This window comes from Trichosurus vulpecula, chromosome 3 (assembly GCF_011100635.1).
Source record: "Trichosurus vulpecula isolate mTriVul1 chromosome 3, mTriVul1.pri, whole genome shotgun sequence".
Lineage (NCBI taxonomy): Eukaryota > Metazoa > Chordata > Mammalia > Diprotodontia > Phalangeridae > Trichosurus > Trichosurus vulpecula.
Window position 1 is genome coordinate 145,612,989 of NC_050575.1, and position 144,179 is coordinate 145,757,167.

Sequence of the window (144,179 nt, forward strand, 5' to 3'; positions counted from 1 at the left end):
TCTTATGGCACAGTAGTATTCCATTACCTTCATGTACCACAGCTTGTTCAGCCATTCCCCAGTTGATGGGCATCCCTTTGATTTCCAATTCTTAGCTACCACAAAAAGAGCCGCTATAAATATTTTTGTACATATGAGTCCTTTTCCCGCTTGTGTGATTTCTTTGGGATACAACCCTAGAAGTGGTATTGCTGGGTCAAAGGGTATGAACATTTTTATTGCCCTTTGGGCGTAGTTCCAAATTATTCTCCAAAATGGCTGGATCATCTCACAACTCCACCAATAGCTAGCACTTCTAATGCAATATTAAATAATAGTGGTGATAATGGACATGATTGCCTCACCCCTGATCTGACTGGGAAGGTTTTAAATAGATACTACTTATCATTTTAAGAAAGGCTCCATTTATTCCTATGCTTTCCAGTGGTTTTAATAGGAATGAGCGTTGCATTTTGTCAAAAGGTTTTTCTGCATCTATCATTCTAATTGTATGATTTCTGCTTTTTAAAAATATGTTGATGATGCTTATGATTTTCCCGATATTGAATCAGCCCTGCTTTCCTGGTATAAATCCCACCTGATCATAGTATATGATCTTTGTGATATATTGGTATAATCTCCTTGCTAGTATTTTATTTAAAAATTTTGCACCAATATTCTTTAGGGAAATTGTCCTATAGTTTTCTTTCTCTGTTTTTTCTCTCTCTCTGGTTTAAGTATCAAAAGCATATTTGTATCATAAAAGAATTTTGGTAGGACCACTGCTTTTCCTATTTTTTTCCCAAATATTATATATTGTGTTGTGATTAATTGTTCCTTAAATGTTTGGTAGAATTCACATGTAAATACTTTTGGTCTTGGGGATTTTTCCTTAGAGACCTCATTTATGGCTTATTCAATTTCTTTTTCTAAGATAGGGTTAAGTATTCTATTTCTTTTTCTGTTAATCTGGGCAATTTATATTTTTGTAAACATCCATTTCAATTAGATCATCAGTTTTACTGGCACATAACTGGGCAAAATGACTCCTAATAATTACTTGAATTTCATCTTCATTGGTGGTGCTTTCATTTGTGACACTGGTAATTTTTTCAAAATAAAATTAACAAATGATTTATCTATTTTACTATTTTTTTCCTCTAAAACCAGCTTCTGGTTTTATTTATTATTAGTTCAGTGATTTTCTTTCAATTTTATTAGTCTCTCCTTTGATTTTTCAGGATTTTCATTTTGGTATTTAATTGGGGATTTAAAATTTGTTCTTTTTCTTATTTTTTTTTAGTTGCATGCCCAATTCATTAATCTGCTCTTTCTTTCTTTTATAGATGTACATAAATAGAGACATATGTTTCCCTAAAGTACTTCTTTGTCTGGATCCCACAAATTTTGGTACATTTTCTCACTGTTGTCATTCTCTTTAATGAAATGATTGATTGCTTCTTTGGTTTGTTCTTTGACCTACTTATTCTTTAGGCTTAGATTATTTAGCTTCCAATTAATTTTTAACCTATGCTTTGATGGTTTTTTATTGAATGTATTTTTTTTTGCATTAAGGTCTGCATTTAATACTTCTGCTTTTCTGCATTGTTGGTGTGGTTTTTATGCTTTGATACATGGTCAATTTTTGTGAAGATGCCATGTACAGCTGAGAAAAAGGTATACTCCTTACTATTTCAATTGAATATTCTCCAGGGGTTTAGCATATCTAACTTTTCTAAAATTTTATTCATCTTTTTAACTTCTTTCTTATTTATTTTATGGTTAGATTTATCTAGTTTTGAGAGAGGACATTGAGATACCCCACTAGTATAGTTTCATTTTCTATTTTTTCTTTTGACTAATTTAACTTTTCCTTTAAGAATTTGGATGCTATACCATTTGGAGCACATATGTTTAGTATTGATACTACTTCATTGTCCAGAATACCTGCTAGCAAAATACAGTTTCCTTGCTTATCTCTTTTGATTAAATTTATTTTTGTTTTTGCTTTGTCTGAGATCATGATTTCTACTCTTGCCTTTTAAACTTTAGCTGCAACATAATACTGTAGATTCTGCGGTAGCCCCTTATTTTAATTCTGTGTATGCTCTCTGTTTTGAGTGTGCTTCTTGTAAACAACATGTTGTTGGATTCTAGATTCTAATCCACTCTGCTATCAGGACAGCTAGGTGGCATAGGTAGTTAGGTGGTACAGTGAAGAGTGTTGGGCCTGGAGTCAGAAAGACTCATTTTCCTGAGTTTGAATCTGGTTTCAATAATTTATTAGCTGTGTGACTCTGGCCAAATCACTTAACCCTGTTTGCTTCAGTTTCTTCATCTGTAAAATGAGCTGGAGAAGGAAATGACAAATCACTCTAGTATCTTTGCCAAGAAAACCCCAAATGGGGTCACAAAGAGTTGGACATGACTGAAATGACTAAACAACAAAAATATTTATATAGCGTTTACCTCTCCATATACTCTTTGATCTAGTGACACTGGCCTCCTGGCTGTTCTACAAAAGAAGAACCTTCTTTTTTTCACTTAGGGCATTTTATCTGGTTGTCCTCCATGTCTAGAATGCTCTCCCTTCTTCATCTCTGCCTACTAGCTTTCCTGACTTCCTTTAAGTTCCATCTAAAATTCCATCTCCTACTGGAAACCTTTCCTAATACCTCTTAATTCTAATACCTTCCTTCTGTTACTTATTTCCTATACATCCTGTACATAGCTAGTTTTGAATATATGTATTCACTTGTTGTCTTCCCCCATTAGATTGTAAACTCCATGAGCATATGGACTGTATTTTGCCTCTTTTTGCATCTCTAGTGTTTGGCATAGTGTCTGGCACATAGAATGCACTTATTAATGTTTTTTTAACTGACTGACTGATCAGAGTTGGTAGACAGGAGTTTCCTATGCTAACAAGTTCATGGATCCTCCAGGTTATGCTTTCCACATAGGCTATTTCTAGTTTGTTCATAATTAGAAAGGTGAGATTTGAGTAGAAACCGTGTGGTCCCAATCTGAATTGAAAACTTGCATCTTCCTTTTACCCTGGGTTTCTGAATCTAGATGGTCTCCTATCCCAGCTGCCTTCAGGCTCAGTGGGTCCCTGGCCCTTTAACAGAGGATCTTATCTCTCAGCTTCCTGTTGAGAACATCAACTGCCCACAGAAGGACCTGCCAGGGACTGGAACCACTAGATCTGGCTTTTCACACATGGGGCCAATTAAAAGCACAGAGCACAGCATAGCAGGTAGGGAAAGAATGTTCCTGGAGAGAAAGAGAAAACAGAGGGTGGGAGGAAGGGAGCTCAACCCAAAGATTCCAGAATGCTGACCCAAGGGTCATTTGCTAATTGTTTTTTTTTTTTTTCTGAAAAACAGTCAACTCCCTTCCCCCTTCTCTTCTCTAGCATTCATGTGGACCACTTACTGGGTGGGTAATTATAAAAATTTAGGTTGATATGATTTTTTGAGGCAAGACAGTTGCCCTTTTTGTTTTTGGTTAGAAACTTTTCCATGAGAGATTTCCTGTTGATGTGTTCTGCGAAGGTAGGGCTGGAGTTTTCCTTGGCAGGGATGTGTGTTGTTAATGTCCTGGAATGCTGAGGCATGTACAAGGTCCCTGGGGGGTGAGGGCTAGGATCTCTCTCTGTCCCAGTTATGTGTCTTAGCAGTACAGAAAATAAGTAGGATGGTACTGATGAGGGTAATAATTTCTTCTTAGTCCTTTTGAGAACAAAACCCTCCACACCAAATTTCTGAGTGGCATGGCAGAATCATGAGAAATTCTTCCTTCCTTCCTTCCTTCCTTCCTTCCTTCCTTCCTTCCTTCCTTCCTTCCTTCCTTCCTTCCCCTCCTTTCCCTCCTTCCTCTCCTTTCTTCCTCTCTTTCATCTTCTTCCTTCCTTCCTTCTTTCCTTCCTTCCTTCCTTCTTTCCTTCCTCCCTCCCTCCCTCCCTTTCTTCCTCTCTGTTTCCTTCCTTCTTCTCTCTCTGCTCCCTTCCCTTCCTTTCTTCATTCCCTCCATCCACAAAATTAAATTCTGGCATGAAGAGGCTCTTCTACCAATGCATATTCTTGCATTCTATTCTGTATTAATAGAACTTTCTAAAACAGCTGGTAGCCATTATCATGCAAAGCAACTATTTTAAAGATAGGAAAAGATGTAAGCACAGAGAAGTTCCATGTTTCCATAGAGGTCACACAGCATGCTTGACCTGGGACTAGAACCTAGAAGTCTTATACTGCCCTCTTGTGACACTGGACTTTTCCCCTCAAATAAGAATGAAAATAATTTTCCTGGCACCAATTATCAATGCTATGGAATTCCAGAATGAATGTTGCCTAATATCATATAGATCTCAGGACACAACTAATCCCAGGTGCCAGGCCTTTATGGAAGGATAATAATGAATTACCTATCTGGAGGATCTCCAGGAAGTGTGAACAGGATTGATAGAGAATTATGGAATAATAGAGCTGGGCAGTACTTTGGGAACTATTGACTCCAGCTACCTAATTTTATGTGTAATACCCCTCACTTTGTAGCTGTTTGTCTTTCACCAATTTTGGTAAGGGGGTAGGGAGGAAGGTGGGGCTTTTGATTAGGGACAAGAAAAGAGATGATGACAGGAAGTCATGTGATGAAGTTATAGCAAAGAAAGTGACACACTTCATATCAAGGAGAGGGATACTAGGACATCACAGAAGCTGCTTGTTGAGGCTGGCTGCAGAGACCACTCCTTCCCACTCTTCAAGGCTCTGGCCAAGGCAATATGTCACTGACAGCCACTGGCCAGTAGAGACCCTTGACAAGTTCCAATTCATGCAAAATCCTGAGTTCCATGCCCCAGGCTGAGCTGATAGCCCAGGTTCAGAGTTTCTCTGGCCTCACTTGACGATAGATGTGTGAATAGAGATTAAGTGGGCACTACTATACCCACTTTGCAGAGGCCACAACCATGGAGATTAAACAAACTCAGACTCTTTAGTTCTTAGAGTTCCTGGGTTTGAAGAAGCCTTTGCATTGTCTAGGAGACTTCCAGCTTGATGGGCCTACAGCTGCTTGGGAGATATTTGTTATTCGTTGTTTTCTTGTTATGTTACCTTCCTAACATCTCTCTTATATGCTTTCTTCTCTCTTCTGACACTGTCACCACCCTGGTGCAGACCCTTATCACCTTATACTTAAAGTATTGCTATAGCCTGCTGGTTGGTCTCCCTGCCTTAAGTCTCTCCACACCCTTCTCTATCCTCCACTTAGCTGTCAAATTGACTTTCCTAAAGTATAAGTTTTATAATATCACTTCTCTATGCAATAAATTCCAATAGCTTCCTATTATCTCCAGGGTCAAATATAAAATCCTCTATTTCGCTTTTAAAATTCTTCATAGCCTTGCCCCTTTCTACCTTTCACATTTTTCTTGCACCTTACTCCCTTCTATGTACTCTGCCATCCAGTGACATTGACCTGTTTCTTGAGCATGACATGATGTCTCCCAACTCTGAACATTTTTCTGGACTGCTCCCCTTACCTGGGATGCTCTGCCTCTTCACCTCCACCTCCTGGCTTCTCTATCTTCCTTCAAGTCTCAGCTAGAGTCCTCCCTTTTGCAAGAAGCCATTCCCAGCCCTCCTTCATCTTAGTGCCTTCCCTTTGAGATTGCCCCTCATTTATCCTATATTTATCATGCTCGTAGAGTTGTTTGTATACATTAGATTGTGAGCTCCTCGAGAGTAAGAACTTTTTTTGCCTTTCTGTCTATCCTCAGGGTTTACCAAAATGCCTGGCACAAAGTAGATGCTATATAAATATTAGTTGACTGACTATATTTGTGCTGAAAGTTATGCTGAAAGTAAAAACAACTGTATGCAGTATCCAAACACTTATACCTGTTTCTGTGAAGAGTTGATGTATCACTCCATTAAGTTAAGGTCACATGACTAGTGCTTAATGAAGTAAAGGAAGGGAGGGAGACAAGTATTGCCGGTGTGTTAAAGTATTATTTTGTAGGTAACTTGTGTTGTCTATCTCTTACCCCTCACTCTCAATATGGCTGCCTACATTCTTTTTCAATCAAGTGCTTTTTATGATATTGTTAATACTACTTCTTGCAGGAAAATCATCATCAGCTGTAGCCTGCTTCTAATTATACCAGGTATGTCTCTCTATTGGTGTTTGGTGTTTATTTCTTGGGAGATATGAGGATCTGTAGCCATATGGCATCACTGGGAGAATATGGGTATTAAAGACAAGGCTGCTTCCCTCCATCATTGATTTCTGATGCCTCTTGGCAATAAGTTGACATTGTCATGCAGGGCAGGGCTGGGTTGAGTAACAGAAGGTTGATTGTTTTCTGAGAACCATAGAGGGCATGACACTTACTCAATATTTCCAACCAGTGGCACATATGTGAACCAACAGACAAAATTCAATGAGCATTTATTAAGTGCTCACTATGTGTCAGGCACTATGCTGTGTTAGGAATACAAATACAAGCAGAAAGAAAGACAACTCCTGCCCTCAAAGAGCTTATATTCTAACAGGGGAAGACAACATATAAAAGGTGGTGAGGGTAGAAGGAAGGGCTTGGCAGGGAAAGTCCAGAGAACTAGGAGTAGAGCCCAGAGAGGAATAAAGACATGGCTGGCTTGGGTGCTTTTTAAAAAATAGTGGTTCTAGGAGGAGCCATCCATTCAAAGGAAGAGGCTGCAGGGGTGGGGAGACTGCTGTGGAATCACAGAGAGAGTCTAGCAAGTCAGGCATGAAGCCTGGAGAAGAATGAGTTTGGAACTCATCAGAATCTAGATGTTTAATGCTGAATGGGATCAGGTGAGCAGTTATCAATGCCACTTGGTGATTAAATACAGATGAGGGAAGTGACTTATAGTTACATAGCTGGTTAGTGGAAATAGCCTTGTTTTTCTCTTATGCAAAAAGAGAATGTTGGGTTAGATCAAGGATTGACATAAAAAATTAAAGCAGTTGGCAAACTTTAAAGGGCTATATAAATGCTAGCTATTAGTATTAAACTTCAATTCATTACAGAAATTTGAAGATCTTATTTGATGGATTCATGATCTCACTAAGATGGGTGTTTACTTTACTAGTATAGATTGAAACCCTTCCATGCTTTCTTTTTTAAATTATTATACCTTTATTTCATTAAATATTTCCTAATTACATTAAATTTTTCTAAACATTCATCTTTTAAAAATTTGAGCTCTGAATTCTCTCTTGCCCCTCCCCAACCAATTAAGGCAACAAGCAATAAGATATAAATTATACATATGAAATCATGCAAAGCATATTTCCATATTAGCTATGTTGTTAAAACAAACACAAACACAAAAGTATAAGAAAAATAAAGTGAAAAGAGTAAACTTTAATGTGCACTAGGAGTTCATCAATTCTCTCTGGAGGTGGGTAGAATTTTTTGTTTTTGATCCTTTGGAATTATTTTGGATCATTGTATTGATCAGAGTAGTTAAGTCTTTAACTGTTGATCATTGTTACAATATTGCTGTTACTATGTACAAAGTTCTTCTGGTTCTGCTCACTTCACTTTGTATCAGTTGATATATAGGTCTTCCCAGGTTCTTCCGAAACCATCCTTTTCATCATTTCTTATAGCACAACAGTATTCTGTCACAATTATATACAACTTGTTCAGCCATTCCCCAATTAATCAGCATACCCCAATTTCTAGTTCTTTGCCACCACAGAAAGAGCTATTATAAATATTTTTGTACAAATAGGTCCTTCTCCCCCCACCCCTTATTTTGATCTCTTTGGGATACAGACCTTGAATGGTATTTCTGGGTCAAAGGGTATGTACAATTTTACAGCACTTTGGGCATAGTTCCAAATTGTTCTCCACAATGTTTAGACCAGTGCACAGCTCCATCAATAGTGAATTAGTGTACCTAGTTTTTCATATCACCTCTAGCATTTATCATTTTTCCTTTCTGTTATGCTAGCCAATCTGACAGGTGTGAGGTGGTACCTCAGTTTTTTAATTAGCATTTATTTAATCAATAATAATTTAGAGCATTTTTTCATGCGACTATCGATAGTTTTGATTTCTTTTTCTGAAAACTGCCTGTTTATATCCTTTGACCATTTATCAATTGGGGAGTGGCTCTTATTTTGATAAATTTGGCTTAGTTCCCTATATATTTGAGAAATGAGGCCTTTATCAGAGAAACTTAGGGTAAAACCCCTCCCCACCAGTTTCTTGCTTAACTTCTAATTTTGCCCACATTGATTTTGTTTATGGAAAAGTTTTAAAATTCATGTAATTAAAACTATCCACTTCACCTACAAGCCTCTCTATTTCTTGTTTGGTCATAAACTCTTTCCTTATCTATAGATCTGACAGGCATATTTTACATATAATTTACTTATAATCATGCATCCATTTTGACCTTATTTCTGTGTATGATGTGAGATGTTGGTCCTAATATTGCAAGACCAACAGAATTCATATCATTCTCTCAATAGATGCAGAAAAAGCTTTTGACAAAACATAGCACCTATTCCTATTAAAAACACTAGGGAGTATAGGAATAAATGGAGATTTCCTCAAAATGATAAGTAGTATCTCTCTAAAACCATCAGCAATTATTATCTGTAATGGGGATAAACTAGAAACCTTTCCAATAAGATCAGGGGTAAAACAAGGATGCCCATTACCACTACTATTATTCAATATTGTATTAGAAATGTTAGCTTTAGCAATAAGAGAAGAAAAAGAAATTATGCTAATAGTTTTCCTAATATTGAACCTGCCCTGCATTCCTGGTATAAATCCTTCCTGGTCATAGTATAGTATTCTGGTGATAAATTGCTGTAATTTCTTTGCTAATATTTTATTTAAAATTTTTGTTTTAATATTCATTAGGGAAATTGGTCTATAATTTTCTTTTTCTGTTTTGGATTTAGGAGGTATTAGCACCATATTTGTATTATAAAAGGAATTTGGCAGGAGGTGGAGCCAAGATGGCATAGTAAAGGCAGGGACTTGCTTGAGCTTTCACCCAAACCTATCCAAATACCTTTAAATAAAGACTAAACAAATTCTACAGTGGCAGAATCAACAAAAAGCCAGAGTGAAAAAATTTTTTAGCCCAAGACAACTTAGAAGGTTGGCAGGAAAGGTCTGTTGCACCAGGGTGAGAGAGGAGCACAGTCCAGGGCAGGCCACACCAGTGCAGACTCGGCCCCAGAAGCAAGCCTCAGGGTGACTGAATCAGGGTCAGCAGTGGCAGTTTCCAGACCTCTCAGTCCACAGATGGTAAGGGGATTAGATGATAAGTCAGAAGGAGATTTACAGGGGTCCCTTTGTTGGCACCAGGGGCAGGACTCTGTTGCATTGCCTATACTTGGATCTAGGTCACAGTTCTAGGTCTTAGTCCCAGTGCAAGGAGGAGCATAAGGACAGCAGAATTTGTGGCTGCAGGGAAGCAAGCACCCTGGCCACAGTCCATGGTAGAAAAGAGTACTTGTGGTCACTCATAAACCAGTGCATAATATAGGAGAGTAGTAAACACACCTCTCCCTAGATCACACTACCTTGGAAAAGCCAAAAATTTCAGGTCCCCAGAAGTACCTCTGAAAACAACTACACAAAAACCTTGAAGCTTGGGACAGTGATCCCTCCACTTGGGAAGCAGAGACCCACTTTAGCATAGAGTTAAAAGTCAAGATATAGTCTAGAAAATGAGCAAACTACAGAAAAAAAATTTTGATCATAGAAAGTTACTACGGTGACAAGGAAGATCAAAATATACACTCAGAAGAAGACAATAAAGTCAAAATTCCTGAATCCAAAGCTTCAAAGAAAAATATGAATTTTGGTCTCAGGCCATGAAGAGTTCATAAAGGATTTTTAAAATCCAGTAAGAGAGGAAGAGGAAAAATTGGGAAGAGAAATGAGAGTGATGCAAGAAAATAATGAAAAAAGAGTCAACATCTTGGTAAAGGAGGCACAAAAAATATTGAAGAAAATAACATCTTAAAAAACAGATAGGCCAAATGGTAAGAGAGGCACAAAAATCCAATGAAGAGAATGCCTTGAAAAGCAGAATTGGCCTAATGGAAAAAGAGATACCAAAGCTCATTGAAGAAAATAATTCCTTAAAAGTTAGAATTGGACAAGTGGAAGCTAATGACTTTATAAGACATCAAGAAACAAATAAAATCAAAAGAATGAAAAAATAGAAGAAAATGTGAAATGTTTCATTGGAAAAAACAACTGACCTAGAAAATAGATCAAGGAGAGATAATTTAAGAATTATTACACTACCTGAAATCCGTTATCAAAAAAAGAGCCTACACATCACTTTTAAAGAAATTATCAAGGAAAAGTGTCCTGATATTGTAGAACCAGAGGGTAAAATAGAAATTGAAAGAATCCACCAGTCACCTCCTGAAAGATCCCAAAATGAACACTGTCAGAAATATTATAGCCAAATACCAGACCTCCCAGATCAAGAAGAAAATACTGCAAGCAGTCAAAAAGAAACAATTCAAATTTCATGGAGCCCCAGTCAGGATAACACAAGATTAAGCAACTTCTACATTAAAGAATCAGAGGGGTTGGAATATGATATTCTAGAAGGCAAAAGAGCTAGGATTACAGCTAAGAATCACCTATCAGCAAAACTGAGTATAATTCCTCAGGGGAAAAAATGGACATTCAATGAAATAGAAGACTTACAAGAATTCCTGATGAAAAGACCAGAGTTGAATAGAAAATTTGACTTTCAAATACGAGATGCAAAAGGAGCATAAAAAGGTAAACAGGAAAGAGAAATCATAGGGGATTCAATAAGGTTAAACTGTTTATATTCCTACATGGGAAAGTGATATTTATAATTCCTAAAAGCTTTCTCATTAGTAGAACAATTAGAAGGAGTATACACAGACAGAAAGCAGAGGTGTGAGTTAAATGTGATGGTAGGATTATCTAAAAAATAAAATTAAGGGATGAAAAAGAAGAATGTGCTGGGGAAGAGGAAAGGGAGAAGTAGAATGGGATAAATTATCTGACATAAAAGAGGCCTGAAAGAGATTTTACAATGGAGGGGAAAGTGGAGAAAGCAGGGAGGGGCGCACATGAATCTTACTTTCATCAGAACTGGCTCAAAGAGGTAATAATGTACACACTCACTTGGGTGTAGAAATCTATCCTACAATACAGGAAAGTAGGAAGGGAAGGGGATAAGAGAAAAGGTGGGAGCTGATAGAAGGGAGGGCAGTTTTGGGGAGGTAAAATTCAGAAGCAAAACACTTGTGAATGGACAGAGTAAAGGGGGAGAGAGAGTAGGATAAGTAGGGGGAAAATAGGATGAAGAGAAATACATAGTTGGTAATCATTACTGCAAAAAATTGTTTACAGTGAATTTCTCTGATAAAGACTTAATTCTCAAACATATAGAAAACTGAGTCAAATTTAAAGAAATAAGAGCCATTCTTCAACTGATAAGTGGTCAAAGGATATGAACAGGCAGTTTTCAAACAAAGTAATCAAAGCTAGCTATAATTATATGAGAAAGATGTTCTAAATCACTATTGATGAGAGAAATCCAAATTGAAATAACTCTGAGCTACTACCTCACACCTGTCAGATTGGCTAATACGAAAGAAAAGGAAAATGACAAATGTTGGAGGGAATGTGGGAAAAATAAAACACTAATGTATTATTGGTGAAGTTGTATACTGATTCAACCATTCTGGAGAGTAATTTGGAACTATGTCCAAAGAGGTATAAAACCATGCATGCCCTTTGATCAAGCAATACCACTACCAGGTCTGCATCCCAAAGAGACAAAAAATAAAAAAGAAAAAGATCTATGTATACAAAAATATTTATAGCAACTCTTATAGGCAAAGAATAAGAAATTGGGGAAAAGCCCATCAATTGGGGAATGGCCGAACATGTTACATATCATTGTGATGGAATACTATTGTGTTTTAAGAAATGATGAGCAGGATGCTCTCAGAAAAACATGGAAAGACTTGCATGAACTAATGTAAAGTGAAATGAGCAGAACCAGGAGAAGACTGTATACAGTGTTAGCAACATTGTATGATTGATCTACTATGAATAACTTAGCTCTTCTCAGCAACACAATGATCCAAGACAACTCTGAAGGACTTATGATGAAAGGTGCTGTCCATTTCCAGAGAGAGAGAACTGGTAGAGACTGAATGTAGATCACAGATACTTTTTCTGTTTTATTTTTCAAGGGTTTTTTTTTTTTTGGTCTGTGTGTTTTCTTTCACAGCATGACTTACATGCAAATGTGTTCTACACATGCATAACCTATGTAAAATTGCTTGCCTTCTCCACAAGGTGGGTAGCGCAGAGGGAGGGAGAGAATTTGGAACTCAAAATTTGAAGAAAAAAAAAAAGAATGTTAAAATTGTTTTTACATGTAATTGGGAACAAATAAACTATTAAATAAGATTTTTTTTAAAAAAGTAAATTTAATGCATTTGCCTAGCAAAAAAAAAAAAAAAGAATTTGGTAGGATGCCTTCTTCTTCATCTATTTTTTCAAATGGTTTATATTGTATTGGAATTAATTGTTCTTTAAATGTTTGGTAGAATTTACTTGTAAATCCATCTGCCCCTGGAGATTTTTTCTTAGGGAGTTCAGTGATGACTTACTTGTCCAATTTCTTTTTCTTAAATGGGGTTATTTAAGCATTTTGTTTCCTCTTCTATTAATCTGAGCAATTTATATTTTTATTAATATTCATACATTTCATTTGGATTGTCAGATTTATTGGCATAAAGTTGGGCAAAATGGCTTCTAATTATTGCTCAATTTCCTCTTCTTTGGTGGTAAATTCACCTTTTTAATTTTTGATACTAGTAATTTGGTTTTCTTCTTTCTTTTTTTAAAATCAAATTAAGCAAAGGTTATTTATTTTTTTTCATAAAACCAGCTCTTAGTTTATTAGTTCAATAGTATTTTTACTTTCAATTTTATTAATCTCTCCTTTGATTTGCAGTATTTTCAATTTGGTGTTTAATTGGAAATTTTTAATTTGTTCTTTTTCTAGAATTTTTAGTTGTATGCCCAATTCATTGATCTTCTCTTTCTGTATTTTATTCATGTAAGCATTTAAGTTTTCATGTAAGCAGTCCCCTAAGATCTGCTTTGGCTGCATCCCACAAATTTTGGTATGTTGTCTCATTATTGTCATTCTCTTTGATGAAATCATTAATGTTTCTATGATTTGTTGTTTGACCTACTCTTCTAGGATTATTTCCTAGAGAATTATTATTTACAATTACTTTTCAATCTATCTTTTCATGGCCCTTTATTATATGTAATTTTTATTACATATGATCTGGAAAGTATGCATTTAATGTTTCTGTCTTTATGCATTTGAATATCAGGTTTTTATGCCCTAATACATGGTTAGTTTTTGTGTCAGTGCCATGTACTGCTGAGAAAAAGGTATATTCTACCCCCATTCAATTTTCTCCAGAGGTCTAACATATCTAACTTTTCTAAAATTCTATTCACCTCCTTAACTTCTTTCTTGTTTATTTTGTGGTTAGATTTATCTAGTTCTGAGAGGTTAAGGTTGAGATCCCCCACTACTACAGTTTTGCTGTCTCTTTCTTCCTGTAACTCACTCAACTTCTCCTGTAAGAATCTGGATGCTATACCACTTGGTACACATACATTTAGTCGTGATATTACTTTGCTAAGGTACCTTTTAGCAGGATGCAACTTCCTTCCTTATCTCTTTTAATTAGATCTATTTTTGCTTTTACTTTGAGATGAGGATCGCTACCCTTGCTTTTTTTTTTGGCTTCAGCTGAAGCATAAGATTCTGTTCAGCCTTTTACTCTTTGTGTCTCTCTGCTTCAAATGTTTCTTGTAAACAACATATTATAGGATTCTTGTTTTTAATACACTTTGCTATTTGCTTTAGTTTTATGGGAGAGTTCATCCCATTCACATTCACAGTTATGATTACTAACTGTGTACTTCTCTCCATTCAATTTTTCCAATTTATACTTTTCTCTCTTTTTACCTTGTCCCTCCTCACCCAATTAAACTTTTAATAATTTTCTTGCATTGCTCCCATTTCTTTCCCCCAATTTTCTTCTACCAGTATTATTTGATTTTGAAAATCATTTTTACCTCTTCCAGGATTTCTTGTTGGGCTTATGTCTAATTCATTTTTTTTCCTATGAGTTTTTGCTTGTAGCTATTTTGACATTGTCTTCTTTTGAGTTTGTCTTGATCTTCCCAAAGAAGCATTTTTATCATCAGGTTCTTTTTCCACCCCCAGCCTATTTCTTTTTTTGTTGTTGTTGTTTGTTTGTTTTTGTTTTTGGCAGGGCAATTGGGGTTGTGACTTGCCCAAGGTCACACAGCTAGTACAAGTGTCAAGTGTCTGAGGCTGGACTTGAACTCAGGTCCTTCTGACTCCAGGGCTGGTGTTCTACTCACTGTGCCACCTAGCTACCCCCAGTCTATTTCTTTACTTTGAACTTTACATTAAAGATGGGCTCTGTTCCTGGCATGGGAGTTGTGGGAGGTGGGGAGTGGGAGCACTGTCCCAAGCTTAAGTCTTTTCAGTATTGCTATTTTTAGAGCTAGTTTGGGGGGTTGGAAGTTTTGAGTACTTCCAAAGTGTGATTTGGAGAGAGGTGTGGTCACTGGGTCCCTAATCCCTTGCTGGCATAAACAACATTGCTCCTCAAGGCCTCCTGCTCCCTTGGGACCAAAAGTGATACTACTCCTCAGGGGCCCTTTTCCCTTAAGACCAAAAGCAATTCTTTTCCTCAGGTTCCCTGATCCCTTTTGACCAAAAGCACTCTTCTCTTCCCTTGAACCATGACCCAGAAGTGAGTATAGGCAACGGAGTTGCCAAACACTATATGGTCCTGTCCAGTGCTAGCATACAGGTCCCCTGTAGTCTCTTTCTGACCAGTTACCCAATCCCTTTACCATCTCTGATTTGGGAGCTTCCAAAACTGCTGCTTCTTTCACCACCAAATCTCACTATGTGGTCTCTAGGTCAGCCTCCACTCATGGGTCACAGATCTCTCCTTCTGCCCACCTAAGTGATCTTGGGCTACAAGAATGTCTCCTCCCTGAACTTTTATTGGCTCTGCTGTTCCAGAATTTTATTTAAGTATTATTTTAAAGCTGTTTGGAGGACAATGTTGGGAGAGCTTAGATATAGCACATCCTCTACTCTGCCATTTTGCTTTGCTCCTGGAAGTCCCCCTTCCATGCTTTCTCATCCATAAATTTTGTCCATACAGAATCAACATAATTCATTATTATGAAACTACATGAAAAATATAAGAAGGAATTATTTTTCTTCCTTTCTTAAGTGGACAGTCTGCCCAGTGGTTAGCTAGTACCATCCTACCTCACAGAACCAACTTTCTTGCCCTTTGGAGAGAGCAGCTAGTGCTGACAATATGTCATTGTCAATACCTTCATCTTCAGAAATAACAATTTTTATCTGAGTTCATAAGAGTCCCCATTGCCTTTAATTCCTTATGCCAATGAAAGCACCTATGAGACTTGAGTCTGCTGCGAACTGAAGTGGGCCTGTGTCCTTGTAACCAGAATGGCCTTTGTTTTCCTTGAATGACTCAGCTTACCTCATTGAGCCTCTGGATGCTGTGGGTTGCTCTTCCGGGGCAGGAAGCCCAGAGAGCATGTCAGGAAGCAGAAAACCTCCTGGGTGATGAGTCATGGGGCTGGCTGAGGGGAGGTGTTAACGTCTACGCTAGGGGGAGGGGCCAAGTCAAGAACCAATCGGCCCTGGTCATTCAGGCCACGCTTGATGAAGTCAAAAACTCTATAAGAGGGGAGAGGACAGCTTGAAGAGCTCTCTTTCCTTTTCCGATTGGTATGGGAGCAGCGGCCGGGAAGCGTGACTCTGGGCCAGCCCTTGCTCTTGGGCCGAGCCCAGATGTTGGTAACTATGAATTGTATTGGGTCTGTCTGTTATTTGTAATTTGTTTGTATTTTGGTTTTGAGGTACTGGTTTTTCCTCGAACTAAATGAATGTTTTGAACCTCAGGGTGCTGGTTTTTTCCCCTGAAGTAAGTCAGTGAATCTGTATTTGGTCTGTTGATGCTTGTCCGTATGCTCCCCTGAACTAACTGAATGCTAACTGAATGCTGGCGTTTTCCCCTGAACTAAATGAATGTTGTTTGTATGCTAACTGAATGCTGGATTAAAGTAAGCTGGTCAACCCCTTCACCATGCTTTCCTGGTTTAAGCAGATAAAAAGAACCTATGCTTTCCCGGCAGCCCCCTGGGTCCCGGCAACGGGGGAGGGATCTTACGCCCCCCATGGAAGCTGCTAGCTGGGTTGTTGAAACAGTCCTGTGTTCTTCAGAATCACAGAATTTTGGTGGTGGAATGGATGTCCATGGCCATCTAGTCTGATTCATTATGGAAAAGTAATAACCACAAAAGCACATCCTACAAGCAGACGTTCATTGCCCAGAGGCGAACTCCTGGGCTGGAAGTCCCTACGCCTGAGTGTGCTGGATTCAATATGAAACAAATGCAATAGAACCTATCTGTTCAAGACAAAGAAACAGAGAATGTGAAACTGGGTGAACAGAGACAAGACTATTGCAATGGCACTGCTAGTCTATTTGATTCACGTATTTACAGAAAGGGAGCATGATTTACTGGGTAGGGAGTTAACTTTGGAATTGGCAGAAAAGGGTTTAGGGCCTGCCTCTGATACATTCTGACTATCTGACCCCGGACAGGTTCCTGAACCTCTCAATTCCAGGCAACTCTCTAAGACCATAACTTGAAGAAAAGTCACTAATTTGTATTGGTAGAGGGAATTTCACCCTGGGGAGTTCCCTACACCAATAAAATTACAAGTCTCATCTTTTAAAAAACCATTTATTGTGTTTACTGTGCTAAGCACCATGGACACAGGCATAAAGAAAAGTCCCTGTCCTCAGAGAGTTTACATTCTAATGGACACAAGATGAACAACATACATGCAGATAAACAAATATGAAATACATATGAAATAACTGGGAGAAAGACACCAACTGGAGGGATTGGGGAAGGCCTCATTTAGCAGGTGGTACTAGAAGTAAATCAAATATTCTGAGAGGTGAGAAGAGTATTCCAGGAATGGAAGAGACAGCCTGTATAAATGTGATGAGGAGGAAAATGGAATGTCATTTATGGAGCACAGCAAGGAGGCTCACCTGGGTCACTGAAAGAGCCCATGAAGCTCCACCAACTCCAAGCCAGCCTGCACCTGTGGCAAGATTAGTTTTCCTAATGCACTGAGTGTTCTTATCTGGTCATTCCAGATGAGAACACAGTGCCTGGCACATAATTTGTTGCTGTTGAGTCATTTTTTGGTCATACCTGACTCTTCGTGACCCCATTTCGGCTTTTCTTGGTAAAGATACTAGGGTGGTTTGCCATTTCCTTCTCCAGCTTATTTTATAGATGAGGAAACTGAGGCAAACAGGGTTAAGTGACTTGCCCAGGGTCACACAGTTAGTGTCTAAGGCTGGATTTGAATGCACTAAGATGAGTCTTCCTGACTCAAGGCCCAGTGTTCCATCCACTGTGCCACCTAGCTGGCCCCTGGCACACAATAAATGCTTTAAAAATCTTTAGTGATTTGTTGACTCCAGGGTCAAAACCCTGCATTGAGTCCCCCACTGGCTAGAGGATCAAGTCCACATTCCTTAGCCTGGCACCCAAGGCTGCTTAAACAACCCAGTGTCTTCTATTTCCCAAACACACCTTGTGCTTTTTTGTCTAGGGGGCCTTCGTCAGTGTCCCCCACTGTGTCTTCCCCATGTCCTTCCTCTCTATCAAAATGCTGCCCACCCTTCAACAATGACTCATGCTTGTTAACAATAACAATTCACACTTATCCCCATGCTTTGAGGTTTATAAAGCACTCTCCCAACAATGACTTTGGGAGGTAGTTAGTACAAGTATCACAAACCCCACTATATAGATGTGGAAACTGAGGCTCATGGCCTTGCTCCAAGTGACTTTGGGAGGTAGTTAGTACAAGTATCACAAAGCCCACTATATAGATGTGGAAACTGAGGCTCATGGCCTTGCTCCAAGTGACTTGCTCAGGGATCACATGAGCAAATGTGTCAGACCCAGGACGCAAAGCCAGGAGTTTGGCCTCTACTTCTCTAGGCTGTCTCTCTCACATTCCTACCTGTTCACACAAGCATGTTTTTCATACCTCCACAAGGAGAGTATCACTATCCCCCTTTTTCAGGGGAGAGGACTAAGGCCTAATGAAGCAAAGGAACATAAAGTCCCACACTAGAAAGTGGCAAAACTGGAAACTGAGCCCAAGTTTTCCGGCCCAGAATCTAGTGTTCTTCCTACTCCCCCAAGTGGTTCCAAGGTCTTCCATTATGGTTGCATTGTATGTTTCATTATATGCATGTTGATACGATGGTTAAGTGTGGTGGATCAGAAGTCAAGACTTGTGGGTGCCAGCCCCAGATCTGCCCTTGGTTTGCTGGGTGGCTCCGGGGAAGCCCTTTCCTCTCCCTGGGCCAGTTCACTTCTCTGCAAAATGAAGGCATTGAATGCGATGATCTCTAAGTTCCCCAGCAGCTGACATTCCATGTTCACTTATCCGCCTCTAACCTCCAAACTAGATACAGTCCCTAGAAGGGACTGTTTGTTATTCATCATTTTTATCCCCCACAGTGCATAGCAAGTGCCACTCTGTAAAGATTGTCGCTTGGTTGATTATGATCTTTGGAGCAAGGATATCAAAGAAAAAAAAAAACCAGGAAACCACAGCACAGAGGCCACGTGGCTGCTTCATTAGCTGGGGGGTGAGAAGGGAAGACTCATTTATCCTTAGAGCTGTACAGGACCTCAGAGGTCATCTACCCCAGTTTTATCAGTGATAGAGACAGAGGCCAGAGAGAAGAGAGACTGACATCTGGAGGGAGGCTCACTCCTCTTTGGGGCTAGGCTTGTAAGCAAACTGCTCCCAGGATGCATTTGAGACAAACTGCAAGAGGCCCTCTCCCTCCTTGCCTGCCTTTTTTGGTTACTGAAACCTTAAACTGATCCCAGAGCCAGACAGGCAAGGAGACAAGCCTGCATTCTTCTCCAGAGAAGGCCTCCCTTACTCACACAGGAGCCAACCCTGGGGTGGGGAGAGCCTAGGCTCAGCTCAGTTCTGTGGGAAGCAGCCAACATACCCGATCTTGGCTGAATGCCTTCTCCCAGCCCAGGCCTGACCCAGAGACTGAACTCCAAGCAGTGATCAACCTTACCTGAAGGCCAAGCTGGGCTCACTAGATAATTCATTTTCATAGCAGCTGAAGAGGCCACAGATTGAAGGTAGAGAGGAGTAAGTACCACTACCTCCCCTTCACTCTGGGAGCAGAGTCAGTGAAACAGACCTGGGATAGGAACTAGGAGATTTGACTCCTGGCCCGAGTTCCACTCTGAACTCTCATGGTCATTCCTTGCATCAGTCCCTTTCCCACTTTGGGCCTCAGTTCCCTCATCATATCCACCTGCCTATCATATCCATTATCATGTTCAAATGACGAATGTTCTTGGTGAGTCTTATTGGCTCTCCATGCAAGGATAGCATGAGAACAACGTATGCTGATTTTTATCTTTAGGTTAATTCAATTTTCAGGGTTCAAAGTATTGAAAAAAAACAAAACCGAGTATTCTTCCAATCTCCACCATTTTGGGCAAGGTTAAGAAGAGAAACCACAACACACCAGAGATTCTGAGCTAACTTCCACAGTCAACTGCGGCAAGTGAATTCACCTACATTGTTAGTCTCTCTTCCCAACCCCCTTCTTTATTTTCCTTTAAATAAGTTTTCTTTTGAGTTTATCCTAAAAGCAGAGAGCTTGTCATTTTTGCCACTGGTCATCTGGTCATTATTTCTGTGCTTTATTATGGAGCTGTCCATTCTGTGCCTCATGTTCTGCTCAAAAGATAACAGTTGCCATAATCTCCCTCAGGCAAACATTCCCCCATTCCATTTGAGAAGCATGAATTTTTATTTTATTTTAATTTTTAGTTCCAAATTCTCTCCCTCCCTCCCTCCACTGCCTCTTCCATCCATTGAGATGGCAAGAAATATGACACCCTTTATACATATGGAGACATAAGAAATCAGTCTTCTTGCTAAGTTCAATCCTACTCATTGAAATCTAATCCAAGACCCTTTCCTTTACCTCAAACAAAAGGCTGCTGCACATGTGTGGCTCTGGTTCCCAGGGAATTGAACTAAGCTGTGGACCAAAAACCGTAACAAATGGCATTATTTTGCAGAACCTCAAACTAAACAAACAGATTTTTATGGAACCACAAGTCATCACCCTCAACAAACATCACCCTTCCAAAAGTACCACCCCAGTATATTAATTTGAGCCAGCAGCCCAAACTTTTGTTTTATAAAACTACTGAACTGGAACAAAGCCCTATCAAAATATTTTCCCAATAAATTACAAGCAGCATAGATTTGGAGTCAGAAGACTTGAGGTCATGTCCTGGTTCTGCCTGTGTGACCCTGGGCAAGTAATTGAATTTCTCTGGAGTCTGTTTCCCCATCTACAAAATGGGGGAAACGCATACATAGGAGTCATGTGACATCAACTGAGGCAGTTCATGGAAGGGAAAGAACATCAGTTCAGGAACAGCAGGGTTCAAATTCTGAGTCTGCCCCTAACTTTTAGCTCTAGGCAAGCTCCTTTACATCTCTGGGCCTGTTTCCCCATCTATAAAAAGAAGAGTTTAGATGATTTTAAATATTTGTCCCTCCTGAGTTTAGACAGGCAAACAAACAAAAAAGCATTCCTTGGGGGTAGCTACCGAGGGTCCCAGCTGCAGGCCAGACTGTCTCACTTTTTTTTTTTAAGTTACTGGCTGTAAAACACTGGCCAGAACAAATGTAATTTCCCTAATCTTTATGTGGCCCCTGGAGAAATCATGAGATGATGCATTTAGAGCTAGAAGTGCCCTAAAGGGTCCTCTACTCCAGCCTCCATTATATAGTTAAGGAAACTGAGACCCAAGAGAGTTGGCCAGCACCAGAGCCCCCTTAAGTGAAGACCAACTGAGTGACTCTGGGGCAAATCAGGTGCTGAGATCTGTGTGTGTGTAATCCCTGAGTCAACTGGGGAAGATTCTCAGAGCCTGCAGAGATTTCAAGGGACTCATACCCTTCACTGAGAGTTGCATTTTCTAGCTGGGGAGTAGGAGACCTAGAGAATAGTAATAATAGCTAGCATTTAAAGTTTGTGAAGTAATTTACAAATACTATTCTGTTTTTGCCCTCACAACATTGGGGAGGAAACTGAGGCAGAGGTTAACTACTTGTCTAGGGTTACACAGTAACTATCCTGAGGTAACTCAGATCTTCCTGATTCCAGGTCAAGCGCTCAATCTACTGTGTCACCTAACTGAAGTTAGCTTAGGAAAAATAGATGGAAGCATTTTAAAAAACCACTTATAAAGTAATTCCCAATTACCCACTTGTGGCTCAACTACAGGAGCCACACAGCATGGCACATTGGAAAGAATGCAGGATTTGGAATAAGGATCCAAATTTGAACCCTAGTTCAGTCCCTCACTGCATGACTGGACAATTATTCCACCTCTCTGGCCTGTTTTCTCATCCATGAGGCAGCTGAATCAGATCAGGGGTCATGGACCTCTTGGCAAGTCTGGTGAAGCCTATGGACCCCTCCTAAGCACGTTTTTAAATGCATAAAATGTATAGATTGCAAGCTTGTCAAGTAGCCTTTTGCCTTTTTTTTTTTTTTTTTTTGCTAACGAGGTACAGAGGAGGCACTTAACGTTTACTGAATTGAACAAAAGAAACTAATTGTATTGAATTAAAGACATTTTCCCCTAGTTCATGCACCTCATGAAATCTATGCATCCCCACCCTTGGGTTACCACCCCTGAATTAGATAGATGCTAAGGTCCCTTCTACCTCTAAATGCTATGAGTTTATGAATTTTTAATCATTGACTTGTTCCCACTAGCTTACATAATTCTAGCCAAGAAAAGCTCTTTTTTAAATAAGGGACACAAGAGTCTGCTGTCCCAAGTGCCACAGCATTTCCAAAACCAAATTTAGTAGTGAGAATTTGAAGATTATCTAGGGTTTTGGGATTAGCTATATCCTCCTCCCCAACCTCCCTAGTTTCCAAAGGCTCAGACTACTGCTCTTCTCTTTAACACCCCCCACCCCCAAGGGGCAAGCAGCACAGCTTTCCCATGGCCAGCTCTTAGGAACAGACCCAAGTGCCTCCGGGGGAGTCCCTCCTGATAGTATCTTACAAGCATATTTGTGAATACACACAGCCACATGATTAGAGATTCCTTAGGCCTGGTAATCATTTCTAAGAACAGACCTCCTGGGGAAGGAATTTTGTTGGCTAACTAGGACAGGTCCTTAATGAAGGTCACAACCCGCATGGAGTACTAGAAAGAACTGGGCAGTTTGAATCAGAAGACTTGGATTTGAATTACACATCTTTTTAACTTGCTATCTGTGTGACCTTGGGTGAGTCCCAAACTCTCTCTGGGTGTTTTTTCCTCTGTAAAGTGAGGGGTTTGGATTCTAAGCCCCCTTCCAGCTCCAAATTCTACCCTGTGATCTCAGAATTGGCACCATTATGAAGCATGGTGGATTGTTAATCTCTTATAATGGAGAAGAGCTTTCTCCATTAGGCTTATTCTACCAGGTTTGAGAGGTGTGTGGAAGGCTTACTATTATGCCCTTGGTCTTAAGGATGGGGATCACGGATTTGGAGCTAGAAGAGATCTCAGAGATCATTTAGTCCAACCCTCTCAATTAAAGATGGGGAAACTCCAGTCACACATGTACACTCAATGGAACAGCAGAGATTTGAATTCAGGTCCTCTCACTACAACACCAGCATTCATTCCACTGCACCAACGTACCTCTTGAAATCCTCCTCTGCCTTCTGGGCTTAATGGAGAAGGAATGTTTTTTGCATCTTGACTGATGACAGAGTTCCCTTCTAGCATTTATGGTTAGAGTTGCTGTGGTTTTTAAAAGGAAAAAAGAAGGCTCTGATTTTTCATCTTATGGTGACTCTCAGGGTGAGCTATTGATAAAGATTCTCTGCTAATTTTGGAGTCAGATTCTAACCACATTCTATCCCTACTGGCTGCCCTCTCCTCTCAGTCCAGGATTACCAAAGCTGGGGACATTTGTTGAGTCATCCAACCTAGAAGCCATTTCCCATCTCCACTGAACCTGCTGAGTTAGAGGTCTAGGCACCAGTTTGTTTCTATTTTCAGACCCTTTTAAAAAACAAGCATAATCATCTCTGAGCCTACCAACCAGCACAGTATCAACCTAAGGTTTGGGATGAGAAAATTCTTCTACCTCCCTCAAAATTCGCAGTGGGATTTGGGAGAATACAGCTGTTTCTGAGCAGAAGGTGCTGTCTCTGTGACCTGGTGCATCGAAGGCTGCTCTGTAATGGGCTCCGCAAAATGAGGTGACCCATAAAGGTGTTCTTGTTGGCTAGGCTCAGCTTCACAAAAGTCATCTGCTGTACAAGACAGTGAGACTGTAGTGGGGAATCACATGTATAAGATGGGGCAGAGAGAGTGTCAGCTTTACTGGGATGAGCTGTTAGAGAACGGCTAGTGAGCTGAGAAGGAGCAATGCTGTTCCCAGAAATTGCCAATCACAAAGGGCACTGCCCCTTGTTCTAACCAGATGGAGCCACTGGCCTGTCTTCCCTAATGCATGTATGTAATGGGTTGTTTCCAGGAGTGGTGATAGACCACACTGAACCAGGTCTGAGTCAGAAAACCTAGATTTTATTTCCAGCTTTGTTACTTATTAGCTTTATGATGGGCCAGTAATTTCCCTACTCTGAGCCTCAAATTTTCTCATCTGTGAAGGGAAAGGAAGAAGACAGTGTTGGATTAGAAACAGATAATCTCCCTCTAGTCCCTAATCCTATCAACCTGTGCTTTCTTGCTTTTCAGTTCTCCTGGTGATCAAAAGGTAGCTGGCTGGGGTAAGGAATGTAATCTGCACCTGTGAAATTCTATGGGGAAATCCCAATTTGTGACCTTGACCTAGTTTGCCCTCTATCCTATCCACTGACCTAACTAGCCCATATACCTATCTCCAGTGTCTAAGTGGATAGGATTTCTCTTCTTGTGGCATAAAACCCAGGTAGCACAAATGTCAAACTGGTCTATTCTTCTAGGGAGGCGGATCTTTACTGCTCAGTTCTGGGCTTCTTGGATTAAAAGTCATCATAAGAGGTAATGATCAAATGCTCCTTATTCTATAGAGAAGCTGTACTTTCATTTCTGTACAAGTATCTTGTGTAGGGAAAAAAAAAAGATTGTTGGACTAGAAGCCAGGGACCCCCAATTCTAGTCCAAGCTGCCCACTAGCTAGGTGACCTCAGACAAAACTGACCTTGGTTTCCTCATTTATCAAGTGATGATAATAGTCTCTGCCTGCCTGCCTGCCTGCCTGATGGGGGAATTATATGTGTGTGTATGGGGGTTGGGGGTGTCTGTGATAAATGAGGTGATCTCCATGTAAAACTTGCTCCGAAACAGTATTAGACACTAGGCAAACACCAAATAGCAATAATTTCTGCAACACACCAGGGTCAGCTATATATATGCCCTGAGAAACACTGGCACTCTAAAGTCTGACCATTTTTTAATCAAAAGTAAATACATGCTCTATCAACAGGTATTGATTCAATTCAGCAAGGATTTATTGAGCACTAGCATATTGAGAAAAGAGATACACAGAGGAGGAGGCTGGGAATAGGCAGTTTCTTCCTCTTCCATCTTTGGCTAACTGGAGCCTTAGTGAATGAATTTTAAGGTAGTCAGAAAGGACTGTGATCCTTCCTTGACAATCTCTTATTCTTTAATCATATGCATTCTGGTTTTAAAACAGTAAAACAGTACTTTGTTTCTATTTAAAACCTCTTTTGGAAGACATTGCTATATATTCTTAATTTTTCTACTAAAGAAACAAGAAAATGATAGGTACTTATCTCTTACAGACAGGGAGCAGAAATAGAACTTGTCAGAAGTTCGACAGCAAGTCGCTAATGGAGCCAAGAAAAGATTTCACCCCATTCTCTAGCTCTTTGGCTATGCTGGCCTCCCCATAACTGGGTTTCATAGTCCTGAAGCACTGAGCACAGTGCTTGGCACATCGGAATTATAGAAATGCTTATTCCTTTTCTTTATTCCATGATTAGTGAAAAATCCAGTTCTCTCCCTGCCAGGATCATTTAGCTATCAGGACTTTTCTTGGGCACTCTTGTACATTTATCATAAGAGATGGGGAAATACTGAATTGACCATAAGAACTTGTGTTTGTGTCCATAAAATACTGGTTGCCTAAGTGCTGCTACAAAGCCCCAGCTCTAGGATGGAGGATGACTGTTAATAACCACATATTTACAAGGATGGCTGGAGAGGCTATTAAGATCACAGAGGGCAGCAGGCAGATCTGGTCTCGGTCTAAAGACCCAGGTTGGAGCTAGACAAAGCTATCTTACTGGTTTAGCCTCAGTTTCTCTTTAGTCCCCTCTTTTACAGATGACACAACACCCAAACAAAACTCTGAGAACTAAGAGCTAATTCTGTGTGATGATTCATGTTGAAATCCTCAAATATAAGACATGATTGAAGTAAAAGTCCTCTGTTGGGGCAGGTTTGGATTTATAACCACCTGTAAATTGCAGATGCTAGGATCAAACAGACCCACCAAGAAAGAAGGCTAAAGGAAGAGTGCCCCAGAGAGATCCACCAAGATTGACTATAGTAAGATTGGATGAGTTTTCCTACTTCCAAGTACCTTAACTATCCCATAGGGAAATGGATTCTAATATGAGACTTGCTTCTGGGTGTGGGCCACTACAAATAGGCCATAAAAGATAAACCCCTGAGTTTCTCAGACAAATAACCCTGTGTACAACACAAAGCACATCGAATGCCCAGAAGTACCTTAGCAAAGGCTTTCAGTGAAAATGCGACAAAAAGTAATGGGGGGGAGGGGAAGGTTTAGAGAGAGAAAGAGAGAGACTGAGGTGTGGGCATGGCTGTTATGAGAATAGATCAGACCATTATAAGCAGATAAACATAGAACAAATAAATACAGGAGTACAGACATTCCCATGTGAAGCTATTAATGCTATTTTATTGGCTTGGGTCACTTGTGATAATAAAAAAAAAAAACAAATCAACCATTTTCTGGCAAAGTCTGCATATAAGACATAATCAAAAGCCCCATGTGTGGACAATGAACAGATCTGTTCACCACGATCGATGGGGCTCTCCTTCATATTTCACTGCTGTCTTTAAATGCTAAGAACTTATTTCAGTCACATGGGTTCATTGGGGAGGTAGCATTGCATAGTGGAAAGAGCCCTGGCCTGGAGTCAGGAGTTCTAGCTCTGCCACTAACTAGCTGTGAGACCTTAGAAAAGTCCTTTCCCCTCACTGGGGCTCACTTTCCTCCTCTACAAAATGAGGAGGTTGGACTAAGGGAACTCGAAGGTCCTTTCCAACTCCAGCATCTTAAGAAGCCTGCATTCCCCTTGGTCATCAAAAACCAAAAGGTAGAAGGTGCCATCTAGTGGCATTACTTGTCCAATACTACAAAAGCCCCCAAGCCCCAGAACAAACAAAATCCCCAACAGGCAAAAGCATTTCTTGCTTAACTACCCCTTACTTTTATTTCAAGGGGCATACTTCATGTCAGTGGACATAACATGTTCACCTCAAGAAAATATACTTTAAGAGATCATGCTTTCCTTAAGAAAGCTCCTCTTTATTTTACAAAGGCTAATTATATCACATTTTGCCAACATTTTCATCTTTAAGGAAAATAGTTTAAAAAAACACATAAAAACGTTAATACACTAGAATAAGCTGCTATGAAACAGTTCTGAACAGGCAGAAAATGTAGACTTTCCTTTTACAGAAAATGTTAATATTAAGTCTGTAATAGCAGCATCATTTATATATATGTGTGTATATATATGCATATATATACACACATACATATTCATATATATATACACATACATACATATATATATATATATAAAGCCAGTTTTTGAAAACATCTTTTATACACAAAACATTTGATTCTGTTTTGTTCAAATAGGGTTTATATTGGCAAATTGATTTCTTCACATTATTCCAATTTCCAATAAGCATCCAGCAGATGCTACTCAAGATTTAATCAATCAGCTGTGATTGCAAACTTCCCCAATATACCCTTAATCCAATATCATGGCTGACAATGCATTCAGGTCTCTCATATATGGATGTGCTGTCAGGATCTGATCAATTTTCATTCTTTGCTCTGACTCTGGGAATATCTTCAGGAGGGCTTCCCTCAGCTGTTTGGTTTCTGCTGGGGATCTCTGTGGTGGAACTGTCAGGCTTGGTTGGATATTGGCTAGATTTTGTAGGATCGGGAGGTTAGGTTGCTGGGGGATCCAGTTGCTTGGAAGAACTCCCTGAATCGGGGGTGTGGGTTGTCGGCTGGTGGTGCTGGGGACCCTGAAGGCAGTTTCATGCAGTCCTCCACTTGGCAGAGCTCCGGGCGGAGGTGGAAAATCCCTACAAATGGAAGAGTGCCCAAGTAAGCAAGCTTATTGAACAAAAGGGAAATTCCCCTAAAATGTCACTGTGTATGCTTGTGGTTCAAAACTCTGTTCCTTGGACTCCTGGGGCAAAATGATAACAGGGCAGGAGTCAGAGATGGAAGCATGTGGTACACAGTGCCAATGGGCCAGAAGCTAATGTGCTGTGAAATGGTAGGGCTAAGACTATGAAAGGGGAATGGCCATGGCCCTGTGGAGAGAACATCACATCCCAACTAAAGGCTCTGAGCCTTAAAATATCAGTGGCAAAACCAAGGAATGAAAAAGAGAAAGGGAACTGTGGCCAGGCTGGTTCTTTTTTGGGGGCAAGACATCTGTCTCTACAATACATTTTGATGGTCTTGAGTCCAGGTTCTTCCACCAAAGGCTATTGTTCCAGCTTCAACAGTCCCCTTCTCAAATGTAAATACCCTTTAAAGGGTAATACCTTAAACTACCTATCAGGAAGACTATAATTATCAGCTAATACTTTAGCAGGAATCATCTAACAGCTAGGTGAAGACCAGAATAGGATCCAGGAGAGATCTACTAAGGAAGAAGGTAGAGAAGACAAACTTGCTGACGTGTGTGTGTGTGTGTGTGTGTGTGTGTGTGTGTGTTTTCTTCAAGCTGCTCAAAATCATCTCCTTTTGCTGCCCTTGGTGTGTAAATGCCATTAGCACTGATTACCCTACAAGTTTCAAGAAGGACCTTAGAAAAACAAGCATCACTTATGCAGACACTATACAGTTAAAATGGGCCATACAGTTTCATGAGCAAAAAAGTTGCAGCCTTTGGGTGCTGACTCTCAATATAATATTCAAAGGTAAGAGACAAAAAAAGGTTTGTACATCATTCACATGGTCTGAAACCAGCAATTGCTTTGATCTCATTTTCAGCAGATGACTAACCCCAAATGGTGTCAGTATAAATTTGAAAGGCTGGCTTGAAAAGTCTTACTACCTTAAAGGCAGAACGAGAACTCTCAAATTCAGGGCAGCTATGCTCCTAATTTAGAAGTTTAGTACTAATATTTCCTGAGAAATAACATTTTGAGCAAGACAATTCCAACATGGTGAGAGTGGCCTTTGACAATCTAATCACAAGGCTTATTAATGTGATGTATAATTAACTTCAAATGACAATTACTTTGTACCTCTGAAAATCAATTTTTAAACACCCGCCCCCCGCCCCCAAAAAAGATGTAATAAACTCCAGGTAAATTCGAAAGAGCAGCAGACATGATTTCTTAATGAAGTAATTGCTAGACCATTATAAATGTGCAATATTAAAAACTTGATTACACGTGCACATGCACATGCGAGCACGGGCACATACACACATACAACCCCTTCCCCCCACCCTGCCCCACCCCTGGCCCCCCACCAACTTAAGCAAAACAACTGCCTGTGAAAATGAAAATAAAGTGACATTCACATGGAGGAAGCCCATGTTTGCTTACCTTTGTTAATATGAGACCATCCATCTTGGAATTTATCTTTATTTTGTCTTTCTGGCACAGAAAATAATGTTTTGTTGCTTTGGTTTTATCAATCTATGATGTATATGGTGCCAACATATCATAAGACAAACATGAGTTAAGCAAAAGTGAACATAACTCTAAGCTTGGTCTTTCTGGGTATCCTTGAGATAAGCTTTGATATTTTCATTAGCATTTACTTTAAAGTATTCATAAAAATACACTATATTATAAATTTTTTTAAAATATAGGGCACTAATTTCTCCCCCACAAAAGTTTAAAAATCCCAAAATTATACCAGAAAAAGGCAATAACCAGAAAAAGGAAATACCCAAGGAAGACTTCTTTACGAAGAAATTCCTCTAATCTAGGTCCACTTCTTCCCAGAGGATCATCAGGAACCATAAATATGTCCCCAACAAATGTGTACTGGAGCAACCTACAATATGGAGAAGAGAGTAAGAGCAACCCTTAGTTTCTGAACTTTGGAGCAAACCTGCCATTTTTAACACTATGTGAGGTATCCGTCTAAATCCAAAAGAGAAGTCACTTGACAAACTCGGAGCTTGCTTACCTAAAGAAAAAACTCTCTCAAATTAGCTTCATTCTCTTCTTCTGAATAAAACTCAGAAAAGCTAGAATTCCATCAGCGGGACTTCCCATTACTTATCAGGATTTCACCTGAAAGTCTTTCAGATACTTCACTGGGTTTTGAGAAATGTTTGCTATTTAACTCTCTCAGGTGAAAAGAGAGGCTTAAAACCCTGTCCACGTTCCTGTCAGGGAAGCCTGGGGGAAGCTATGGAGCTCCTCAGGCAATCCATTCTGAAAACAGTTGTTTAAAAGAAAGTGACAAGTTCCTCTGAAAGTTATGATGTTATTTTAGTGGCATGGCTAACAGATTTGTAAAGATCCTAAATAATCTGAGGCTCTGTCCATATTGTCACGAGTCTGCTTTGCGTCTCCATGTTAATATGTGGGTCTTGTGTCCTCCAAGAGCATGTGTATCCAAGTGCTTGTATATTAGAGGACCAATAAACACATGCTGGTGAAGGGGAATTTACCTAGAGCATAGGGCAAAGATTAAGCAAACACATGTCAAGAAAGTATTACTAATGACTTGTGAACTATGTGCAGAAGGGCAAAGTTCAATTTTGTTGCTTTAGCAATGAATGCTGATTGACTAATTCTCTGGATACTGATAGGAAAATGGGTTATTTTTCATTCTAGTGAAAAACCAAAATATCTGACAAGTGGTAAGTGGGTGAACAGAACAGAGCAAAATGCATCGCATGACTCTACCTTGGCACCGAAACAGATACATGTGATGCGAATTCGAACAGCACCCTTATTTTCCTCTTTCATGAAATTAGTGGCAGAATTAGCACAGTATTCTAGATTGTCCAATTTCTGTATTTGAATCACAGGGTATCAAAAGGGACCTCAAGATTATCTAGTTAAAAAAATTATCTAGCTCAATCTCCCTGTTTTATAGAGGAGAAGAGTAGAGTAGCTGGAAGTAGCTGGGTACGAGCTTATACAGCTGGTTAGCGGAAGGGCTAGTACTCAAAACTCTTTGTGTGTGTGTGTGTGTGTGTGTGTGTGTTGTGTGTGTGTTGTGTGTGTGTTGTATGTGGGGCGGAGGGAGAGAGGGAGGGAGAGAGGGAGGAGGAGGGAGAGAGAGGGAGAGGGAGAGACAGAGACAGAGAGAGACAGACACTGTCTGGTTCCCTGTTTAAGGTGGGTATGGCTTTTTTTCCCAACTAGAAAACAATACCTGTGGGTAAGGACAACGCTCGATACTTACTTTTGTACTACCTTAGTACCTAGTAAGAAGCACATAGTAGATACTCAAATATTTTTTGATGGAAAAGAAGTAAATATTACCTTTTTTTAATAATTTCTCTCCAAGATACTGATTCAGTCACAAATTCTCTGAAGTTATCATTGGTTACAATTATGCCACCAGTTTTGTCAGCTAGGTGCAACAGAAACCTATGATAACATGAGAGGTGTTAAAATGTACAGCTGTGCCCTACTTAAAAAAAAAAAACACCAAAACTCATGAAACAAACATTTGTAGTAATTACTCATTTTTCAAAAAGGATTCACCAAGCAAAGGAAAACATCCAAATGCATTTAAGAGTCACGTAACAAATTATTAAATACCTGAGCAGCCAGAAATGAAGCTAAAGCACTTAGAAATGCACAGGGAGACTATAAAGCAACAAGACTGATCTGTCAATGTCATCCCCAAAGATCACTCTCCTCATATTATAGCCATAGGTCAAAAAGGAAATTGATGGAAAAATCACCTGTACACTTTTTCAGACACATGATTATTATTTAAAACAAGGTACAACTGTAACATGAGCAGATGAAGTAGTTAATAGGGACTGCATTAGAAAGGAAAGCTGATGTGTTTGTAGAAGTGGGCGGTGAGGTGAATTTAATAAAAGTACTGTGTGACTATTATTGCCAATTATTAGGTGGTGAATTCTAAGTAGCTTAGCTTTACTTTAACGCTAGCTATTTGTTGCTATTGTGATAGCAAAGTCATTTATGCCTGAGGAATTTTTAAGAAGTCTGAATAGTTTAAAACTGCTTCTACTAATTCACATGCCAGCTCTCAATACTCTGATGCCTAGGACATTAGTCCTACTATTCTGGTTAGCTACACATTCTATCAAATGCAAAAACTCCAAGAGGATAAGAGATGATTTGAAAGGGTCGGGAGTAAATATTAACGCTGTCATCTACTTCATTACTGGGAATTAGACACTTAAACCGTAAATGACAGTTACGCCAAGGTTAATGGGAAAAGAAATATGGTTTTAGTTCCTTCTATGATCAGTTGTGGATTGTAAAACGATTTTCAGATAGCAACAAGGTTGGTTCTTTCTACTTAAGTAGAACGTCTGCATTGATTTAAGGCCTCTGAACTTATAATATAATGATGAAATAAATTAAGGAATTAAGAGAATCATTGGCATCAGAAGTCTAAACAATATCTGTTTTAATTATTGGGCACAAATAATCATAAGGATAAAGAAAATACCGTTATTCTCACTGATGTCAGTAAACCTGGGAAAATAAATAAATGATTTAACTCTTTGGTGTTATAAGTAACGGTCCTATTTTGGAAGTTATTTTTTGCTGATGAGAGTTGTGGCTGGTGAGGATATCTGCCAGGGTTATTAATAATAGGGGTAGGGTTCTGAGTATATGCACCATATCACAAAGTATACTTTTCTTGAAGCCTAGTATAGGGAGAGTCCTATGTAAGTGTTTTAGAAATGACTCAAAAGTTGCCTTCAGAGAAGGACTCCACAACAACATAAGAGCTGAAGGCTCTCTTCAATGGTAGCATCCCATGTGCAGCCTCAATGGCATTCCTGCCCTTCTTCCCAGATCCTAGATGCCTGCTTCTCTCTCTAAGCAGCAGTTACAGGCCTAGTGTGAGCACTTCCTCCTTGAACCATCTCTTCTACCTACTCTATCCCCAGTCTCTTGGCCAGAACCAGTCACCACATTTCCACATAACTTCCTCAAAATGCTACTTCCTCCAGGAAGATTTTCATGATTTTAATAGGCTGGGTTTTTTCTCTCTTTTCCACTTTGTTAATGATGAGGATAACAAGAATAAAAAAAATAACAGCAGCTTATTTATAAAGTACTTTAAGGTTTGCCTACTGTTTTCCTCAATAACTCTGTAAGGCAGATAGTGCAAATATGTCATTTTAGAGGTGGGGAAACTGAGGCTCAGAGAAGTTAAGTAATTTGCCTATGGTCACATTTCTAGAAAGGGTCAGAATCCAATGGTGTTCCTTTTACTACACCATACTGCATCTCTTATAATACTTACTATATTCTACCTTGTTAATATTATGATTTTTATGTATCTTGTGCCCCACTAATAGACTGTAAGCTTCCTGTATAAGAACATGTCTTATACATGGGATCATAGATTCAGACCTTGAGGAGACCTTGGAGGTGAGTCCAACCCTCTCATTTTACAAATGAGGAAAGAGATTAAATGACTTCCCCAGGGTCTCACAGTGAATCAAATGACTGAGGTGAGACATGAACCTGGATCCTACTGACTTATGAGCTAGTGTCCTCTCCACACTCATGCCTCCATAACAAGAGAACTAGTGTTTTGAATATAAGGTATGAAGTAAACGTTTGTCTAATGGATAGATGGAAACCCTAGAGAGAATGTCTCAGACATCCACATCACATGCAGTCCTACATGGTTGCAATGCGAGAATTTGGGCAAATCTAGTTATTATGGTGGTTGGGCCCAGAAAGAGCCTGGAATAAAAACAATGTAGGGTACCATATCCAATCATTCAGATAAAAGAGAATGGGGGCAATAGAAGGACAAAGTGACCGGGCAAAACACTATGCCAGAGAGCAGCACTATGTGTATAATCAAACAAGTTGCTAAAGCAAGATCAACTGTTTTGTAATGGATTTTAAATATAAAAGTCTCACTTAATATGAGACTGTACTTTTACAGCTTTGAACTCTCATCCCTGTTGTACAAGTTGGTTTTTTTTTAATACCTTAATTAGATGGAAAAGAGATTAGCTTTCTCTTTGATTTTGTCGTTTATCCCAAAGACATGCAAACATAACAACTTCATGACTCTAAGTATTATTTTAGAGACCTGTTGTTGCCTTGAGTCCCCAGCCCTTTGAAGGGTGAGCTGGGAAAAAAATAAAAAATAAAATGTTCTCCCACCAAGTGTGAAACTGTGCTAGCTGCTTCTCAGGTGGGTTCCTCACTACCCACTTCCAACAAGATAAAAGGAAACTGTTTTTCATACCTGTCATCATGAGAAGCAATTCTTGCTCCAAAGACCATCCGAGCTGGGGTTAATGATAATATTCCGAGATCCTGGAGCTGGGTCAAGAAGTGCTGCTCTGTTCACAGAATAAATTAAAGAGTCATTCAGCAAAAAGACTATCTTACTTATAACTTTATCCTATTTTAATTTTTTTAGAGCAATATAAAACAGTCAATACAAGTGACTTAAAAATTAACGGAGAACATAAAACTTCATTTTAAAAAAGTATAATGGGGGGGCGGAGCCAAGATGGCAGCTGGAAAGCAGGGACTTGCCTAGGGCTCTCCCCTAGGACCCTCCAAAAACCTCTGAAATACCTCTGAACAAATTCTAGAACTGCAGAACCCACAAAATAGCAGAGGGAAGCAGGGCTCCAGCCCAGGACAGCCTGGATAGTTGTGGGGTAAGGTCTATTGTGCATGGAGCTGGGAGCAGAAAGGAGCAGAGCCCAGCTGGGGCTGCGCCCTGACCAACCAGACTGGGAGCCAGGCTGAACAGGCCCTAGCACCCTGAATCAGTGAGCTGTGGCAGTTACCTGACTTCGCAACCCACAAACACCAAAGACAACAGAGAAGGTTAGTGGGAAAAGCTGTGGGGACAGATTGAAAGGAGTTTGTGGTTCAGCCACTGCCCCGGGGGCAGCGGGAATGGTGCAGCTACAGAACTGCAGCTGCAGTTGCTTCTGGCCCCAGGCCCACCTGGTGGGAGGAATTAAGTGGCAGATCAGAGCAGGAGTGCAGAGCATGCTTAAGATCTGAGTCCTATCGCAGTTGGTGGTTCTTGGGGGAGGAGGAGCGCTGCTGCAGCAGAGCTTGCTGTATAGAAATAGCTCTGAAAACAACAGTGCAGCCCCTCAAGCTTGGGACAAAGTACTCTCTACTCTACAAGCAGTCATACCAGATGAAAAACTCAAGGGTCAAATAGTTGGCTGGGAACATGGCCAGGCAGTGAAAATGGACTCAGATTCAGACTCAGACTTTGGAATCTTTCTTTGGTGACAAAAAAGACCAAAACATACAGCCAGAAGAAGTCAACAAAGTCAAAGAGCCTACATCAAAAGCCTCCAAGAAAAACCTAAACTGGTCTCAGGCCATGGAAGAGCTCAAAAAGGATTTGGAGAAGGAGAGGAAAAATTGGGAAGAGAAATGAGAATGGTGCAAGAAAACCATGAAAAATAAGTCAATGACTTGCTAAAGGAGACCCAAAAAAATACTGAAGAAAACAACACCTTAAAAAATAGACTAACTCAAATGGCAAAAGAGCTCCAAAAAGCCAATGAGGAGAAGAATGCCTTGAAAGGCAGAATTAGCCAAATGGAAAAGGAGGTCCAAAAGACCACTGAAGAAAATACTACCTTAAAAATTAGACTGGAGCAAGGGGAAGCTAGTGACTTTATGAGAAATCAAGATATTATAAAACAGAACCAAAGGAATGAAAAAATAGAAGACAATGTGAAATATCTCATTGGAAAAACCACTGACCTGGAAAATAGATCCAGGAGAGGTAATTTAAAAATTATTGGACTACCTGAAAGCCATGATCAAAAAAAGAGTCTAGATATCATCTTTCAAGAAATTATCAAGGAGAATTGCCCTGATATTCTAGAGCTACAGGGCAAAATAGAAATTGAAAGAATCCACTGATTGCCTCCTGAAAAAGATCCCAAAAAGAAAACTCCTAGGAACATTGTTGCCAAATTCCAGAGCTCCCAGATCAAGGAGAAAATACTGCAAGCAGCCAGAAAAAAAATTTGAGTATTGTGGAAACACAATCAGGAGAACACAAGATCTAGCAGCTTCTACATTAAGGGATCTAAGGGCTTGGAATATGATATTCTGGAAGTCAATGGAGCTAGGATTAAAACCAAGAATCACCTATCCAGCAAAACTGAGTATCATGCTCCAAGGCAAAATATGGACTTTCAATAAAATAGAGGACTTTCAAACTTTCTCAGTGAAAAGACCAGAGCTGGAATAGAAAATCTGACTTTCAAACACAAGAATCAAGAGAAGCATGAAAAGGTAATCAAGAAAAAGAAATTGCAAGGGACTTACTAAAGTTGAACTGTTTTGTTTACCTCCCTACATGGAAAGATGATGTGTATAATTCATGAGACCTCAGTATTAAGGTAGCTGAAGGGAAAATATCTATATCTATATCTCTCTCTATATATATATGTATAGACAGAGGGCACAGGGTGGGTTGAATATGAAGGGATGATATCTAAAAATATAAAATCAAATTAAGGGATGAGAGAGGAATATATTGAGAGAGGGAGAAAGGGAGAGATAGAATGGGATAAGTTATCTCCCATAAAAGTGTCAAGAAATAGCAGTTCTGTTGGGAGGGAAGAGGGGGCAGGTGAGGGGGAATGAGTGAATCTTGCTCTCACCGAATTTGACATGAGGAGGGAATAACATACACACTCAATTGGGTATCTTACCCCACAGGAAGGAAGGAGGAAGGAGATCAAAAAGGGGGAATGATAGAAGGGAGGGCAGATAGGGGGAGAAGGTAATCAAAAGCAAACACTTTTGAAAAGGGACAGGGTCAAGGGAGAAAACTGGATAAACGGGGATAGGACGGGAAGGAGCAAAAAATAGTTAAGTCTTTCACAACATGAGTATTGTGGAAGGGTTCTGCATAAGGATACATGTGTGGCCTATGTTGAATTGCTTGCCTTCTTAGGGAGGGTGGGTGGGGAGGGAAAAGAGGAGAGAATTTGGAACTCAAATTTTAAAAGAAGATGTTCAAAAAAAAGTTTTTGCATGCAACTAGCAAATAAGATATACAGGCAATGGGGCATAAACATGCTGCCCTACAAGAAAGTAAGGGAAAAGGCGATGGGGGGAGTGGTGATAGGGGGGAGTGGGGTGACAGAAGGGAGGGCTGACTGGGGAATGGGGCAATCAGAATATATGCCATCTTGAAGTGGGGGGGGGGTAGAAATGGGGAGAAAATTTGTAATCCGAACTCTTGTGAAAATTAATGCCAAAAACTAAAAATATTAAATAAATAAATAATGATTTGAACTAAAAAAAAAAAGTATAATAAGAAAATACTTCAGTTCCACATTATAGTCAGTTAATATACAGAGGAAAAAAGAAAAAAAACATGTAGCAGGTAAGGGAATTGAAAAATAGGAAAAATCACAGAAAGAGGCTGAGAGTGAGTTAGGCACATAACTGAAAGGGATTGTTTTCTAGGCCCCCAAGTATTTTTGATTCTATACAATTGTACTTGTTGACCTTAATGGTTATTGGGATAGGAGACAAGCCTGAGAGATGCGAGCCAGCATGATAGCAAAGAACAACGGGATAGGAGCCAGGAGAAAAGGCTTCTAATCAGAGCTCTGCTCCTAATGAAATGTTGGGAAAGTTACTTCTTCTCTTTGAGCCTCAGCTACCCGATCTGTAAAATGAAGAGTTTGACTATATTGTTTTTAAAGCTCCATCTAGTTCTAACAATCTATGAATCTACACTTGAAATTTTAAAAACTTGCCTTTCAATCAACTGATAAATATTTATTAAGTGACTACTATGTGCCAAGCACTGTGCGTACAAAAAGAGTTGAACTTACAATCTAATGGGGAGACAACATGCAAACAAATATATACAAAGCAAGCCATATGTAGGATAAATAGGAAATAACCAAAAGAGGGAAAGCACTAGTATTAAAAGGGGTTGGGGAAGGCTTCCTTTCTGTTGAAAGGAGGGTTTTAGTTGAGACCTTTAAAGGAAGCCAGGGAGGTCCGTATTCAGAGCAGAGAAGACAAGAGTGTTTCAGGTATGGGGGCTGGTCAGAGAAAATGCCATTGTTGAGAGCTGGTATGACTTGCTCATGGAACAGCTATGAAGCCAGCGTTGCTGGATTATGAAGTATGAGTTGGAAAGAAGATGTAAGAAGACTGGAAAGTTAGGAGGGGGCTAGATTATGAAGGGCTTTGAATGCCAAATAGGACATCTTGCAATTATTCCGGGAAGCGATAGGGAGCCACTGGAGTTTACTGAGTAGAGGGATGATGGTCAGATATGCATTTTAGGAAAACCACTTTGGTGGCTAACTGGAGGATGGACTGGAATAGGGAAAGACTTGAGACACGCAGAGCCAACAGCAGACTGTTGCAATAGTCTAAGCACGAGGTGATAAGGGCTTGTACCAGTGGTGGTAGTGTCAGAGGACAGAAGAGGGTTTATTCAAGAGACATTGCAAAGGTGAAATTGACAGGCCTTGGTAACAGACTGGATCTTGAGGGGTAAGAGAGAGCAAGGAGTCAAAGATGATACTTAGGTTGTGAGCCCAAGGGACCCGGAGGACGGTATTGCCCTCTATAGTAACAGGGAAAGTGTGCTGGGGGCGGGGGGGGGGGGAGGAGAGAAGAAGAGTGGGGGAATAATGTTAGGGAGAAAAAATAATGAGTTCTGTTTTGGACATGTTGAGTTTAAGATGTCTACTGGACATCCAGGTTGAGTTGTCTGAAAGGTAGTTGGAGATTCAAGAATAGAGGTCAGCAGAGCTACTGAGGCAGATTTCAGAATCATCAGCATAAAATGGTAATTAAATCCATAGGAGATGATGAGGTCACCAAGTAGTATAGAGGAGAAGAGAGCCCAGGATAAAACCCTTGCGGGACACCTTCAGTTAGAAGGCATGATCTGGATAGGGAACCAGCAGAGTGGTCAGATAGGATGAGAACCAGGAGAGACTGGTGATACAAAAACCTTTTAGAGAGATGAGAGTATCAAGAAGGAATGATTAACAGCATCAAAGGCTGAAGACAGCTCAAGGAAAACGAGGCTTGAGAAAAGCCCCCTGGATCTGACAACTAAGAACTAAGAGATCATTGGTAATTTTGGAAAGAATAGTTTGGGCATAATGATGAGGTAGGAAACCATACTGCAAGGGGTTAAGAAGAGTGAGAGGAGAAAAACTGGCAGCACCTATTATAGGTGGCTTTTTCAAGGTTTAGCCACAAAGGGCAGATATTAGGGATGACAGTGGGGATGGAAGGATCAAATGAGGGTTTTTTCAGGATGGGGGAAGTCATGGGAATGTTTGCAGGAAGTAGGGAATGAGCAAGTAGACAGGAAGAAATTGAAAATAAATGAGAGGGGGGATGATAGAGCGAACAAATTATTGGAGGAGACAGGCCTGAATGAGTTTGCTCAAGTAGGTAGAGGGGTTTGGTCTTGGTAAGAATAAGGCCATCTCATCATATGACACAGACAGGAAGGAGGATATAGCCGCAGAAGACCTAAGAGTGACATGAGATGAAGAGGAGAAAAGAGGGAGCTCACTGAGAATGGTCTCAATTTTTTCAGTGAAATACGAGGCAAGGTTCTCAGCACAGAGGGTAGGGCAAGGGGGAAGTCACGGAAGATTTGAGGAGGGATAAAGTTTTGGAAGAGCTGCTGAAGAGACTGAGATAGTGAGTTGATAAGGGAGGTGTAGAGTGTAGATGACCAGTAGCAGTGAGGGCCCAGCTGAGATCGTGTAACATAAATCTGTAGTGGATTCCGTCTGAACAGTTGGGTGATTTTCTCCACCTCCATTCATTAGCACACATGTAGGAGCAAAGGCAGTGAATGGTGGGAGTGAGCCAAGGCTGAAGCTGGCAGAGTATAACTGGAGAAAACATAATGGGGCGAGGGATTCAAGACAGCAGGATAGCACAGAAGTGTACTGGTTCACCAAGAAGTCAAGATGGGAAAACGAGAAGGGTGTGATCAGTGCAGGGGAGATAGTCTGGGAGAGAACTGAAGAACTGGGACCTTCAAAAGGAATGGAGATCACAGTGTAGAGGAAGAGTGTGGTTTAGCAGAGAGAGGCGAAAAGCCAGTAATTATGGTTAGATAAGGGGATTTCAGAATTCTTGAACTTGGAGGGGGGTATATTTGTGGGCAATGGCAAGTTCCAGCTGTGTGTGGCTAGAGGTGGGGTGGAGAGGAATGGGTCATGGGGAGTAGGTTTTAGGAACTGAGTGGGTAGGGTGTTTGAGGGAGAGTTAATGTGTATGTTGAAGTCCCAAAGTATGAGAGCAGGAACTGAGGAGAAAAATATTGTAACCCATGTACTGAACTCATTGAGGAAGGAAGGGGAGTCACCTGGGGGTCTGTAGCAAATAGGTACCAACATTTTCACTGGATGGTAGATAAGAACAGCATGAACCTCACAGGGAGAAGTTACTGAGTGATGGAGGAAGGGGGAGAAACCTGGATGTGGCACTGGGGAACAAGGAATATTCCAACGTTCCCACCCTGACCAGTGAGCCAATGAGAATGAATGAAGGTATAGCTACTGGACAGGGTGGTTAGGGAAGTTTCATGCCTTTGGCAGGAAGAAAGGAACCTCAGAGCCAGAGGTTCCCCACTCTTGTACTAGAAGCTGCTCAAAGTGGAAGAGCCCAGTGAAGTATTTTATGATTCTGAAAGTACAATATATAAAGATTGCTACATCCCCTAAGGGACCTATAGACAATAAAACTGAAAGATCATGTTTAAGGAAAACAACTCCTCAAAAAATTCCTAAATTTGCAGGGCTTTAGGAAGTGTGTGTTCTTAATTTCATTTCTTTCTTTACATCTCAACTGGTAATTTCACCAAATGCTGACTCATCCTTTCTGGAAACCAGTTTGTACTAATGACCAAGTTTCATTTCCTGCTAAATTTCACTTCTTGTTCAATTCTTGATTTCCTCTACTATGTTTGCATATGGTCAAGGACGTTTGAGTTACATCTCAGGAATTATTTATGGAGCCTCCCCACCCATTTCTTATGTGTCCTCCTTAAAGAGATAGCCTTAAATTTACTCAGGCAATAATTACTCAAATTCAAACATTCTGTTTTTGTGGCTTTTAGCTGTAATGTGCTAACAAGTGAACAAAACATTTTATAGTAAGCCCATAAAGCAGATGATCACTTTAAAAGTCAAACACTCAGAGGGCATATCTCATTCAAACAATGTCACACCATTATTAAAAACTTTCCCCAGTCATGAAGAAAAATCAACTCAATAGACAGCTTTTCCTATATAACATAATCTCTTCACCTGAATTCTTGCAAAGTCCCAGATTTATAGGTTTAAACTTTTCAGCGACATAATTTCAGAAGTTGGAGGTATACAGGAGCTTCAAAAAGTATCAAGAGCAACATAAGTACTGAGGGAGAGAGGGAGAGAGGGAGTGAGGAAGTAAGGAAGGAAGGCTGTTGAAGAAATACCTGTTGGCATAGGACTTTAGCCCAAGCAATAAATGCTAAATATAGGAACCAACACTTTCTAGTTAGAAGCCTAGAAAAAATCCACTGGTTGCCTCACCTGTGATGTTAGGATCACGCCTTGTTCTCCACTGAGGGACGAATACTGTAATGTTTCTGTTGCCAAGTTTCCAAAAGTATTCAACAGCTATTGCAATCCCTCGACAGGAAAAGAACTTGTTCAGACCATGACTATAAAGAAACAAGTGAAATTTGTCTCAGTAAAGTACTTTTAAAATGGCTTAAAGTTATGACATAAAACACTTGATGTTGTAAAATAGGGCAGATCTGAACACAACAAAAATAGTAATACAAAATTCATTATAATAACGATTATGTCTAAGTCTTAGTCAATGGTCCAGTATGTCAGTGTTTTGCCAAAATAATTAGAAAGAAAATTGCTCCCATGAGGCAAAAAATTAAGAGCAATGAATGTATTTTTCAAGTCCTCATTGCTATACATCTCCTACCCTTTGAAGGAGAGTAACAACATCAGTCAAGGCTGGATGCAACACAAAGTCATTCATGGAATTCCAAAAGCCTGGGGCTCTTCTACTTTTCTAGTTCTTATATTATATGTGAAGATATTAAAGTGACATCTCTCCCTTCTCTACCTTGCCCCCCATACTACCAAAGGAGGAAGGAAAGGACTCTGCTAATCTTCTGCTAAACTTACACATGTCATTCTCTTCTGGTACTTGAGTTCAACTTTTACATAGTCAACCTGGATATGAAGCATGAACTCAAACCTTCCTGCTTCCTGCCCCAACACACAACCTAATTCTAATTACTTTAAATCAGTGGTTTAAAGTCTGTATGAAGTACCAATCTATAAGTATAAAAACTCCTTTTAACATAAAAAAGTTGCAGACCCTTCCATGATGGTAGTTTGTATTCACAATACATGTTTTATTGAAAGACAAGAGAAGAGGAAAACAGAAAAAGGTTCAGAATGAGTTAGACACATATACACCCCTGTCATAACTGTAGCTACCTCTGGACTCCATGGTCTCCTGGATGGGAACCAATGCTTGGTTTAACCCTTTTCTTCTAGAGAAAAATGTATTATTGATTACTCAGAAATCACTTCATGCTTGCTTGTGAAAGCAAAATATAGTTGTATCTTTATTATGACATGAGTACACAGTTTGTCATTTAATGTATTTTCATCTGAAGGATTACTTACATCTCATTCCTGTCCTGTTATAGATGCTAGTGCTCCTGACAGTCCAAGGCATCGTCTTAATAATTTACTTTTAAATACCCATTCATACTTTCTAAATATAATATACTTGCTAAAATGAAAACAAAACAAAAATCCACCTATGCCTTGATATATTCAAGGGAGAACATTTCTCTCCTTTGATAATCTCACTCATATAATTTCAGTTTTCATTCCTAAATCTATTTCCAATATTGATTTCTGTCTTAGGCTACAGACTAATATTTCTAGGTATTTCCACCTTAGTGTTCAACTATGACCTCAACTTCAATGATTAAATTTATCATCTTCACCCTAAAAGTGTTCCCTTGAACTTCTCTATTTCTGTTAATATTAGCACTATCCTCCTAACCACTGAGGCTCAAAATCTTGTTCTATTTTGACTACTCCTCCTCCTTTACCTTCTATTAAACTTGGTCAGATCCTTCCATGGTGATAGTTGCATTCACAATACATATTTTATTAAAAACAAAACAAAAACCCTATTTAAAAAACAAACACAATATGAGATAAGGAAAACTGAAAGAAAAGAGAGGAGAAAAGTAGAGAAAAATGTTGAGAATGAGTTAGAACCACATATGTCACTGTCATAGCTCTTTGGCTACCCCTAGAGTCCACAGCCCACTGGCTGGAAACCTGCCAATCCCACTTCCAGAATCTCTTTTGTATGTGTCTTCTCCTTTCCATTCCCACTTCCAATATTCTAGTTCAGTCTCATTATTTCTCACTTGTGTAAAAGCTTCCCAACCTCATCTTCCTGCCTCTACTTTGTCCACTTGTCAATTCATCCTGCACAAACTAATTAATCTTCCTAAAGTTCATCATGTTGCACCCCTTACCAAAAACTTTCAATAGTTCGCCACTGCTTAATGAAGTCTAAACTAGGGGTGGGGAACCTGTGGCTTTGAGGCCACATGTGGCTCTCTAGGTCCTCAAGTGCAGCCCTTTTGACTGAATCCAAACTTCACAGAACAAATCCCCTTAATAAGTGGATTTGTTCTGTAAAACTTGGACTCAGTCAAAAGGCCGAACCTGAGGACCTAGAAGGTCACATGCAGCCTCAAGGATGCAGGTTCCCCACCCCTGGACTCTAAACTCATATGTTGGCACTGCAGGCCCAGAATTCTAACCTTTTCTCATGTTATTTGCCTTCAAATCCTCAATGTTCCAACTATAACTTATTCTTCATGGTCAAACCCTGTCTCTCTTCTCCCCTATCTCATACTTCTTTGTTTCTGTGCCTTTGCTAATACAATTCCTGAAATCTGGACCTTCTTTATCTGTCCATTTCTACATAATGAAATATACTAATTCCACAAATATTTTAAAAACTCCTACTATGTGCAAAGCACTGTGAAGGAAATTCAGCATGGCAATGCAAGCTGCATTCAAGTCCTATTTCTCACATATCCTGGCTGTGTGACCCTGGACAAATCACTTAACCTCTTAGTGACACAGGCAATTTCTAAGACTAGAAGCTGCTGAGAAAGTGTAGGTCTGCCTTTGTAGGGAAGGGAGTATCCTCACCTAGCAGTTCTCTGTACCAATGAAATCAGGTCTTGTCCTCAGCTCTAACCTGACATGCAAATCCCTGTGTGGAGATACAGAGATGAGTTAGACAGTGCCTGCCCTTAAGTCCACTAAGACCCAGCATGTCTTCCACAGGAGTCAGAAGAAAGAATGAATACAAAAATCCTGGCTTTGCCACTTTATGAGTTACCTCAGAAAAATCAATTAGATTTTTCTTTAGACCACTGTTTTCTCATATGTAAAATAACGAGCCTGAATTAGATTGAATTGTAAGATTCCTTCCAGCTATTCCTTCCATCTATGATGTCAAGTCTTCCATGAACACACTAGTGAGAAGTGATCTCTTTGATCCTCTGAACATTCATACACATTGTTCATATTGTTTCGGTACTAAGAGCCTGTTTTGTACTATGCCTGTGTACTGTTTTATTTCTTTTACTGGATTTCAAACTCCTTGAAAGCAGGGGACCATGTTATATTTCTCTATTCTCATAGCACTGAACAACAGAGCTGAGGACTGAGAACATACTGCATACTTTGCCTGAATAGTCTAAGAAATATCAGAATTCTGCTGGTTAGGCCAATCAGTGCCCTCATCATTACAACTAATTATTTATAAGAAACAAAGAGGCACTAATTACACACTATATCTATCTATCTATCTATCTATATATGTTCAGTGGTAATTTATGTACTGAATATCAACTACAGCAAAAGGAAGAATTTAACTCTCTTCAATTACAAGGTAAATCCTGAATATAGCAGTTTGTTACTAGTTTCTTTTAAAAGGAGGGAGAAAGTTATGTTCTATCCTCTAATGAGACAATGTTTCAAGGACCATGATAAAACTGGAAGGCTACTAAATTGCTTCTTGGCTTACTTGACACAGCAGGGTCCTGTCTAGCATTCAGGAAAAGTATAGTTGGGAATACTGCCACAGAAAATGGCATCACCTTAAATCTGCTATAGAGGGGTAGAGGAAGAAGTCAGTTTGAGGCATGAAGAACTACTAATCAGCTACTGAAATACTATTAGCAGTGTTATCTAGGAACACTTTTGAAATTCTGAAAAACAACCACAGAAACCACTGTCTTTAAGATAAAACTTGGAGTTTAAAATGATTCTGAGAACACAAAAGCTTTAGTAGGAAGAACTTTAAGAGCTCGAAGGGGCCCTCAGAGATTATCTTGCTGAACATGGACCTCCTCACCCCCAATCCCCTTGTCCAATTTTGACCAATGAGGAAACTGAAGTAATAAGTTAACCGACTTGTCCAAAGTCACTCAGGCAGTAAATAGCAGTGATGGAAATAATATACAGGCCTTCTGACTCCAAATCTTGTGCTCTCTTTCTATTACATCATACTGCCAGCCATAAAACTATAGAATACAAATGAAACCAAATCTTTGCCTCTGAGTTAACAATTTGGTATGGTAGAGGAGCATGGGATTTGGAATTAGCACGCCTAGCCTAAAAGCCAGCTTCTTCTATGTACTACTTTTGAGTGAACTTAGGCCTCATTTTAACCTTTCTGGGCCTCAGCTTGCTCATTTTTAAAATGGAGTTAGTACGGATCAGGGAATCTTAATTTTTTCTGTGTCATGGCTGCCCTTTCTCCCTCCCTTCCCTATCCACCCTCCCCTGCATTCTGGCAAACCATATGGATCCTTTTTTAAGAATGAGGGTTCAAAACACTTTATCTTTTACACTTACATTTTGTGTTCAAGAGTATACGCAAATGTCTTCACCTTTGCTTGATTTTAAGCTCCTAGAAGGCAGAGTACAACTTATTTAGGTTTGTCTTCCTTAGCACCAAAATACAGGGCCTTACCTTACCAAATTTCCGATGAATGAATGAATGAATACAGAGAAAGTGCCTTAATACTCTTGTTCATAGTGGAATATGGACCCCAATTATCCAGGCTCTCAGTAATGACTCTGCTCTTGCAGTAAAAGCTAGGTCCTTAGGTTGTGCTGAACTTTAACATTTCAAGATCTAAGACTTCATCAGTATCTGTTCACTCTTTGCCTTAGTAGACAAGGACATATCTTTTTTAAATTTAGCTAGACCAATGAGAGTGCTCAATTTGGATGCAGATTGGAGTTGGGTTTGAATTCTCATTCTGCTACTAACTGTGGGATTTGAGGCAATTTATATCCCTCTCTGGGTCCCAATTTCTTCATCTGCAAAATGAGGGTACTGGACAAAATTACTTGTAAATCTATTAGTGTCAGACAACAAACTTCTGTCTGCCACAGGGTCCATACCTTTAGTCTTTCTATGGTATATCTTGTTCTCTTGGCACAGCCTTCAAAAACCCTGGACAGCTTCCTCTCAGGGCTGGTGGAGGATAAGTCTTATTACATCTTATTTAACATACGACAACAAACTCTTATCCGTTTTGCAGGCTACACAAGAACAGAAGTGATAAACTACAAAATGCAGGGGAGTGTGTTGGTAACCAAAAATGGGCTCCTTAGCACTTAGTTCAACAAGTGCCCTTGAATAGTTTGGCTTTTGTTCTCTTTGAGTAATTCATTGAGCCTTACTAGGTGCTAAGCCCCAGGCCCAAACCCCTATTAGGTGTGGAATCTTAGTGGGTGTGGACTGGCAACTAAAGTGGAGCCCAAGGTGGGGCTAACTCCAGGGAGGGCGTAGTTTACAAGTCTGGGAGAGCACAGGCTTTTTGACCACGTGGGTTTAAGTCCACCTCTCTGTGACGATTCTAGGTCACGTGGGTGAGTCGCATGTGTGACTCACCCCTGATGCTGAAAAAGATATAAAAACCAGGGGTTAGCTGTTTGTTCTTTGGAGCTCCTCCTTACAGCAGTGGTGGCACATGACTCTGGGCCAGCCCTTGTTCTGAGCTCCCGGGCTGAACCTAGATGTTGGTAACTATGAATCTGTATTGGGTCTGTCTGTTGATGTTTGTAATTTTTTTGCATTTTATTCTGAAGTTCAGGGTGCTGGATTTTTCCCCTGAACTAAGTGAATGCTGTCTGTATGCTGGATTAAAGTAAACTTGTCAACCCCTTTAACCTTGTTTTCCTTATTAAAGCAGATCAAAAGAACCTGTGCTTTCCCAGCATGCCGGTAGCTTTCTGGGTGCTGACTGTGGGTGGATCTTACACCCCCACAGAAGCTGCTAGCCGGATTGTTGAAACAGGGAGCAGTTGTTAGAGATAAGTATGATGACAGCAATGGGAAGAGACAGCTAATGGCCTAAGAATGAGGGGGGAGACAGAAAACTAAGAAAGAAATGCAGCGCACAAGACTGTACAATCATAGGCCTGAGTAATCAAAAAGAGGCTACGTTACATTTAGTAGCCTCTGTTTAAAAAGGCAGGAAAGGGCCACAAACTATAAAAATATTTTCAAATCATTAAGAAAAATGTAACTATTTTTGGCACCTTAAGAAATCAACTTCAATGAACTGGAAAAGCCACTTACTTAGAATGTCTCATTCAGCAAGGATAGCAGATCAGTAGCATACCGAGGTATTGTGGCATTCTGACTGGACAGCTATCAACATATATTTGTCAGCCCCTTGGGTGACATAAAAAAGTCATACACACCAAAGAGTTTCTGTTTATATTCATGGTAAGAAAAGTGAAAAATGTGTGAAGGTCAATTAATAGTTCTGGAATGGGATTGGAATTTCTCACAAATATTTTGAATAAGCAACTAAGGAATGTGTGCTTCATAGGTAAACACAAGACTTGCTCAAGTTTACGGGAGGAGATGGGGTGCTTTTTGGTATTTAGTAAACTTATAGGAGTGCTTATATCCCAAATTCCCATGACTACAGTTTGATTAAATAAGGTTTTCAAAGTACTATTTAATAAGAAAAATATTCTTATATAGCCAACCAATTGCCAAGTCCTGAACATTTTACCTCCCTTGTGTACCTCTGAATATATTTCCTATCATCCTTACTTGAGATCTTTATGATTTCATGCCTGCACCATTGCAAGTCTCATGAGGAGAATGAAATGGGTGACCTACTACTTTAAACGACTTTATAATCCTTTTTCATCTCTCCCCTTCAATCAACTCTATACTTTGCTGCTAGATTAATCATTGGAATGAATAGCTCTGGTCATTTCACCACTATTGGTAAACTTTCAATAGCTCCTCACTGTCTAAATAAAGTCCCAAATCCTTAGCTTGATGTTCAAGGTACTGGGAAGTTCAGAGATAGACTCAGAGGCCATCTTGTCCAAATGCTGCACAAAAAAAAATCACCTTTATAGCATACTCAATGAGTGGTCATCTAGCCTTTGCTTGAAGACCTCTAGTGAGGGGGAACAGACTCTTTCCCAACATGGCTTATTTCACTTTTGGATAACACTCCCAGCAACATATTTTTCCTTATACCACACATAAATTTGGCTCTGAAACTTCCATTCATTGCTCCTTGTTCTACTCTCTGGGATTAGGAAGAACAAAGATATAATCCTTCTTCTTGAATACGACTATCATGTTCTCCCTCAATCTTCTCTTCCTGGAGAAACATCCCTAGTCCTTTCTACAAATATTTATAGAAAATGAACTGAAAAAAAATGAACTTAAGATCCTTTATCACCACCCTAGTTGCCCTTCTCCACTCTCTAGCCTATCAATGTTCTTCCTAAAATATAGCGCCTTGACCTAAACCCAGCACTCCAGATGGGAACTAACCAGGACAAAGAACGGCAGGACTGTACCTCCTCTGTCCCAGACACCGTGCAGACTCAGATTGTAATAGCTTTTTGGGCTGCCATCATATTACTGATTAATCATAAGCTTCAGTTGACTAAAACCCCAACATCTTTTTTCAGGTTGTCCAGCCATCCCTCCCCCATACACGATAAAGTTGAATTTTTTTTCAACCACAGTACAAGACTTTATATTTTTCTCTATTAAATTTGATCTCATTAGATGCAACCCAACATTCTTATCTGTCAAGACCTTTTTGAACTTTGTTTTGTTTGCAATATCCACTGGGTAAACGATCTCTCCTAGCTATGTGCCATCTGAAATAACAATCATGCTAGGTTGGCATTTATATAGTGCTTTATGGCTTGCAAAGCAATTTAAATACATTATCTAGTTGGATAATCTCAAAAACTATGGAAAGGTACTATAGATATTCTTTCCATTGTACAGATGAGGAAACAGATACTCAAATAAAGGTGAAGTGACTTATTGTACATGTTAAGAGGCAGGATTCAAATCCAGGTCTTCCATATTCAAAGTCCAGAGCTTGTTTTTTTCACATTGTTCCAAAAAGCCTATTTCCTAGTATGAATCCTATGCTCTAATCAAATCATATTGCTTGTTATATGGACATAGCCTGTGTTTTCCCACCTTAGTGCCTCTGTTCAAGTTAGTTCTTCCTCTTCTTACTGGAATGCACCCCCATTCCTCCTCCTTTTTTACAGCTATCTGTCAAATGAAAGCTCCTTAAAGGTAAGGCCAATGACTTATAATGATACGGTGAATAGAGTTCTAGGCATGGAGTCAGAAGGACTCATCTTCCTAAGTTCAAATCTGGCTTCAGATACTTACTAGCTGTGTGACCCTGGGCAAGTCTCTTAACCTTGTTTACCTCAGCTTCTTTATCTGTAAAATGAGCTGGAGAAGGAAATGGCAAACTATTCCAGTATCTGCCAAGAAAAACCCAAATGGAGTCAGGAAGAGTTGGACACAACTGAAAAAAAAAATAACTGAATAAAAATACCCACTATCACTATCTGGCAGAGTACCATGTACACAGCAGGCTCAAAAATATGTGAATAGTAAATAAATTCAAATAAATAATCACATTTATAATCTCTGTTACATAATCACTAAACAACCACTAGCAAAATTTTTATCTGGATTGTTATTTGTATTAACTATAAATAATGTTGAAAAGGCATAATAAATAAAAAGTGATGTTTTCTCAGTTATAGTTGTTTAAAAGTCTAGAATTAAGAAGAAATTTAATTTTAATTATCTGTTTACAGGCTTAGATGACCTCTGAAGTCCCTTCTAAGATTCTAGATGTTTAACTTTTCAAAGAGACACAATCTTATTTTTTTGCTGAAGACACCTATGTAGAATTCATAGAAAGCAGTTTCAGAAAAAAAAAAAAGATCTTTCCCTTTAATTTTACCTTGTCAAAAAGGCTATTTAAAAAAGGTTCCTCCTTTAGAAGAAAGAATGGTGGAATTTTTATTACTTCCATTTTGTTCTGATTTGTTTCTTTTCACTTGAATATAACTTTGAGAACTCAATACAAAGAAATGATGATCAATTAGTATCTGAATCCTGCCTCGCACTTTATATCACCATTTTGTCAAATCATAATAATGAGCTATTAGTGCTGGCTTCAAGACTGCAACCACATTTTGTATTTTGAGTTGGATAATGCTATGCAGCTGTGGGTCACTTTCTGCCCTCACCTTCCCCCAACTGCCAAAAAGAGCGCAAAATGATAAGAAACAGTACTATCTGAAAAAGACAAGCATGATTTTGCTTCCTGTCTTTTGACTTAGAATTAAAGTACGTGACATCCAAAAGGGCAAAAAGGGAGATAGTTTTAAAGTAAACACTTGTAGGCTTCACAACAAAGCTTAGGTTTCCTTTAAACTAGGTTCTCCTGAAACACTGATGTGCTAATTTGAGAGATTTGTTTTTGCTTGCTAAACAGAGCCTTTAAAACTTCTAAGAAAGAGGAGACACATGTACAGTACTCTAGGAAAGGCTGTTTATGATTATACAACTGCCTGCATTTTGACTAACACTTGAGGGGAAGAGTGTTAATGTTTGTTTAGATAGAATTTCTGAAGGCATGCTTTCTGAGGCAGTCTGTATGCTGTCTCACCCTGCAGATTTCCTGGAAAAGATGAGGTTACTGATTCTATGAGCAAGAGGGAGAAAAACCAGCACTCTACCTGCCTGTTGCCAGCTAAGTGGTCGGAAAGAGGTGTCGTCTAGGCCCCGCCAAGAGTGCTATCAGTTAGAGAATTAAAAGAAAAAGATAACATGAGGAGACAGGAACTTGACCTAAAAGGAAAAGTAAAAAGGAAAAAAGTAGTTCAACTTCTAAGACCTTATCCATGCTTTTCATTGTTTCATTGACTAAACAGGACACTTCAATTGGATTATCAGACTAAAACAAGAGTTAAGGTTTCAGTGGCATTTCAGTCTTCCGGTCAATCAAGAAAAAAGGCTTTGAGTACTATCAATTCAAGTTTCTACTTTTCAACTGAAGTAATCAGATAGATTTGTTGATATTTAATGAGTTTCATGGGTGGGGGAATCGGAATTGAACCATTCAGAGATCTAATTTTATTATCAAGTCAAACTTAATGGAGTTCCACGTGCTTAGTACCTGAATCAGTTCTGAGACAGACCATATAGACACCAAGTCATTTACTTTGTCTCAAGATTTCCCATCAATCCAGTTTACACTTACTTACACAAGAAGCTAAGGGATAAAATGGCCTCAGTTTCTTTAGTGGCATGGAGGCAGCATGTCAATAATCAGCCTGGCTAGGGATTGGTATTATCCCTCCTTTTTGATGTTGCCCATGTCCAATCTAACAAAAGTAGCCCATTCCAGAGGGCATGCAAGTGGTAGGCAGTACAAAGAAAAAAGTGGAAGGAAAGAGAGTGAGAGAAACCTGGGTCCCCGTATGCATTTCTTAAGCTATCTTTACTGTTTCTATCTCATCTTCCTGCTGCTTCTGGAACAACTGCTCTGATCCAGAGTCCAAGTGAGTAAATCTTTCCAACTGAATATAGACTATTATGAGATCCACCAAATTTACTTGCAAGATGCTATCTGTTCATGGGATGCCATTTGCCAGTGACTGCTTCTTCCCTTACATGAAATATCTTTCTGACCTAATGAAAAACGATTCTATGTTTAAGATAAAAATATAAATGCCAAAAAAATGTGGCCTGTAGTTACTAAAAGCCAGAGACAATTAAACTCGGTGAAGTTCCACTTCTTTCAACAAGGATTTCATGAGAAGTCATTCATGGAAATTGAGTTTTAACACTCACTTCCTCCCCCTAAAAAATAAAAAAAAAATAAACCCAACAACAAAACATTAAACCATGAGGCACTTGACATCTCACCAGAGTTTCCTGAACTTCAAGTTCAGCAGTGTATTACATCTGTACTCTACATGTGGACAATGAAGTGTCCCATTCAAGAGAAGATGCTAAAAGATTTAGCAAAACTAGAAAAGGAGACCTTTAGAAATTAGGACAAGAATTGTCAAAGGGGTATTTATTAGATTATGTTAATTCAAGGTGAATAAAGCTATTTCCAATTATGACAAAATATTAGACAACAGAAAACCTGTATGTTAATTAGCTCATAGATTTAAAATCTGTTGAAAGTACTTCTTGGCACAATGTAGCCATGAACTATTAAAAAAAAAAAGTGAATCGAGTCAATGATGCCTAAAACACCAAAACTTAAAACAAAAGATTCAGCCATTATAAAACACCTAAGTTCCTATAAAAGGTAAAAGTTTAAATATCACATTATGCGAAACTGAGAAACTGAATTTAAGAGATGTGACATACTTTAGATTAACACCAGTACCCTTCCAGTGGTTTAACTGACAACAAGAACTTAAAAATAAGATTATATAAGTATTACAAAATGCACAGGAAACTTTAATTTAACAAGGAAGGAAGCAAGTAGAAGGATTAAGCAATCTAAAACTGATTTACAAAAGAGAATGACAAACCTGAAAATAACAGAGCCAGTTTTAAAAATCAGATAGGATGCCCTTGCTCAAGTCATTCTCATCCTAAATTTATCTATCAAAAAGAATCAAAGGCATAAAATGACTAATATAATTCACATTATTCATCTTAATTTTAAAAACTGAATAAAGACCCATAATATCAACAATGCACTACATATTAAACTACCCAGTTAGCCCAAGTTTGGCTTTTAGACAAAATAGCAAAGTAGCTTCTGGTTCTCTCTTAAAACAGCTTACTTTTCTGATAATGATTGTGAAGAGCTCCTGTTTCCAAGTTACTGTATTTCTAAATTGTGGTAGTCTACTACCATCCAATACAGAAGGGAGCAGTTATAGGAGTTTTGGACAAAAGAACAGTAAAATAGATGGACCTGAATTTTACATTCAGATGAGAGCTGGGAAGACTTTTGCTAAGAAAAGTCCTTGCTGCTTATTTCTTTATACAACTCTCATTAGCCTACTGCTCAAAAACAAAAAAGAATTTTCTTAGAAAGTTGAAGGTAGTGTGGTGTAGTCGTGGGAATGAGAGGGGATAGGAATGAAGAGAACTGGGTTCTCAGGCTGCTCTGACATGACCTGAGACCAGGTAGCTCCTGGGCATTTAGTTTCCTTCTTTGTAAAATGAGGAGGTTGGACTAGATTACCAAACGAGAGAATATCTGAGCTAGAAGGAACCTAAAATGTCATCTAGTCCAACCTCCTCATTTGTTAAGAGGAGAAAACTAAGGCCCTGAGAGAAGTGAAAACAACTATTGTCACAATTTAGTAAGTACCTGGTCTATGGAAAGTACCTCTTGGGCAGAGAGTGAAATAAACACCTAGTCCTTTACCTCGAATCTCTGAGAGCCCTAGCAAACATACCACCACCACCACCACCACCACCACCACCACCACCACCACCACCACCTTAAATATGAAAAGTGTATAAAGAACTAGGGAAGAGAAGGGTAGAAGCAGAGATCACTTAGCACTGGAAAATAGGAGCTGATTCAAGAATTTCCACATTTGCAGACAGAAGCCATGCTAATCTTCTCTGTGTCATTTATTATATACATAAAAGGGAACTGCCCAAGGTCATTCATTGGGCTAAAGTTTTTGTAGGTCTAAAACTTTACATGAAGTGTATTTTCTTATCATGTAATCACTCATGAAAATAAATTACTGGAAATATTTCTTTAAAAGTCAGTGGCCCCCCCCCAAAAATACTGTCAACGATGACAAAGGAAAACCTTTATCTTTTCAGTCATGGAAAACTCATATTTAAAGGCTGTCTTGGGGCAGCTAGGTGGCGCTGTGAGTAGAGTACTGGCCCTGGAGTCAGGAGGACCTGAGTTTAAATCCAGCTTCAGACACTTGACACACTTTCTAGCTGTGTGACCTTGGGCAAGTCACTTAATCCCAATTGCCCTGCCTTCCCCGCCAAAAAGAAAAAAAAAAGTTGTCTTATTTAAATAAGTTTTTAATTTTTTAACTGTATAGTTAGTCACTAAAACCTATCATTTGGTCACTTTTTAATAAGATATAGTTTAAAAACATGTGACCTACGAAATACGTTTGACAAACACAGAGGCCCTCTCTATCAGAAATTATTTGAATGCGATTTAAAAAAAAACTGTAGACATCTTCTGGCTTTCTAGATGGGAAAGACCAGAAACAAAGCTTGAACTAATAAAGTAAAATTGTATGTTAAGCAATAACTATCACTAAAGCACATCAGGCCAGTACACTTTTGATATTCCAAGATATTACATAGAAATCTATGTAATTATTCAAATATGGTAAAGCAATCAATCCATTAGGTATTATTTAGATCAATTCAAACACTTAAAAATTTGTGGTACAGTTAATAAAGATTAACTATACTTACGCAATTGCAACATTGCTCCCATCTATAACAATATGCCTTAAATCTGATCTCCCTGGTTCATTTTTTAATTCCAGCCTGTATGGTGTTTTTAGAGTATCCCGGAATCTTTGAACCCCAGTAACTGAGGAATCAATACAACGATTAGATGGTCCTGCCAGCTTAACACTAGTAACTGAAGGGAGAAGCTGGGGTGGAAAAAAAGGCATCGGAGGGAGGGGTTGGCAATTTGGCTTGACTTGGGAAGGGCTGCAACATCCTAGCTGGCTTTCACATATAAGATTAACATTATTCTTTGGAACTGTGATCCCAGCTTTTGGAAACAAAATATTTTCAGGAATAACTGGTACTCTTGGCTGGTGACTCGGAGTTCCTCTGGCAACAAAATCCAAGTCTGTAAGTATTCCCTTGTCATTTAAGAGCTTCTTTAAAGGGGAAACAGAAGGTGAAGAGCCATCCATTTCTACATCTATGTGGGGAACATGGCTCTGGGTAGAATTCCAATTTTCTGCTCTCTGTTCTGTTGGAACTGAACTGGTAGTTTTCATTTTGCAGTTTGAGGTACCTGGTTTTTCTTCTATTCTGAGAGGTGACTGAGATTGTTCTATTATGTTTTGCTGCATGAGATCCTTTGTTTTCTTTGGAGAAAAATTCATTTTAAATTCATTTTGACTATTGCAAATACCCTTGCTTTTGGCTTCAGTGACCTCCAGGCACAAAATTGAAGTGTGCCTAGGGAAGACTTTTTCTTCCTGGAACTTTTTGTTTTCTTTTTCAATTTCTTCTAAGAGTACTAAGGGTTCTGTAGATGGTCCCTGCTCCTTAATAACCTTTTCCACAGTTTCCTGGGAGTATCCCATGGTTTTAAAAAAGTTTACCAGAATGTTATATTCCATTTCCTCAGTAGTGTCTTTTACATCAATGCCTAAATCTTCAGAGATTGTACAGGAATCAGAGAGCAGGTTAATCACTGTGCCAGCAGTCAATTTCTCAGTAGCAGATGGAGGCTCAACCCCCTGAACATTTTCCAATGAAAACTGCTTCTTCGTATGTCTTTCTTCAGTATCAGAAGACCTTCTTTTGTGACATACCCTCTCTTTGGAAACAGATTCTTCAGGTGGAGCTACACCATTTACAGGAACAAAAAGAACCTCTGTGGAACCAGAAAAAACTGTGTCCATTTGTTTTGTTAGCTCAGAAACAGGGGTTCCTGCTTGCTTTCTTTCATCCTCCTGAAAAACTTGTCCATCTTTGGACATGCTCAGCTCTTGGATGCCATTGTGTGTAAATTCTGTTTTACGATCTGTAAGATCAATAATATCATTATCATCATAATCTAATTCATAGGGATCTTCACCATGGGTAAGATTTAGGAGTTCTTTCTTCAATGAACTGGGTAAAATCAACAAGTCCATTGTATATTTATCTGCATGCGATTCAACAAATTGTTTAAACTGCTTTTTCACCTCCGATTCATTCTGAGTACTTGGTAGACTCTCATTGTTTTCGAAGAGCTTCACAAATTGCTGTATGTGACTTCTGGCCATGACGACAGCTTCAGCACCACCTCTGATACTAAGAACACCAATGTCCAGAATGGACATATCAGCACATGTGTCCTGGATCAAACTTTTAAGAAACAGGTTCTGTGCCCCAACAAAAATACAGTGCATGTCCTTTGGATAACATTCTCTCTCTTCTAACTCGGGTTCACAGATTCCCTTGATGAATTCCTGTAAAGATTAAAAATATTGCAGTTTAAAATCCCCTTATGCAATCCCCCTTATGCAAAATCCCCAGAATGCAATAAATGACATGTAATTAAAAATAAGCCATTTTGGAAAGAATTAAAAAACATATTTTCATCTAAGAATGGGGTAAATTTTTATTTTTAAATTAAAATTTTAAAATACTTTTTGTTTTCATCTAAGACAGCTTTTTGAATGGAAGCAGACCAACCAGTTCCCAAACACCTACTCCAAAAAAATTTGAAATTGACACCAGGCTGAATAATGATCAAGAAATCTAATGAGAAACTATAGTAAATAACTTCTACCCCCGAGCTGCCAAAGAAGTCAGCTAGAAGTCCACAGACAATAGGAAAGGAGCCACAAGAAAAACCGGAACAGGCAAACAAATCCACAGTTCCCTAGCACTAACAGATAGGCCAAAGATGTGTAGCGTGAAGGGCTCTACGTAAGGAGGCAGCAGGATGAAGGGCTCCCATGAAAAAGTCCCAGGAGGGCTGGATAAAGGACATGGGGAATAGTAGTACATGTTTAGCAGAGCTCAGTTTCAGACAGCACAGGTATTGAGGGGCTGTCCAATTCCCCAGAACTGTTCTGACATGCCTTCGAGGACCCTAAATATTCAGCCCTTTGAACTTCAAAGATCAGAATAACTAACCCTGGGAAATGGAGGTCAGCAAAAGGAACCGGGTGACCCAAATAGAGACCAAGCAGGGCTGACAACCACCAAAACGTACAGCAGGAGCAGAGTCTGGCTTTGGTATAAAGCCTCAATTCAGGAAATGAAGGTAGAAAGAAGAATGAACCAAAGAAGTTATCAACCAGTATGAAAAAATTGTTGCAGATCTGGAGATCCCTGAAAAGCAGCCTAGAAGAGTAATTCCGTAAAATTTCTAAGCAGTGACTCAGAGAAAACATGGATTTTCCATAAGGACTCCATGAGTCTTTAGAAGATATAATTCAAGAAAGAGATACAATTAAAGCTCTGGAGAAAAGAAGCAGAAGGAAAATAGTTTAGAAGGGAATGTGAGAAAACTTATCCAAACAATGGATTCCCTGAAAATAAGACTAGACCAAGCAGAAAGCAATGATTCTGTTAGACGGCAAGAAATATTACAACAAAATTAAAAAACAGGAGAAAATTTAATGTAGCTGATATGAAAAACTGACCCAGAAAACAAGTAAAGGAGAGATAATTTAAGAATCATCTGATTTTCTGAAACGTGTGTGTGTGTGTGTGTGTGTGTGTGTGTGTGTGTGTATGTATAAAAATAAAGACTAGACACTATATTTCGAGAACTGGTAAATGAACACTCCCCAGCTCTATTAGAACTAGAAGACAAAAGTAAAGATAGGAAAAACAAACAAACAAAAAACAAACACAGATCCTCCTCAGAAAGGCCAAAGGAAAATTCCAAGGAATTTCGTAGCTAAAATTGAGAGATCAAACAGCAAAGAAAAAATACTGCAAGCATCCAGAAAGAAGCAATTCAAATACCAATGAACTACAGTCAGAATAACTTAAGATCTGGCAGTTTCTTGGACAGCTAGGTGATGAAGTGGATAAAGTGCTAGGCCTAGAATCGAGAAGACTCATCTTACTGCACTAAAATTTGGCCTTAGCTGGGTGAGCCTGGGCAAGTTTCTTAACCCTGTTTGCCTCAGTTTCCTCATCTGTAAAATGAACTGGAGAAGGATATGGCAAACCACTCCAGTGTCTTTGCCAAGAAAACCCCAAATGGGGTTGTGAAGAGTTGGACAGGACTGAAAACAGCTGAAGGAGAACAACAGTGGCAGTTTCTACTTGGCTAATATAGGCTTAAAATCAAGAATAATTTATCTTACAAGTAAAAAAAAAGACCTTTGGTGTGACAGAGGATTTTTCAAGCATATGAAATGTAAGCACAAGTGTCAAAAGAAATCTAGAAAGGTAAATTTATTTGAAGACTTGATACTAACATTTTAATGGAGAAGAAACAATAATGACTTCAAAGGGTAATGAGGACGTTAGCAGAGGATTGTGGAGTAGATTGGTTTTGTTTCAACAACTGAAAGAGGAGGAAGAGAAGGAAGGGTAAAAGGAGGAATATAGTAGCTTAGAAAGGAGGAAGAAGGGGGTAGAATTTGCTATTTCTCCTAACTGGGATATGGGAGAAAAGAATTATGCAAACATGAAAGAAGTGAGGGGTGAGGGGAGTAGGTATTAGAGAAACTGACAAAGAAGAGATGAAGACACACACACACACACACACACACACACAAACATACACACACACACACAAATAATGTAGAAATACATCAAACTCAAAGAAACAAGTGGAAATGGGTGGGCTTCAGAAGTAGGATAATACCTTGAAAGAACAGCCTCAAGCAAAACAAGTTTCTTGAACCTGAAGGGGGAACAAAAAGGAAAAAGGGAGGGTATCTGTCAATTAGTAAATGGCTGAACACATTAAGGTATAAATGTAATGGAATATTACTGTACTATAAGAAATTATGAGAAACAGAGGATCCTTAGTATGAACTGATGGAGAATAAAGTAAGCAGAACTAGAACAATTTATACAAGGACAACGGCACTGTAAAGAAAAAAATACTGAAAGAAATAAGAACTCTGATCAAAGTTTAGAGTTAGCCAACTGCATCTAGAGGACCTATGATGAAATGTTACCTACTTCCCAACAGAGAGGTGATGGGACATACATTTCTGGACATGGGCCTCTGTGCGGATTTGTTTTACTTGACTCATCCCCTTGGTTTTTAGTTGGAGAGGAGGTTTGGAGGTGATGGAGATCAATGGTGTGTGGGGGGGGGGAAGGGAGAGAGAGAAACAGGGAGGGAGAGAAAAAAAATTTTAAACGAACAAAACAGAATGAATTTCAGAAGGAAGCACAGATAAGTAGGAAGTTTTGAAAGTAGCATGTAGCAATCACAGGCATTTTGCTTCTGTGATGGCTAACTTTGATAGACTTGGCTCTTCTCAGCATACAAGGTTCACAGACAGCTCCAAAGGACTCATGATAGAAAGCGCTATCTACATCCAGAGAAAGAACTACAGAGTCTGAATGCAGATTGAGGAAAACTATTTGCTCTCTCTTTTTTTCTCTTCCTTTTTGGTTTTGTTTCTTCTTTCTCATGATTCATTCCATTGGTCATAATTCTTTACAACTTGACTATTGTGTAAATAAGTTTAATGTGAAAGTATATGTAGAACATATATTGGATTCCATGCTGTCTTGTGGGGGAGGGAAGAGGGGAGAGAGAAGGGAAGAATATTTGGAACTCAAAAACATGTGGAACTGAGTGTTGTAAACCAAAAATAAAAAAATCTAAAAAAAAAGCAGCATGTAGAATATACTATACTTAAAAAACCCAACCAGTATAAAACGTAAACTGTCTCATACACAATTACCTTTTTGTGTTTTGCTATGAATATGGAAATGCTCTTTTTTTGTGTTTAAGATCAGAACAAATTTTTTTTAAAAGACTTCTATGTGAGAAATGACTTGCTATGATTCAGAACTGAATCACTCCAAAAGAAATTAATTGGTACCCTAAAATAAGCTGTAATTATGAATTTTTTGACATTGTATCTTGCTTCGCATCTCTTAGTGTTTCCCAACCTTAGTAGCATAGGTTTAATAAAAGATAAGGTAGCCAAATAAAAGTATTAATGCTCTACTGCTGATCATATGCAGTAATGATAGCCTAAATACAGGGAAAAACGAGTTAAGATATAAAATCAAATTATATGCTATAGTATAAAACTTTGTTTGCCACTATCATGCCTAGCCTTCAAATTTTAAAAAATAGCTGACTAAAAATACTTAAAATATGGCTCAGTCTTAATCTGAAGAAAAATAACCACCAAATTGGAAGAATATGTTTGCAAAAAAAATATAATTCAAGCACCTGTATGCTGAAGATGACATGATTTTTAAAATACAGACTTAAGTATTAGGAAAAGATAACTGGATAACAAATCTCTTTTAAACCACTTAGCTGAAGCATGTTTTTTTGGAAAACATGAAATTGGAGAAGTTCTGAATCAAAGTAGGAAATTAGACGAAATGAAGATAAGAAACAGAAAGGAACTTGGTGACACTGAGCATGGAGCTACTCAAGCTACATGTTAAATGTAAAATTAGAATGGAACTACTAAAGATAGTGTTACTGAAAAATCCCATCTATTTTCATCTGACAGAGATGACAAAAAAAATCCATAAGCTTTTTGGCATGTGAAGTCTTTCTCAGGAGAGGGGTATTTTTGAGGTATCTACAGAGGCTGTCAAAATATTCGTCTTATTTTTTTAAAAAGTAAATTCAAGAAGAATGGTACAAAATATTTATTTAAAGCAGGGGTTCTTACCCCCGGGTCCATGTGAGGGTCTATAAACATTTCCTCATTCTTCTTGATACTCTCTTCTCTAAATATTTTTGTGACACTACTTTCATCTTGGGCTATACTATGTGTTATGCTGAGTGTTGAGCATTAGTGTGTCTGACACTTCTGCTCTTTACTATTTCACTTGGTGATCTCATCAGCTTCCGGGGATTCTATTATCATCTCTATGCTGATGATTCTCAAATCTATTTACCCAGCCCTAGCCTCTCTCCTGACTTTCCAGTCTTACATCTCCAATTGTCTAATGGATATCTCGAACTGGATGCCCCAAAGACATTTTAAATTCAACATGTTCAAAACAGAACTCATCATTCCTCCCAAATTTTGTCCTCTTCCTAACTTTCTATTATTGTCAAGGGTATCACCATCCTCTCTGGCACCAAGGCTTGCAACTCAGATGCCATACTTGACTCTTCACTCTCTCACACCCTCCCCATCCAATCAGTTGCCAAGTTCTGTCATTTGTGCCTTGGTATCGTCTCTCATATATGCTCTCTTCTTTCCTGACACAGCTACCACCCTGGTGCAGGCCCTTAACATCTCATGCCTGGACTATTATAATAGTCTGCTGATTGATCTCCTTGCCTCAAACCCGTACATCTCCATTCAGTGGTTAAATTGATCTTCACAGATCTGACCAAGTCACTCCTCTATTCAATAAACTCTAATGGTTCCTTATCACCTCTAAAATCAAATATAAAATCCTCTAGTGCTCTGAGTCCTTATAACTTTACACTCCCCGCCACCCCATACTCTGCCAGTGACACCTGCCTCCTTCCTTTTCTTTCAGTAAGACACCTCCCATCTCTGCATCTCCCAACTCTGAACATTTTCGCTAGTTACTGCTAATGCTTGGAATTATCTCCTTCCTTGTCTCCTCCTCCTGGCTTCTTAGGCTTCTTTCAGGTCCTAGCTAAAATCCTGTCTTCTACAAGGAGCCTTTCCCAATAGTGCTAGTGCCTCCCTTCTGTTGATTATCTCCAACTTACCATACACACACACACACACACACACATCTTGTTTGGACACAGTTGTTTATATGTTGTCTACCCATTAGACTGTGAGCTCACTGTGAGCAAGAATGGTCTTCTGCCTTTCTTTGTATTCCTACAACTTATCACAGAATATGGCACATAGCAGGTGCTTGATAAAGGCTTGCTGACTGACTACTAGCTTAGATGGAGAAAAAAAATGACATCTTTATTTCATTATAATTAGTTTCCTTTGTAAGTTCATGTATTTAAAAACATTATTCTGAGGAGTCTAGAGATTTTGTTAGACTGCCAAAGGAGTCTATGATACCAAAAAGGTTAAAAACTTGGGTTTAAAGAGATCGTTAGTGAAAATGCCAAGCTTTCTGAGCTGTGCTCATCATCTAAGCCACTTTCGTAGTTTATAAGCACTTAGGAAAGCAGATAGTAATCACTTAGAACCAATGTGTATTCTTCAAGAACAAATTATGCTTAGCTCATATATTTTTTTAAAGGGTATTTTAGCTTTGATTGTATCTCAAAAGTTCTGTTGTATAATATAATAGTTATACTTTGATGAAATTTTATATTGATTCTATGATTTGATCTCTGACCTACCACTTCTTTAGCATTAAATTACTCTGTCTCCAATTTTTAATTTTTCTTCAAAGGCTCTTTAATGAATATAATTTTAAGATGTTGTGGCCTGTAAAAGATGCTTTATATGCTTTCCTGCATTTGTTTTTGAGTGTTTTTTGGCCCTTCTACTTGTCAATTTTCATAACAGTGCCATGCACAGCTGAGAAATCTCTCACACACACACACACACACACACCCACTCCTCCTAACTTTCCGTTCCCTTTCTATAATTGCCAATGAGCTATCATAGCTAATTTTTCTAAAATTATATTCATATCTCTAACTTGGTTGCTTATTTTTTGGTTAGATTTGTCTACGTCCAAGAATTTCATTGAGATCGCCAACTATTTTATTTTTACTGTCTATTTCTTCCTAGATATTGATGAATTTTTCCTTTAAGCATTTGAATACTATGCCATCCATTGCGTATATATTAAGTATTATTATTAATTCAATATTTGTGGTATCTTTAAATATAACATTTCCCCAATTTATTTTAATCAAGTCTATTTTTATTGTTGCTTTGTCTGAAAATCTTCATGACTCTATCAGCTTTGAGTTCACCTAAACCATAATAGATTTTGCCCTAACCTCTTAATTATGTATAAATGTGTTTCAAGTATGTTTCTTGTAAACATATTGTTAAATTCTTCCCAATCCATTCTATTACCATCCTTTGTTTATAGGTGAGTTTACCCCATTCACATTTAGCTGCGGTGGTTAATTATTTCCCTCTTCACCACCCTTTTACACTTTTTCATCTCTTTGTTTTTGGCCCCCTTCTTTTTAAAGAAGAGAAGGAATGGGCTCTACCTGTTCCACTTCTAATCAGGATGAAAGAAAGGGAATGCTAATCAAATCTGTGGATGATGAGAAGTTGGGGACTCATATTCTGCATAAAAGAATTGAAATCCAAAAAAATTTCAATAGGCTGAAAAATGGTCCCAAATTAATAAAATGAAATTTAATAGGTACAAGTATAAAGTCCTGTACTCTAAGTTTAAAAAAGTAAATACTACAAGTCTAAGGTGGGGAAATACATTGTCAGACAATAATTCATATGAAAAAGATTCAGAGTTTTTAGTGAACTGAATGCCAAATATGAGTCAGAGTGATCTGGCTGTTCAGGAAGCTTAAACAATTTCGGGCTGCATTACAGACTCCCACTCCTTACCCCCAAAAAGAGGTCTCCAAGGTTCCTTTCAACTTTAATATTCTATGATTCTAGGCAACAGAAACAGTACTGGGAACTGGTAAGAACACAGCTGGAATATTATGTTCCAAATTGAGGAACAGATTTTAAAAAGGGCATTGACAAACAAGAGTAAGTTCAGGAGGATGACCTGGATGATAACTTGACTCTATATAAATCAAGGATACACAGACTGAACAGGAAGACCTGAAAGGCAACTTGTTAGCCTTTAAATATGTGGAAGGGCTATCATGTAGAAGGGAGACTAAATTGATTCTGTGTAGGCTGAGAGAATAGAACTATGTAGTAATCACATGAAGGAAACAGTCTTCGGCTCAATATAGCAAAAAAAATTTCTTTTAATTATTTGTGGCGCACAAAAATAAAACAAGCTATCTCATGCTGCAATGAGTTCCCTGTCATTAGAAGTATATATGCAGAATAGAGGAAAATGGCTCACTTGTGGTGGAAATCATTAACTTTTACACATATTTAATTCTGATGTTGTAATGACAGTGTTTTAGGAAATCACTGAGTAGGGGAAAATAAAAGCATTTAAGTGATAAGTCATAAGAAAAACTGACAGAACTATCAATGTCAATACCCCAAAAAGGTACAAAACATTTCTGGGTTCCTGGATCATCCATCAATTCAGATTTGTAAAAAGCTACGGCAAGTTTCTCAGTGTGGAAAAAAAAACTTAGAAGACCCATTAGGAGGCACAGGATTTGAAGAAGGAGGGTGCAGTTTGCTAGAAACCCTTAGGGAGAACAAAGGGAAAACTGGTTCAAGACCACACAACAAATGAAAACTGGTAACATGCCTACTATATCAGGCCTAGACTCAGATGCCTAATTAAAACAAGATACAAAAACCTATCTTCAACTAAATGTGAGAAGATCAATCCAGAGAGTAATGAGGAAGAAGAGTTAGGGCTGGGGGAAGAGGGGGCAAGAGTCCCCAAAAACTTCAAGAAGATGATGAAGCCAGATCTAAGCTATGTGCAGAAAGACTTGACAAGCTCAGGGAGAAAATCTTTTGAGGCCAGATAAGGGTTTCTCTCTCAGCAGGTGAGCTGGGGGGCAAAGAAAGGATCTGAAAGTGGCCTACAGCCATAAAGGCCTTTAGGGAAGTTGCCACAAGGTCTTTGTAGGATGGTCTCAAGTCCATGGAAGGAATCAATGATAAAAAACTGGAGTAAGAAAGTCAGTAAAATCCATTCCAAAAGCAAAGGAACCCACTGATGGATCTAAGATAAAAATAAAGTTCTAGAACAGGGATTCTTAACTTTTTGTGTGTCACTGATATGTTCTGACAGTTTGGTGAAGCCTATGGATCCCTCCTCAGAATAATAGTTTTAAATGCATAAAATAAAACACAGAGGATTACAACAGAAACCAATTACACGGAAATAACAAAACATTTTTTCAAAAATTCATGGACTTGAGATCTTTAAGAATCTCTGTTCTAAAACAAGAACACTGGTGTCAAACCAAAGGTACTTACAGCTAAGAAATTAGGAGTTTGGATTAGCATTCAGCCCAGATGGAATTGGAGTCACTACTTTGTCCATTTATTTTATCTTTAGCTTAAGAACTGCAGTTCTGCAGGACGACATTCTATTTCTGTCCTCTTAAGGAGATAGCAGTGTCAAAGTCAGGTTAAGAGAAGGGCTTCAACAGAGGGAGATGGGATTGTAAAAGTGATCTGGAGGACTTTGGAATTGTGAAGCACAGAAAATGAACTGGGAAGACTAAAGAAATTGAAGAAGAAGAGAAGGTAAAACACCCAAGAAGGAAAAGCAAAAATCTTGAGGAGGAGGAAGAGAAGACAAAGGCCCAAGTACACAAAATACACTGCTTTGTAAAACAAGGTAAAAAATCAAAAGAAAAGACAAATCAAGTTGAGTGGGACTATCAAGGTGTTGAGAAGCTAAAGGTGAAGACAGTGACAACACTGCAGTGCTAATTGGTAAAGGATGTTAGAAACACTAGTCCTTTTTAATCAGTTAACTGGCAGATCAGAGAAATGCTAAAGATATGAACCCATTTTGACTTTATTTTGGTATATGGTGTAAGATATTGGTCTATGCCCAGTTTCTGCCCTACCATTTTCCAATTTTCCCAACAGTTTTTGTGAAACAGTGAATTATTAGCCCAGAAGCTGGCCTCTTTGTGTTTATCAAAGAGTAGATTGCAATAGTTGTTGACTTCTCCATCTTGTGTTCCTACCCTACTCCACTGATCCACAACTGTTTCTTAGCCAGTAAAGGCTGATACTATAAGTAATTTGGGAGAGCAAGGAATAGTTTACTTATCAGATTTATGGAAAAGAAAAGAATTCATGACCCAACAAGAGATAGAGAGCATTACAAAATGCAAAATGGATAATTTTGATTATGTTAAATTGAAATGTTTTTGTACAAAAAAAGCCAATGCAACAAAAATTAGGAGGGAAGCAGAAAATTGGGAGAAAATCTTTACAACCAGTGTATCTGATAAAGGCCTCATTTCTAAAATATACAGGGAACTGAGCCAAATATATATGAATACAAGCCACTCCCCAATAGAGAAATGGTCAAAGGATATGAACAGGCAGTTTTCAGAGGAAGAAATTAAAGATATCTATGGGCATATGAAAAAATGCTCTAAATCACTACTGATTAGAGAAATGCAAATCCAAACAACTCTTAGATACCACATCTCTCCTGTCAGATTGGCTAAAATAACAAAACAGGAAAATGATAAATGCTGGAGAGGATGTGGGAAAACTGGAACATTGTTACATTGCTGGTGGAGTTGTGAGATGATCCAGCCATTTTGGAGAGTAATTTGGAACTACGCCCAAAGGGCAATAAAAATGTTCATACCCTTTGACCCAGCAATACCACTTCTAGGGTTGTATCCCAAAGAAATCACACAAGCGGGAAAAGGACCCATATGTACAAAAATATTTATAGTGGCTCTTTTTGTGGTAGCTAAGAACTGGAAATCAAAGGGATGCCCATCAACTGGGGAATGGCTGAACAAGCTGTGGTATATGAAGGTAATGGAATACTATTGTGCCATAAGAAATGGGGATGATACAGACTTCATAACAACCTGGAAAAACCTACACGACATAATGCTGAGTGAGCGGAGCAGAGCCAGGAAATTATACACAACCACAGATATATGGATTCTGTGAGGACCAACCCTGTCAGACTTCGCTCTTCTCAGCAACACAAGGTACAAAGACAACTCCAAAGGACTCATGATGGAGAATGCTATCTACATCCAGAGAAAGAACTATGAAGTATGAATGCAGATTGAGGCACACTTCATGATAGTCTTTTTATCCCCCCCCCATTTTTTTTCCTTTTCTCTCTTCTGTTTTTGTTTTTGGGTAGGTTTTTTTTTTTTGGTCCTGTTTCTTCTCTCGCATGAATCATTTCATTGGTCACAGTTCTTCTCCATAACTTGACTAGTGTGTAAATTAATTCAATGCAAAGTTATACATGGAAGCTATATGGGATTCCATGCTGTCTAGGGGAGGGAGTGGGGAAGGGAGGGAAGAAAATCTGGAACTCAAAATTATGTAGAACCGAATGTTGTAAATTAAAAATAAAAAAAAAAGATATAGCCTATGTAGATTTTATCAAGGCATCTGAAAAATTCTTAAGTATTTTTTAAAAAAAGGAATGGAGGTGTGGACTAGAAGGTATAATTTACATGGATTTGGAATTGGTAAAATGGCTAGAACCAGAGTAGACAATTAATGATTCGATCTAAACTTGGAATGAGGTCTCGAGTGGAATGTGCTTGGCCTGGTGTGGTTTAACATTTTTATTAATGATTAATGCCAAAATCATTGATGCCATACTTACCAAATTTGCAGATGACATAAGGCCAGAAAAGAGAGTGAATACAATGTATAATAAATCAGGATTCAAAAATATCCTGTTAGGTTTAAACACTGAGCTGAATAAAAGAAGATAAGTGGGGAGAGGGGAATTAGTAGGACACAAAACAAATAAGAGTCCACAGCTTGGTGGGAAATGATAGCAGGAATTCTGTTTCCACAGGATTAAAAGTACTCCTCCTAGCTTTAGCAGAATGCAAGTCAGGTGACTAGTTCTAATCAGAGCTGTGATCTAGCAGAACCAGGCGTCTGATCAGGTGAAAGGTTAGAAGCTTGTACACATGCTTAAGGAGCTGTCTGGGGAGGGGCATGACATAGGCAGTTCAGGTGGTTGCATCTGGCCAATGAAGAGCAAGGTGAGAGATTTGAATTCGAATAATATAAAAGGCTGGCATTTGTCTGAACAAACTGTACTCTCCATGGTGGGGAGGGGGGTACCCATTCACTAGGAATGTAAAATAAATGTAAAATATAATGAAAACCTTCCTGGCTTTCCAATGAATATTGTTTATTTCTAGACTAAGTATGTTTCTCACAGTGTGGTAAGGCATTCAAGAAAGCTAATATGATTCTAGGCTGCATTAAAGAGACATATAGCATCTCTGAATAATGAGTGATAGTCCTATTATACTCTGCCCTGGCCAGAACACACCTGCCATACCGTATTTGGTTTGAGGTGTCACATTTTAGGAAAGACACTGATAAGCTAGAGCATACAGAGGAGGCCAACCAAGATGGTAAAGCACCTTAAGTTCATGGCATATGAGGGTTGATGGACATGACTTAAGGATATTTCACCTAGAGGTTTCCAAGTATTTGAAAGGTGATCATGTGAATGAAGCATCAGCCTTGTTCTACCAGGCCCTAAAGAGCAGTACTAGGAACAATGGACAAAAAGCAAAAATGTTGCAAAGAGGAAAATTTTGGCATGATGTAAGAGGAAAAAAACTCCTTCCTGACAATTAGAATTGTCTCAAAATGGAATTTGACATCTTTCTGAAACCTACACTGGAGGTCTTCAAAGATTGGAAGACCACATGTTTTGTATACTATAGAGGGGATTCTTTTTCAGGTATAGGTTTGCCTAGATCATCAGTGTGGTCCTTTACAATTTTTAACTTCTCTGTGATTCTACTTCTTGAGCACAATTTTAAAATTTGCTGCCAACAGAAAAAGCTAACATCAGTATCCAACTTATATGACACTTAGTGGTTTAGTTTAACTTAGTAAGAATTGAATTAAAAGCACCTGTCATAGCCTATCTAATGTCCATTACATATGTTTTTGTCCCCCCAAAAGACTAATAAACTCTTGGAATTTGGAGACTTAAAACCTTTTTGTAAGAAGTTTAGCCTTCACACAGGGCTAAATGAGTCAAAAGAACCTTAACGTTTGATTATACTCAGGTTGTGAAATGAATACTGAAATTTATCATCACCTCATAGGGAAGTATTTGACAGCATGGTTGGGAAGACAGATGTTTTATCATCCTTTGCACGTATGTTAATTTAGCGATTTGATCATGTGCCTCACCACATTACCTTTACTTGAAAATTATTTTCTTCCGATCAGTTCTTAAATTGTCACCTTATTCAAATAAAAAAGAGAAAGTTTTGTGGGTTTTCAGCAGAGAATTCCCCTTTTATTTGGCAAAGGAAACAAAAAAAATTCTATCTAAAAAAGATATTTGTTTAAAAAAAAATCAGAAACCACATCTTACAGTTCACACGTACAACTCTTTATTAAGTATAGCAACACCCCCAGTTATTGTGAGATTAGCTTCTGGCCACTTCAACCATCTACAATGCAGCTGACACCAGAAGGAAGCAAACATAGCTACCAGAAAACCCCATAAGCTTAATTTTGCTAACCCCTACTTTACATATCTCTATCAAATTAGAAACAAATAAGAGAAGAGAAGTGGGCACTGACAGAGATGGACTGTTAGAGAAGACACTGACAGAAATAAGAATTAACAAGTGACAGGAGTGGAAAAAATATTTTTTTTAAATGCAGACACCATTAATAAAAAAAAAAATAAATCTGGGATCTCATTTCATAACTCTGGAAGGAATTATAGCCCAATACAATAACTGATATTCATAATGGGGACTCAAAAGTCATTAAAAAAATAATTAAAGTGGTACAGTGAGTAGAGCACCGGCCCTGGAGTAAGGAGGACCCGAGTTCAAATCCGGCCTCAGACACTTGACATACTTACTAGCTGTGTGACCTTGGGCAACTTAACCTCAACTGCCCTGCCTTTCCCCCCTTCAAAAAAACCCCAAACTAAATTATATAAGTAGGAAAGCATTTGATACATTTCAGAAAGATTCCTATTAAAAATAGTCCATGTAAAATTTTGATAAGACCATTCTAGAAAATCCAGCATCATGATGCCTAGTAAATAAAGGTTTATCTTAGCTTTCTTGTTTTTGAGGTATTTTCTTCTAAAATAAACTATGAGATATTCTGAAATCAATACAGTACTTCAAAAATATCTTGCTAATAAATGCAAAAGAAGAGGTGAGACAACAAGAGACAGCCAAAGTGAACAGGGCTCAAAAGTAGGCCAAAGCCTAATACCATACCAGTTCTTTATCGATTTCTTCAGTGACTAAACTTTCTAAATGACAGGTTAGTGAATAAATCAACAAAAAAGATCTGAAAGAATAGATTTCAAGAAAAAAGTTAATGTTGCCTGTGAGCAAGACAATGATGCCGATGAAAGGGAAATGAACTGAAAGCAAACATTTGTATGACTGGTCAGATGCCATGAGCAGCAAAGCAACATCTGTCATATTCACAAACCCATGGGAGAGTTAACCATTCTACCAGAATATGAAAATACTAAATTAAGTTCTGAAGTAATTCTTAAGTCCAATCCATTTTCATCATTCTGATTACATACAATGAAGCTGCATGCAACATGTATAGGCAGTTTAAGTTGCAATGCATTTATGATTCCTTGGCAAAAGATTCTATTTAATACAACAAGAATGAGGAAGATATAACAGTATTAACAAGTCACTTGATTCATTCTATGCTTGAATATAAAAAGGCAGGTTACTGACATTTTACGTTGGCCTTCAGGTCTACGAAGAGCATGATCACAGGATCATGAATTTAGAGTTGGAAGGGGCCCCATAGGATAGATATATAGTCCAAACCCTTTAACCATACAATCATGTACCATTTGTCAAACATTTTATTGTGCTTATCCAATGGTCCCGATAAAATGTGTCTTTAGCAAATTTTGTTCAACTTTCTAAAATATCCTGAGCACAGAGCCCCTAAGTACACTGCTTTTTGCTCATGGTAGGCAAATACTTTCCTAGTGAGCAGGGCTTCCTTTCCTTTCCCTGTGGAAAAAGAACAGTTGGCTGGCATTCTCAGCTATCCTGAAATCTTGAACAATCACATATCAGGACACTGCTATTCAGGTATGGGCTAGGCTACAGGGCCTCTGAAGTCCCCTCAAACTCTGATTTTCCGTGCTTCTAAATATTTTTCAAGTGTTTACCAGATGCAACACATTGCGCTAGACACTGAGGGACACACAAAGAAAAATAGAACAGATCCAAGACCACAAAATCTAGAAAACAAGGTACAAAAAGAAACTTAAAAATAATAGGGAAAAAATGGATAAAAGGAGTACAAAGATTTTCAGGAGAAAGCACTGGAGTGAATGGGGTGGGGGGGGGGAGGGGTCAGGCAAACAATCAGGGAAGGCTCTGGATAATAGGTAGCATATAGCATTTGAGTGGGATCCTGAAGGGTGAGTAGTATTTTCAACAACAGAGATTATAAGAGGAGTCTTCTCTGGGGATAGAGAACTCAAAGTATAGACAAAATGTTGGGAAAAACTGGGACTATTTTGTAGAATGGTGAGCATTTCAATGAGTCTGAAAGACAGAACACATGAAGGTAAATAGTATGAGGCTAAAAAAGAGCAGACTGGAACTAGCTAATGAAGGCTACTGAAAACGAGGCTAAGGTACCAACTTTATAGGCAGCCACTGTGAAGGGACAACGACTTGGTCTGTTAGGTCTGTGCACCAGGAAGACAGATTTAGGACTAGGTATAAAAGATATACTGGATCATCCCATGGTCAAAAAATGGAAAAAAAAAATTTTTTATCCCACTAGAGTAGTTCCCTCCCTAGCAGTTCTCTAATTAGGAGCTGGTCTAGAGTAGTGAAGGTGGGAATAAAAAGACCTAGGAGAGAAGACAAGGTTTATCTGACAAGATTTGCAAGTGAATGAAGGTTGGGGATTAGGGAGAGGCTCCATCCAAAGAAGACACAGAGGTTGTATTGAGCTTTGGTGGTGGACAGAATGGAACAGTGTATTACCAGAAACAGGGAAACAGAGAGTAAAAATAATGATATTGAGTTTGAGAAACTGACAGGGCATTCAGATGGAGACGTCCAATGGGAAATTTGTTGTAGTTTGGCAATTTCAGTTGTGTGTGACTTTTTGTGACCACATTTGGGTTTGGTTTTCTTTTTTTTTGGGGGGGGCCAAAGAAACTAGAGTGATTTGCCATTTTCTTCTCCATCTCATTTTACAGATAAGGAAACTGAGACAAATAGGGTTAAGTGACTTGCCCAGGGTCACAAAACTGGTAAGTATCTAAGGCCAGATTTGAACTCAGGAAGATGAGTCTTTCTGACTCCAGGCCCAGCACTCTATCCACTGCACCAGCTAGTTGAATGGGCCTACAATTCAGGCTAAAAGTCCACAACAGAAGTACAGATGTAGGTGTGGTCTATATAGTAGGGGCAATTAGATGGTGCAGTGGATAGGCAACTAAAACATAATAACCCCAAAATACAGATATAAGAGCTGAAGCCACAGAAACAGATCAGTACCAAGGGTGGGGGTAGAGGGAGACAGGTAGGGAAGAAGGCTGAAGAAAGCTTTTAGGTAATGCTTCAATTAAGACAGAATTTCCCTAATTGTGGTATGTTGTTGGGGCAGGAGGTACATAACAATGGTCCAAAGTACCATTTTTTTATTTCTACTTAGACCTACTAGTCCTCATAAAAACAAAGTTAAAATCAAAATCAACAAAAGCAAGACTAACACGGCAAATTCCCTCCAACTCATGGTAAATACAGCGATTATTATGGTATATACATGAGGTCAAATGAGTAGGCAATCTGCTACAATCACTTTTAGTCAATTCAGGCTCATAAGACAGAAGAGTTGTGTCACTGCACAGTTTGCTGCATTTTGAATATTAAATGTGCAAATTCAAAGCTAAATTAAACAATCTTTTTATGGAAGAGTAACACATCAATTATATTTTTCCATGTTCACTCATTTTGGTAAGTACAATATAATAAGCTAGGCTAGTTTCTCTCCCTGCCCTCCCCCCATCCCAGTAAATTTAAAGAACTAAAATAACTTAGGCATGGTTCATAGAATCAGTTGAAAATTTTAACGATTAAAATTAAAATTTTTTTATACTTAAATTTTGTTGTTCAATCATTTCAGTCAGGTCTGACTCTTCATGACCCCATTTGGGGCTTTCTTGGCAAAGATCCTGAGGTGCTTTACCATTTCCTTCTGAAGTTCATCATACAGATGAGAAAGTGAGGCAAACAGAGTTAAGTGATTTGCCCAGGGTCACACAGCCAGAGGCAAGTGTCACTGATTCCAGGCCCAGTGCTATCTCCATTGTACCACTTGGCTGCCCCCAAATTTAAATTACTTAAATTTGAATTTCTCAATTTTTTAAAAAATAGAATATGCTTTCATGATATTAAAGTACATAACTGGTTTGAAGAGAAAAGCCACCAGAACAACTAAAACTTGTATACAAGCAAAGACAAGAGAAAGAGTTTTAAGTAGCAAAAATGCTAGTATCTTGCTAAAATATACAAAAAGGTATATAAAAGAGCCCAAATTGAGGAAATATGTTCTACTATATTTATCACTGAGAGTCACAAGCATTATTAATGATGATGAGAAAAGATGTGTTTTCTTTGTACAAATACTTTAACATGGCAATAGGATGAAATCAAATTAACACACTGAAACATCTTGAAAATGTACATGTAAAATACGTTGGCAAAATAAGATTTTTTTTCCAGAAAAAATTAGATGCACAAGCAAATCAAAATTTCAGGGAAAAAAATTTTAGAAAAAGCACTTTTACAACAACCAAGTCTGTGGCATCAAAAGGACAGCTCACAATGAATAAGGCTGATTACAAAACTGCTAGGTCTAAAAATTTAACCTCATTCTGTAAGACAAATATTTGGTGCTATTTGCTATTTATTAGTAGGGCTGAAATTATGCTCCATCTTTTACATGAAGCTTTTCCTAACTCCCCTGTTAGTGCCCTCCCACCCAAAACTACCTTTTACTTATTGTGTCCCAAAAGTTTTAATGCTGTTTTAAGTTTTAATAACTTTAAAAGTATGCATGCCATTAACTTTAAAAATCATTTGAAAGTTAAATTATTTAAAATTTCTTATGTTTATTTAGTTATATGAATCGCAAGTATTAAGTTTTAAGCTTAAATTTAATTTTCTGGATTATACTTTCTGAGACCTATGACTGGTAGAGGAGGTTCTCTTGACGACCACTTTGATCATGTGAACTATCTCCGTTAGACTTTTTCTTGTGGAGGTTACACCAAACTGTCACATACACATCAAAACTTTGTTCTCTGGACCTTAAGGCTCAGATTACATTGACAATTCTTTCAGTCACTGAACAGCTGCTAATGAAAAGATTTTATAAGGTTTGAAGATCAACTAAAGTCCTGTATAGAACAAGATGAGAAATTATGTTGAATTTCAAAAGGAAACAAAAGCATTTTAAATATTTAAATAATGAACCTTTCAAATAATTTTCCCTAAGTTTGTAGCATTTATACTACTGAAGTTATTAAAACTTAAAATTAATTAAAACTTTCGGGATTCCTTGTATACATACATGTTGTTTCTTTCAAAATTATTTAAGCTCCTTGAGCGTAAAGCCTGTTCTATTTTTGTCTTGGTACCCCCAGTGCCTACCACTGTGCCTGGCATGTAGCAGATACTTATAAATGTTTGCTGATCCACAGACAGGCTTGGAGAATCATGTGCAATGAAGTCTTGAATGGTTCTAAAGCAACAGAAGTAAAGATGCTCATCTGATTACACAAGTACAATAGGCTATCAAAACTGTTAGGGAAGACGTTACTTTGCAAGCCTCTTTATATTTTTATTTATTTCATTCAATATTTCCCAAATATGTGTAAAAAAATTTTTAACATTCATTTTTTAATATTTTGAGTTCCAAATTCTCTCCCTGCCACCTCTTTCAGAAGACAAGCAATTTGATATCGATTATACATGTGATGTCATGCAAAACAGATTTCCATATTAACCATGTTTTTGCAAATTTCTTAATGGCAATGCCACATCAAAAGAAATTTTCAATGTAACTGGTATATCTAAAAAATTATTATCTAGGAGAACTGCATTGAACTTTGCACTTTTGGAACATGGGTGTAATCACGATTAGGATAAAAGCAAAGTCTATGAAGAGTAGTTAAAAATGTGGCCTTTCTGCAATTTCAAATAGATGCTTCACTGGTAATCATTTGCATAGAAAAATGAACATGGAGCTATGTGCAATTTTGCAAATTGTTACAAGAGTAACCAAACCTATAAAATAGTCCATTAAAAGGAAGGTTTGTTGTAAAATTGTGTGATCATATGGAGACATCACAGTGAACCTATATAACACCAACAACAATAAAAATAACTAGCATTTATTGAGAGAAATATAATTATTAAAATATAATATAATATTAATTAGGATCTAGGCTTTTTATTTCCTCATTCAGAGACCTGGCCCTGTAGACTAATTAATCAGTCTCTGAAGGATATTGTCCAAATTCTCCAGGAACATGCTCCTCTATCTCAGGCAGGCCCCCACCCAACTAGGAGACCTTACTTCTGTTCAGAGTGTAAAAAGAATTTCTCTAGGTGAATTCTAGCCCCCAAACATCAAATCTATGCCCTTGCACCCTTCCAACGGAGTCTAGAGTGACCCAGGTCATGAAGGAGAGAACCAATTAGAGTGGTTGGGGTGGAGATGGATTCCTTTGTCCATACTGTTGGGGATGGCTGAGTCTCAAGATCAAGCCAGATCTCAGAAGGGAAAACTGAAGACCTCTCATTTAAAAGTCCGCCCCCCCCTCATTAATTGTTCACCAAATCAGGTGAACTCCTGTCAGTGTTATTCCCTTTCAAAAAAATATTTAAGGCATTCAATGTTTCCATTAGGTGTCTGGTTGTCCAGAGAACTGCTGACCATTGATTTATTATCAGTTATCCTAATTAATAAACTGGTTACCCAGAAACCTTGTCTTTCAGGCTTTTCATTCATCTCATTTATATGGTGGTTTTAATGTTTGCAGAGTATTTTTACAAACACTTTCTCATTGGATCATCACAACTCTGGGAAGTAGGTACTATTATTATTCCCATTTTGCAGATGAGGGAAAATGAGGCAGGCAGAAGTCAACTAACTTGCCTACGGTCACACGTCTAGTATGTATCTGAAACTGAATTTGAACTCGGGTCTTCCTAACTCTAGGTCCAGCACTCTATTTACTATCCCACCTAGTTTTGTTATTATTATTGCAGAATGTGCTGGTTTTCTTGTACCAAAGTATTCTGAAGGATGTTTAAGCTAAAAGAAGAAACTGCTATTTTGTGATAATAATCAAGGTGAAGTGAATTTATTTATAACATGATCTTCTGAAACATGTTATTTGGTAAATATTGAAAAACAGAATGCTTTAAATAAATTAATGAAAAGTCCTCCAATCCATACTCTAATACAGAAGGATAAAGTGACTACATTTATGAAAAAGTCAGTTACTGATATATTTTTAAAATATTTTTCACATTTTCCTCAATTTCAAAAATACCTGTTTTGCAACTCAAATAGAAGAGCTGTTTATTAATCACTAGATCATTCCACAGAAGCAACTGCCATTTCATTTTAAAGACAAAGATTTTTAAAATATGAACGGTTAAAGAATCACTTGCCATGGACAAACACTATTTAACCTTACTTTTTCTGAACAAGAATAGTTAATAGACTTGTGTAATATCTGTAAGGCACTTAGCATAATGCCTGGCACTTAATAAATGCTTGTTCATTTCCTCTCTTCCCTACACAAATGTATTGGAATATTACTGTGCTCTAGGAAATAACAAATACGATGAATACAGAAAGCATAGAAAGACTTACATGAACTAATGCAAAATGAGGTAAGCAGTGCCAAAAAAAAAAAAACTCTATGTATATATACAATAACAATGTAAATGGAAAGAAAAACCATAAAACAATTTTTTTAAAAGGGCATTGCAAATCTTAAAAAAAAGAAGCTTGGTCCCAAAGATGACATATGAGAAGATACCTCTCTCAACTACTTTGCCGAGAACGGCACCTAGATTAGATTCTGTTAGGTGTCTTTTAAAATACATATATCAGTTTTGCTGATTTTGATTTTTTTTTCTTCCTCAATTTTTTCTTTAAAAATATCTTTATTATATAGGATGGCTCTCTGGGAGGGGAAGGGACAAACAGAAGGGGAAATTTAGGCTACATAAAAAAAATAAGACATGAATAAAAAATTTCCTTTCTGGCTCTAAAATTCTTCTTAATCATATTGATATTAAATTAGTTCCACTCCGTGTGAGCCACTCTTCCAGTGGTAGCACCAAGAAATACTTTCACCTTGTATTCAGGGTCAAACAGTTCTCCTGCTTCATCAACTTCCTTGTATTACCTTTAAATCTCTCTTGATCTTGCTGAATGAAGGAAGGATTGGAGAAAAGACAGAGGAGAAAGGAGGAAAACCAATTAGGAGGCTATTAAAATAGTACAGAGGCGGAAACGGAATCAAAAGGAAATAGTAATTGATGGACTTTTTTCTTTTCCCTTATGATATACAAAGATGACTCCAAGGTTACAGGAGTGGTTGATAGGAGGATGACGGTGCTATCAAAAAAAAAAAAAAAGAAGAAGAAGAAGGGTTTAGTAGAGAAAGATGATTGTTTCCTACACGCTGAGTTTGAGTTGTTGAACATTCCAGAAAGGCAGTTAGAAGTGCAGGTTTGGAGTTCAGGAAATCAGAGCTAGATGCATATTTCTGGGAATCATCTCCACAGACATGCCTGAAATATTTTTCTTCTTAACAAACAAGCATTTATTAAGTACCTATTAAGTGCCAGGCTAAAACTGAGAGTCTTCTCCTTCAAGGAGCTTCTATTCAAGCCCAAGGTCAGGTACCAAGTCTAAGAAGCCTGTCACTGATAATCTCTCTCTTCTCTCAATCATTAAATAAGCATTTATAAAGTGTTTACTATGTGCCTAGACTATATTAGGTGCTAGCATTACAAAGAAAAGCAAAAACAGTACCTACCCTCAAGAAGCTACCATTATGATAGGGGAAACAAGATGGAAATAACCATGAACATTCCAAACACAGCGTGAAACGGAGGTAATCTCAGAGAAGAGGCATTGGAATTGATGGGAAGCAGGAAAGGCTTCTTAAAGAAAGTAGGATTTGAGCTAAGTCTTAAAGGAAATCAGGGAAGCCAGGAAGAAGAGAGAAAAGGCAGGGACTTGCCTGAACTCTCCCCCAAGCCCCTTTAAATAATGCCCCCAAACAAATTCTAGAGTGGCAAAAAAAAAAAAACAAAAAACAATTCAAATATTGTGGAGCCACAGTCAGGATAACACAAAATTTAGCAGCTTCTACATTAAAGATTCAGAGGGCTTGGAATATGATATTCCTGAGGACAAGAGCTAGGATTACAACCAAGAACTGAGTATAAGCTTTCAGGGACATTCAATAAAATAGAGGACTTTCAAGCATTCTTGATGAAAAGACCAGAGCTGAATAGAAAATTTTACTTTCAAATACAAGATGCAAAAGAAGCATAAAAAGGTAAACAGGAAAGAGAAATCATAAAGCATTCGATATGGTTAAAGTGTTTATATTCCTAGGTGGGAAAATGATATTTATAACTCCTAAAAACTTTCTCATTATTAGGGCAGTTGGGAGTATACATAGAAAGAAAGCAGAGTTGAGTAGAATGTGATGGTAGGATTAGCTAAAAAAAATAAAATTAAGGGATGTAAAAGAAGAATGTGCTGGGGAAGAAGAAAGAGAGAAGTAGAATGGGATAAATTATCTGAAATAAAAGAGACCTGAAAGACTTTTTACAGTGGAAAGGAAGATGGGAAGGAGGGGAAGAGTACATGAATCTCAGTTTCATTGTAATTGGCTCAAAGAGGTAACAATGTACACACTCAGTTGGGTGTAGAACTCTATCCTACCATATAGGAAAGTAGGAAGGGAAGGCAATAAAGGGGATGGGGGGGTGGGGGAACGAGCTGATAGAAGGGAGGGCAATTTGAGGGAGATAAAAGTCAGAAGAAAACCACTTTTGAGAATAGACAGGGTAAAAGGAGAGAGGGAGAAAGTAGGATAAATAGGAAATAGGATGGAGGGAAATACATAGTTGGTAATTATTGCTTTGAAAATATTTTTTTACAATGAGTTTCTCTGACAAAGACTTCATTTCTCAAACACAAAGAAAACTGAGTCAAATTTACAGAACAGCCATTCCTTAACTGATAAATGGTCAAAGGATATGAACAGGTAGTTTTCAGACAAAGTAATCAAAGATACCTATAGGTGTATAAAAAAAACGTTCTAAATCACTACTGATGAGAAATGCAAATTAAAACAACTCTGAACTACTACCTCACACCTGTAAGATTGGCTAATATGACAGAAAAGGACAATGACAAATGTTGGAGGGGATGTGTGAAAATTAAAACACTAATGCACTATTGGTGAAATTGTATACTGATTCAACCATTCTGGAGAGCAATTTGGAACTATGCCCAAAGGGCCATAAAACCATGAATACCCTCTGATCTAGCAATACCACTTACTAGGTCTGTATCCCAAGAGATAAAAAACAAAAAGGAGAAACACTTATGTACAAAAATATAATAGCTCTTGTCTGGTGACAAATTGGAAATTGAGGAGATGCCCATCAGCTGGGGAATGGCTAAACAAATTGTACATGATTGTGATGGAATACTATTGTGCTTTAGGAAATGATGAGCAGGATGCTCTCAGAAAAACATGGAAAGACTTACATGAACTGAGGAAAAATGAAATGAGCAGAACCAGGAGGGCATTGTATACAGTAACAGCAGTATTGTATGATGATCTACTATGAATAACTAAGCTATTCTCAGCAATACAACGATAAAGACAATCCTGAAGGATGTATGATGAAAGGTACTGTCCATCTCCATAGAAAGAATTGGTGGAGCCTGAATGCAGATTGAAGATACTTTTTCTTTACTTTCTTTATTTTTGGGTTTTTTTGGTCTGTGCTTTCTTTCACAGCATAACTTACATGGAAAAGTGTTTTACATGATTACATGTGCATAACCTATGTCAAATTACTTGCTTTCTTTAGGCAAGAAGGGGAACGATGAAAGGAGGGAGGGAATTTGGAACTCAGAACCTCAAAAAAAAAAAAAAGGAATGTTAAAGTTGCTTCTACATGTAATTGGGGAAAAAATTATTAAAAAAAAAAAAAGAAATCAGAGAAGCCAGGAGGCAGAGGTGAGGAGGGAAGGAATTCCAGGCATGGGATACCTTAGGTGAAAATACATAGAATGTGGAAATGGATTATCATGGGTAGAACGGCAAGGTGGCCAGTGTTACTAAATTGTAGAGAATGTTGAGGGGAATAAAATGTAAAAGGATCAGAAGAGTAGGAGGGGGCCAGGTTATGAAGGGTTCTAAAAGCCAAACAAGACTAGATTTGATCCTGGAGGCAACTGAGTAATATTGAGTCGTCAAATAACCTGATTAGACCTACAAATATCACTTAATGAAGGATGGGCTGGCCCGTGGAGGGACAGGAAGCAGGGAAACCAACTAGTACGCTATTGTAATAGTCCAGGTGTAAGGTGATAGGAGCTATATCAGAACAGCAGCAGTGTTAAGGGAGAGAAGGTGGGTGTGTATGTGAAATGTTTTGAAGATAGAATTGACAAGACTTAGCAACAGATAGGATATAGAGGTGAGAGATAGTGAGGAGTCATGGATGACACCTAGGCTTTGAGTCTAGATAACTGAAAAGATGGTGATGCTCTCAACAGGACTAAGAAAGTAAGGAAGAAGGGACGGTTGGGGAAGAAAAACAATTGAGTTCAGTTTTGGATATGCCAAATTCAAGATGGACAGTTGTAGATGTGAGAGTGGAGGTCGGCAGAGAAATTAGGGCTGGATAAACAGAGTTGAAAATCATCAGCATAAAGAAGATATTAAATCTATGTAAGTTGATGAAATCACCAAGTGAAATAGTATAGGGGCCCAGGAAAGTGGCTAGAGGATACCCTAAGATGAATGTGACCTATTCTACATAAAATTTATTATAGCACCTTATCTGGATGTCTTCTGTTTTATATTACAGTGACTTGTGTATATATCTTATTCTTCCTACATTATTCTTCCTCCTTCATTAGACTGTGAAGTGCTTGAGGAAAGGAACTGTTATCTTTTTAATCTTTGTACTCTTATAACCTGGCAGAGTACCCAGTACATAACTGGTGCTTAATGTTTGTGCAGTTGTTTGCCAAATTGAATTCTTTCACCAAAACAAAACCAAGAGTCATTAGAGACTAGAATTTGTTACAAACCAAAAGCCTTTTCTATATGAATGGAAAAAAAAATCTAAAATTGGTAGATAGATCTCCTGTCAAAAAACTTAAAATATTTTATTCAAAGTTTGTCAGGGAATTCAAAGAGATTCAACTCTCTTACCACTAATGTGGCCCCTGTTCAACAACTGACTTCAAATTTTATTAGCACTAGTATTGAGCAGAAATTTTCTAGAAAGTTGAGAAACACATTTAAGGCTCTCACCTTTTAAAAGTCTTAGAAATGCCATTTTCACATGCTATATTTTATTTTTTTTCTAATTTAAATTTATTTATTTAACATATTTAGTTTTCAGCATTGATTTTCACAATAGTTTGAATTACAAATTTTCTCCCCATTTCTACCCTCCCCCCACTCCAAGATGGCATATATTCTGGTTGCCCTGTTCCCCAGTCAGCCCTCCCCTCTATCACCCCTCTCCCCTTTCATCCCCTTTTCCCTTCCTTTCTTGTAGGGCAAGATAAATTTCTACACCCCATTGCCTGTGTATCTTATATTCTAGTTGCATGCAAAAACTTTTTTTTGTTTGTTTTTGAACATCTGTTTTTAAAACTTTGAGTTCCAAATTCTCTCCCCTCTTCCCTTCCCACCCACCCTCCCTAAGAAGTCAAGCAATTCAACCTAGGCCACATGTGTATCATTATGTATAACCCTTCCACAATATTCATGTTGTGAAAGACTAACTATATTTTGCTCCTTCCCAACCCATCCCGCTTTATTTAATTTTCTCCCTTGACCCTGTCCCCTTTCCAAAGTGTTTGTTTTTGATTACCTCCACCCCCATCTGCCCTCCCCTTCATCATCCCCCACCTTTATTTTTTTTTTATCTTCCTCTTCTTTCCTGTGGGGTAAGATACCCAATTGAGTATGCATGGTATTCCCTCCTCAGGCCAAATCTGATGAGAGCAAGGTTCACTCATTCCCCCCTCACCTGCCCTCTCCCCTCCTCCCACAGAACTGCTTCCTCTTGCCACCTCTATGTGAGATAATCCACCCCACTCTATCTCTCCCTATCTCCCTCTCTCAGTATGTTGCTCTCTCATCCCTTAATTTGATTTTATTTCTTTTAGATATCTTCCCTTTATCTTCAACTCACCCTGTGTCTGCTCTCTCTCTTTTACATATATATATATACACACACACACACATACATATATACATATACATATACACAAACATAGATATATACATACATACACATTCACCTATATATACATAAACATATATATGTACATATATATATGCATATTCCCTTCAGCTACCCTAATACTGACGTCTCATGTATCATACACATCATCTTTCCATGTAGGAATGTAAACAAAACAGTTCAACTTTAGTAAGTCCCTTGCAATTTCTGTTTCTTGATTACCTTTTCATGCTTCTCTTGATTCTTGTGTTTGAAAGTCAAATTTTCTATTCAGTTCTGGTCTTTTCACTGAGAAAGCTTGAAAGTCCTCTATTTTATTGAAAATCCATATTTTGCCTTGGAGCATGATACTCAGTTTTGCTGGGTAGGTGATTCTGGGTTTTAATCCTAGCTCCATTGACCTCCGGAATATCATATTCCAAGTCCTTTGATCTCTTAATGTAGAAGCTGCCAGATCTTGGGTTATTCTGATTGGGTTTCCACAATACTCAAATTGTTTCTTTCTGGCTGCCTGCAGTATTTTCTCCTTGATCTGGGAGCTCTGGAATTTGGCAACAATATTCCTTGGAGATTTCTTTTTGGGATCTATTTGAGGAGGTGATCGATGGATTCTTTCAATTTCTATTTTGCCCTGTGGCTCTAGAATATCAGGGCAGTTCTCCTTGATAATTTCTTGAAAGATGATATCTAGACTCTTTTTTTGATCATGGCTTTCAGGTAGTCCAATAATTTTTAAATTATCTCTCCTGGATCTATTTTCCAGGTAAGTGGTTTTTCCAATGAGATATTTCACATTGTCTTCCATTTTTTCATTCCTTTGGTTCTGTTTGATAATATCTTGATTTCTCATAAAGTCACTAGCTTCCACTTGCTCCAATCTAATTTTTAAAGTAGTATTTTCTTCAGTGGTCTTTTGGACCTCCTTTTCCATTTGGGTAATCCTGCCTTTCAAGGCATTCATCTCCTCATTGGCTTTTTGGAGCTCTTTTGCCATTTGAGTTAATCTATTTTTTAAGGTGTTGTTGTCTTCAGTGTATTTTTCAGTATTTTTTTGGGTCTCCTTCAGCAAGTCATTGACTTGTTTTTCATGGTTTTCTCACATCCTTCTCATTTCTCTTCCCAATTTTTCCTCTACTTCTCTAACTTGCTTTTCCAAATCCTTTTTGAGCTCTTCCATGGCCTGGGGCCAGTTCATGTTTTTCTTGGAGGCTTTTGTTGTAGGCTGTATGACTTTGTTGTCTTCTTTAGGCTGTATGTTTTGGTCTTCTTTGTCACCAAAGAAAGAATCCAAAGTCTGAGACTGAATCTGGGTGTGCTTTCGCTGCCTGGCCATATTCCCAACCAACTAACTTGACCCTTGAGTTTTTCAGTGGAGTATGACTGCTTGTAGACTAACAAGTTCTATGTTCCACGTTTGGGGGGGAGGTGCCAGCTCTGTCACACCCGCACTTCTCCTTCCCCAAGAACCCCCAGTCCGGACTGGGCTTAGATATTCAGCAGGCTGTTGCACTCCTGCTCTGATCTGCCACTTAATTCCTCCCACCAGGTGGGCCTGGGGCCAGAAGCAGCAGCAACTGTAGCTGCCCCACCTCCGCTGCCCCCGGGGCTGGAAGCCGAACCGGGAACTCCTTCCACTCCCGCAGCTTTTCCCACTAACCTTCTCCGCAGTCTTTGGTGTTTGTGGGTTGAGAAGACCGGCAACTGCCGCAGCTCACTGACACAAGGCACCAGGGCCCGCTCCGCCCAGCTCCTGGTCTGGTTGATCCATGCCGCTCAGGCTGGGCTCTGCTCCACTCCACTCCGCTCCCAGCTCCCAGCTCCGTGTGGGACAGACCTTACCCAGAGACCATCCAAGCTGTCCTGGGCTGGAGCCCTGTTTCCCTCAGCTGTTCTGTGGGTTCCGCAGCTCTAAAATTGGTTCAGAGCCATTTTCTGTAGGTTTTTGGAGGGACTCGGCAGGGAGCTCAAGCTGGTCCCTGCTTTCCAGCCGCCATCTTGGCTCTGCCCCCCACATGCTATATTTTAGAATTCCAAAAGAGATCTTTCTTAAAACAATATACTTCTCCAATGTTAAGAGTTTCCTAAAAAAGCATGTCATTGAGCAATTACACCAATGTACTGATGGAGTGTCCATGAACAAGATACAGTCTTTGATTTAACTGAAGCTCAATAGATTTGGCTGAGAACTAGAAAGAGAAAATCACCTTAAAATTCCAGTATAGTAATAAGCCCTGTCAAGGACAATCTGAGGATCATTTGTTACAACATTCTGTTATCACCCCCTAAATGCTGGCCATGAAAAAAAACTTAAGTCATTCTTAGAGAACTCTTTCCTAAGAAGCTGGTTTTTACAACCACAGCTTTTTTAAGCACTAGTTCAAGGAAATTATAAAAGGCCACCGAGTCCTTTTCTGGTAAAGCAAATTTCACTTTATTGGTAATTTATACATCTGCAATTATATGACATATGAACAATACAACTCTCCCGTGAATTCATTTATATTATGGTGACTCTTCAGGTACAAAGCAAACAGAATACTAAAGCAACCTTGACATTTTCAAGACAGGGCAGCATCTAATTAGTGTTTTCTTCTAGAGTTTTATTTTATTTAGTTTCTTGTTCACTCCATAAATATCTGAGAAAAAAACAGAGTTAGGACCAGGTAGGTTCCTATCTGTACATTTGCCCCAAACAAAAATTGGACTGAAATGGTTCAGACTAAGTTTTACCACAGAGAGCTTCCTATGTGTCCTATTTCAACATCTTCAGGTTATTTGGATACAAATTTATCTTTACAGTTATGCCCTGTTTAGCAGCACACATTAGGTCTTCCCATGCTTGTGTGGCATGTTCATTAGGCTCACTTCTGATTCCTGCTTTTCAGAGAGTAACTCCTCAGTTCTCACTTCAAAGCCCACCCTTATCTCTCATACTGAGTCTATCTTAAAACAGAAGGAAACTAAAGGCTTGAAAATAAATACAATGCGGAATCAGGGAGTGTGCATTGTGAAGACAGCAGTAACATTTAAGTTGAGGGTCCAAAAAGCGATGTTTGATCAGTTCACTACTAGTAGTTCACAGACAGCATTTTAAGGCGTGCAAAGTCATTTCCTCACAATAGCACTGAGAGATATAGTACAAGTACTATACAACCAGTTTACCGATGAGGAAACTGAGCAGCTGAGAAGTTAAGCAACTTACCCATGATCACACAATCAGGAAGTGTCTGAGGCAGATTTGATGTAGGTTCTCCTGACTTCGGGTCTGACTGTTTTTAGTTTACTTTACCTGACTGATAATGAATCTCAGAACCTGTGCCTCTATATTTGTTCTATCTTTCTTCATCAAACTCTATCTCTCTCAGTTCAAAAGGCATTTATCAAGTGCCTACTATGTCCCATTTGCTGTGCTGGGTGAAGAAAGGCAGGTAGGTAACACAGTGGCTAGAGTACTAGGCTTAGAGTCAGGAAGACCTGGGTTCAAATCCAGCCTCAGATACTAGCTGTGTGACCCTACGCAAGGGCACTCAAACTGTCTTCCTTAGTTTCCTCAACTGTAAAATAAGGATAATAACACCTATTTCCCAGAGTTGTTGTTAGGATGAAATGAGGTAATAGTGGTAAAATGCTTACCACAATGTGCGGCACACACCTTGGTGCAATATAAATGCTAGTTATCATTATTATTTAAAAATGAAAAATAAAAAATTAAAACCATTCCTTTCCTCAAGAACTTGCATTCTACTGGGGGATATACCTATATACAAATAAGTAAATATAAAATACCTTTAGGAGGGAAAGAACACTATTAACTAGAATCAAGAAAGGTTTCCTGTGGGAAGTGTCACCTAGGCTAAGCCTTGAAGGAAACTAAGAATTCTAAGACCATTATCTGTGAGCTGATTCCTGACTTGAGAGGACAGACTATGCAAAGACAAAGATGCTAGATTCAAGGAATAGCACATAGGTCATTTTGTTTGGAATACAGGATAAGGGAAGTTATGTGAAATGTGGAAAGGAAAGCTAAAGGCACAATGACTTTTTTTTAGTCCTATCCAACTCTTCTTGACCCTGTTTGGGGTTTTCTTTGCAAAAATACCAGGGTGGTTTGCCTTTTCCTTCTCCAGTCTGAGGCTACATTTGAACTCAAGAAGATAAGTCTTCCTGGCTTCCAGCTCAGCATTCTAACTACTGAGCCACCTAGCTGCCCATGCCAAGCTAAGAAGTCAGTAATTTATCCTTGAGGCAATAGGGACCCATTGAGGTTTACTGAGTAAAGGAGAGACATGGACAGAGCTGTACTTTGGGAAGATTATTTTGGCATCTGTATAGCGGATGATGGGAGAGACTGGAAACAAGTAGACCAATTAGGAGGTTATCATAATATTTCTGGGAGGCTTGGTAGTACAAACCCTGTTTGCCTCAGTTTCCTCATCTGTAAAATGAGTTAGAGAAGGAAACGGCAAACCACTCCAGTATTTCTGCCAAGAAAACTCCAAATAGGGTCACAAAGAGTTGGACACAAATGAAATGACTGAACACCAACAACATAATACTTCAGGTGAGAGCTGATGAGATCTAACCTAAGGTGGGGGCTAGAGTAGAGACGGGGGCAGATGCAAGCAATATGATGACTATAACATGACAGTTCACCTCTGCGCTTAGTGTCTTTGCTCAGACTGTCTTCCATGCCTGTGATGAACTTTCACCTCACTCCCAATCCTGTAATGTGCTTTTTTTCTCACTTCCGCTTCTTAAAATACCTAGAGGTCACAACCCAGGGCTCAACCCAAGCATTACCTAATGAGGTCTTTCCTGGTCAGCTCCCTGATTACCACAACCCATAATTACCTTTTAGCTGTTTAGTATTTACTTGTATATGTACATATACATACCCCCCAAAAAGGTAAGCTGCTTGAGGACTAGACTATTTCCTTTTGTGTGATCTGATCTGAGTCCTCATTCAAGCAAGCCAATTATATTATTCTTTCCCAACTAATTCTCCTTTGTACTCCTTTTCTTTTGTCAAGTTCCTTATACCACCTCTCCCCTAACCTTTTCAGAAGACTTCACCTCAAATTTTACTGAAAAAACAGGTACCATTTGTTTTGAACTCCCTCTTCCTTACATCTCAGAAGCCCTCCACATCATTCCCCATTTTCCATTTACTCTGTCTCTAAAATAATAACAACAATAATATCTTGGTGCAAGTAACATGATGAAATAAAGGCTGCAACCAGCTGAACTCTTCCAACATTCCCCTCTAAACAACTTTAAAATAATACCTCAAATTGAAATCTGGAACGACAGAGTCAATAAAAGGTCAGGAAGAGACATCTTTTCCAGCCTAAGAACACTTCGGAGGTTGGGAGGAGAGGTTTATGACACCAGGGTGGAGAGGCCAGCCAGGGATGCATAGGGCATATGAGAGCAGTGCCAGATGTGACCTTAGAGGTGGTTGTGCTAGCAGCAGCAGCTTCAGAAGCTCTCAACCCAGAGATGGTAAGGGTGTGGGCCAACTGGTCAGAAAGAAATTCCAGGGAACACGTGCAGAACTTGGTGCTGTTTGACAACTCTACTGCCCATACATAGTTCTGGATCACAGTTCCAGGGAGGAGAGGAGTGCTGGTCAGTTACAAGGCAGAGAGGAATATTAGCATTTGCAACTAGAGGAGAACAGGTTCCCTGGTCACAGTTTTAGGGTTGAAAAGAGTGCTAGCATTTGCAGCTACAGGGGAACAGGGACACTTTCTGGGTAAAGATGGGGAGAGGTTACCAGATCTTTCCCGAGATCACACTACTCTGGAAGCACTGAAAATCTGCAGACCCCCAAACCAGCTCTGAAAATAGTACCAAAAAGTCTGAAGCTGGGGACAGTGTCTGCCCATGATGAGGTGAGGAAAGGCCAACCTTAATATAAAGTTCAAAATCCAGAAATAGGCTGGAAAATGAGCAAACAGCAACAAAAAAAGAACTTGACTATAAAAATCTACTATGCTGTCAAGGAACACCAAGACACAAACACAGAAGGAGACAACAATGTGAAAACAACTCTAAACAAAGCCTCAAAGAAAAATGTTAATTGAACAAAAGCCCAACAAGAATTCCTAGAAGAGTTAAAGAAAGAGATAAAAATGGTGGAGGAAAAACTGGGAAAAGAAATGAGGGAAGCAAGAAAATTATGAAAATAGAATTAACAGCTTGGTAAAAGAGACCTCAAAAATACTGAAGAAAATAACACCTTAAAAAACAGAATTCGCCTAATGATAAAAGAGGCACAAAAATTCACTGAAGAAAAGAACTCTTAAAAAGTAGAATTGGACAAATGGAAAAAAGAAACATAAAAGGTCACTGAAGAAATGTAATTCCTTAAAAATTAGCACTGGGAAAGTGGAAGCTAACAACTTATTACTGAGTTATTAACTAAAATTACTAGTTATTGTTTTCAACAAGAAAAAATCAAAGTCAAAAGAATGAAAAATAAGAAAATGTGAACTATCTCATCAGAAAAACAAATAACATGGAAAACAGATCAAGGGGAGACAATTTAAGAATTATTGGTCTACATGGAATTCGTGATAAAAAGAAGCCTAGATATCATATTTCAAGAAATTACAAAGGAAAACTGCACTGATATCTTAGATCCAGAGAGTAAAACAGAAATTGAAAGAATTCACCAACGACCACCTGAAAGAGATCACAAAATCAAAACTCCCAGAAATATTATAGCCAAATTCCAGAGCTTCTAGGTCAGGTCAAGGAGAAAATATTGCAAGCAACCAGAAAGAAACAAGTCAAATATCATGGAGCCACAGTCTGAATCACACAAGATTTAGCAGCTTCCAAGTTAAAGAAGTGGAGAGCTTGGAATATGATATTCCAAAAGGCAAAGGAGCTAGGATAACAACCAAGAATAACCTACCCAGCAAAACTGAGTGTAATCCTTCAGGGAAAAAAAAAATCCATTTAGCGAAATAGAGAACTTTCAAGCATTCCTGATGAAAAAGACCAGAGCTGAATAAAAAAATCTGATTTTCAAACACAAAGACTCAAAAGAAGCATAAAAAGTTACATGTGAAAGAGAACCCATTAGGGCCTTAATAAGGTTAAACTGTTTACATTCCTATAAAGGAAGATGATATATGTATTGTTTAAAAACTTTGTCACTAGGGTAGTTAGAAAGAGTCTATGTAGACAGAGCATAAGAGTGAGTCCCTTATGCTGGGATGATCTCAAAAGGGAAAAAAAAGGGAAATACTGGGAGGAGGAAAGGAGATGGAGAATGGGGAAATTAACCCACAAAAAAGAGATACACAAAGAAGAGCTTTTATAGTAGAAAAGAAGATGGTGGAAAAAGTAGTAGTATAGTAGAAAAGAGTGGTGGGCAATGCTTGAACCTTCCTCTAATTGGAATTGGTTCAAAGAGGGAAGAATATATGCGTATGTGTGCGTGTATACACACACATATGTGTATGTATATATGCACGCACACACATACCTACACACACTCAATCGGGTATAGAAATCTGTCTTATCGGATATGGTAGTAGGAGGGAAAGGGGGCATGAGAAAAGGGGGGTGAATTAAGGAAGGCATTGTTCAGAAGCAAAACAAACTCTTGAGGAGGGACAGGGTAAAGAGAGAGAGAGAGGAAGAATAAACAAAAGAAAACAGGACGGAGGGAAATACCCAGTCATCATAACTGTGAATGTAAATGGGATGAACTCATCCATAAAATGGAACTGACAGCAGAAAGGATCAGAAATTTGAATCTAAAAATATGTTGTTTACAAGAGATACATCTGAATCAGAAAGACAGACAGACAGACAGACACACACACACACACACACACACACACAGAATAAAGGGCTGGAGCAGAATCTATTCTATTTCAGCTGAAGTAAAAAAGGAAGGGGTAGCAATCATGATCTCAAATAAAGCAAAAACAGAAATAGACCTAATTAAAATAATTATCAGAGAGAATAATCAAGGCAACTACATTTTGCTAAAAGGTACCATAGATAATGAAGCCTTTATCAGAGAAACTAGCTATAAAATTATAGCTAGTTTCTCTGATAAAGGCTTCATTTCTCAAATATGGGGGTAACTGAGTCAAATATATAAAAACAAGAGCCATTCCTCAAATGATAAGTGATTAAGGGATATAAATAGGTAGTTTTCACAAGAAAATATCAAAGCCATCTACAGTCATATGAAAAAAAATGCTCTAAATCACTATTGATTAGGGAAAGGCAATTTTGAGGTACCACCTCACACCTATTAGAAATGACAAACACTGGAGCGAATATGGGAATATAAGTACATGAAAGAACTGCTGGTGGAGTAGTGAACTGGTCCAACCATTCTGGAGAACAATTTGGAATTACGCCCAAAGGGCTATAAAACTGTGCATACCCTTTAGCCCAGCAATACCATTATTGGTCAGTATTCCAAAGGGATCAAAGAAAAGGATCCATATGCACAAAAATATTTATAGAAGCTCTCTTTGTGGTGGTAAAGAACTGGAAATGGAATGGATGCCCATCAACTGGGGAACAGATGAAAAAGTTGTGGTATACAACTGTGATGGAACATTTTGTGCTATAAGAAATGATGAGGGGGATGGTTTCTGAAAAACATAGGAAGATCTAAAACGAACTGATAAAAAGTGAGGTAAATAGAAACAAGATATTATACACAGTTAACAGTAATATTGTACTGATGATTAACTGTGAAAGAATTAGTTACCTACTCTGATTAATATAATGATCCAAGACAATTCAGAAGGACTCATGATGAAAATTGTTATCCACTTCCAGAGAGAGAGAACTCATGAATTCTGAGTTTAAAGTGAAGTATAATTTTCTCACTTTATTTTTCTTGCCTTTTTTTTTTTTTTGCAACATGGCTAATACGGAAAGGTTTTGCATGATTTCACATGAATAATGGGTATTATTTTGCTTGCCTTCTCAGTGGGTTGGGGAGAAGCTAGTGAGAGGGACAGAATTTGGATCTGAAATTTTTTTTAAACATTAAAAATACATTTTTAAAAATATTAAGAGAAAAACTGCATTAACACTTTCAAAACATCCTCCATGCTAATTAATCCCCTTGAACTGTATAGTCTCAAATAAAATACCGACAAAAAATAACAGTAACAGCTAACATTTTATATAGTCCTTTAAGGTTTGCAATATGCTTCGCAAATGTTATGTCTCTTGATTCTCACAACAATTCTGGGAGGTAGGTTATATTTATTATCCTCATGACAGAGATGAGCCAACTGAGACACAGAGTGACCTGGACAGGGTCATATGCTACTAAGTGTCTGAGCCAGAATCTGAACTCCAGTCTTCCTGATTCCAAGCTCCATTGTACCACCTAAGTGCCTCTAAAAAAGACATTTCTTCATTAACTGCAGATCTTCCTTCCTCTGTCAGACTGCTGCCAAAAATATTCCTCCTCACTTCCCAATCTTTATCTCTTCTATTCTAATAGTTCCTTCCCTGTACTTCACATACATGCCCAAGTCTTCCTTATCCTTAAAAAGTCCTCATTTGACAGTGTGATCTCAATATCATGCTGTTTGTCTCTATTCCTTCATAGTCAAGCTCCTAGAAGGAGCCCTAGGCTCCCTCCTTTCTCTCTTTAGTCTCCTTCTTAAACAGGTAAGATAGCTGCTAAAAGCTATGACAAAAGATCCCTTCACTCCCATGCTCAATAAACTCTGGTAGCTCCCTATTACCTCTAGGAAAAAAATACAAACTCCTCTTTACCACATGCAGTCCTCAAAACCTGACTCCAATGCACCTTTCCAGTCTCACATACTTTATACCTTCACGATGTTTCTTCTGTTTCTTACACATGATACTCAACCATCAGTCTCTGTGCCACTGTACTGCCTATCAAGTCTTACCTCTGATGTGTTGGACTTGTGACTGAGCAAGTAGCTTGATTTTTCAGAGCTCTAGAACAGAGGTAGCAAACTCCCTGTCCTCAAAACTCTCGACTAAAGCAGAGCCAGATTAAAATTGCATTGGGAAATCTTTAACAAAATCAATATGCTCCCTGTAGGGAGCTTTTTCTATGTGAGTTTGTCACCACTGATCTCAACAACTCACTAGTAATGCAAGCTGTAGCAAAGGTGCTGACCTCCGTTGGTAGAAGGAATCTCCTCATCAAGGAGTTCTCCCTATCAATAGGTCCAGTCCCTTATTCCTATACACATGTTCTCTCCCCCTACAGAGCTCCTTGACTTTTTCATTAGCGCCCATGCATCTTCAGTATGTAGCATAGTGCTTAAACCCAGCAGGCACTTGATACATAGTTGTTGATTAGATAGGGGGGAGAGAGAAGTCCACGATGATGCAAAGGCTGGAGCTTGGGTTACTGATAGGATATGGATGCTTTCAACAGAAATAAAGAATTGCAGAGGTGGGGATAAGGGAGGGAGAAGTGCAGGATGATGTAAAGACTGGAGCTTGGGCTACTGACAGGATAAGGATGCTTTCAACAGAAATAAGGAAGTATAGAGGAAGCAGGTTTACAGAATCCCATAGCTGCTAGGGCTCAGAGGCCTTCTAATCAGAGCCCCTCATTCTAGAGATGAAGAAACTGAGGTTGAGGAAGGATAAATGACTTGTTCAAGGTCATATAAGAAAATAAGGATCTCTGGATTTAGAGTCACTGAGTTTGGGATAGTGATGGAATATGTAGGTGAAGATAACCAGAAGAGAGTGATGTGGAACTCAGAAGAGAGATTAGGGCAAGATAAATAGATTTGGCAGTCATATGCTTAGAGAGAATCGAACTCAAGGGAGCCAAAAAGCACACTGAAAGAAGGTGTGGAGAAGGAAAAGAGTTCTCAGGGCAGAGGGCTTTTTTCTTTTTACTCTCCCCTCACTGACTCTCTAAAGCACTCTGCAGCATCTGTTCCAAATATCTTTTCTCCTTAAGCTATACCATGCCTTCCCCACAATCACTCTCAGCAGAGGAACTTGTTTTGTACTTTATTATCCCCACCCCCCTCACTAAGGTTCTATAATGTATACTCACTCTTTTCTCTAATTCTACACCTCAAATTGCTTTAACACCATTTCCTATTTTCCTCTTCTTTGCTTCAATATTGCTCTTCTCCAAGACTAACCTTTCCAGTCTTACCATCTCTCCTTATTGGCATAGTCTTTTGAGTTTTTTTTCTGTTTATCCTCTGGATCCTTTTCTGCTTCTTATGAACAGGTCTTGCTCTCTCTTATTTAAAACAAAACAAAACTTTTTTTTGACCCTACCATCTCATCAAGTTATTCGCCTCTATTTCTCCCTTCACAGACCAGAAAAAACTGTCTATGTTGTCTTTATTTCCTCAGTTCCCACTCACATTTTAACATTTAGTTATCTAATTTCTGACTCTGCCACTCAATTTACTCTCTTTGAAGTTACTACGGATCTCTCAACTGCTAAAACTTTTCTCTCAGGTCTCATCCTGCTTGACCTCTCTTTGTAAAATCTGACACTGCTGGCCACCCCTTTCCTAGGTTTTCTTGATCTAGTCCCTTCTGTTCTCCTTCCCTTCTGATTTCCTTTGCAGGATCATCCTCCATGTCCCACCTCCAAGTGCAGGTGTATTCCAGGACTTATCATGGATCCTATTCTCTCTTGTGCCAAATAAAATTAAAATTAAGGAATGTTAATTTTTTATGGGGTCCATCTGCATCTTGTAATCTTTGCTAGGGTAGCAAAACTATCAACTTGCTATCTCCTTGGAAGAGATAAAAACTCTCCTAACTGTACATGGTCAGGAAAAGACAGATGACATATCTTTTGGAGATGGTACCACATTAACTTGTGGGCTTAAAGATAACAAGATGTCCTGGAAGTATCCCAGGGGTTATCAGTGTAAGAAGCAACTACTTTTCTTTTAATTATAACTTTAAACAAACTCAGAGGGAAAGCTAAATTTTTGAGCTGAACTCAAGGATGTAGAAAGGTAACTTCAACAGCAGATGCAGATTCAATTACAATATTAAATTAACACAATATAGTATCAAAGTAGTATTAATTTAATTTCCCTCACTCTTTTGGCGAGCTCATCAGTTATCATTGGCTCAATTACTGTCTCTGTGCACATGACTCCCAAACTGATATACACATCCCTCAACTTTCTCTTGAGCATCGGTCTCACACCTTCAACGGTCTGCTAGACATCACCTGGATGTCCCACAGGAATTTTAAGCTCAACAAGTCTAAAACAAGAGTTTTGCAAATTTCCTTCTACACTGAGGTTTAACATTGAGGTTTGTTAATTTGTTTTTAAAGAAAAATATTTTGACAGCTGCATTACAATATAATTGGTTTCTTTTGTAATCTTGTTATTTTATCCATTTTTATTCATTCCTCAGACTGCCAAAGCGGTACATGACACCAGAAAAGGTTAAGAACTTCTGTTCTAGACCTACTTCTCGTCATACCTTCATTTTTTCTGTTGAAGGCACCACCATCTTTCCATTCACCCAGGATGGAAATCTTAGTCATTCTCTATTCTTCACTGTCTCCATCATCCAAACAGTTAGCAAATAATATCAAATCTACCTTCACAACATCTGTTAGACCTGTTCCTTTCTCTCTATTCCTATGTTCACCTTCCTAGTTTAGACTCTTATCACCTTTCTGTCTGGTCCATTACAAGAGCATCCTAATTGATCTCCCTGTCCCCAGACTCTCCCCTCACCAATCCATTCTCTACCCAGTTGCCAAATTGGTATTCCTAAATCACAGTTCTAACCATGTCACTCCCTCGGTCAAGAATCTTCTTCAGTAGTTTTCCTGTTGCCTATACAATAAAATATCTTTTGACTTTTAAAGTCCTTTACAATCTGGCTCCAATATCTTTCCAAACTGATTTCACATTACTCCCCCTCATATACTTCATGTTCCTGCCAAACTGGCCTCCTTGCTTTTTCCTGAAATTGCCATTCCATCCCCCACCTCCATGCCTTTGCACAGGCTGTTCCCTGTGCCTTGAATGCTCTTTCTTCTCATCACTACCTCTTGGAATCCCTTGCTCCATTCAAGGCTCATCCCAAATGCTCCTTCTGGATGCTCCTTCAGGAATCCATCCCTGATTCATCCCCCTCTATCACTGTGCATATACTTTGCACCGACTTATTTGTATACAAGTTGTTACCCATATTCCAAGCAAAATATTAAGCTCCTTCTCTGTATCCCTGACACCTAAAGCAGTGTCAGAAATACAACAGGCACTTAATAAATGCTTCTTGAATTGAATTGTATCATAGGAACACTCAAAACTGGCCTCAGTCTCCCAACTGGACACAATATGGAATTGAAGTATATTTTTAAATGTTTATAGAATAAAGTTAAATGTTCCCTTTACTCAATTTGAAAGTCAAATAAATAAAATCTTTTAAATCTGTCACAACCCACAACCCCCTTAAACTAATCAACTTGTTTTTCACTCTTGTGTGGTCCTGGAATATTAAAAAAAAAAAAAAAGTTCCTCTCATCCATGGGTTAGGTTAAAAGCAATAATTTAACATTAAGACATGGTGAGTTTTTTTTATGAAAAACTTCTAAGGTCAAAGCTCCACAAACTGGAAGCATTTGCGGTAACTTAGGCATGAAGTAGTGAGGACTTAAGGTAGTAGCCATGGGAAGGAGGACAAAGGGGCCAATCCAAGAAATATTTCATGGCATATCTGAGTTAGAAGGGAACTTAAGGTCATCTATTCTAATTAGTACCTGAACAGGAATCCTTTCTCTATAACAACCACTATAAGTGGTCATCTAGCTTCCACTTAAAGGAAGATCTGGAGGCCTGTCTCTAGTCATCCTGATTTATATCTTGCCACTGGACCCAGAGGGCTCCAGAGGAGAAAGTGAGGCTGGTGATTTCGTACAGCCCTCCCTCACTTAAAACCAATTCACTTGCAAGTCATGGCATTACCTTCCTGATGTCACTGGTCTTCTTTAGGAACTAAGGACAAACAACAACAAAGGAAGCTCTCCAATAGTGGGGAACTAGCTGACTCCTACAATAGTCATTTCGTTAATGGACAACTTTGCTATGAAATTGTTCCTATGTCAATTTAAATTTTCCTCTCTGTAAAGAGTTCTGCTCTCTGAAGTCAAGTGAAGTTAAGTCTAACAACTATTCCATATGATATGTTTCAAGCACTGAAAACAGCTATCACATCTCCCTAGGTCTTCACTTTAGAGACTTCCAGTTCCTTAAACCGATCCTGCCTTTTACCCTTTGACTAGTTGTACTCTTATTTGTCAATGTTGTTCCTAAAATGTGGCACCCAGACCTGAACCTAATACTTAAGATGTAATCCTAACAAGACAAAGAAAAAAAAGCGGGGGGTTGATATAGGGGATGAAGAAGAGAAAGCCAAACATAACTCTAAGATGAAGACAGGAAAAACAGTAGTATCATTCATAGAAATTGTGTGGCTGGGAGAAGGAACTGGTTTGGAGTGAATTGCCAGGGTGGAGTTTTGGGCGAACTAAGTTTTAGGAAGTTGGATACTGGACTGATATGAGGGTGACAGTTTTGAGTGAAGGTCCTAGGCAAGTTGAATACCAAACAGATCAGTCTCTTTATATAGAAATTCTGATTGAAAGCTGCTTGGGAGCAGTAAGTGGAATAAGGGAAAGTCCCAGCTGGAGGACAGCCCTTTCTAGGCTAGGACAAGGGTGAGGAAAGGAGGCATGGAGACAAGGGAAGCCAAAACAAAAACAGGAGGTGACGGGTCCAGTTTTGATGGAATGCTCAGCCTCTCAATTAGAACTGTATGAGATAAGGCTAGGACTGGGACAAGTGGGAGGAAGGAACTTTGGAATACTAGAGCCAAGAGTTTAAATGTGACTTGGTGGCCATGGGAAGTCCCTGAAAGTGTTGGAGTCAGTGGAGTAGGGATAAAGAGTTTTAGGAAGATTACACTAAGGTGGTTCTAATCAAGTACAAAAGTCAGGAAATAATTGGAAGGTGGAATTCACAGAGCTTTGATTGAAAGTAGGGTGAGCGGGGGCGGGACTGTGAGGAGAGGAGGGCAAATGACAGAGACAGAGACTGAGACTGAGACACACACACACACACCTCACCTCACCCCCCCCCCCCCCGGGGTAACTTAGGTGAAAATAAATGCATAAAGAGTTTGAAAACAATCTTAGGTCCCAGGGGTAAAGGATCATTACTGACTTCCGCTGTGGGTGGAGGAGAAAAATTGGGAAATATTTCCAGGCGGAGGTGCCAACAGATGGGTCGGATTTCAACAGGTGGGAACAACCATTTAGCAAGTGCCTACTTTGTACAGATCTCCAGGGGATGAAGGTCCGAAGGTCCCGGGGTCCCCGGTCCTCCGCCGAGCGGACCTGAGGAGCAGGCAGGAGCGGTGGGCACACACTCACACACACTCACTCGCACACGCACGCACACGCACACAGGGATACAGGGTAGCGATGGGATGGGATAGGATGAGGGGTTTGACTTACCTTGGCGCTGCGGACAGCCTCCTTGGCCCCACTGAGCTGCAGCCAGATGCGGCCGGGCGCGGGTAGCGGCGTGGGGGCGTCTGGCGGGCCCAGCACTGTGAGGGACACCCCGAAGAGGCCCTCGATGCGGCCCCGGCTCTCCTGCAACAGCGCCGTCTTCTCCCCGGGGGCCGTGAACTCGTCCAGCACGGCCTGGCCCGAGCGCCCCGCCATGGCCGCTGCTCCTCCTCCAGGGCCCGGGCCGGCCCGGCCTCCGGGGCCCGATCCAGAGATCCGACCGGCGGTAGCGGCCCCCGGAGCCCTCCCCGGCCGCTCCGGGCCCCCGCGGACCGCAAGCTCCGCTAAACCATCCCGCTCTGTGGGCCGCAGGACGGCAACTGTGGGAAGGCAGGGCCGCGCCCCCCCCCTTCGCCGCCGCTGCCACCGGCCGGGGCGGCGCCACCGCGCGTGCGCAGCGGTCATCACGGCGCGACGCACGCCCGACGCGGCGGGGGTGGGTCCCAGTCACGTGAGACAAGCTTGTCAAAGGAGGGGCAAAGGGAAAGCCCTGCTCGGGGAGGGGAGGATGAAGGAGGGAGGAAGGAGGAAGGAGGAAGGAGTAAGGAGGCGGAAAGGAGGAGGAAGGCGGAAAGAGGGAGGAAGGAGAAAGGAGGCAGGGGGCAGGGGGCGTGTCCTGCAAGATCCCATCCTGGGCAGCCATGTTGAGTGAGGGCAAAAAGCTGACTGTCCAGGCATCCCTCAATTCAATGGTTATACCTTACTTTAAGGCAGGGCTTCTTTACTTTTTGTGCGTCATAGATCCCTTTGACAATCTTACAGCCCTGTGTACCCCTTCTCAAAATATTTTTAAAGGTATAAAATATATAGGGTTACAAAGGATGCTTATTCTATTGAAATACAATTATCCAATTATTTTTTTAAAAAATACAGGAAGATAAGGCTAAGAACCCTTGCTTAAAGGTTTGCAAAACAGTGTATGGGGCAAATTCAAATCAACAACCATTATTTTTTAAAAATATTTTTCCAATTACATGTAAATTTTTAAACATTTATTTATAAAAATTTTGAGTTCCAAATTCCCTCCCTTCTCCCCCTTGCCCACCCCTGAGAAGGGAAGCAATTTGCAGTCATGCAAAACATATTTCTGCATTAGTTTTGTTGTGAAAGAAAATACTGAACAAAAAAAAAGTCACAAAAATTTTTTTTAAAAGATTATGCTTTGATCTGCCTTCAAACTCTTTCTCTAGAGGTGGATAGCAATTTTTCATCATGAGTTCTTTGGAATCAGCTAGGATCACTGTTACTGTGTACAATGTTCTCCTGGTTCTGCTCGGTTCACTTTGCATCAGTTCAAGTAAGTCTATATTTTTCTGAAAGTGTCTTGCTCATCATTTCTTATAGCACGATTGTATTCCATCATAATCATATACCACAACTTGTTCCCCAATTAATGGGAACCCCCTCAATTTCAATTTTTTTTTGCTACCAAAAAAAAGAGCTGCTATAAGTATTTTTGTATATATGAGTCTTTTTTCCTTTTTCTTTGATTTCTTTGAGATACAGACCTAGTAGTGCTGGGTCAAAGGGTATGCACAGTTTTATATCCTTTGGGGCACAGTACCAAATTGCTCTCCAGAATGGTTGGATCAGTTTACAACTCTACCAGCAGTAGTATTAGTATCCCGGTTTTCCCACATCCCCTCCAACATTTGTCATTTTCCTTTTCTGTCATATTAGCCAATCTGATAGGTGTGAGTGGTACCTCAGTCATTTTAATGTGAATTTCTCTAATCAACAGTGATTTAGAGCATTTTTTTTAAATGACTATTAATAGCTTTGATTTCTTCATCTGAAAACTGCCTGCTCATATCCTTTGACCATTTATCAACTGGGGAATGACTCATATTCTTATAAATTTCACTCAGTTTTCTATGTATTTGAGAAATGAGGCCTTTATCAGAGAAACTCGTGTGTCAGTAATTAAGGTGAGACTTTTTTACTGTTTTCTTAGTGAAATGGAATAATGGGTATGATGGACTAAATGTAGAACAGAAGAAACATGCTTGGTTTACTGACGGGACAGCAAAATATTTAGGACAGAAGAGACATTGGAAAGCAGTAGCCTATAAGCCCTGTACTAGGCGAACTCTGGAAAGTTCTGGGATAGGGGGAAGTAGCCAATATGCTGAACTGACGGCAGTACATCAGGCCATCAGAATGCAGAAGGGAGAACAGTGTCATATATTTACTGATTCATGGGTGGTAGCTAATGAATTAGCTACTTGGATGCCTATATGGAGGAATCAGAATTGGGAGATTCATGGCAAACAAGTTTGGGGTAAAGAGTTATGGGAAAATATATGGGACATGTCTTTGGTTACGGATTTGTCAGTTTTTCATGTTGATGCTCACACGACCCTGACCACACCAGAGCGTGAGTACAATGCACACGTGGATCGACTAGCAAAGATTGCCACTGAATGTATTGTCCCTACTCCAACTCCAACTGATGACTCAGCCTTAGCGAGATGGGTCCACCAGACTGCCGGCCATTTAGGGGTCCAGGCCATCCACTGATGGGCACAGGATCGAGGTATCAGTATCTCTCATGCGTTGTTAAAACAAATAACAGAGGGGTGTTGTATATGTCAATTAGAAAAAGAACGAACTCTTCCTAGGAGAGTAACTGGAGAAATAGCGAGGGGAAAAGTTCCAGCCCAAATTTGGCAGATAGATTATACTGGCCCACTACCCCAGGATAAAGGATGTAAATATGTATATATGTGTGTTGACACCTATTCAGGTGTACTAGTGGCTTGTCCTTATAAGGACGCAACTCAGAAAAACACCTGTAAAACCCTAGATATTGTAAGTTTATACTATGGAACCCCAATGCAGATTCAAAGTGACAATGGGTCACATTTCAAGGGCAAAGAAGTGAAAAGATATTGTGTGTTGAATAATATAGAATGGATATATCATATTCCATATTACCGACAAGCATCTGGGCTGATTGAAAGAATGAATGGATTGTTGAAAGAACAGCTGAGAAAATTAAGCTCTAATAATTCATATCAACATTGGAAGGATAATTTGTCTATTGCCTTACATAATTTGAATAATAGGCCCTTAGGGGGGAGTACACCTCTAGCCAGAATGATGACCCCAAATTTGCAGATTAGAGAACAGCAAACACGTGAGATCCAAAATATTGAATTTTGGACTGTGAGGGAAGATGTCCCCCTACCATGTCTAGGAACACCTGGTTTGGCAGGATATGATTTACATTGTATAGAGAATTTTAGGTTGAATAGGAAAGAGATAAGAAAAACCCCTACTGGAGTATGTATGAGAATCCCCAAGAATCATTTTGGACAGATATTACCTAAACCAGGATTAGCAGCTCAAGGAGTACATGTATTGGCTGGAGTGAGAGATTCGAATTATCAAAAAGAAATTGTTGTGACACTCCAGAATTTGGGTGAAAAACCTGTACAATTTGGTAGGAATGATAGGATAGTTCAAGTGATTATTATCCCCTGTGAAAAAATACCCTTTGTGAAAACTGATCCTCCTCCCAAAATAACTACTAGAGGGGCAAAAGGGGCTTGCTCCATTGATAGAATAAAGTTGGGAGCTAAGGTATAGGTAAAACAGAAGCCAGATGATATTCCAAAGGCTGTAGAAGTCATAGCCCATGGGAAGAACAACACTGTAACAGTTGTCTATTCAGGGGAAGATAATTACCAAATCGTACCCCTGAACCATATATTTTACCGTGAATAGGGCTATAATATTAGATTCATGGACCCCACAGGTATGGCTGATGCTGGTAATTGACACAAGCCACTCAGAGGGAAGGTGACTTTGTGTGATTAACGGATGAAAGCTTGTACATCTGGGGAAAGGCTGGGAGGACAATCCTAGTCTATCTAGGATGGGATCCTCCTGGTTTCCCTTGTACATCTGGGGAAAGGCTGGGAGGACAATCCTGGTCTCCATCTAGGGTGGGATCCTCTTGGCTTAGTTTCCTCATTGTGTTCCGTTTAAAAAGAAACATTTCCCATCTGAGTTTGGCTCTGACGTTGGATCTCTGCATAACTGAAATTTCAACTAAACTGGAGATGATTTTATTTGAAGGATAATAGCCCATACTTGCCTACTCTTTTTGTTCTCTGTTTTAGTTAACCTTGTCGCTAGTTCTGTCTCCTGCAGGTTTAAGCACCGTGCACTTTCCGGTGACTGCCTAAGCACGTAACATTCTTTGAATTCCTGCCAGCTCGCTAAAGAACTGAACTCTGGAATGGGACTCTTTGGGGCAGGGACACCTCTACTTCCAATTTCAGCAAGAAGAAGCTATGGAAAATGAGACCTTCACCCCTTACCCCAAGATTTTGAGCCCCAATTGTTTGAGGGGGGGGAATAATGATAGTGTTCTGTGTACTTATTTTGTGTTATCCTTGCTATATTGTTTTATTGTTATGATATTATTGATCCTATGTAATGGATACAAAGATCTAGGGGTGGACATTTGAATTATTAATAATTATTTTGGGATGATTGATTGAAGAGATTATCTGGCTGGGATCTAGGGGTGGATCACATTTGAATCGTAAACCAATATTTGGGAATGTCACTGAATGATATGTTTTGCTTTATTGTGAATGATATGTTTTAGTTTCCTGCATAATTGGATCACAATGTTCTGGGATATATAATTTAATTTGAATTATGATGGGATTGTGCATCCTAGAACATTGTGAGGGGTGGAATGTAACCAGAATGGACTTTGTTTTCTTTGAATGACTCAGCTTACCTCATTGAGCTTCCCTGGACACTGGGGCTTGCTCTTCCGGGGCAGGAAGCCCAGCGACCATGCCAGGAAGCAGAGAACTTCCTGTGTGATGAGTCATGGGGCTGGCTGAGGGGAGGTGTGAGCCAATCGGCCCTGGTTGTTCAGGCGGCGCTTGATGATGTCAAAAACTCTATAAGAGGGGAGAGGACAGCTTGAAGCTCTCTTCCTTTTCCAGTTGGAGCCAGAGACGCCTACAGCTGAAGCTGAGCTGCCGGTAGCAGAGCTGACTGGAGGCTAGTGGGTAATCTTCTTACCGTAGAGGGGAAGCATGTATACGATTTTGCCTTATACCATCTCGCTTCTCTGTGGCCTCCTGGTTACCCTTGTAAGGCGGACTTATTGGGCCTGGAAGCTTTTGATGAAAATATCAAAATGGGGATGCTGGTTTGTGGGCTTGTTACTGTGGAGTGTAAATACATGCTTTAGTTCTCCTGCCTTCTGCCTAGAGAATTCCTTATATCCTGCGGTTCTGGACCTTTTAGGCACATATGAGATTCTCTTTGAAATCATAAATTCTGCCTTCCTAATATAGAAGGGCATCCAGTATGGGGACATGGTGAAGTCAAAGAAGTCCAAAATGAGTGTAAGTGGATGGGAAATGAGGGGATACCTGTCTTATCCTGCCCCCCCCCCCCACCATTGGTTGAGGAATTTATGATTCCACCCTCCAATTAGAGGGGCAGATGGTACTGATAAGGTACAGTTGCCAATTCTTACAGAATGATGAGATTTCACAATGATAATGTTACTGGCATGGTGGTTGTGTTTAGCCATGTCTCTATGATACCATTTGGGTTTTTCCCGGCAAAGCTACTGGAATGCTTTGCCATTTCCTTCTTCAGCTCATTTTACCGATGAGGAAATTGAGGCAATAAGGGTTAAGGGACCTAGTGTCACACAGTTAGTAAATGTCTGAGGCTAGATTTGAACTCAGGTCTTCCTGACTCCAGACACCCCCTAGTCCAAGAAGCACAAAATGAGTGCACAAGTGAAAGCTGGCATGAGATGTCAGCATATGTACTGGTTGGTATAGGTGGTCTGTTGCCATTGTTACCAGGTTTGGGAGGGCAAGAAGAGGGAGTGAGTGAGATTTCCCTTTCCCTTTCAATGAAGCCCAAAGAAGAAGGTATTTGATTCTGAGCTCACTAACAGAGGGGAAGAGGGAAGAGGGAGTGCTAGCAGAAGTTATTTCTCCTTTTAAGCCAAATTAGTGGATTGCTTCTCCAGGCTTCTCCTGGCTCACTGTTCAGTGTTCTTGGCACATCTCCCTACCCTTCTCCCCTGCCCCCCACCCCGAATGATGGACAGGAAGAGACCAACCAGGAGCCTCTATTTACATATGACCTTCAGCACGTGGAAGAGTCCTAGCCACTGTGCCTGGGTTGATGAGGGTATAGTCTCTGGGAACCCCCTTCAACTCTCCTTGAATCTTCCCACCAGATCTGGCTAGTTTCCACCCTTGGTCTTGTCAAAGTGTCTATGCCCAAAGCTGTTACCCTTAAACTAGCCTAGCCCTACATTGTCTTGTTATCTTCTGGTAGCCTTCAGCTACTTCCTACCCTTAATCCCATTCTCTTGGTTCCTGGAGTCTGACCTCATCCCAGTCCCACCAAGCTCCTCCTTAGACTCCTCCTCAAGACCCTCCCTACACCCCTCCTTCCATCACCGCAGGACTACCCTAGATCCCTCCTACAATCTTTGTGTACATCAGTCTCATTCTGCCTCCATGAAGGTGCTCAGATTCAATCTAGCTCAGCTCAGATTAGCTGCACAAAGGGTGGGATTTCTTAAAACAACCCATTATGTCAAACCCTTAATAAACTTTGTCTTTTTCCTTGGCTGAGAAGACTTGGGCCAAATTCTTTTGGCAGGACCTGGTGTGTTGGTATTTTAGGGTCTCAAGCACCCCTCAACCCCAAACCTCTTCAGTGTCACTTTGAAGTAGCCATTGAAAGGGGTCGGTGTGCAAGCTCAGTTCCATGACTTTGGTAATACAAGAGAAAGTCACAAAAGGAGAGAAAAAAGAAGTGTACATTGTAGGGCAACATAGAGTACCAATTTGCTCACCTTTGAGTGTGAATGTGCTAGTATGGTTCTAGGTGAATTCAGTGGTTTCATCTTCAGAAAGTTTTGCCCATCCACGAATTATATTCAAACTAAGTTAAAGTACTATAGGCCAAACCTTTTCTTAATGGATCCCTTCAAAGAGATGGGGAGGACAACATCTGAATAAACTGGCATTTGGAAATACCAGGTAGGGGAAACTCTGATATTAGAATGGGATTACCCAAACTAAGACCTAGCTAAGATCTAGGCCTCCTTCCACAGAAAGCCTCAAAGGGAAATATTTTCTATGCCATTCCCCAAACTGAAGCAGTTCAAAAGGAAGGACTCTGGAGACACAGTATGAGGAAGAGAACTCTTGGCTTCACAAAGCTGTTAACTTCCTGCTCCACCGGGGGCTTTCCCTTGATGTCCATAGTTCTTGTTTGTGCCTTGCTCCTCCAGGACATATGACAAGATTGTACAGGGTGCAGTCAGATAATGAATTCCACAGTGGTTGATTAAGCATGCACGGAACTAGAGTCAACATAGAGCATGTTATTTCTTGTCTGCTTATTTCACTTACCTTGATTAGAGAGCCTGTGGTTTAACCAATTAGAAGGGCTTTCTACATTGCTGGTTCCTGTTTACATCACGCTCTGACAATTCCTTGTATTTACAGAGCATCCCTATCTTCCTCCATGTACCAATGACTCTTAGTCACTTAATTACCAAGCAATCCCTTACTAAGAAAATGCCCCAATGCAAAGAAGTCAGATCATCAGAAAGGTAGGGATTTTTTCTTTTTCCATAGAGGGTTATTTGCTTGTTCACCCAAGACTGGTCAGCATTTCCCTTTATATGTTTCAGTGTTTCCTCCTGAAGAGAACCAGGAGAGAGAGAGAAACCCCTGCTCTAGAAACGCCCTCCACTTTACATCATGTCCTTGACGGTTTCTGAACCACAACTTCCTTCATCTGTCTAACTCTGTCTTGTCCTGACCAATCCCACCAGCCTGTAATGTCTAGAGCCAAGGATAAGGGTGGTGGTTGTTTTCTGCACCATGTTAAGTAACATGTTATCTGCCTGAATAGAGAGGGAAAGAGCTGTGGATGATGAGGAATGATAATGAAAACAAAATTAAGACAGGAAAAAACAAAACATCCTCTATTTGACTTTAGGTGAGTGGTACAGTGGATTCAAATCCTGGAGTCTCATTGGCTAGCTGTGTGAACTTGAGAAAGTCACAACCTCTAAGGGGTTTGGTTTCCTCCTCCATATGATGAGAGGATTGGAATAGATCATTTATATGTCACAGAACTAAAGCCATGATAATACTATCAAAAAGTACAGTAGCACAGTTTCCCCCTGGCTGAATCTTGCTCTGGCTTTACTAGTTACCCTGGCCTGACTGGAGAAGAGGTTAAGAAGAAGCTCTATCTGGGTTATACTAAATAACCCCCTAAGTGTTTTTGAAGTTGGTTCTATAATACTCATTTCAACTATTCTGATTAATTGTTCAAAAGGAATTCTTCCAGATTCTATCATCTTCAAGTTCCAGTGTGGTTTTCATTTCCTCCACTATCCCTATGGTATTTTACTTATCATCATTGGGATGATAAAGACTCAAAGTTCTCTCATCTGTAAAATGACAGGGCTGGACTAGGGGATCTCTTAAGGGCCCTTCCAGCTTTGACATTCTATGGGGGTGGGGTAGGGGGAATAAGAGAGCTCTAAGAGACTGAGACCTCATCTAGTCAAGTTCCCCACTTCCAGGCAAGTGTAATGTCACATAGCTGATATTTATGTAGTATTTGAAGGTCTACAAAGCACTTTATATACATAATACCATTTGTTTCTCACAGTAACACTAGGGTAGGTTATAAAGCTGATATTTATGTAGTATTTTAAGGTCTACAAAGCACTTTATATACATTATATCATTTGTTTCTCACAATAACACTAAGGTAGGTATTATCATTCTCCTTTTACAGAAAGGAAAATTGAGACCCAGAAAGGTCCAGGGACTTTCTCAAGGTTAAATAGTAAGTGATGAGGTTTGGGGTTGCTGGGAACCCCGAAATGTCAGGGTACAGAGCAGCGTACCCCTGGAATGAATTCAAACACTCAAACCTTCTTCCAGTCAAGGAGCAGTTTATTATATCACCAACAGAAGAGGGCAGGGTTCTTAGTGAACCTGAAACTTAATGGGGGTGAGACTGAGGCTTATATACAGAAAGGAAAGTGAAAGGATCTGGGTGGGATTAAGGAGTGGTGAGTAGTCTGGGGTGGGCCAAGACAATGGTGAAAGGAATGTCAAGTAAGCAAATTAGGTGATGTAGGTGGGCTGGGGTGGGCCAGTGACTTTGGGCTGAGGTGCCACAGATCTGGGCTGCTGAAATGTATGGGAAAATTCAGGGACTGGGTTGCTTTCAAAAACATGGTCTTTTCCTTTTAGGGGTCCAGGTCCCATCACCCCATCAGTAAGGGTCAGAATTTGTATTCAAATCCAGGGCTTCCTGATTCTAGGTCCAGTATACCATATGAGATTATAATAACTTAAATTTTCATAGGGTTTTAAAAATTTACAAAATGCTTTCCTTACATCTCCCTCAAGTGAGGGAGGTAGTAATGTTATTGTCCCAATTTTAGAGATGAAGGAACGCAGACTTAAAGAGATAAAGTGACTTGTCCATGGTCACGCAGCTACTAAGTGTCAGAGCCAAGATTTGAACCCAGGTCTCCTGGTCCTAAGTCCTTTTTGCCATACTACTGAGGGCCAGGGTATGATTCTGGCACAGGAAACTCACAGGGTTTTCCTTAACCACAATGGGAAAGAAATTGCATTTCAAAAATTGAAGCAGTCCTGAAGGATGGAGTGACTCAGTACAGGGAAGAGAACACTTATGACTCAGTTCCAGAGTATCACATCTGGGGATTGTCATGACAATGTAGTCCTCAGCTGAAATGGAGAAGGGAGGATCTCTGCATCTAACAACTGCTAGGGGGTTTTTCACCCTGGGGAATGGACAAACCCATCATTTCAACGTTTTGGTTTTCTAGGTAATCAGAAGACTTGTCTGGATTCTCAGTTCAATTGTTTACTACATGACCTTGAGGAAGTTGTTACCTTCTCTGAGATTTAGTTTCCCTTCTGACAAATGAGAAAAATAGCAAAGTGTATACATGTAAGCTATCATTATTTTTTTTTCAGGTTTCCAAGGGCAGAGATTTCATACAACCTGATACATTTATCCATTTAAGTGAAAGATGTCTTTTCAGAGCATATCTAAAGGAATTTTCTGCATATTCCATAGTACTACATTTCCCATGATACAAAAGCACAGAAAGTGGTTACTCATTGGGAAACAGCTCTAGGACTCCATTTCCCATGGGACACTGTACATAAAACACTGGGAGATTACATCACAAGTAAAGGCCAGTTCATGAGGTAGGTAGAGTTAATTGAATGGGAGGGCAATTTTAACTTCAGGGCTGGAGGAAGAGACCTGTGTGGAAAGAGATTTCCAAGAGAGCAAAGTGGAGCAAGACTTACGAGATGGGGAGCTGCATGGAGAAAGACCACAATAGGAGTCTTAACAGTCCCAATAGGATTCTGATTTTCTAGCTAGGATGTAGAGGTAGGCTGTGATTCTGTAGAATCATGGAATTTGAAGGGACCTTAAAAACCATTCAGTCCAATCCATTGCTGGTTAAGAAGCAGCTCTTCATTATCATTGACAAGTAGTAATGTGGGAACTGACCATTTTCTGCTTGAAGACTGTTAGGGAAGCCTAGACCTTTCTGAGGGATTCTGTTTTATTTTCTGAGATCTGTAATCGTTAAGAGGGTTTCCGTTCTGCTAAGCCTAAATCTATCTTCTGTAACTTCACCTGTTACTCATAATTCTTCTCTCTTAGGCCAAGCAGAAGTCTGATCCCTCTTCCCCCATAGCTCCTTGAAAAACAGCTGTCATGCTCCCTTTCTTCTCAACGTTGGAAGACCTAGGTTTAAATCCTAGATTTTCTACTTACTGTATGTGTTTGGGCAAATCTCTTTGCCTCTTAAAGCCTTGTTTTCCTAATTTTAAAGGAGGATTTTGATCAGAGTGATCCCTTAAGTTCATTTTATTCCTGATATGGTAAATTCCTAAGATCCCTTTCTGTTCTTACATTCTATTTCTAAGATCCTGTTTCTCTGACATACTATGTTTTAGGGCTCTACCAGCCCTGAAAGTCATTTTTTTTTTCTACTGTATTAAGGCCACTTCTAAATCCTATTATCTGAAGATCACCTTTTTCCTAGTGGATCATATATTTACCTGCATCCCCATCTGTCACCTTTCCTGCTTTGGTGACCTGTACCTTTGCCTCTAGAGGCCTGAGTACCGTGACCCCTTAGGACACTGCCCTTGGCTTTTATTGATTTGATTTTTTTTTTTGTAGATGCCCTTTGCTTTTTAAACTACAATAATGTTATGACAGAATGTTTGCCCTCTCAAGACTCTCCCTGTAACTAAGAAATATATTCAAGTAAAACTATCCAACACAATGGCCTGCATCATCAGCAAATGCAATTTTCCTGATCTGTAGTAATGTATGCCACACCTTTTCCTCCCCGAAGAAGGGATGGTGTATTTCATCATATGACCTCAGGAATCATTATGGGTCATCATGTTTAATCTTAGTTCCACTGCATTTTAGTATTGTTATGAGTCATACACATTATTTTTCCTGGCTTGTATTCTTTGCTCTGCACCATTTTATGTTTTTCCATGTTTCTATGAGTTCCTCATCTTCACAATAATACTCCATTATATACATTCCCCAATGAATGTGGATCTATTTTGTTTCTAGTCTTTTGCTCCCTCAAAGACTGTTGCTATGAATATTTGGGTATATATGGAACCTTTTTGTTCTTTTCATCATTAGGGTATATGCTTAGAATCCCCTTGCCTTTAGTACCCAAAGCTGTAGAATATTGGTAAATTATTTGAAGTTGAGTGTCTCATTACCTGTAGATACTTTCTCAGAGAAAATAGTCTGGTTTCAGTCAATAAACCTACAATGTGCCAGACTCTGAGGTAGCTACCAAGGGGATAGAAAACCAAATATGAAAAAGTCTCTGATGTTAAGCTTCCATTCTGTAATTGCCTTCCTTACATAGGAATTCATAAGATTCACTTTATTGAGGAAGAAACGGAGAGAAGCAAATTAACATGACCAAAGTCACACAGATAAGAAGTTGTACAGCTTGGATTTTAACTCATGTTCTTTATTTCTGAATCCCTTTTCATTTGCTTTAATGTCCTTTCTTTGCTTTCTCTCTGGATCTTCTGTCCTGTAACTTACCAGTCTATCTGAGGAAAGCACTTTGTTGCCTCCCAGCTCTATCAATGTGGAATCATCATTATTATTTTAAGAATATAGCAAATCACTTCCCTTCTCTGGTAGAATCTCTTTGTTGGCTTCCCGTGTCAGTGGCGCCACCTCCTGTTCAAATGGAGCCATGTCAGGCTCTGATACTGGTAAACCGAAATTATAGCCTGGATTCTTGAAGAAGTTCATTTACAATCAGCTCGGTGCTGGAACTGCATCACAAGTCCGGGATAACAAATGTTCGGAGAAACCATGGAGCTGTTTTCTTGTTCCGTGCTGCTATCACGACTGGGATTGACTCATTGCCTAATTCGAGGGGTGGCTGCTTGGGATGATAAATGAATTTACTTCCTCCTAGTGTGTTTTGTCACATTGTACTTTCCCATATAGTTGTAAGCCGCGGCCCCAGGGTATGCTTCCAAATAAACTGCAGGATGAAACTGGAAAGTAGTGGGTGTTAACCCACAGAATGTTGACTTCTTTTTCTTAGTTGCTAAATCTTTAGCCTGCCAAAGGAACTGGCATTAAACCGCCCTGCCCTCCTAATCCCGCCCCACCCCCCCCAACTGTGGGTTTGCTGGTAAAAGAGACAAACAGACTTTTACTCTTACCAGTAAAACAGCCTGCATTTCTATAGAACTTTTCACCTACTTAGGTGGTGCAGGGGATGACAGTTCAAATTTGGCCTCAGATACTTACTGTGACTCTGGGCAAGTCACTCGCCTGCTTTGTGTGATACTAGCTATGGTGACCTTGGGCAAGTTATTTAGCCTTAGTTTCCTCATTTGTAAAAGGAGTGGGTTGGACTAATTCAGAGGTTCTTACCCTGGAGTTTGTGAACTTGGCTTAAAAATATTTAGATTACTGTATTTCAATATAATTGGTTTCTTTTTTAATCCTATATATGCCACTTCCAAGTTCTTCCCCTGCCTCCATGGCTCAGTAACTTCCTTTCCTTTGAGGTTCATGCTGTTCAGATCTACCACTCTCCCTCACTCAAATCCAATTCATGCAAGTCATGTCATCATCTCCCTGATGTCATGGTCATCTTCTAGAATAAAGGACAAAGCACAACTTGTGAGTAGTCCGGTCTGCTGGAATGGGGACTCAGCTGGCCAGTTCTAGTTGGGCACCTCCTCCCCTCTCCTTCCATCCCTTCCCCTTCTCTCCTCTCTGGAAATAGGATATTGTACCCTTACCTAAGGGTGTTTTGCCCAAAGGAAGGTAAATTTTGACGGCTGAAGCCTACCTAGTTGTCTTGGGGGTTACTGGATAGATTTCTTTCTCAGAAACCATGCCTTAGACCCAATTCACTCTGAATCTCATCAATTGGACAATGATAGGTCTCTGCCCAAGCACCACTTAATGGTTACTTTTTGAGCCCTCCTGGCTCAGAGTGAATGTAAATAGTAATTGTTTCTCTTTTGTCCAGCAAGCTTTCCTCTCCTAGTTTGATTTTTCTTTATTTAAAAGGGCCATCCCTTGACTCACTTCTTAAAGTGGCCTATTCACTGAATGGGTGCTGCCTCACTCAAAGTGAGAACCTGAAAAGACTTTAGCTTAAAAAGGCCAAGGTCCCCCACTGCATCCTGGGCCATCTCCAGTTGTCCTGATCTATATCTGGCCCGGGGACCCAGATGGTTCTGGAGGAGAAAGTGAGGCTGGTAACTTTGAACAGCCCTCCCTCACTCAAATCCAATTCAATGCAAGTCATGTCATCATCTCCCTGATGTCATGGTTCTCTTTGCGAATGAAGGACAAACCCCACAACCACCCAATCAAAATCATGGTAGTTTTTCTCTACAGACCCCCAGGTTACTTCCTTTCCTTCCTCAATAAGTTCTAGTACCTGGTTCACAGTTTTTCTCTCCTCCCTAACTTCTTTCCTCATACTAGAGAAATTCAACATAAATATTGACTCTCCTTCAAACACCTTAGTTCCTCAACCTAGTCACTCCCCATGACCTACTCCTCTACCACACCTCAGCTGTACCCAAAGGCAATATAGTCATACCCTTGATCTTGTTGCCTACAAATGTACCATTTCCACATTCAAGAATTCTGAAATTCCTTTATCCTATCATTATCTATTGATTTTTCACCTCTCCCTCTACCTTCTCTTACAAAACCATGCTCTTTATCTGTACTATTGGGAGAAACACAGCTGTGGGGATCACAAGACTTCCTAGGCAGGGTCAAACCCTGAGGAGGACCCATGTGATGGCTCCTTAACCTATGGGGATCACAGGACTCCCTAGGCAGGGTCAGGAAGTAAGCCTGAGATGTGCTTCCCCAAATCATTGCTTTCCTGGTTGCATGACCTTAGGAAGATCCATGTGTTAGCCTACTCTCACCCAAAGAACTCAGAAACAGAGTGGGCAGAAGAAAGTGTTTATTACACTTCTCATGAGAGAGCATGTGTGGTGCTCACTAGGAATACCCACACCAATATAGAAGCAGGAGTGAGGTTAACCAGTTCTACCTTCCTTGTTTGAGTTAGGGTTAGTTTACATTCTTAATTTCCCTACATTCCTTTCTTAACTTATGTAGTTTACATAGGCATGGTACTGAGGAGATAGAAACAGGAGTGAGGTTACCCAGTTCTACCCTCCTTGCCTGAGTTAGGATTAGTTTACATCCTTCATTTCCCTACATTCCCTTCTTAACTTCTACAGATTATGCAGATTACATATGCAGATTATGCAGATTACTAGGCATGATAGTAAGGTTACTCGACCAGGGCATGACCCCTCAGGCTTGAACTGGTTGTCCCAGCCTAGTCTTTCTGGTCCAACCAGTTTGTCCCAGCCTAGCCAGGATGGCCATTGTTTTAGTAAGCTAGCTTCCTCACAGTTATTGATTATCTCCAGATAACTTCTGTGGGAGCAAAACAAGATACCATATTATCCCTTCCTACACTATGACCACTAATCCCTTAACCCCCCTCAGTTCTCTCCTAGACTAGCTCCCCTGTACCAACCACTCTTTCCTCTTTCCCTATCTTGACTCCTTGGCGAACCAATTAAACTCTACACCATCTTCCTCTCTTGAATCCTTAGCCCCCTTATATCACTGATTACACCCAGCTAAGCCTCAGCCTTAGATCAGTCCCACCATTTGTCACCTTCACTCCTACATACAGGCTGCCGAACAAAGATGGAGAAAATCATGCAACCATTCTGAATAGGTCCACTACAAATTTGTGTTATACAACCTCAACTGGCCTCTCACTGCTGCAAGGCAATCCTGCTATAACTCCCTTACCAACCTACTGTCCCACTCTCCACAGTGGCTCTTCCAAACCTTTTCATCACCCCTCAAATGTCCTCCCCCTGTCCTTTCAGCTGAGAATCTTGCTTTGTATTTTACAGAAAAAAAATTGAGGCCATTTGCCATGAGCTCTCTCTTTTCTCTTCTTCCCCATCTCCTATCACTCAGATGCATTCTGCCCCTATCTCTTCCTTCACCCCTGTCTCACATGAAGTGGCCTTACTCCTCACCAAGGCTAACCTTTGTACTTGTTGAGGTGATCCAATTCCGCCTTATCTCCTGTAACAGATTGTACCCTCTGTCATCTTCACTCCTTCACTTATATTTGATCTTTCCCTCTCTACTGACTCATTCTCTACTGCCTACACATGTGCCCAAATCTTCCCCATCCTGAAAAAACCTTATTCGATCCTTCCATCTCTGCTAACTATCATCCTATATCTCTTCTGCCTTTTGTAGCTATACTCCTTGAAAAGGCTATCTTCAATACGTGCCTCTACTTTCTCTCCTCCCACTGGCTTCTCAACCCCTTACAATCTGGTTTCTGACCTTATTATTTCACCAAAACTACTCTCCAAAGTTTCGAATGACCCTCTTAGTTGCCAAATTCCATGGCCCTTTGTCAATCCTTACCCACTTTGACTTCTCTGCAGTCTTTGACACTGTTGACCATTCTCTCTTCCTGGATACTCTCTTCTCTCTTGGTTTTCAGAATACCACTCACTCATGGTTCTTATCTTACTCTGAGTGTACTTTGTCTCTTTTGCTGGGTCCTCTTCCAGATCATGCCCTCTAAACATAGGTGTCCCTCCAAATTGTATCCTGGGTCTTCTCCTGCTATACTGCTTCATGTGGTGGTGATCTTATCTACTCCCATGGATTTAATTAGCATCTCTATGCTTATGATTCTCAGTGCTAACCTATCCTGCTCCAATGTCTTTGCTGACCTCCAATATTGCATCTCCAACTGCCTTTCAAACATCTCAAACTAAATTTCCAATAGACATCTTAAACTCAACATATCCAAAATTGAGCTAAGCCTTCCTCTCCCTACCTCCTTCTTTATTACTCTAGAGGGTGACATCATCCTTCCAGTCCTTAAGGCTCCCATATCCAATCTGTTGCCTTGCCCTATTATCTTTGTAACATCTCTTGAATACAGCTTCTCTCTTCTGACATTGCCACCAGGGTATAGGCCCTTATCACTTTATGACTGGACTACTGTAACAGCCTGCTAGTGGATCTGCCTGTCTGCCTGCTTGCCTACTTTAACCTATACTTCATTCAGTTACCAAAGTCATTTTCCTGAAGCACAGGTCCAACCATTTCATCCCCTACTCAACAGACTCCAATAGTTCCCTATTGCATACAGGATCAAATACAAAATGCTCTATTTGACAACTGGAACTGGAACTCTTTGATCCAGTGACATTGGCCTTTTTGCTGTTCCATGAACAAGATATTCCATCTCTTCACTCCCAGCATTTTCCCTGGCTGTCCCCCAGGCCTAGAGTTTCTCCCTATTCTGCCTACTGACCTCCCTAGCTTCCTTTATGCCCCAACTAAAATCAATCCATCAATCTCTCTCTCTCTCTCTCTCTCTCTCTCTGTCCCAGAGAAGCCTTCCCTAATTTCTCTTAATTCTAGTGCCTTCTCTCTTATTTCCTATTTATCCTGTATAGAACTTGCTTTGTATATATTTTGTCTCCTCCATTAAACCGTAATCTCCTTGAGGGCAGAGATTGTCTTGTGCTTCTTTTTGTATCCCCAGCAGTTGCCATGGTGTCTGGTATATAGTAGGCACTAAATAAATATTGATTCATTGATTTTATATACAACCAGGGTTGGTTGGGGCATGTCTAGTTTGCCTAACATGGCGGTGCCCTTGAGGGATCTTTAGAGAATGTCTAGTTTATCTAACATGGACCCACTGCATCCCCTACCATGTGGTTGGTGGTAGCTTCCTTTGAAAACTTTAAAATTGGTGTATTCTTTTTGGCAATTCTTATTTGGTGCAACCTGATGGTGAAGTTCCTAGTTCACCTATAGCGAGGATGCTATGAACTGAACTGATGAGAAGGGAAAGACTTTCTTCCCCTGATGCCTCTTTTTTAACCTGATTCCAAGAAATGAGCCTGGAGGTGTTTGTTTCTGTTCTGTATTATTTGTCCTGCTCAGCTTCAGTTGCTTAAGCTTCAGGTGCCAGAGATGATCTCCACTGAGACCTGGGAGTTTGAGCCATAGTGACCTTTGAGCTAGGATTGTAGGCAGGGTGGTACAAGCCAGCCGGCTCAGCGTGGAAGCCCTGAGAAAACAAAGTGCCTGGGACTCAAACCCAAGGGAGGTTTTGTGACTTGGAGCTGGGATTGTGTTCTATAGGAACTGAGCTAAGCTCTGATTCTAATCCCCTTCTCTTCCCCAAAGATTAAGGCAGTGAAAGGGAGGAAGCTTGTACCTACCATATGATGGGGAGTAAGTTTGTATGTTTATAATTATATCTTTTGAAGTAAGTATTTCAGTGTAATTTAACTCATTTTCAGTGCTAATTTAACTATTAGTGGCTAATGGAACTGGGAAGTAGGGGACTGACCAATTTCCTACAGTTGGGGGAATACCATTGGCAATGGCTGGAGCCATTTGTAGAAAGCCTTTGTTGTTATTCAGTCATGTTTGACTCTTTGTGACCCCATGGACCATACTCTCCATGGGTTTTTTTTTTGGCAAAGATACTGGAGTGGTCATTTCCTTCTTTAGTGGATTAAGGCAAACAGAGATTAAGTGACTTGCCCAGGGTCACACAGCTAGTAAGTGTCTGGGGAAGGATTTGAACTCAGGTCTTCTTGACTCTGGGCCCAGCACTATATCCACTGAGCCACTAAGCTTCCCCAAATCTGGGCAGAAAGCCTATATACACCCCAAATCTCATTAATGGTAACAGAGAACCCAGGAGGGAAGAGTGAAATCTAACCTATCTTGCCTGCTCTTAGTGCTATATCCGCATTTAAGACATTCTGAGAAGTGGTTCATAAGCTTTTCTGGGACCTCCATAGTGGAAATGTGAAAGCAGGAAAGGGGAAGTCTTTGGATTCAGCCCTTGTTTGAGCAGAGGTTCCTTTGAGGCTAGAGACAACCTTGACTGACTTACTTCCTGAATCTCGAAAGAATATCAGCATGCAATTTCCTCTTCACTTGAATCATGCAGACAGACACTTCTCGGAGACTATTTGACTGTCCTTGAGTCTTATTCTGAACAACAGGGTGTCCAAGTAACTCTCTTTGAGCCTTGGGGAGTAGCATTATCTTGTATTATATTATACATTATGTATTATATTATTATATGTGTTATATTTGCAAAGCATCATTCATTCTTCAGTTATTTTTCAGACAGGTAGATTTCACAGTCTTTCAAGAACTTGGTGGGGGGCAGGGGGGAATATTTACTATCTTGTTCTGCTATCTTGTGTTTTCTTTGACAACCAAGATTTCTTAGCAGGGCTCTATGCCCTGGCTGGAGTTCCTGACAATGAACTCAAGTATCATACCATTGCTTATTTCTCCTTGAGCTTTTCTGATCTGAAGCCATATATAGCTAGCTACTACCTGTAAGTGTTAGGCTTTCTTCAGTTAAGGTCAGGCACATGCTGATTGTGTCTCCATTTTGCTGTCTAATGAGGCTCCAAAACATATATCAATAGGTAAGCCTGGTTCTCGTCCAAACGTCAGCAGGTATAGAGTAAAGCCAGTACTGTTACTCTTGGTGACATCATATGTGTACACTAGAAATGATATGTACTGAATCCCCTGAATATTTTGGTCAAGTGTCAGGGTCTATAGCATATTCAATAGTGTGTGACTAAAATACTATGGATGTGTGTCTCCTTGAATTTGGTAAAGTGAAGTTTTAAATTTTGTGATTCCTGCCCAAGCTAATATCTTCTTGAGTAGCTTACTCTTGGTATCTCGGCCTTGGTCAGTCAGAATGAATCTTGGCATGGAAACCATCGAGACACTGAGTGGTGTTTTTCCAATGATACTTTGGCAGCTATGGAAGCTTTTCAGTTCCTAGTTGGTCATCCCTGTGCATATTAGGTGAAATAGTTTGTCATTACTAGGTTATTGCTTATCTTTTTTCTATCTCCTTTCAGAGATAAAAGACCTATACATAAAAGTTCCAGTATTTTTTGGTACAAATACTTCCCTAATAAGTAACGAGAATCCATTTCATTTTCCTATGGACACTGTGAATGCAGGTCTTACAGGTCCTGCACACATCTGATGCCATTTTGAATATCCAAAATCATCCTGTAATACTTTCATACTTATGAATCAATATGGCTTGGGTAGTGCCAAGGACTCTTTTTTTGGTCTTTATATTGAATCAGTTATGGACTAGTATAGAATTCAGTTTTATAGCTTAAATATCTGCTATTTTCTCAACACTAGGGTGCCTCTGAGGACCCAGAGGTTCGTAACTCTATTTTTTAGTAAGTTTCATTCTCATAAACATTTAAAAAGCAGTTGCTCCTGCTGCTAGTCATCTAGGGATACATAGAGAAGGGAAGGTTGGTCCAATGTTACAAAATTTATATTCATTGAAGGTTCGCTCTACAGTGGAAGTCTTGGACTTTCAGTTGCATTTACATGTTAGTGACCCATCTCCCTACATGTCACAGATCATCTTGAATATGGCCACCAGGGCTTCATAAATGCAGAGGGTTAGGGCATTCATATCCATATTATTCTTTCCTGGACAATATTGCTCTCAATTCGGAATTGGCTCATGCTGCTAACCATCTCTGGCAGGAAACATCCAACTTACTGTGTGTTGAAAATATGTAACTGTGCTACTATCCACTGTAATATGCAACTGAGTTCCATACATATAATCACAGAACTTATTAATGATAAACCACATCAAAGTCAAGAACTCTGATTTGTGAATGGGATAATGAACTGCATTGTCAGCAAATCCTCTGCCACAAAAATGCAGTAGAATTCTGGTGTCCATTTTTCTTCTGATACAAAATCATCCCCATGTCCTCTAGACTGCTATAGCATTTGGATTTGCAAAAGCCAGCCCTGGCTAACGTGTGAAACGATTGACCGAATCCTTGAAGATCTGGCTATATTTCTTATCCCAGTGATTTTCAGATGGTCTCAGAGACTTCAGAACAGATTGTTCCCCTTTTGTCCCTTTTTGCTTCTATTTCTTTTCAAGCATATAACCATATGTGAAAGGAAGTGTGGTTTAGTGGATGGAGTGCTGGACCTGGGGTTGGGAAGACCTAGGTGTGAATTCCGTCTCAGACACTTAATCCCTATGTGATACCGGGCAGGTCATAACCTCTCTGGAGCTTAATTTCCTCTCCTGTAAAATTGGGATTGTACTCATTGAGTACTTCAAGGTCCCTTCCAGCTCTAAATATACTATCCTATGAGATTATTGAGAGGCTTACCAATAATAGCACGTTTCTTCATACGTTTGTGATAGAAACTACAAATCTTAGAAACGTCTTTAGCTCTTGAAAAGTCTTCAGACACAGTCAGGTGATGAGTGCTTCCGACTTTTTGGAGTCAGTCCCATCTGTTGAGACATTAGGTAACTATTTGACATTGCCTTTTCAGAACTGGTATACATCAGTTGACACCAGTGACTTCTGATTCATCTAATGCTTTCAGTAGCCTTTATTCTTACTTATTGGGGTCTTTCCTAACATGATGAGACAGTGTGATACAATGGAAAGAGCACTGGCTTTGGAGTTAGAGGACTTGAGTTCAAATTTTGCCTCTCTTATTTCTTACCTGAATGAACTCTATTGTAAATTGATCTTTCTAGCTCTCAGTGTCCTCATCTATAAAATGAGAGGTTTGGATTACATGGCCTCTGAGGTCCCTTCTACTTCTAAATCTATTATCCTATGTTTTTACCAACTACCTTCTCCATAAGCCATTGGAAAGTGGTGGGACCCACAAATTCCATGGGCTGTATACTCAAACTGGCAGAATTCTACTGGACTTATGAAGGCTTATTTTTCTTATTTTCTTCCCACTACACAGATCCAACTGTGAAAATCAGTGGTTAACTAGTGAACAACTCAGAACTCCTTGAATGGTTTATCAATTTCCACTAGTTCTCTTATTCAAAGTTCAATAATCCATAATCTTCTTAGTTTTTTTTCGCTATACAGCTACCATGGGATGAATTATGGGATTCTATGAAAGCATTACTGACTAATAATTTCTTCTGATGGTTTCCAGGTTCCTCTATTTCTGAGACAGTGAGTTTCCAACAAAGTTGGGAATTATCGATATGGACTGTGTGCAGTGCACCTTGAGCTCACCTGAAATCTTACTTATGCAGTGAGAAAACACATGCTTTTTTACTGAGCTTCTTTTTAGATTGCTCCTTCTATTCCTCAGATCCTAGAGAATTGCCAAAATGAAACTTTTCCGAATCCACTCTTGAGGTAGAGGGTTCACTAGTTTTTTTAATTATTCTCTGTCCTTACCATTGTCTTCTATCTTCTTTTTTGTATAATTAATTAATTAATTTTTAATTTTCAACATTCACTTCCATAGGATTTTGAGTTTTAAATTTTATTTCCCTTCCTTTCCTCCCCTCCTCCCCCTCCCAAAGAAGGTGTGCAATCTGAGATAGGCTCTACTTATACATTCATATTAAACATATTTTCACATTAGTCATGATGTAAAAAAGAATTAAAACTAATGGGAAGAACCATAAGAAAGAAAAAACAAAACAAAACAACACAAGAAAAGGAGAGCAAATACTATGCTTCCATTGAGACTCCAAGGTTCTTTCTCTGTATGTGGATAGCATTTTCCATCATGAGTCTTTTGGAGTTGTCTTAGATCCTTGCATTGCTGAGAAGAGCTAAGTCTATCAAAGTCAGTCATTACACAATGTGGCTGTTACTATGTACACTGTTCTCCTGGTTCTGCTCATTTCACTAAGCATCAGTTCATATAAATCTTCCAGGTTTTTCTGGTCTTCTATCTTCTTACAAGCTTCCACATAGAAGGTGTCCTTGGTATTGAGGTATTGAACCCTTGATTTCGGTCTGTTACATTCTCATGGTACTTAGCACAAGCTGTAGTTGGTCTCAATCAATTTTGACACTCCAGAGATGTGTGTGTTGAGTTTTCAGGGCTATTGAAACTACTTTTGTGTTGACTTATATCTATGATTTTCCTAGAGAACTCTAAGTTTACTCTGAAATGACCCAACTATGGGTAGTTTCTTGCACAAAATCCATAGAAATATAGCCTTTACATACACTTAATAGTTTCTTTCATAAAATACCTGGAATATAATTGTCACCTGGGATCCACTGTCCAGCATGGTATGCCACATCTTCTGTCTTGTTTCTGATGTTGGTGCTGATGGGTACCCCTACATATTTATGACCACCTTGTCCATGGTTATAGCAAAATACAACTCAACCTCTCTTGTTGCTCCCAAGGTCTGCCTCAACCTCCAAGCCTGAGGCCATTTGTCCCTCTCAAAGGATCAAGTGAATGAACAGTATGTCTGACTTAGGATGTGCCTTCAAGGTTTAGTCCTGCTTGGTTCTCTGTAGCCTACACTCTGGGCAAATTTTCTAGAGCCCTGATGGGCTACTTTTTGTTGTCTCAGCATACTCTCCCTATCTATACACTCCTTCTTCATCTGCTGCATTACCTGCATCAGTTCTGAGTGTCTAGGGGGATGTTCTCTCTGTTTGTGTAGATATCATAGCATGACATCATATATAGCTTCCCTGAGCACTTAAGCCAGCCTAAAAGGTTCATACACCACACCGTGTATTCCTGATCATAGCCCTCTGCCGCAGTTTCCCTAGGCTTAGTGCCAAGTCCAAGACCTTCTCTCCCTCCTGTTGGGAAGTATATAGGATCTTCATATCTCTGTATTATCTATATCTAAATCTGTATCCATATTATCTATTTTGTTGTTGTGTTGAGTAATTTCAGTCATGTCCGACTCTTTGTGACCCCATTTGGGTTTTCTTGGCAAAGATTCTAGAGTGGTTTGCCATTTCTTTCTCCAGTTCATTTTACAGATAAAGAACTGAGAAAAACAGGGTTAAGTGACTTGTCCAGGGTCACACAGCTAATTAGTGTCTGAGGTTAGATATGAACTCTGAGTCCAGGCCTAGCACTCTATCCACTGTGCCACCTAGCTGCCCAATATCATCTCTATCTATTCTTATATCTATGCCTATCTACCAACTATATGTTTATCTGTCTGTCTGTCTATCTATCTATTTTTCGATCTATCTATCTATCCTTCCTTCACCCTTCTAGCACTATAAATTGACTATTTGGCATCTGTAGCATATTAGAACCTGGTGGCATTTCCTCTTCAATGTATGTATATTGTCAAGAGCAGATCCCCTGAGTCTCTCTAATAATCACATATGTTTCTCTGCATTAGGCTCATGCTATCTCTGAATCTTGGCTCTGGCACATTCTAGCCAAGTGTTTTTTAGTTGGTAGATAGGGGTGCCACCCTGAAAAAGACTGTACTGGGTGTCATATAGTAATATAACTATTGCTACAATGAATAATTATGTCAAATATTGCTATAGAATCACTGGTGGCTAATACTAACTTTCTGACAATTGAGAAGAAACTTGTCCCTGAATTATGACTAGCTGGGGATGGGGTGGCTTCTATAAACAAAGTTCTCATGCTCTTCACAGTCACACAGTCACATGGTCTCTCCTCTAACCGGGAAGGATTTAAACTTTCTCATTAGCTCCTAAGTAGCAAGGAGTTTAGTTTCTAAATAGCCTCTTATTGATTTGGGGATGCTACAGTGAACCACTATTTCAGACAGCATATACAATACAGCTAATAACCCTGTACACCTTTGAGAGTACCTGAGATTACTCTAAAGTACCTACAGAATTGTGTAAAGTATTTCAATATTTTTATCATGACTATTAACAGTCCTTGGTAAGGATTAATTTCTGTTTACTGTGCTCACATTTTCCAATAACTGAATGGCCATGGTGGGTATTCAGCAGATCATTACAATTTTAATGACACTTTGACACAATAGTCTAATTGTTAATTTTAAATCAACTATGTAGTCTGACCTAAATAAGTCATAACACAAAACTCTATTGTCCAGTATCAGTCAAAAGGAAAGTAAATTACGTACAGAAAAACTTTGATGCTATCTTGCCATGCTAGTGCATCCACAATATATTCTAAATGAATCCTTGTGAATGTAGCACCTGGTACCCTCAATGTACCCAATTCTCAGCTGTACACAGGTCCATTTGTGCTAATCATCTATTCACATCTGTGGTAAAGAAGCTTCTGTCCATGATTCTTTTACAAAATGAAACCACATGATCATGACTTCAAAACAAAGGCATTTGAATGAAACAAACTAGGCCAAAACAGGGTATTGAATTGAACATTTGTGTTAGGGCCTATTCTAGCCCCTAGGAATTGCCTGTTAATTCATCATACATATGGAAGACATCACAATATATAAACTATTGAATTAAAAACCTTGAGTGAACATTAATCCCTTTACTCTATCTATAGCATGGTTTAGCATCTTGAGCCTGGCTCAGCAGAATTAAAAATTAAAACAAAAATTCAGACCATGAACAAACAATGACAGTTTTGTTCTTTGCTTCTCCATCAAGGTTCCTTATGAGCTAGTGACTGCCTATACAGGGAGCGTGAGCCCCTGGGAGAAATTTGCAGGTTAATATTTTTCACAGTCTAGTAGCCAATACCATGAGGGCAGGCTTCTAGCTGTAGGAGAACAAGCCCAATAAGTTTACAAGGATAGTCACGGTGTGTCTCTTTCCACTTTCCTTTCTTCCTCTTTGTCCCCTCAACTAATTACAATGCTCAAAGATTTCCAAACATAGATCTAGGAGTGGAGATAACAGATAACACTTTGCTTCCTCATCATTCATCATTCCTCTGGAGAATAAGGAAAACTGTTGAAATATCACATATCAGAGATGGGAGTTTTCTTCTATAATAAGGGGCAAATTAGAAAACTATTCTTGTTGATGACCATACCCTCATCCAAAAACTTGGAGCATCCTCTGGCTCCAGGCCTCCTGAGGCCTCAGGTGACTGTAAAAATTGCCCTTCAATAAATATTATTTGGATAATAAGTATTGTATGTGGTTTCTATTTCTGTTTCTCTAGGGTGGATGTTGATTTACTACCAATCCACTTCCCCTACTCATTTTTTTTGAGGGGTGAAAGCAGGGTACTTGGGGTTAAGTGACTTGCCCAGGGTCATGCAGCTAGTAAGGGTGTCAAGTATCTGAGGCTGGATTTGAACCTAGGTCCTCCTGACTCCAGGGCTGGTGCTCTACTCACTGCGCCACCTAGCTGCCCCCCTCACTCATTTTAGAGAGGATTTTTCTACTAAATGTAGGAAATAAAATAGGTAGAGTATCTTTTTCATTTCCGGAAAAATTCTATATCGCTAAACAGCACTAATTCCATGAGAGGCAGAATTGCAAAGTGGATAGAAAACTGGCTTCAGATCCAGAAAAACCTGAGTATAATTCCTGCCTTGGACACAGACTGTCTATATGACCCTAGCCAGAGATGGGGAACCTGTAGCCTTGAGGCCACATGTGGCCCTTTAGGTCCTCAAGTGAGGCCATTTGACTTAATCTAGTACTGTGAAGTGTGGATTTCGTCAAAGGGCCACACTTGAGGACCTAGAGGGCTACATGTGGCCTCAAGGCCGCAGGTTACCCACTCATGCCCTAGATTATTCATTTAACATCTCATTACTTTAGGGGATTCTTAAAGAGTGTAAGTTGAGGAGAAGGTAGGGGGAATTTCCTTACCTGGGAGTTGCTTATGCCGATGAAATCCCAGGTCCAGATCCTATACCCCTGATTCAATATTCAGATGTGCTCAGAACCCACAGAATCATAGAATTTGAGAGCTGGAAGGAAACTTGATTCTAGTATACCTCACATGTATAAGGAATTGGGTCCCCACTGCGATGTCCCTGATGAGTCATCATCCAGGCTCTACCCGAGGACATCCAAGGAGGGGGAACTCAGTTACCACCCAGCGAGGCATTCCATTCCACTTTTGTATAGTTCTAATTCTTTCCCAATGTGAAGTTGAAATTTTTTTCTTTGTAACTTCCACCTGTTGCTTCTAGATCTTCCCTGTAGGGCCAAACAGAACAAGTTTTGTTGCTGTTGGACGTGCTAGTCTTTGAAATAGTTGACAACTATCACATTCTCCCTGAGTCTCCTCTTCTCTCTCCTCAGTTCCTCCAGCTGATTCTCAGGTGTCATAGACTCAGGGCCTCTTACTATTCTGGTTTCCCTCTTCTGGATACATTCATTAGCTTACTATGTTCTTTCAAAAATGCAGTGCCCAGAACTGAATACAGAACTCCAGATGAGGCCTAATGAGAGCAGAATACAGTGTGACCATCACCTTCCTATTGCTGGAAGGTATGTCCCCCTTAATGCAGTTCACAGTCCCATAGCTTTTTTTTGGCTGCTACATCACACTGACTCAAACTGGGCTTATGGTCTATTAAACCCCCAAGACTTTTTTTTTTTCAGAACAATTGCTGTTTATCCACTGGCCCATTTTATACTTGACTGCTGCCTCCACATGGGCTCCCCAAGGTGTATTTGTTTCAACTTATAATTAATGTTGCCCCAATATAGTGGGTGAGGGCACAATAGTAATTCACAGAAAGCTGCTAGAGAATGTTAGGTTTTTCTTTATGGAGACTGAAACTAAAACCCCACAACATGGTCCTGAGAGAGCCGGCTTGTTGAAAAGGAAAATGGATCATTTATCAGAGCTCAGGACACATCTGCAGTTTTTTAATTCTCGTATCAAACTGTGCTTGTCCAACCCCATGTCTTATCCTTCATGATAATAATAATAGCTGGCATTTACATAATGCTTTAACATTTGCAAAGTGTTTTACAAGTACTGTCTAATTTATCCTCACAACAATTTTTGGAAATAGGTGTTTTTATTATCCCCATCTTATAGATGAGGAAACTGAGGTAGACAGGTTAAATGACTTGTCTGAGGCCATATTTGGATTCAGGTTTTCCTGATTTCTGATCCAGTGCTGTCTTCATTGTGCCACCTAAATACTTACTACATGACAATTTTTCCATGTGAAGATAGGCTTAATTTTCTTTCTCTTGTTCTAAAATTCCCCTGATTTCTCTTTTTATTTCTGGTGTAATTTAAAACCCTGGACCCCCAGGACCAACCTTTTTATGGTTCCATCAGAATATTTCAATCTCCAAAGTATTCTATGGCCAATTTAGTTTGGGAAATGCAGCTCCAGGGGACCAAAGAACAAAGTGCATGCCAAGAACCCGTAGTGCAGGGAATAGCAGCAGGGCAGCAGGCTGTGTCATTGCCATCTGGTGAGGAGACTAGGTTCAGCAATTCCTAGAACACAGTCACATAGGATCATGTAATTCAGAGCCTGAAAGGACATTAGAAATCATTTACCCCTTTCATTTTATAAAGGAGGGAACTGAGGTCCAGGGATATTACATAACTTGTCCGAGGCTGTCATCATCTGCCGCTGAAGAACTGGAACCACAGGATATATAGTGTCAGAGCTAGAAGGAATCTGAGAAATTATAGAATTCAACTCCCTCATTTTGCAGATGGGGAAACTGAGGTCCATTCAGAGAGGGCAATAAGTTGTCCAAGGTCACACACAACTAGGATGTGGCTAGAGAGGGACTTGTCCTAGGTTTTCTGATTCTAAGTTCAGTACTCTCTCCTGTATACCATGCACGATCACAGAAATCCCAAAATTGTATGCCATGTGTTTGATGTCTTTAGAGAACTATGTATGTTGAAGAAACTTGGGCAGCATGTCTAAATTAATACCAATTTTAAATCTGAGGGTCTAAGAGGGTGGTGCTGCATGCATTTACTCTGCTCTGCAATTTAAGGGTTATTCCAGGAGATAAAGGAAGATCCTGTTAGGGCACAAGTTAGTTTTGAGCCAGCCATGAAAGGAAATATTAATTCTTTGGTTTAGAACATGCACTATTAGGATAAATAGTAGTACAAGTAGTAGTATGTACGTGTGTGTGCGTGTGTGTGTGTGTGCGTGTGTGTGTGTGTGTGTGTTTGGAGAGTTAGGAGGCAGGTGAAAGGCTCTTGTGGAATTAAAAGTGAAGATGAGAGAGCATTCACAATACACTGCAATCAGTGCCAAATGAATGTCAGTAGTGTAAGACCCTCAGGGAAATAAATAGAGGGTGGGGATAAAATTTCCCAGAAGACCAATCATTCAGAAAAGGTGACTATTAAAGAAGAACCAGGTAATTAAGAGTGTCATGGTTTAATATCCCTCTTTGTGTGGATGTGTACCTGTGCGTGTGCATGTGTGTGCATGCCTGCACATGTGAACACATGTGAGTAAATGAAAATTTACTAATCCAATTTTCTTTTGCATCTATATCCGTATTATTTGTAGCAAAAGACTGGATTTACTCTCACAAACCATTAAGTGCAGTAGCAGGTTGGATTCTGTTAAGGGCTGTTAAGAGGTCCCTTGAACTTGTCTTTTTGAATTGTCATATTTTCTGGAAACACTGGACCCAGAGCATGTAGGAGACCCTGAATATGTTAAGGATGAAGCCCCTGCCCCAGCTGACGTAATTTGTTGTTTGTACCCCAAGCTGAGCCATTTGGTCTGTGCCAGGCTGGGGAAATGCTTGTGTGTCTGGGGTCCTTTGGAGATTGGCAGACCCTCCTATCTTCATAGTCTAGCAGTTTCCAAGGGAAAAGAATGTGACTTGTGTCATTGCCTTGACCCTCCCCTAGTGGTTTTGTCTGTTTCCCTTCCTTTACTGCACCTGTCCTTTCCCATGCCATACCCCTCCCTGTTTTGTCCTCCTCCTTTTCTTGTACTGTCATACATACACAAACTTTTTTTTTATTTTTCCCCCCCTTCCCCACTTCCCTCCCCAAGATGGCATGGAATCTGATATATCTTCTACATATAACTTCACATTGAACTTATTTACACAATAGTCAAGTTGTAAAGAAAAATTATGACCAATGGAATGAATCATGAGAAAGAAGAAACAACCCCCCCCAAAAGGCAAAAACAAGAGAAAAAGGGGAGCATAAAGTGTGCCTCAATCTGCATTCAGACTCCATAGTTCTTTCTCTGGAGGTAGATAGCTCTCTCCATCATGAGTCCTTTGGAGTTGTCTTTGCACCTTGTATTGCTGAGAAGAGTGAAGTCTATCAGAGTTAGTCATCACAGAATCCATATATCTGTGGTTGTGTATAATGCTCTCCTGGTTCTGTTCCCCTCACTCAGCATTATATCATGTAGGTTTTTCCCTCAATTCCATCAGTTGGGGAATGGCTGAACAAGTTGCAGTATATGAAGGCAATGGAATACTACTGTGCTATAAGAAATGGGGATCCCCTTGACTTCCAATTCTTTGCTACTACAAAAAGAGCCACTATAAATATTTTTGTACATACGGGTCCTTTTCCCACTTGTGTGATGTCTTTGGGATACAACCCTAGAAGTGGTATTGCTGGGTCAAAGGGTATGAACGTTTTTATAGCCCTTTGGGCATAGTTCTAAATTGCTCTCCAGATTGTCTGGATCAGATCACAATTCTACCAGTAATGTAACAATGTTCCAATTTTCTCACATCTTCTCCAGCATTTATCATTTTCCTGTTTTGTCATTTTAGCCAATCTGACAGAAGAGATGTGGTATCTAAGAGTTGTTTTGATTTATATTTCTGTAATCAGTAGTGATTTCGAGCATTTTTTCATATGCCTATAGATATCTTTAATTTCTTCCTCTGAAAACTGCCTGTTCATATCCTTAGACCATTTCTCAATTGGGGAATGACTTGTATTCCTATAAAGTTGGCTCAGTTCCCTGTATATTTTAGAGATGAGGCCTTTATCAGACACACTGGTTGTAAAGATTTTCTCCCAATTTTCTGCTTCCCTCCTAATCTTTGTTGCCTTGACTTTGTTTACACAAAAACATTTCAATTTAACATAATCAAAATTATCTCTCTTGCATTTTGTAATGCTCTCTATCTCTTGTTGTGTCATGAATTCTTTTCTTTTCCATAAATCTGATAGGTTAACTATTCCTTGCTCTCCCAAATTGCTTATACTATCAGCCTTTATTCCTAAATCATGAACCCATTTTGACTTAATTTTGGTATATGGTGTAAGATATTGGTCTATGTCCAGTTTCTGTCCTACCATTTTCCAATTTTCCCAGCAGTTTTTGTGAAATAGTGAATTCTTGGCCCAGAAGCTGCATTCCTTGGGCTTATCAAAGAGTAGATTGCTATAGTTGTTGACTACTGAGTCTTGTGTACCTATCCTATTCCACTGATCCACGACTCTGTTTCTTAGCCAGTACTAGGTAGTTTTGATGACTACTGCTTTGTAATACAGTTTAACATCTGGTATGGCTAGGCCACCTTCCCTAGCATTTCTTTTCATTAATAACCTAGATATTCTAGACCTCTTGTTCTTCCAGATGAATTTTGGTATTATTTTATCCAGCTCTGTAAAATAATTTTTTGGTAGTTAGATTGGTATGTCACTGAATAGATAAATTGATTTAGGCAAAATTGTCATTTTTATTATATTAGCTTGGCCTAACCATGAGCAACTGATATTTTTCCATTTATTTAGATCTGACTTTATTTGCATGAAAACTGTTTCATAATTATGTTCATATAGTCCCTGGGTTTGTTTTAGCAGATAGACTCCCAAATATTTTATAGTGTCTACAGTAACTTTGAATGGAATTTCTCTTTCTATCTCTTGCTGTTGGGCTTTGTTAGTACTGTATAGGAATGCCGAGGATTTTTGTGGGTTTATTTTATATCCTGCAACTTTGCTAAAGTTGTTTATTTTTTCAAGTAGTTTTTTACTTGATACTCTAGGATTCTCTAAGTAAATCATCATATCATCTGCAAAAAGTGATAATTTAGTTTCTTCTTTGCCTATTCTAATTCCTTCAATTTCTTTTTCTTCTCTTATTGCTACAGCTAACATTTCTAGTACCAAATTGAATAGTAGGGGTCATAACGGACATCCTTGTTTCACCCCTGACCTTATTGGGAATGCATCTAGCTTATCCCCATTACAAATAATGCTTGTTGATGGTTTTAGGTAGATGCTATTTATAATTTTAAGGAAGGCTCCATTTATTCCTATGCTTTCTAGTGTTTTTAATAGGAATGGGTGTTGTATTTTGTCAAAGGCTTTTCTGCATCTATTGAGACGATCATATGATTTCTGCTCATTTTGTTGTTGATATGATCAATTATGCTGATAGTTTTCCTAATATTGAACCAGCCTTGCATTCCTGGAATAAATCCTACCTGGTCATAGTGTATTGTTCTCATGATAAGTTGCAGCAATCTTTTTGCTAATATTTTATTTAAAATTTTTGTCTCAATATTCATTAGGGAAATTGGTCTATAATTTTCTTTCTCTGTTTTGACTCTACTTGGTTTGGGTATTAGTAACATATTTTGTCATAAAAAGAATTTGGTAGGATTCCTTCTTCACCTATTTTTCCAAATAGTATATAAAACATAGGAATTAATTGTTCTTTAAACGTTTGATAGAATTCACAGGTAAAACCATCTGGCCCTGGAGATTTTTTCCTAGGGAGTTCATTGATGGCTTGCTCAATTTCTTTTTCTGAGATGGGGTTATTTAGGAATTTTACTTCTTCTTTTGTTAACGTGGGCAATTTATATTTTTGTAGATATTCATCCATATCCCTAAGGCTGTCAAATTTATGAGCATACAATTGGGCAAAATAATTTCTAATTATTGTTTTAATTTCCTCTTCATTGGCGGTGAATTTACCCTTTTCATTTTTGATACTGGTAATTTGGTTTTCTTCTTTCTTTTTTTTTAATCAAATTGACCAAAGGTTCATCAATTTTATTGGTTTTTTCATAAAACCAGCTCTTTGTTTTATTTATTAATTCAATAGTTTTCTTGGTTTCAATTTTATTAATCTCTCCTTTGATTTTCAGTATTTCCAATTTGGTATTTAATTGGGGATTTTCAATTTGTTCTTTTTCTAGCTTTTTCAGTTGCATGCCCAATTCATTGATCTCCTTTTTCTCGATTTTATTCATGTAAGCATTTAGAGATACAAAACTTCTCCTAAGAACTGATTTTGGTGCATCCCATAAATTTTGGTATGTTGTCATTTTCTTGTATGAAGTTATTAATTGTTTCTCTGATTTGTTCTTTGTCCCACTCATTCTTTAGAATTAGATTATTTAGTTTCCAATTAATTTTTAGCTTATTTTTCCATGGTTCTTTATTACAAATAATTTTTGTTGCATCATGATCTGAAAAGTATGCTTTGACTACTTCTGCCTTTCTGCGCTGGATTGTGAGGTTTTTATGCCATAGTACATAGTCAGTTTTTGAGTATGTGCCATGTACTGCTGAGAAGAAAGTATATTCCTTTTCATCCCCTTTCAGTTTTCCCCAGAGGTCTATCATATCTGCCTTTTCTAAAATTCTATTTACCTCCTTAACTGCTTTCTTACTTATTTTGAGGTTAGATTTATCTAGTTTGGAGAGGGGGAGGTTGAAGTCTCCCATTATTATAGTTTTGCTGTCTATTTCTTCCTGTAACTCCCTTAACCTCTCCTCTAGGAATCTGCATGCCATACCACTTGCTGCATATATGTTAAACAATGAGATTGCTTCATTGGTTATGGTGCCTTTTAGCAGGATGTAGTGTCCTTCCTTATCTCTTTTAATTAGGTCTATCATTACTTTTGCTTTGTCTGAGGTTAGGATTGCTACCCCTGCTATTTTTACTTTAGCTGAAGCACAATATATTTTACTCCAGCCTTTTACCTTTACCCTGTTTGTATCCCCCCATCTCAAATGTATTTGTTGTAAACAAATGTTGTAGGATTATGGTTTTTAATCCATTCTGCTCTCTGCTTCTGTTTTATGGGAGACTCCATCCCATTTACATTCACAGTTATGATCACTATCTGTGTCTTTTTCTCCATCCTATTTCCCTCTGTTTATGCTTTTATTTCTCCCTTTCCCTTGCTACTCCTCAACAAAGTTTTGCTTTTGACAACCACCTTGCTAAGTTTACCCTCCCTCTTGATTCCCCTCCCTTATCTTACCATTTTCCACTTGCTACTTCTTCCCTCCCTTCTGACCACCCCCTTCCCTTTTTCCCCCCTTTCCCCTCCTACAACCTGCAGGACAAGTTATATTTCTATACTCATCAGGTTATGTTATTCCCTTCTTGAACCAGATCAGATGGCAGTAAAGCTCAAATACTGCTCTTCTCCCTCCCTTCTTTCCCTCTACTATAATGTGTTTTTGTGCCTCTACATTTGATGTAATTTACCCTTTCCTACTACCTCCTTACCTCTTCTCCCAGAACCCTCCCTTTACATCTCTTAATTATGGTTTTTATCCTTATATCAGTTATTTTCTAAAGACATCCACAGTGTATGCGTATCCCTTTCAATTATCATAATAACTGTACTATTCTCAAGATTGAGATATATATACATATATGTATATATATATAAAACATACATAAGATGATATAATCCTATATAAAGATGTAAATAATTTGCCCTTGTTGATTAATAAGGTTTGTGAGTTTTTTCACCCTGTTTGCCTTTTTATGTCTCTCTTGAGTTTTGTGTTTGAAGATCGAATTTTCCATTGAGTTGTGGCCTTTTCATCAGGAAGGTCTGGAATTCCCTTATTTCATTGAATGTCCATCTCCTTGCCTTAAAAATTATGCTCAGTCTTGCTGGGTAGTTGATCCTTGGTTGTAGTCCCAGCTCCTTTGCCCTTCTGAATATCATATTCCAATTTCTCCTGTCATTTAATGTAGAAACTGAGAGATCCTGTGTGATCCTGACTATAGTCCCAGGATATTTGAACTGTTTCTTTTTGGCTGCTTGCAGTATTTTCTCCTTGAGTTTGTAATTCTGAAATTTGGCTACAATATTTCTTGGAGTTTTCAATTTGGGGTCTCTTTGAGGGGGTGATCGGTGGATTCTTTCAATGACTATTTTACCCTGTGTTTCTAGGACCTCTGGGCAGTTATCTTTGATAATTTCCTTGAAGACACTGTCAAGGCTCTTTTTTCGTCATGGATTTCCAGTAGACCAATAATTCTTAGATTATCTCTCCTCTATTGATTTTCCAGGTCAGTTGTTTTTCCCATCAGATATTTCACATTTTCTTCTATTTTTTCATTCTTTACATTTTGTTTTACTACTTCTTGATGCCTCATAGGGTCATTAGTTTCCACTTGCTCAATTCTAATTTTTATTGAGTTGCTGTCTTCGTTTTGCTTTAGAGTCTCCTTTTCCAATTGGTTGATTTTACCTTTCAGGGTGTCATTTTCTTGGTTTAGATTCTGAATCTCCATAGCCATTTTGCCAATCTTATTTATTAAAGACTTGATTTCATCAGTGGTTTTTTTTTTCCATTTTTTCTTTTACCTCCCTAATTTGGTTTAAAAATCCTCCTTTAACTCTCCCAGTAATGCTTTTTGGGCTTGAGACCAGTTCATATTTCCTTTTGAGGTATCAGATGTGGGTATAGTGTTAATGCTATCCTCTTCCAAATTGGTATTTAGATCATCCCTGTCTCTGTAAAATGAATCAATGGTCCTTGGTTTTTTTCATGTTCCTCTTCATGTTGGTTAGCTTTTTCCTGGCTATAGGTAGATTTCTGCTTTTGGGGCTCAGGGATCTCTGTCCCAGGTTTCTCATTCTGGGGATTGTGAGTATATTTACTGGCTTTGTGTATTATAGCATTCAGTTTCCTGAGGTATGGGGGAGGGGTCTGGCTGCCTGAATTCTCCTTTTCCCCTCGTACTGCTCTCCAGCACTGTTGCTCTTCAGCAATGGTCTCAGCTGTTTGTTGTCTGTGCTGGGGTCTGCTACTTCCCCTGGTGGTGCTATAGTAAGTCTGGGCTCCTGGTATTGACCCCTGCTGGCTCTGCCCCTCTGGGACTCAGGAACTCCCACTGCTTGGACAGTGAAGCCCCACTTCTGTCTCCTCTATTGCAGTGTTTTTTTCCCAAGGAATTCTCTGGGTTGGGGGTGGGGGGAGGGAATAGAGCTGTTCATCTGGCCATTATATCTGCCAGGAAGTTCAAGAAGGAGCGTTTTGGGCTGCAAGCCTCAGGAGTAGATGTCTCATGGCCAGAGGTGTTGTGCTGCTGCCTCTCCTCATTGCTTTGAGAGATTCCTGTCCTGTGTTGGGAGGCCTGGGGATCTCTGCTGATTTAGGGTGCCCAGCTTTTTCCCAGCCTGTCTCGCTGGTTGGTTTCTGCAGCTGCTTCCACTTTGGTGCTGTCTGGTGCAGCTCCACAAGCTGAGTGCTCTCCCAGCCTACTGATGCAAACTTTTATAAGGACTGTGAACTCTTTTCATTCCACATCCATGTTCATTTCTCTTCTAAGAAACCTAATTTTCACATAAGTGTTGAGATACTGTGATGACCTGTTGACAATTCCCGGCATGAGGAAGTTTTTTCCTCCCTGAGGTACTGAGCAGTGTCCCTAGATGAGGGATCAAGGGTGATTATTCTCTAATGTTACTGGCTCTATCCTTCATTCTGACATGTTCTTCTTCCTCTTAACCACCAGTAATGTCCCAGTGTCATTTAACCAATTAACACTAGTTAGCTTTTACAAATAAATATTGATTGAGATATAGGAAAAACAGAAGTACATTTTCACACTTAAAGCTGTTTCTATGTAGTCACTTAACCATCTTTGCTTCCAAATAATAGTCAACGGATGGATCTTTACTATTGTTTAGCTGGGTCAAGTAGAACTGTCTGAAGGGCCTTCCCTGCCACCTAATCTATGCTTCATAAACCTCATAATAGACAGCAGCTCCCAGATTTCTGGTGCTCATAAGGTCATGGCTATCTCTAACACACCAACATCTAAAAGTGGGAAGAATTGACACAACATAGAGGGAAGCAACAGCAAGATCATGTGCTCATGAGTCACATGGCAGTAGGCCTGGTAGGACTCCTGAGGGTTCTTGGAAGACTTTGCCTCCTTTCTTGAACCCAGCCAGCACCAAAGAGGAATAGAACTCTGCTTTGGTCAGTAAGGGATTCTTGAATGCATGCTCAGTTCTGGTTCAGCAGTCAATTAAAAAGGTTCCTCTTCTTGTGTTAACCAGACTGGAAACAATACCTACACTCGCTCAACAGAGTATGTTTTGTATCCTTGTAAGGACTAGGCTCATTGGCCAGTCTCCCCATTCTCCCCTCTGCATATAAAAAACTAAAGCTTGAAAAAAAGCAGAATAACCATAGGTTTTGTTTTCTTCCTATTCCCTTTGTTTCTTTGCCTCCATCCTCTATCTCCACTACCTCTAATCTAGCTTGCATACTACTTTATTCACTTATACTAACTCACTGATTCATTCAAAGTTCAACAAACATTTATTATATTTTCTCAATATAAAAAAATTATGAACTTAGCAGACATCAGTAATACTGAGTGTCTTCATATACACAGTGGGACTCAGAGGACTGTTTGTGAAACTGAATCTCTATTATGTTCATATTGATATTCTTTTAAAGTATATAATAAATTCAACATGTTACTCTCAAAGCTTTCCTCTTTCAACATGCATTTATTACTAATTTATTGTTTTCATAGTACTATCCTCCGCTGCAAAGTTGTACTTTGATAGCTCATTGTGGTATAGACGTAGCCTTGGATTCTTGAAGGCTATGCTAATGAACTCTAAACTCTTTTAGTCACTCAAAGATATACAATTTAGAGAACTTATGATCTCTTTCCCTTAAAATTTTTTTAATGTTTAAAAAATTTCCTAATTCTCTCTCTCCCTTTAGTGCTTCCCTTACCTATTGAGAATGCAAGCAATGTAGTACCCATTATATGTGTGAAGTCATGCAAAACGTAATTCTGTATTTGCCATGTTGCAAAAAAAAAGGCAAATAAAGAGAAAAATGATATGCTTTAGTCTGCACTTACAATTCATCAGTTCTGTCTTTGGAGTTGAATAGCTTTGTTCATCATAGGTTGTTTGGAATTGTCCTGGATCATTGTATTGCTGAGAATATCTAAATCTTTCACAATTGATCATTATTATAACATTGCTGTTACTGCATACACTGTTCTCATGGTTCTACTCACTTCATATTACATCAGCTCATGTAAGTCTTTCCAGCTTTTTCTGAAATCAGTGTGCTCGTCATTTATTATAGCACATTGATATTTCATTACAATCATATACCAGAACTTGTTCAGTCATTCCTCAATTGATAAGCATCCTCTCAATTTCTAATTGTTTGCTACCACAGATATTTTTGTACAAATATGTCCCTTTCTCTTCCTTACTTCGTTCCTGCCTTCCTTCCTTGCTTCCTTCCTTCCTTCCTTAAGTCCTTCTGTCGTTCCTTTCTTCTTTCCTTCCGACCTTCTTCCTCCCGTCCTCCCTCCCTCCCTCCCACCCTCTCTCTGTCTCTTTCTTTCTTTCCTTCTTATACAGACCTAGTAGTGGTATTGCTGGGTATGCACAGTTTTATAGCTCTTTGGGCATAGTTCCAAGTTACTCTCCAGAATGGTTCGATCAGTTCACAACTCTAGCAACAGTGCATTATGTACCTATTTTCCCACATTCCCTCCAGCATTTGTCTTTTTCCTTTTCTGTCATGTTAGCCAATCTTATAGGTGTGACATGGTACCTCAGAGTTGTTTTAATTTGCATTTCTCTAATTAATAGTGCTATAGAGGATTTTTCTCATATGACTATTGATAGCTTTGAATTTTTTATCTGAAAATTGCCCTTTCATATCTGTGACCATTTATCAATTGGGGAATGAGTTGTATTCTTATATATTTGACTCAGTTCTCTATATAATTGAGAAATGAGGCCCTTATCAGAGAAACTCATTAAATTTTTTCCCAGTTTTTTCTTTCCTTCTATCTTGACTCCATTGGTTTTGTTTGTGTAAAACCTTTTTAATTTAATGTAATCAAAATTTTCCATTTTGTATTTCATAATGTTCTCTATCTCTTGTTTGGTCATAAATTCTTCCCTTATCCTTAGATTGGACAGGTAAACTATTGCATGCTTCCCTAATTTGCTTATTTAGTTCTTTTCCTAAAAGTTGGGATCTTTGCATTTATTAAACATATATCACCATGGTCATTATATACTGCATATTGTGTACTTGATAGATTCCACAGATCCACCACTCTATCTCTTAGCCAGTTTTGGTGATTACTGCTTTGTGATATAGTTTGAGATCTGGTATAGGTAGGCTACCTTCCTTCACAATTTTTTTCTCATTAATTCCCTTCATATTCTTGACCTTTTGTTCTTCCAGATCAATTTGGTTGTTCTTTTTTTCTAGCTCTATAAAATAATTTGTGGTAGTTTGATTGGTATGGCATTGAATAAGTTAATTAATTTAGGTAGAATTGTCATTTTTATTATATTGGCTTGGCCCACCCATGAGCAATTACTATTTTTCGAATTGTTCAGATCTGACTTTATTTGTCTGAAAAGTATTTTGTAATTGTGATCATATACTTCCTGGGTCTTGGCAGGTAGATTCCAAAGTATTTTATATTGTCTACAGTTATTTTAAATGGAATTTTTCCTTCCATCTTTTGCTGCTGGACTTTGTTGGTAATATCTAGAAATGATGATTTACGTGCGTTTATGTTATAGCCTGCAACTTTGCTAAAGTTTTTAATCACTTTAATTAGTTTTTTTAGTTAATTCTCTAGGATGCTCCAAGTATACTATGTCATCTGCAAAGAATGATAGTTTTGTTTCCTTGTTGCCTATTCTACTTCCTTCAATGTTTCCCCCCTTCATTGCTATAGCTAGTATTTCTAGTACAACACTGAATAATAGTGGTGATAATGGGCATCCTTGCTTCACCTCAGTCTTACTGAGAAAGCTTCTAGCTTATCCCCATCAAAGATGATGCTTGCTGATGGTTTTAGATAAATGCTATTCATCATTTTAAGGAACACTGCATTTATTCCTATGCTTTCTCGTGTTTTTTTTTAACAGGAGTGTTATATTTTGTCAAAAAGCTTTTTCTGTATCTATTGAGATAAGCATATGATTTTTGTTGGTTTTGTTGTTGATATGTTCAGTTATGCTGATATTTTTCCTAATAGCTGCTCTGCATTCCTGTATAAATTCCACCTTGTAATAGTGTATGATCTTTGTGATATATTGTGCAATCTCCTTGCTAGTATTTCATTTAAAATTTTTGCATCAATATTCATTAGGGAAATTGGTCTATAGTTTTCTTTCTCAATTTTGGCTCTTCCTGGTTGAAATTGTGTATCATATTTAACTTTTATAAAATTCTGTTCATCTCCTTAACTTCTTTCTTGTTTATTTTATGGTTAGATTTATCCAGAACTGAGAGGGATAAGTTGATATCTCATATTGGTATACTTTTACTGTCTGTTTCCTCCAGTAACTCAGTTGACTTTTCCTTTAAGAATTAGATGTTATGCCATTTGGTGTGTGTGTGTGTGTGTGTGTGTGTGTGTGTGTGTGTGTGTGTGTATATATATATATATATATATATGTATGTATGTGTGTATATACATGTATGTATGTATGTGTGTATATATATATGTATGTATGTATGTGTGTGTATATATATATATATATATATTTATATATATATATATAGTATTGATACTACTTCCCTGCTTATGGTACCTTTTAGCAAGATATAGTTCCCTTGCTTATCTCTTTTTACTAGATCTATATTTGCTTTTGTTTTATCTGAGATCATGATCACTACTCCTGCTTTTTTTAAACTTCAGATGAAGCATAATAGATTCTGCTTTAAACCCTTACCTTCTCTCTGTGTGTGTTTCTTGTAAACAATATATTGTATGATTTTTGTGTTTAATCTGCTCTGATATCCACTTCCATTTTATGAGTTAGCTCAACCCATTCACATTCAGGTTGTGATTACTAACTGTATATTTCCCTCCATCCTTTTTTCTTCTGTTTATTCTTCTCTCTCTCTCCCTCTCTTCTTCTTTCCCTCCCTCCCTCTCCTCAAAAGTCTGTTTTGCTTTCAACCACTACCTCCCTTAATCAGCCTTTTCTCTTAACACCCCTTTCTCTTGTCCCCATCTCCTCCTACTTCTCTGTTAAATAAGATGGATTTTCATACCAAATTAAGTGTTTGTGTGTGTGTATTCTTCCCTCTTTTAACCAGTTTTTGTGAGAGTGAGTTTTAAACATTTCTTCCCCCACCCACATATTCTCCTTCACTGTAGAAACTTTTTCTTACACACCTGTTTTATGTGAGGTAATTTTCTCCAGTCTCTGTCTCCTTTCTCTCTTCTCCCAGTGTAGCCCTCTTTCCTGATCATTCAATTTTTTAAAGATCATCCCAATATGACTGACTTATACCCATACTGAATATCTATGTAGACTCTATCTAACTGCCCTAATAATGATAAAGTTATTAGTAGTTATATGTATTATCTTCCCATATAAGAATGTAAACGATTTAACCTCATTAAGTCCGTATGATTTCTCTTTCATGTTTGCCTTTTAATGCTTCTCTTAAATCTTGAGTTTGTCAGATTTTCTATTCAGTTCTGGTCTTTTCTTCAGGAATGCTGCAAAGTGCTCTATTTCATCAGGAATGCTTTAAAGTCCTCTATTCCATTAAATATCCTTTATTTCCCCCCACCCCCAGCCTGAAAAGTTTTGCTGCATAAGTCATTCTTGGATAGACTGTAATCTTAACTCCTTTGACTTCTGGAATATCATATTCTAAGTCCTCTACTCATGTAAAATAGAAGTTGCCAAATTTTGTGTGATCCTGACTGTGGCTCCATGATATTTTAATGATTTTTTTTTCTGCTGGCTTTGTGTTATTTTCCCCTTGATGTAGGAGCTCTGCAATTTGGTTACAATATTTCTGGGAGTTTTCATTTGGGGATCTCTTTCAGTATGTGATCAGTGGATTCTTTCAATTACTATTTTACCCTCTGGTTCTTCTTTTTTTAAATTTTCTTTTCTTTTTCTTTTTTTATTAATTAATTTATTTTTAGTTTTCAACGTTCACTTCCATAAGTTTTAAATTTTCCCCACCTCCCTCTCCTACCCCCTCCCCAAGACAGCATGCAATCTGATATAGGCTCTATATATACATTCTTATTAAACATATTTTCACATTAATCATGTTTTATAGAAGAATTAGAATGAATGAGAGGAACCATGAGAAAGAAAAAACAAAACAAAACAAAAAAGAGAACAAATAGTATACTTTGATCTGCGTTCAGATTCCATATTTCTTTCTTTGTATGTAGATGACATTTTCTATCATGAGCCTTTTGAAATTGTTTTAGGTCCTTGCATTGCTGAGAAGTCAATCATTGCACACTGTAGCTGTTACTGTGTAAAATGTTCTCCTGGTTCTGCTCACTTCACTCAGCATCAGTTCATATAAGTCTTTCCAGGCTTTTCTGAAGTCTGTCTGTTCATCATTTCTTATAGCACAATAGTATTCAATTACATTCATATACCACAACTTGTTCAGCCATTCCCCAATTGATGGGCATCCCCTCAATTTCCAGTTCTTGGCCACCATGAAAAGAGTTGCTATATTTTTGTACATGTGAGTCCTTTTCCCATTTTTATGATCTCTTTGGGATACAGCCCTAGAAGTGATATTGCTGGGTCAAAGGGTATGCACATTTTGATAGCCCTTTGGGCATAGTTCCAAATTGTTCTCCAGAATGGTTGAATCAGTTTACAACTCCACCAACAATGAATTAGTCTTCCAAATTTCCCATATCTTCTCCAACATTTATCATTTTCCTGTTTTGTCATGTTAGCCAATCTGATAGGTGTCATGTGGTACCTCAGAATTGTTTTGATTTTCATTTCTCTAATCAATAGTGATTTAGAGCATTTTTTCATATGATTATAGATATCTTTAATTTCTTCCTCTGAAAACTGCCTGTTTGACCATTTATCAATCGGGGAATGAGTTGTATTGTTATAAATTTGACTCAGTTCTCCATATATTTTAGAAATGAGACCTTTATCAGAGATACTGGTTGTAAAAATTCTTTCCCAGTTTTCTGCTTCTCTTCTAATCTTGTTTGCATTGGCTTTGTTTGTGTAAAACCTTTTCAATTCACTGTAATCAAAATTACACATTTTGCGTTTCATAATATTCTCTATCTCTTGTTTGGTCATAAATTCCTCCATTCTCCATAAGTCTGACAGATAAACTATTCCTTGATTGCCTCGTTTGCTTATAGTGTCAACCTTTATATTTAAATCATGTACCCATTTGGACTTTATTTTGGCATATGGTGTCAGACATTGGTCTATGCCCAGTTCCTGCCATACTATTTTCCAATTTTCCCAGCAGTTTTTGTCAAATAGTGTGTTCTTATCCCAGAAGCTGGGGTCTTTGTGTTTATCAAACAGTAGATTACTATAGTCATTGACTACTATGTCTTGTGTAACTAACCTATTCCACTGATCCACTCCTTTATTTCTTAGCCACTACCAAGTAGTTTAAAATTTTTTTTCTAATGTTAAAAAAAGTTAATTATTTTCAATTTTTAACATTCATTTCCACAAGATTTTGAGTTACAAATTTTCTCCCCGTCTCTCCCCTTCCCCACCCCAATATAGCATGCATTCTGGTTACCCCTTCCCCCAGTCTGCTCTCCCTTCTATCACACCCACTCTTATCCCCTTCCCCATTACTTCTTGTAGGCCAAGATAAATTTCTATACCTCATTGCCTGTATATGTTATTTCCCAATTGCGTGTAAAAACAATTTTTAGCATTTGTTTTTAAAACTTTGAGTTCCAGATTCTCTCCCTTCTTCCCTTCCCGTGCACCCTCATTGAGAAGGCAAGCATGTGTATAGGTTATACATGTGTAGTTATACAAAACATTTCCAAAATAGTCATATTGTAAAAGATTAACTATATTTCTCTCCCTCTTATCCCACCCCCAATTTATTCTATTTTCTCCTTTGACCCTGTCCCTTTTCAAAAGTGTTTGCTTCTGACTACCCCTTCCACTAATCTGCCCTTCCTTCTATCATCCCCCTGCCCTTTTCTCCTTCTACCCTGCTTTCCTGTAGGATAAGATATCCAACTGATTGTGTATGTTATTTCCTCCTTAAACAAAATCCGATGAAAGTAAGATTGACTCATTCCCTTTCACCTCCCCCTTCTTCCCCTCCTAACAGCTTTTTCTTGCCTCTTTTATGTGAAATAATTTACCCTATTCTATATCTCCCTTTCTCCTTCTCCCAGTATATTCCTCTCTCACCCCTTAATTTTATTTTTAAAATATCATCCCTTCATATTCAACTAGCCCTGTGTCCTGTGCCTACATATATATATATAATATATGTATGTATATATGTAAATATATATATATATATGTATACACATATATTCTCATCAACTGTCCTAATACTGAGAAAGTTCTCATGAGTTACAAATATGATCTTTCCATATAGGACTATAAACAGTTAATAAGTCCCTTATGATTTTTATTTCCTGTTTACCTTTTCATGCTTCTCTTGATTCTTATATTTGAAAGCCAAATTTTCTGTTCAGCTCTGGTCTTCTCATCAAGAATGCTTGAAAGTCTTCTATTTCATTGAATGTCCATTTTCCCTCTGAAGTATTATACTCAGTTTTGCTGGATAGGTGATTCTTGGTTTTAATCCTAGCTCCTTTGACCTCCAGAATATCATATTCCAAGACCTTTGATCCCTTAATGTAGAAGCTCCTAGATCTTGTGTTATCCTGATTATGTTTCCACAATACTTGAATTGTTTCTTTCTGGCTGCTTGAAGTATTTTCTCCTTGACGCGGGAACTCTGGAATTTGGCTACAATATTCCTAGGAGTTTTCCTTTTGAGACTTTTTTCAAGAGGGATTCACAGTGGATTCTTTCAATTTCTATTTTACCCTCTGGTTCTAGAATATCAGGGAAGTTTTCCTTGATAATTTCTTGAAAGATGATATCTAGGCTCTTTTTTTGATCATGGCTTTCAGGTAGTCCAATAATTTTAAAATGATCTCTGCTGGATCTATTTTCCAGGTCAATGGTTTTTCCAATGAAATATTTCACGTTGTATTCTATTTTTTCATTATTTTGGTTCTGTTTTATAATTTCTTGATTTCTCATAAAGCCATTAACTTCCATTTGCTCTGTTCTGATTTTTAAGGAATTATTTTCTTCAGTGAGCTTTTGGACCTCCTTTTCCATTTGGCCAGTTCTGGTTTTTAAGGCATTTTTCTCCTCATTGGCTTTTTGGACCTCGTTTACTATTTGGTTTAGTCTGTTATTTAAGGTGTTATTTTCTTCAGTATTTTTGGGGTCTCCCTTAGCAAGTTGTTGACTCATTTTTTCATGATTTTCTTGCATCACTCTCATTCTCTTCCCAATTTTTCCTCTCCTTCTCTTACTTGATTTTCAAAATCTTTTTTGATCTCTTCCATGGCCTGGGACCAATTCACATTTTTCTTGGAGGCTTTGGACATAGGAGCTTTGACTTTGTTGTCTTCTTCTGGTTGTATGTTATGATCTTCTTTGTCACCAAAGTAAGATTCTATAGTCCAAGGTTTTTTTACACTGTTTGCTCATTTTCCCAGTCAATAACTTGACTTTTGAGCTCTTTGTAAAGGTAGGACTCTGCTTCCAGAGTGGAGAATGCTCTGTCCAAAGTTTCAGGGGTTTTGCACAGCTGTTGTCAGAGATACTTCTATGCACCTGTAAATTTTCATTTTTTCTAAGGTGGTATGATCAAAGGAGGGGTATTTACTCTTCTCCTGGCCTGTGCTCTGGTCTGTGAGTGGCCATAAGTACTCTCTTTTGCCTTGGAACTATGAGGAGGATTTCCTCTCCACAGCCACCACAAGCTCTGCCACACTGGTGCTCCTCCTCACCCCACAACCGCCACCCAGGACTGCCACCCAGATCCAAACAGGGCTAAGCAAGAGAATCCTGTGTCAGCACCAGCAAATTGATCCCTGCATTCCTCTTCTGATCAGCCACTTGATCCCCCCACTGTCTGTGGGCCTGGAGCTCCGGAGGGAGCCACTGATGCTGCTGCTGCTGCGACCTTTATCACCCCAGGGCTAACATGGGACCACACTCTTCTCTCACCCAGGTCTGACAGAGTTTCTCCATTGACCTTCTACTTTGTCTTTGCATTTGTAGGTTGAGAAGTCCGGAAACCACTACAGCTCCCAGTGATTCAGTCCCATGAGGCCTGCTCTGACCTGGTATGTGCTGGCATGACCCATGCTAGACTGCACTGTGCTCCCAGCTCCATATAATGGACCCTTCCTCTCTGCCTTCTAGATTGCCTTGAGCTGGAGATTTGTTTCATTCTGTCATTTTGTGGGTTCTGTAGCTCTTGAATTTGTTTAGTCATTTTTTACAGGTATTTGGGGGGGTTTGGAGGAGAGCTCAAGCAAGAAGACCCTGCTTTTATTTTGCCATCTGCTTTATAATACAATTTAAGATCCAGTAGGGCTAGGCCACATTCCCTAGCATTTCTTTTCATTAATTCCC

General features: G+C 39.1%; 1 protein-coding gene across 1 annotated transcript; it reads right to left on the reverse strand.

The window, feature by feature from the left end:
- Positions 1–27,136: 27,136 nt before the first annotated feature.
- N4BP1 (NEDD4 binding protein 1) lies at positions 27,137–98,406 on the reverse strand. The gene is made up of 7 exons (XM_036751248.1): positions 97,945–98,406; positions 54,653–56,382; positions 41,338–41,468; positions 34,002–34,098; positions 31,058–31,165; positions 29,502–29,609; positions 27,137–27,667 (listed from the first exon to the last, which is right to left on the reverse strand). The coding sequence occupies exons 1-7, from the start codon at positions 98,404–98,406 to the stop codon at positions 27,322–27,324; spliced, it is 2,982 nt and encodes a 993-aa protein (XP_036607143.1). The 3' UTR covers positions 27,137–27,321.
- Between the last annotated feature and the right edge of the window lie 45,773 nt (positions 98,407–144,179).

Excerpts from the sequence above, each read along its gene's own strand:
- N4BP1 (XM_036751248.1), bottom strand. The coding sequence starts at position 98,406 with ATGACCGCTGCGCACGCGCGGTGGCGCCGCCCCGGCCGGTGGCAGCGG. Across the intron at positions 29,610-31,057 it reads AGAGAAATTATTAAAAAAAG|GTTGCTCCAGTACACATTTG; the intron begins GTAATATTTACT and ends TCCATATTGTAG. Across the intron at positions 27,668-29,501 it reads CGTAAAGAAGTCTTCCTTGG|GGATTTTCCACCTCCGCCCG; the intron begins GTATTTCCTTTT and ends TTCCATTTGTAG.